Source organism: Gasterosteus aculeatus, chromosome 5 (genome assembly GCF_964276395.1).
Source record: "Gasterosteus aculeatus chromosome 5, fGasAcu3.hap1.1, whole genome shotgun sequence".
In the NCBI taxonomy this organism is placed as follows: domain Eukaryota; kingdom Metazoa; phylum Chordata; class Actinopteri; order Perciformes; family Gasterosteidae; genus Gasterosteus; species Gasterosteus aculeatus.
Window position 1 is genome coordinate 15219871 of NC_135692.1, and position 142270 is coordinate 15362140.

At 42.9% G+C, this 142270-nt stretch overlaps 8 protein-coding genes across 16 annotated transcripts; 3 read left to right on the forward strand and 5 right to left on the reverse strand.

The window, feature by feature from the left end:
• Positions 1-9183: 9183 nt before the first annotated feature.
• Positions 9184-13561, forward strand: metrn (meteorin, glial cell differentiation regulator). Of its 2 annotated transcripts, none has more exons than XM_040177326.2 (4): positions 9184-9539; positions 9857-10290; positions 11464-11523; positions 11993-13561. In XM_040177326.2, the coding sequence occupies exons 1-4, from the start codon at positions 9433-9435 to the stop codon at positions 12304-12306; spliced, it is 915 nt and encodes a 304-aa protein (XP_040033260.1). In that variant the 5' UTR covers positions 9184-9432; the 3' UTR covers positions 12307-13561. The 2 variants fall into 2 exon arrangements, with proteins under 2 accessions (XP_040033260.1, XP_040033261.1); XM_040177327.2 differs by having other exon boundaries at positions 9195-9539; positions 11467-11523.
• A 9958-nt stretch (positions 13562-23519) lies between these two features.
• On the reverse strand, positions 23520-43246 carry ift140 (intraflagellar transport 140 homolog (Chlamydomonas)). The gene is made up of 30 exons (XM_040176690.2): positions 43084-43246; positions 42411-42574; positions 42062-42283; positions 41745-41866; positions 41493-41623; positions 40987-41162; positions 40816-40907; positions 40634-40740; positions 40297-40439; positions 39996-40199; positions 39537-39609; positions 39312-39403; positions 39078-39205; positions 38796-38913; positions 38537-38658; positions 38304-38439; positions 38022-38153; positions 37248-37486; positions 27592-27769; positions 27082-27272; positions 26902-26997; positions 26679-26811; positions 26447-26590; positions 26166-26294; positions 25817-25999; positions 25521-25724; positions 25106-25318; positions 24690-24856; positions 24458-24599; positions 23520-24362 (listed from the first exon to the last, which is right to left on the reverse strand). The coding sequence occupies exons 2-30, from the start codon at positions 42555-42557 to the stop codon at positions 24183-24185; spliced, it is 4344 nt and encodes a 1447-aa protein (XP_040032624.2). The 5' UTR covers positions 42558-42574; positions 43084-43246; the 3' UTR covers positions 23520-24182.
• On the forward strand, positions 28513-34750 carry tmem204 (transmembrane protein 204). The gene is made up of 3 exons (XM_040176693.2): positions 28513-29759; positions 30374-30529; positions 33937-34750. Exons 1-3 carry the CDS (start codon positions 29480-29482, stop codon positions 34179-34181), a joined length of 681 nt encoding a protein of 226 aa, XP_040032627.2. The 5' UTR covers positions 28513-29479; the 3' UTR covers positions 34182-34750.
• A 289-nt stretch (positions 43247-43535) lies between the features above and the next one.
• On the reverse strand, positions 43536-49775 carry telo2 (TEL2, telomere maintenance 2, homolog (S. cerevisiae)). The gene is made up of 21 exons (XM_040176691.2): positions 49594-49775; positions 48893-49236; positions 48527-48804; positions 48358-48426; positions 47925-48072; positions 47745-47847; positions 47595-47663; positions 47376-47517; positions 47127-47263; positions 46957-47039; positions 46779-46877; positions 46607-46695; positions 46421-46512; positions 46208-46324; positions 46041-46112; positions 45775-45945; positions 45596-45687; positions 45401-45500; positions 45175-45239; positions 44986-45101; positions 43536-44308 (listed from the first exon to the last, which is right to left on the reverse strand). Exons 2-21 carry the CDS (start codon positions 49234-49236, stop codon positions 44187-44189), a joined length of 2508 nt encoding a protein of 835 aa, XP_040032625.2. The 5' UTR covers positions 49594-49775; the 3' UTR covers positions 43536-44186.
• A 907-nt stretch (positions 49776-50682) lies between these two features.
• rab11fip3 (RAB11 family interacting protein 3 (class II)) lies at positions 50683-73510 on the reverse strand. Of its 2 annotated transcripts, XM_078103785.1 has the most exons (14): positions 70581-73510; positions 65735-65828; positions 63399-63475; positions 61338-61510; positions 58925-59125; positions 56654-56791; positions 55717-55752; positions 55506-55599; positions 55177-55421; positions 54817-54898; positions 54577-54714; positions 54312-54467; positions 54069-54209; positions 50683-53982 (listed from the first exon to the last, which is right to left on the reverse strand). In XM_078103785.1, exons 1-14 carry the CDS (start codon positions 72234-72236, stop codon positions 53869-53871), a joined length of 3345 nt encoding a protein of 1114 aa, XP_077959911.1. In that variant the 5' UTR covers positions 72237-73510; the 3' UTR covers positions 50683-53868. The 2 variants fall into 2 exon arrangements, with proteins under 2 accessions (XP_077959911.1, XP_077959912.1); XM_078103786.1 differs by lacking the exon at positions 56654-56791.
• Positions 73511-74018: 508 nt separating this feature from the next.
• decr2 (2,4-dienoyl CoA reductase 2, peroxisomal) lies at positions 74019-77400 on the reverse strand. 4 transcript variants are annotated; one of them, XM_040176605.2, is made up of 10 exons: positions 77260-77400; positions 76743-76844; positions 76564-76632; positions 76112-76163; positions 75891-76026; positions 75200-75324; positions 74962-75055; positions 74779-74883; positions 74496-74684; positions 74019-74279 (listed from the first exon to the last, which is right to left on the reverse strand). In XM_040176605.2, exons 2-10 carry the CDS (start codon positions 76841-76843, stop codon positions 74251-74253), a joined length of 900 nt encoding a protein of 299 aa, XP_040032539.1. In that variant the 5' UTR covers position 76844; positions 77260-77400; the 3' UTR covers positions 74019-74250. The 4 variants fall into 4 exon arrangements, with proteins under 4 accessions (XP_040032539.1, XP_040032536.1, XP_077959914.1 ...); XM_040176602.2 differs by having other exon boundaries at positions 74432-74684; XM_078103788.1 differs by lacking the exon at positions 77260-77400 and adding an exon at positions 76922-77073.
• A 1486-nt stretch (positions 77401-78886) lies between these two features.
• Positions 78887-81682, reverse strand: LOC120819324 (retinol dehydrogenase 13). Of its 3 annotated transcripts, none has more exons than XM_040176600.2 (7): positions 81346-81682; positions 80811-80929; positions 80545-80700; positions 80351-80455; positions 80047-80259; positions 79833-79934; positions 78887-79405 (listed from the first exon to the last, which is right to left on the reverse strand). In XM_040176600.2, exons 3-7 carry the CDS (start codon positions 80684-80686, stop codon positions 79092-79094), a joined length of 876 nt encoding a protein of 291 aa, XP_040032534.2. In that variant the 5' UTR covers positions 80687-80700; positions 80811-80929; positions 81346-81682; the 3' UTR covers positions 78887-79091. The 3 variants fall into 3 exon arrangements, with proteins under 3 accessions (XP_040032534.2, XP_040032532.2, XP_040032531.2); XM_040176598.2 differs by having other exon boundaries at positions 81390-81646; XM_040176597.2 differs by lacking the exon at positions 81346-81682 and having other exon boundaries at positions 80811-81111.
• A 1937-nt stretch (positions 81683-83619) lies between these two features.
• sbk1 (SH3 domain binding kinase 1) lies at positions 83620-95017 on the forward strand. Of its 2 annotated transcripts, XM_078103790.1 has the most exons (5): positions 83620-83782; positions 84149-84294; positions 90349-90590; positions 90983-91185; positions 91640-95017. In XM_078103790.1, exons 2-5 carry the CDS (start codon positions 84257-84259, stop codon positions 92456-92458), a joined length of 1302 nt encoding a protein of 433 aa, XP_077959916.1. In that variant the 5' UTR covers positions 83620-83782; positions 84149-84256; the 3' UTR covers positions 92459-95017. The 2 variants fall into 2 exon arrangements, with proteins under 2 accessions (XP_077959916.1, XP_040032530.1); XM_040176596.2 differs by lacking the exon at positions 83620-83782 and having other exon boundaries at positions 83963-84294.
• Positions 95018-142270: the final 47253 nt, after the last annotated feature.

The window sequence follows — 142270 nt, forward strand, 5'->3', positions numbered from 1 at the left end:
AACAAACTAAAACTTTAATGCACATCAAATAACTAAAGCTGATCTGCAAACCCGCATGCACGCAGTTTTTCAATGAAAAAGTAGTTGATGTGACGTCTGCTTACAATTACCGAGTGAGCTTTTAGGATAGGAACATTATCGGATGTCCTCATAATGGCCGCGAAAAGAAAGTGGAAAAATTAAATGAGAAAATACTGTGCGAAAAATCAAGGACTTTCTTCTTTTCTGATTTTTGCAATGCTTATGCTTAAAAAACAGAGTTTACCTGCTAGTGAAAATGTTATCTCAACTGCACTTGAGGGATATTCTTCATGAATGTTTTTTGTGTTATCTTTTTTTTTTTTTCAAATAAAATGACTGAGTCTGTATTAAACCACAGAAATGTTCAGTTCTGATCACTTGCAGCGCGTCAGATGTTAGAAGTGTTTCATAATCATTTATAATGACTGTGTAGATGTGCCTCCGGGTGCTGGAGCGGACTCCTTGTGTTAAGAGTTAAAGGAGGAACATCCTGAAGCCAAACCAAAGGCAAGTAAGAGAAAGGTCACAGATACCGTGGACCAAAGGTCAGCAGCTCCGCAACTGTGATTACGCTTCCCGACAAAGAGGAGTTAAAATAACTTACACACAGACACGAACAGGGAAACAACAACATTTGGTTTGTTAAGGAGAATAATCTACTTATAATATAATAAACTTTAAAAAGTTGAATACAAAAATGCGAATAAACAAAATCTTGTGCAAAGGGTAAATCGATTTTGGTTTCATCAACAACTAAAATGTAGCAAATGCGTTTGACAGGAAACTAAACTTCTGTGTATTTTGGTTTCGGACCTAAAAAAAGCGTCAGTAAACTGAAATTAAACAGTTTGTTTTTTAAACTTGATCTGTTAGTCCTAAAATCTTTTACACCCTGGGGGGTAAACAGCACACTGGCTGAGACGCCCCCACTTCCCAAAACACACACAAACACCAGGGATTGATGTGTGACGGCTGGGGGTGGAGAACCTTTACAAAAGAGTTTTTGGAGGGAAATCCAAACTCTTGAGCCTCAGTAATTTAAGCATGGGGAGGGAAATCCATCCTGCCCTCCTCCATGTGGGGGGGGGGGGGGGGGGGGTCCATCCTGCCCTGCTCCACCGCTGCATCTCAAGTGAAGCATTCATTGAATGATTATTATTGGTGCTCAAGATAAGATTGAGTTCTTTTACATTTCCTTCAGTTGCATCTCATCACATTATCAATACAACATCGAGTGTTCTGCTGAAGCTCATGCATCGACAATTTGTGTACTCTTCACTCAAACTATTCCACGGGGATCTTCTCAAGGGGGGCACCGAGAAGTAACTTACTTTCCCTCCCTGTATTTGCATGTCCCATCCCCCGGTCCTCACTGCCACTCCCCCACTAACTCCTCAAATGTCCCCTTAGGTCATGCTCTCTGGGGTCACCCACCCCCAGCCTGCCCCAACCCCCCAACACAATTCAAAAGAGCTAAGCAGACATAATGAGCGATGTGTGTGTGTGTGTGTGTGCGTGTGTGTGTGTGTGTGTGTGTGTGTGTGTTGGCCAGACAGAGGTTGGTTTTCGGGGTGGAGCTCGGGTGTGTGATTGTGCACATTCCTTCAGGGCGGATCAGGAAAATGGGAGTTGTATTTGATTGACAGGCCTGTGCAGACGATTGTCAGAGCAGTCAGAGTCATGAATGGTGGCGCGCACACACACACACACACACACACACACAACCCTACGTATTGCTTATATGTGGAGAAAAGCTGTTTATTTATACGTATTAATACACATCAGGAGTTCTCACGTACTTACTTACGGTTACTCTGCGATTAGGGAGTAATATTGTTTTTTGTACACAGCTGTAGCAGTCGTGATGTTTTGAACTGGTATAGAAACTTGAATGATCAACACAGAAGAAGATCTGTGTCTGGATGCTGTCGGTCATTAGATCAGTATTGGATCAATGTGGGTGCAGATGGTTCCCCTTACTATCTTCCTTACTTCCCCTCGTAGACATTAGAAGACACCAAGCTTGGCGCCCAAATCTGAAGGGTTTTCCACCTATATCGCCTGAAAAGACTGATCCCTTCCTGCAACAATCCGGCTATTTGTTGTCATTTAAAGTTGCTGAAAGCAGCTTCTCTCGATCCTAGAAGTGCGTAGTCGGCAGATCTCAAACTGGCCGGTAATCAGATCAGGGCGCGGGGGTTTGACAAATGACCAATGGCAGGCGCTGGACCCTGGAAGGCGGGAGGGTCAGGGGTCAGAGGTGGGCTTTTCAAACCCGCTCAATCGAAGGACCATTAAATCCCATCTTTGTGAGGTTTCTCGGTGAGGCGCGGCGGTTCCATCCGATGCGTCCAATGAAAGCTGCATGTGGTGAAGGAATGACCGCGTCTTCACCGCCGGGACGTAAGCGCACTGTGCCACGGTCTGCGTCCACTTCCTGGACGCAGGTGCCTGTGAAAATGGAGGAATATGAATCGGTTGAATGGGAACATTTTGTTCTGTTGTGTCAACTTAAATGTAAGTTTAGTTCCCAACTTCAAGGAGTCTTCCTTTCCTCGCCCCCAGAAACTATTTTCAACCATCATTTCGTGAAAGTTCTTTACCAGTAATGAGAAAGAGAAAGGCTTTGTTAAGCCCTCCTCCATGTGTGACTCCTCTGTGTGTGTTATCTCATGTGTAAAGTATGTCGTCTCTGGGCCGTCTTGTCTCCAGCTTTGTTTTCCTACGCCTGCCGTCCAAATTTCCATCACAAACATCTCACCCTGAGTGACCCTCTCCTTTCTGTCTGCCGAGAGGCCCTGATTAGCCTGCATGCATGTGCAGACAGGCCACAAACACACCTAAGTTGGGGCTGTGTATTAATGCATGTTTTCACATGTGTGTGTGTGGGTACGTGCATGCGCATACAGTGTGTGAGCGCAGGCCCTGGATGCATGAATGGACTCTCCTCCATGCTCCGTTTATTAAGCAGGTTTTCTCATGTGTCAGTTGACTACAGAAAGATAGCACATCTCTTAAAGGGTCACAGTCTAAAGACTTTTTTTCCATCAGCTTTCATCAGTCGTGGGTCAGACGGCGGAAACAAGCCGAATAACCAAAATGGAGCTGTGAGGCAAATATTTATTGCCTTTGTATGCTCCGTGTGCTTTGCAGAATTCCTCATTTATTACTACAACAGGAAATAATTGCCTCTTGAACCATAGATGAAAACAAATAACAATATCTAATGCGTGTGATTAAAATACTCACTTGTTGCTTCATCGAGATAAAACCTGTACGAGTCAATGTTAAAGTGAAGAAAGGGGCCACAGACGTTCATCCCACCCGTTGCATACATCCAAATACACCTGTTATCATGACAAAACAAAGCGCTGCACACCAGCAGACCCTCGGGGAGAGGTGATACGATACCCCTGAAGTCGGAGGTGTGTGTGTGTGTGTGTGTAAGTTGGGGGTTGGGGTTTACTCACTGATGGAGCCGGAGAGACAGTTTTGGCGACCCCCCCCCCCCCCCTAAAGGAATCCCCCACCGCCGCCAACAATGGCTTCCTCATCTGCAACAAATGTAAATGTTTTTAAAAGACAGGTTCCATTGACGAGGCTGAAGTGCAGGTGTGGAGAGCAAAGGGGAGGTGGGGGGGCTTCAGTAGATCAGGAGGGGCTCAGACCCGCAGGGGTCTGAACGGATGACGAAAGATGAATGAGGTTCTGGATCTGGAAGAATGATCACTCAATCACGTCTTCTGCTTCAGCATCAATCCTTTTATTTTCACCCTCACGCTTAACTATGTCATTCGTATTATTATTTCCATCAAACTAGAATTATTGAGAGTATTTTGGAGGGCAGAAGTAACAGTTTCATTGTTTTTAGAGGTTTCTGAAGGTAAATCTCGGCTCCATCTTCGGTTTCAAACGTCCCAGTATGAAGCTTTGAAACCATTACACACCATTAACTTTATTAGGTGAAACTGAATACGCTGAGACGACGTCCAGTGTAATTCTGACCAGCGGCCAGATCTCAAACCTCAGCCGGAACAGCTGTAGTTGAGCGACTGTTAAGCTCAGTATTATTCCTGTGGCATGATGGGAAATGTGAGAGGTAAGAACGTAATCTCATCAGTCTCATTATTCTGCTGAGGGAGGCGCAGGTTTTGAGGACGAACAGGCAGTTTATTGTGCATGGGGAGATAGCCGAGGGGGTTATAGTATTGGCATGTGTCTATTGTCCTAGGAGGCCATTGAATAGATGGGGGGGGGGGGCTTTAAAGTTTAAAGTCTGTGTATGTGCGTCTCTGTGTGTAGGCAGGCTAATTATATTCTGCACAGCCAAGGATGACCCAGCATGGCCGAACTTAACTCACAGGGCAGGACGGAGGAGGAGGAGGAGGAGGAGGGAGAAGAAGAAGGATATTGATATTGGGTGCAGTCATGCAGCTAAAGAAATTAAAACTGACCATGTGTAGAATTTTATAGATGGTTTCTGGAATGTGTCTTCTCAGATGTTAAGCTTTTTTATGTGAAACAAGCGAGAATTGATGATCTAATTTAATGAGAATTGTAGATATTTTTATACATTCTACACTGCATGGGGGTGCATTTTTTGCTGTTATAAGAGAAGATAATTACATTTGTTATGTAGTTTTTTATCTTGTGACAGGAGACCTGACAAGTGGGACTGAACAACCAGAACTCAATATATATATATAAAAATATTTGTCCTTATATATTTAAGAGATAAGGATTACTGCAGCAAAGTCAGCCACCTGGTCAGATGTTGCCCTCATCAGGGTCACAGTGACTTGAAGTCAACATTTCTGACAGGAAACCACCACGTTTTTTTTTTTTTGTGACTGATGTTGCCGCCTGGCAGATGTGGACATTGAGTGTGCATTCAAACCCACAAAAAGTAAAAAGCTTTACGCTCCACGGCATCAAAAGTATGAGAATGTCTCACTCAACATGTCTTCTTCACCAAAATGATGCATCTGTCTTGACCGCCAAAATACATCCCCTTTGTACTCTCTCCCATTGTATCTAAATAAGGGTATTCAAATGTGGATGTGGTCAAAAGCCACAACATCTGTCTTTCCTGTGGACATATGTAAAACACTCCACCTATTGTCGGTTTTGGAGGGATCTCGCTTAAGTTTCCCTCCAAATTGATTCGGCCAATTAGAAGTGGTGGTGGTGGGGGGGGGGGGGGGGGCAAAAAGACCTTCCACCAGCGTCAAACCTCTGTCCGACCCCCAGCCGGGCCCCAACAACAACTCAGCAGGCCTGAGGCATCGCTACGGCCCCTCGGGGGCCAACGGCGGCCGCGCGCTCGTCTGGATTTCCGATGGTTGGACCGGGAGACGTTAATTGCGGCCGGCGAGAGTCATCAATGTGACGTCGTCCTCCGAAGGCGGAGAGCGCCAAAGTGGGTTTCCCTCCAGAAAAAGCAGCCCCGGGCCCGTACCATTCACAGGCCGCGGTTTTGCAAGTAAATGGGAGCAGGCAGTCATGACAACCTCGACCCACACACTTCCAGGCACTAATGAGGGGATTCAGCAACTATAAAGGAAAGAGACACATGCGTGCCTCAAGCAAAGGCCGCGGCGCTGAGTGCAGATGCTTTTGTAGTCTAAATTTACCCTCAAACCACACGTACCAAAGGAAACTTCCTGTGCATTCTGCGGCGGCTGCAATGTGTTTTCATTTGCCGTTTCCCCCCCCCTCTCAGCCCCGCCGCCTGTAATAAAGGGCTGTCGAATCCTCTTGAGTTAGCGCTGGAAACCTCGCGTGAGGAGCCCCTTAAAAAGAGTCCGGCCTGTTTGCGCTCCAGCTAAACTATTCTCCCGTGTGCTTTTGAACAGAGAGGAATGTGGGAATCAATGGCGAGGACATCAAGGTTGGCCTTTCCCTGTGAGGTCACTTCGATGGCTCGATCAGTAACTGCTTACTGACGGACTGGATCCAACCTCTTTGTCAAGATAATTATTATACATAAATGATCTTTTTAGACCGTAGTGAGGGTTACCGCCATCTCGAGCCCTCTGTTGTCTTAGTCAGTAATTCAAGAAGTCTTTCTAACCAGTTTTAGGGTTGAATCAAAGTAATTCTCCATAACGTTTAGTGGCATCCAAACAGTGGTGAAAAAAGAATGCAGAAAAAAAATACATGTTTAGTTAAATGTAAAAAATACACATTTAAAACAATGCACACATACTACCTGGGAAGTGTCAAAAACATAGAAAATTCCAAAAAGCGATAGAACTTTCATTCATTTGGACACAATAGAGACAGTCCAGGAGACACCTGCAGTCTCTTACCTCCATTTAGCTAATTACAAGTCCCCAGAGGACCCAGCTGTGACCTCTGACCCCGGATGCGATAATTAGGCCGTATTCAGGCTGCTAAATGCCAAAAGTGGATCGCTAATGTGTGTCTTGCTATAAATAAAACAAAGTACTTTGAAAAGAGAAATCTGTCTCACAAAGACACAAACACAGGCGACAATGATTAGCGAGATGAAACACAACAAACTCAAACAACATGTGTGCGATGTAGGAGGGCGAGAGAGGAAGAGAGAACGGGGGGAGAGGAGTGTGAGGGAGGAAACTGAGATGTGATTCATGGCGGTGAAAAGAATTTGTTTCAATCCGACAAAATCACGAGAGAATTCATCTGAATCCCTCCCGGGCTTTAACACACAGACACACAAACACACAAACACAGCCACACAAACCGAGATGAGAGGCACAAAGAGACATTCACCGACACACAAACAAACACGTACACAATCAGGACCCTGAGAAAGTGCAATGAGAGAGCAGGTGTCACTTTTCACATGCAGCTCTCTGACTGAGTCCCTCACCTGTACAGGGAGGTGGGAACCCCCCCCCCCCCTGAGGAAAACGACCTCTTCCTCACTTAATATGACATTATTTAATAGGAAAATTAGATAATGTATTAACTGTAAAAGCATTTTTTTTACTGCATGTGTGCAGAAATAATACAGGTGCTTTTCAAGTTGATGACTAAATATGTGACTTTGGCATTTGGATTATTAGGTTTTGCTCTTTTAACCCAAAAATACTTTCAAATACAACAGCGTACGTAACCCTGATTCCACAGCTGCTTACGTTACAATCAACAAAGGAAAAACACAAGACACGGCACAATCCCGCGGGGGGGCGGGGGCCCATTTTCGGCCGATTGTCAGAGTATCCCGACATGGTCTTAGATCTCATTACCAGCAGATATATGACTCTGTGCAGGAAAACAAACAGCAGCCATGTCGGTTCAGGCGGATTAGCACCGAGGTGCCACGGGAAGCTGCCGAGGAGTCTGGGAACGGGGACACGTCAGCACAACCCTTTCCGAACTGCAGACCCTGTTCAGGGGAGGAAATCCTGCAAGAATTTGATTTATTGAAATTATTCCTACAAGTTTGCAAAAAGTGTCTATCTGCAGAATCCTGGAGGCCTACAACTGGTCCAGCTTTACGCTTCATAAAGACTCTGCGTCGCACACAGCGAGAAAAAAGGTGCACGCAATGTCACGGCCCTGTAAATGCAGGCGACGCCACACTGTCACCGGACCCCCCCGCCCCCCACACGCACACATAGATAACAGGCGCACTGCGTACCAGGCAAATAGACGCAGCACTAACGGGTGCACGCGAGCTCTCGTACGCGTACGCCGTCGCTGTTTGAAGACGCGGCCGTTGGCGAGCCGGTGAGAACGCGGCGGGTCAAAGGATGAGGACGAGCCCACGTTGGGATGAAAGTTGGTGCTGGCTGGATGAGGCTGTAGTTCAGGTCACACCGAGGTCACAGGTCACTTTCAATGCTCACGTGTATGGATGCATGCACGCTGGTGTGCGTGACAAAGTATGAAGGCTCCGTGCACGCGTGGATGCTAAGACAAGTTTAATATTACTTAGACCCCCCCCACTCTCTCCCTCCCCCCTCTCCCGTCGCTGTGCACTTTGAACTCTGCTGCTTTGAAATGCCCCGCAGAAAACAAAGCTCCGTCCCGCCGCAGACAATAAAGCAGCTGGATTTCTGCACATGTGCCATTGTGTCGGTCTGAGGCCTTGTCATAACTCCATCGGAGGGGCCTAGACGTTCACCACACACACGCACACACATGCAACAACACATGCACGGAAAGTCACCGCCTCGGGCGGAGATGGATGGCAGTGGTACCACAAAAGAATATTTGATTTGGTTATAAATACCACGACATGAAAGGAAAGCCCAGCGGGGCAAAAGGCAGAGGGCACGACCACCGCGGGGGGCAAAACCTTCATCATCATCATCATGGTACACGCTGCGTCTGAAGAGCAGGGTAGCGTCGCTGAGCTGTGAGTGCTTTCTGCCTCTTTGATTTGATTAGATTTAATCTCACAAGGGTGATATTTTCGGAACGTAAAATGGATAAAATGCTTCATTAAGTTCTGTGAATCAAGAAAAAAAAAATAAAGCTATTGATTGTAGATCCGACGCGGATTACAGCGAACGGCGTTTTCTAAGTCTGATGAGCGTGACGGGACGTGAAAGCAAACCAGACGTCTGAGCATCATGAAAGCGTTTGACTCAGAAATGTGTTTAGCTCGTTGTGGTTCCGCTCTGATGTGTGAGCTTCACGGCAATAAGGGATGAAAGAGCAGCCGGTTCCTTTGAGTCCACCTTGAACATTAGAGTTTTTGACATCGTGCAGCAGTTGTGATGTGGAAGCCTGCAGTGAGCGTGACAATTTAACAGTAAAGTACCAAATATCTTGTGTTCAGTCATTCAAAAAAACCAAAAAAAAGAAAAATACCAGGCACAAATTATCATTCAAGAAAATTCAATTTTTCTTAAAAAATAAATAAAAATAATGACAGTAATAATTTAAACCACACACAGAAAATATTCATGAAGGCGTTGTCAAATTCTTAAAAAATCAACAAATCATAAAACTGTTCAAAACAAATAAACAACAATTAAATACAAACCCAACTAATGAAGAAACCCGACGTTTCTGTTAATTCACTCAGCATGTCAGTTAATTAGTATTTCTACGCGGACCTGCGCAACACAATAGCGAATTGAAGCTTGCTTTTGCAGACTGTTGCTTGCTCTTCAGGTCAGACCCCGCCCCCCCCCCTGTGAGTGGTTTAAAGTTTCGCTGCTCGGGCTCTGATTGGTCGCCGGACTTTCCCAGAGGAGGAATAACTCGCAGGTCTGCGCGTCTCTGAGCCCAGAGGAGCAGACAGGGCGAGAGGAACCATGGAGCTCGTCTCACACGGGCCCGTTTGATTTTAAAGAGGGATTCTAGAACTATTGGGGAACTTTTCTTTTTTCCCAACCGCTCCCCCTTTATTTTACTTTATTTCTTTTTTTTTTTATTCTTCTAGTCACGTCGCGTCGTCCGCCGCTAACGATGCGTCGTTTCGGGGTTTGGATTAACGCACTCTGGATTCTGCTTTTCGCCCTTTTCCGCTCCGCTTCTTCGAGCTACTCCGAGGACCAGTGCAGCTGGAGAGGCAGGCAAGTGTCTTCGCGAGGTTCCGCGGCTTCTCCTCTCGGTCGGGCCGACAGCGGTTCGGACGCTGCAGGTGTCCGAGGAGGCGAACGGACGCGAAGACAAGTTGTGAAAGACTGTCTGCAGGACGGTTAATTGCGTCTGATACCTGATGCATGCATGTTGGGGAATAGGAGGTTGAATTGACGATGCATTGTTAAAACTTTTGGGGGGAGCCCAACAGGCTTTCTATTTGAACCGGCTGCCTCCGTCCTGCAGGTGGTTCTGCTGGCGGTGCTGAAGAACAGCGTGTAAACCCCTCGTTCTGTTCTCCTCCTCACAGCGGCCTGTCCCAGCAGCAGGGCAGCGTGGAGCAGATCTCCCTCCACTGCTCCGAGGGCACCCTGGACTGGCTGTATCCCAAAGGGGCCCTGCGCCTCACCCTGTCCCCCCGCCTGCCCTCCGTGGCGGTGGGGCCCGGCGGCAGCAGCTCGGGCCTCATCACCGCCTGCGTCAAGCCCGCGGAGCAGTTCCGCGGAGCCCAGCTGTACCTGGAGCAAGACGGGGTGCTGGAGCTCCTGGTGGGGGACCGCCTGGACTCGTCCTCGCCGCCGAGGGTCCGCTGCTTCAGCCGCCTGCCCGGCGAAAAGGTGGCCCTCTTCCTGCAGGCCACGCCGCACCAGGACATCAGCCGGAGGATCGCCTCCTTCCGGTACGAGCTGAGGGGGGACTGGACGGCCCGCCTGTCGCTGGACTCCAACCCCATCAGCAGTGAAGGTGAGTCAGCGGAGGTCACATCAGGAGCCACCACCCTCAAACGAGTGTTTGGGCTCCGACGGGTCATTCCTGGTTAATCAATTAGGGAACAGCGGAAGTACAGGAGAACTTTTGGTCTCATCTCCTGGCAGTAGAAACCGGTTGAAGTTTCGGGGATGCCAGTTTCCAACTAGTGATAATCTCTCCCTGTAGGTGACTCCGGGTTCGTTGGCGGTCTCTGTGGGCCGCGTAGGGGTGCAGGGGATTGAGGAAGTGGGCAAACGTTCCCCAGAGGCGCGCTGGGTTGCAGTAGGATTCGGGGGAGGAGGGGCACAAAAGCACAGCATGTGGCCCCCCCCCCCCCCCAGAGCCCAGAGCCCTTTGAATGGCTGCTGCATGAGTATTCTGGGATTACTGCCGTCGCCTAGGCGACAGCGAGGCCTCTGCCCAGCTGAGATGCTCCAGTCTTTTGTTGAGCTGCTTCTCTGTAGGGAGGCTTGTCTGTAGGAGTATGCTGCCCCCCCCCACACACACACACAGTGATTAGGCTTGGAAGGGGCTTTGCTGTGGGCCAGAGAGGAAGGAATCTCATTTATCAAGTGGTTTTCACTAAGGACGAGAATGTGTGTTAGGGGGGGAGGAGGGGGCTCCAGAGACCCACAAGGAAAACTTTTTTTTTTTCTTTACCCACAACTCGGTGCCTGCAGACAGACGGCGCTTTGCTTTGGATTTTCTTTCTTTTTCTTTGTTTTTTGTGGCCACTCCGGATCCTGTTACGACTCTCAGCGCAGCATTTTTTTCTCTCCTTTCTTCAGTTTTCAATAAAAGTATTTTGTGGGTGAATCTGCTTCTTAAAAAAAAAAAATCTTTGAAGTCCCCCCCCTCCTCCTCTTCCTCCTCTTCCTCCTCCTTGGCTCCCGTCTAGCAGGCTTTGATGAGGTGTGACTGCAGACACCCCCGAAAGGCTTTAAGTGGGGCCTTTAAATCTTTCCGGGTTGAGGGGCCTCGCACCTTTTAAAGCTCCTCTTCTGCCAACTGTAAAAGTAGCAGCTGTCTGTCGGACCGTAGCGGTTGGTCCCTGCTCTTCGTGGCTCGTCTTTGCGCGGCTTTTAGCTCCGGGTTCCTGTGCACGTGGCGTAGAAGCACAGCAGAGTGTACGTATGAGGTCACTGACTCTCCCTCCTTCCTCCCCAGAAGCTTGCAGACCTTGCAACAACACGGAGATTCTCATGGCCGTTTGCACCAGTGACTTTGGTAAGTTACCCGACGCAACAAGTTGCTTCCCCCCCCCACAAAAGGTCCCGAGACAGCGAAGCCTTAGAAAGTAACCATCTCTTTAAGGATTTACTAATGTGTCAAATCGGTTAGCAAGCAAAGCACCGCAGAGTTCTCTCCTCTAAAGGCGCGGAGGTTAAGGGTGAAACAGCAGCTCTCTGCAAACCCCCCCAACAACACGCGCACAAACCCCCACTGGAGGCACTGTGGTGGACTAATCCCCCCCCCTCCCGAGGGACGGAGCAGTGGACTAATCCGCGGGCCTCTGATTGAGCTGTAATGTCACTAAGCAGAACTTCAGCTGGCAACAAAAGTCCGAAGGATTAGCGAGCAGCCGATGGGCCTTCGGCTGGCTGGGTCCGCAGACCAGCTACAACGTGGCACAGAGACAGCGCGGCGCCTTTTTTAAAGTAAAACACGTTAACCCGAATGTCCTGTTTTCACACAGTCGTGCGAGGAAACATCCGGTCGGTGGCGGAAGACGACAACCTCAGAGCGGCGGTGATCAAGGTCAGCGCCACCCGGGTCTTTCGGCAGAAGTACGCCCTGTTTCCCGGCAACGGCCGCGTGAGCCGGCGGGGGGAGGTGCGGACTCTGCTGCAGTGCGGCGTCAAACCGGGGCCCGGCAGCTTCCTCTTCACCGGCCGCGTCCACTTCGGCGAGGCCTGGCTGGGCTGCGCTCCCCGCTACAAGGACTTCCAGCGGGCGTACGCCACGGCCAAAGCGGCGCAGCAGATACCCTGCGAACTGCCCGTTGATTGAGTTAAAAAAAAAAGCGAAAAGGAACACGGATCGAGTCGGGGACGCGCTGAAAGCCGGGCCAAACTCAGCCCCCCGGTTCCGCCTTCTGGAAGGAGCCGGTCGGCGTCCGACCGCTGGCCGCCGGTGACTTCCCAGAGGTCTGAGGAGTGAAGGGGACTTTTCCCAACACCGTTTCAGTGCAATATGACCTGTCCTCCCCGGGACAGAGAGAACCTGGAGGAGACGCGGGACGAGGTGCAAAGGAAGATTATAAGGATTTGGCATCGAACCGTTTTTTTACAGAGAAAATCTGCTGAAAAGCTTTCCATCGGGGGTAAATTGAGGCTCGCCATTCATTCAGGCCCATTGAGAGTCATCGCTCTGAAACTCAGGGAAATTCATTGAAAGTTCTATAGAAAGCTTTCTGCCTCTGTGTCCCAGCGAGGAAACCATTAAGGCACCTATTTGTTCAGTGGATGTGGGGTCATGGGAAAGTTATATTTTAGCTGGCTTCCCCTCTTCCGGGGTCATTCTCAGTGTTACTGCGTTATTAAAGAGACTATAAAAATGAAAAGTTAAAAAAAAGATATACATTTGCACTGATAACAGAAAGGGAATGACCCGGAAAGTGTGACGCTGCGAGCACTGGAAACCAAATGAAAGCAACTATATGTAGCATAGCAAGTGATAATTTAATATATGTACAGGTAACGTGAGCACGTACAGTACGGACGCAAAGCGTTCACACCGCAGACGAGTCCCGAGAGCCTTTTCACATGCCGGCCAAGGTGCTGGATTTGTGGAGGCTTGTGTTAACAGTACATTTTAGTAGCCATGCAATATTTCTGCCAAACTTAATTAATTGGACTGCATTTGATTTTTTTTTTTAAAGATTTATCTGTAAATGTGTTGGAGTGGAGTTGCAGCAGTGTTGCCAAAATGGTTAGAAGTTTCATTGCCTCCAAGTCATTCTCTGCTCAAGTTGGTATTCAACTGTTCACAACCATGTGAAAGTACATCAGCTCTATAAAATGGTTCATATTTAACGGGCACTATGTCAACAAGGGGAGCTGTTCATACCAAATGTCTGTGAGATGCTGAAGTGCTTTGACTTAAATGTGTACGCGGCCATTTATTTGTCATGTAAATTTGTGTTAATAACAAATGAATGTAAATATGTTCATAAGAAATTCTAGAAATCACACTATTGGGGGGGGGGGTTGTATTGTGGATTCATTTTGTGCCGGTTTTATTAAAATATTCTGTGAGAAAACCCCGATTCTTCTGGAAGCCTTTCTTGTGTACATTCACTTTGAACTCTTTCTTTGGGCGCTTCGTACATATAAATCAGCCTTTAACCCTCTGCCCACGCACATCACTGCAGTTTAACCCGCACGTAGCGTTTGGGTCCAAAGAGGTTCTGGCACGGAAAACCTTTCTCAGACATAAGTCACTGCAAGTACCCATGAATCAGCTCCGTGAACAAACGGCCTGCCGGGAGAGCGAGAGGCCTCAAAGGAGGACAGATTCAGGGAGTGTTCGGGCGCCGGAGGGCGCCTGCACGGGGGAAGGAGGCAGAACGCACGGTTTGCAATTCTGTTGTCCTCAACGTCCCATTTTCAGGACTCAGGAAGCAATAAATTGCCATTAAAAGGGGAGGGTGGGTGGGGGGGGGGCAGAGCCAGCCGGGCCGAGGTGCCGCACAGTCGCTCGCTCTCTTATCCGGGCGGCATGTGAGCGAGGACACAATAAAACCCAACCTCCGTTCCACTTTAAGACATGTGCCTGCAGCCCGGAGGTTTGCGTCCCACCCCGTCGTGGATTTAATCGACGGCCGCCGTGGGAGATAATACAGAAACGTGTGCGTGATCCTCCTTTGAAAAACCCACCACCTGTTTCCCCTCCTCCCCAAGAACGGACACGCGCAGACACTGCGCACACTAAATCTGCTCACAAGAGCAGCTGGGGATGCATTTAAATTTAAAATGGGGAAAGAATAAAAAAAAAACGAAATCACAAAAAGGCCGACATGCCTTCCGTGTCTGCTGGGCCATCTCCCCTAGAAACCCTGACACTGCTTTGCCACCGCGCCAGTAGTTTATATGAGTGAACCTCCAGCCTCTCCAGCTATTTACTGCCTCAGTGCTCCTTTAAAACATCCCGGAGCTGGGGGGCCCCCGAGCTGCTCGGCCCTGCAAAAACACACACACACACACACACACCCTCCTGCAGCACATCTGAGGTCACTGCTGCAGGCTGATAAGCCAAAACAAAGAGCACTCGATTTATCCCCCAACGACTAATACATCATTTGGACAAAGCTCCACTTCCTGCGTTGTTATCACTTCTTTGTGACCCCAGTTTGAACCCCAGTAATAATGTCAGTGTGGAACACAATAAACCTTCGCCCCCCCCACACACACACACTTGTTATTCTGCCCAGATGTGTTGTTGAGGTGAGCGATGGCGATGGCGAGGCGGGGAGCGCTTTAAGAAAGGGGAATCAAACGCAGCGGGAGGGCGTGGACTTCCGTCGGCCCCCCGGGGGGAGTTCGAGGGAAGTGGCTGGAGACAAAGCTCCAGAGGTGAGAGCACAGACAGGGGGGGGCAAAGTGCTCCCGGACACTAAAAGTAAAACACCCTCAACGCCCCACATCACAAAGCTGTATAAAGGTCCACGAAGGAGACCTGCAAACAATGGGCGCCAATACTGTCAAACCAGACCATGTGACCTCTCTGCCACTTTGCAACGTGTGTCCTACTGTGTCCATAGTTGATGGCGTTTGCAGAGTCGTTGTGGAATTGAGGATGTTCAAATCTCGGAGCACTTCAGGGACTGAAGAGGGTCAAGTTAGCGTGAAGCCGTCGTGTCAAGGGTTCATCCTTCTCCCCAGTTGTTTGAAAATGTCGATCTTTCTTCAGTTTTCAACATCCTGGCATTAAGCCGACCACATCTGCATCCGTGTCTGATCTCTTTTACCACATGACCTCGTGACATTGCAATATTCAGGCACGTCCTTTCTCAAAGCGATGGCAAAAGATGTGTTAATGTTAATTTGTTACTTCTCGATACTCGACTACTGCAAATATATTGTGATGTAATAACAAAGATAAAAGAACGCTTACTTCCTCCCGGTAAGTAGGATGGGATCCACAGCCTTCAGCTATCAAGCTCAGGTCATTTCAAAGTAGGATAAAGACTTTACTTTCTGACAAGGCTGATGTTATGGCTGCCTCAAGTTTGTCTTGTCCCAGTTGCTATAGTTACGCTGCTTTAGGCCGCTGTGTCTCCTTCTGTGTGAGTTCATTCCCCTTCATGCCCTTAATGCTCGACCACAGCTGACACGCGCTGCTACTGTTCCGTCCTTTCCAGGTTCATTCTTCCTTTTCTTTCTCCCAGTTTGCCGGGACTGAGGATGTCGTGCGAGCTGCAGACTGCAAAGGAAGATTTGTGATTCACGTCTTTGCGATGATCAAAATGAACCCGATCGACCCGACGGAGCTTCTCACACTCGTCCGTCACCTGGATCTCTGCGCTGCATCTTTCTGTGGCTTCACCATCTAATCTTTCCACCAGCTGCTGTTTTGGATCCAAAGCAGGAGTTGCCACACACACAAAGAGGCAAAGCGTCCACGTAAACTATATTAGTAGATAGTGATGAATAAACAGCTGGGAATTTCATCAGGCTTTATTTTCCAAATACACAAATAACTTTGCCCAACCAACTGCTGCCCAACATTAGGCCACGTTGTTTTTCCACCTGTGACTCAGTGGCTTTGCTTCCTGCTGCCTCCCCATCAGCTCCCCACCAGCTGGCGACGAGCCTGAAGCCGCCGACCACACTTTGGCATCCCAGCCTCCCCAGCTGACCGCTCCCCCGTTCCCACATCGGCCCCCGCGCAGCTGGGAGTGATGATTGCCAAATGGAAACCGTGAACGAGAACACGTCAACTCGCTAAAACGCGGCCCGCGAGTCCGCCGCGACTGCAGCCGGACACCGGGCGTGACGGCAGGGGCCTCTCAGAGGGGGGGGGGGGGGGGGGTCACGCGAGCCCTTCTGCAACGAGCGCTTCGCCAAACCTACGAGACCCACGTGGCCCCGAGAGCCGAGGGCGCAGCGTCCGCGTGTCGAGAGCAGCGAAAAACAAGTGCGAGAGCCGTGCGAGAGCAAAGCACCGAAGGGAGCGAGGAGCCCCCCTTTGTTCCCTCGAGAGCCTGCAGATGGCTGTAATCCCCCCCCCCACCCACAAATAAAATGCGCACTGAAAATCAATCAAGACAGGGTGGACATGGTCTGTGAGTGTGGAGGCGGGCGACACTTTTCTCGGGGAGGGGGTCCCCGCAAAGAAACACAAGTTGGGTCAAACAGGCGCCTTTGGAGCTTTCCCGCCAAAATAAGCATTGTGAGGGAAGAGCGAGGGGACTGAATGGCGACCCCCCCCCCCCCTTCTCCAGAGAAGGCCCGCTCGCTACCTCCTCTGTTTGAGCTGAATGCAGCTGCCGTCACCTCGCCGCACCCTGGCGGTGACGCCGCCCGCAGACGTGACACCGCGCTCCAATCAGGCCACTCAGAGACACTGACCGCGGCCACGCGAGGGGACAGGTGCTCCCCCGAGCCGATGGGCAGGTGTGACTCCCGTGTTAACCAACGGGAGCTGCGCGTGGCCACGTTGGCAGCGGAGGCTGAGGGGATGATGTCACCACCTCTGCAGGTATTTGGAGATGAATTGAAGCACTGGACTAATAAAAAACTAATGGATTAAATCGACCCTGGCGGGAGCATAACGCCCTCGGCTTTATGGCAGTGCATCTCATGGCTGCAGAAACAAATAAGCAAGCTGATTATTTCAGATAAATCATCAAACATTTATGCATTTTCATGCTGTGCTAAAACTCTCCTCTATTCACAAAACCCTCGGTAACACAAGGGTTCATGGATTGTCTGTCTAACTGACGTCAGCCCTCCTGACACTTGACCCCGGGCTGAGAGTCCGCTCGCTGAAAGGAAGCACACCTGTCTTTTCGAGGACTCTCCAGATCCTGCCAATTAACCGCGAGGATTATGGTGTTTTCCAAAATAAAAAATAAAAGAAAACCCGTCCGACCGTCTACGCACAAAGCGGCGAAACCGGGATCAGGTCAGCTCTTCTCTTCCTACCTGGAACCACCTCTGTGCTGCGCCCATCTAATCCTGCAGAGCCTCCCCTCCTCTTCCCAACTCATTCATTTTCCTTGTTGTCGTGCTCTTCCAGTCGTCTTGGGTTACGTCCTCGGGGACATATTGCACTGTCCCTATTGTTCAATTGTTTAAGGAAAGAGGTAGGCAGGAACGAAACTGCCACTCACGTTGGTTTTTTTTACGCTACTAGTATCTCCTTCCACTGCAAAACACGGCGTGTCAACGAGTGTGCTGTCCCGTTTCTCTAAAGCCCAGAACTTGTACATATATGAACCGTTTGAGCGCGGTTGCTCATCATCAGGGACCCAGCAGGTAAACTAACTCCTCAACAATCATCCAAATGCTTCTCAGCGTGGAGCTACGAGGCGTCTGGGTCTATTGAGGCAGCTGTTGAGCTCAACGAAACTATTTCAAACTACTGCTCTTGATTGCAAAAAAGGGACCAACAACTACATTTAAAATGTAAGTTTAATTAAAACTTAAATGAATATCCATCACCATGAGTTACTCTCCGTTAGAGCCAGAAACCCCCAAAAATGGACGCACCGAATGTTACCTTTGTATCCTAAATAAAAATGAGCTTTATTTTATCGCAGGGTTCTAGTAGTGGAACAGAAAATGTCAGTGAAACACATCAGCTGCAGCGGACTCCTAACTCTTAATACTTCATGATGTCATTAATGAGTTGCGAATGCAGAGTCATGTCGGACCTTTTAACAAGCTCTATTGCATTCAGGCTGGACTGACCTTTAACCCGCGGGAGAGCGTTTCAGGTGTTTCTTTCCTTTCAACATTCTTGTAAGGGAACCTTTTAGAAACACAGCACTCGTGCGGTGCGACATGCTGCTGAGAGCGCTTGATCTCCATTGGCTCGGGTGAAAAGAAACAGAAATCGCGAAGCCATTTACGCAGCGGACGTGCTGACAGTCGGCCGGCGTGTTGACACTCGGACAAAGTGCAACCCGCACATTGTGCGTCGGGCCCCGCCGCCGAAGGGCCCCCGTCTGATGTGTCAGAGGCCGCCGGGCCTTTCTCCCACTTCGCCTCCGCGCTCGCTCCAGTGGAACATGTGCGCTGGAATTCTCCCCCAATTAAGACAGGGATTAGCCAGGTCCGCTGTGGGAACCGGGCAGAGTGTGGGAAACCAGCGGGCCCGTCCCCTCTCTCCTCCGCTCGCTGACACTCAGCCTCATTCTCACTCGCTCCCGTTCGCCGAGCCGCCTCCCTCCCCACGTCCGTCTCACCCTCACCGCGTCCCACTTCCTGTCTTCAGCAGTCTTTCTCATCGAATACCTTCCAATGTGTCTCTCGTTTGAACTTCCAGCAGTCGTTTTCCTTTTGTTTCCACTCTCACCTTTATAGTTATTTATTTTGCCCTCTTTCTCGGGCAGCCAGAACCTCCACGGCTTTCAATCCCAATTCTTCGGGGAAGGGGGGGGGGGGGTTCTCAAGCGCATGGTACTTCTGCGCCCCCCCCCCTCCTCCCTCTTAAGGCCCCTCCAGCCTCCACACTGAAAGCCTGTCTGGGGGAAAGCTGGGGACTCTCTTGCATGAATAGTCTGAGACTGTCAGGCGGGAAGAGGGGGTCAAGAGGACAGCTCGTCGGAGGAGAGGAGACAGGTGTTTCAGGAAACATGCACTTACATGCTGCACGTTGCCGTTTTTGAACACGGCCATTACATGTCAACAGATATGTCAATCTGCAGCGACCTGAAGAACAGCGATAAATCAGCCCATGTCACTAGAAGGAGCAGCATAGACCTCCATGGGAACATCCTGGTTGAAGTTCCTTTGTCACCACATTCTCTGTCTCATGATCTTGCGACGCCCCCCCTCACCCCCCCGACCCCCGACCCCCCACCCCGGATTCCTCTCCCACTGCCTTCACATTCCTGCTGCTCATTGTCACCTTGTCTTCCTCATTCCAGCTCTGCCTCCACTTTCCTTGCGTTCCCATAAATCTTTTTCCCCGTGCACCCCTCCGCACAAGCCTTGTCCGTTGCAATTATGGCCGCCCCCCGCACCCCGCCCCCCTCCTCCCCGCCACGGCCCACCCTCATTAAGCCGGTATCAATTAGGCATTAACCTCCTGAAACAAAGGGGCCGTTGACAAGCGGCCCGTCGCAGGCCGTGTGACGTACTTCCTCCGCAGGGCGACGCGTTCACGCCGCCTCGTTCCCACTGAGCTGCTCAACTGAACAGTCACTGGTTGATCCAGGTGAGTGCTGATGTGTTTTTCTTGCAACCCTTCACATTTTCCCTCACAGCTTAACGCTCCCAATTATTGTCTTTATTTAAACCTTTAGAAGACTCACGTTGGGGTTTTCCATTTCTAACAACAAAAAAGGTTTATCCATTCATGGTCAAAACTAAAGGACAGAAAAGACACTTGGACGGGTGAAGCTTAGCTGCCCTTCGTCTGCGAGTAAAAGGTGATATGAAGCCTGTTCAGGAGCATTTCAGTGGATGAGACGGCCTCACGGAGCATTTCTGGACAACAAATCCAAGGCCACAGCTCGAGAATACAACGACAATGAATTAAATCCCAAAGATCCCCTTTGGTTGTTCCTGCTACAGGAGACAAACACACACACAGACAAAAAAACAATCATCATTGCAGTGATGACTTTTGTGGGGAAGAGGACAGCTTGGCACGTTGCCTCGGGGACCGGCTTTGGTTCAGCGGACTTCAACCTCGGCTGCTTCTACAGCGTCTCAGAATATTCATCGACTGCTCCTCCTTCTCGGAGTCTTTTCCCTCCACGTTCGCAGGAGCTTCTGCAGCCACATCGTCCCTCTCTGAACAACCTGGTTTTGGTTTTCCCACAGTGCTTTGGCACAGTGACTATGTTGGCAGGGGCCCAAGCTGAACACCCCCCACCCCTTTTCCCAGGGCCCTGGGAGTGTAATACATTACTAACAAAATCCCACTTCCCATTCCTCTCAAACTTTCACACCCGAGCTCCCTCCTTCTTCCCCCCAGAGCTGGCAGGCCCCCCGAAAAGGGGAGTGGGGTGACATGTGTGTGACTCTTTCCATCTCCTCTACTTTTCCCATCATTCCCATATGAGTATCTCAGCATCAACTGGAATTTTTTTTCTCCAACATTAAACTCAACATAAAACTTTTTTTTTAAAAGTCAAATCTTTCACCTTTTTCAGTATTTTCTTCCCCAAAATAATTCCCAATGTCAAAGTCTTGCTCTCTGCCGCAAGAAACCCAGTTACCAGCAGACACCGGGGGGGGGGGGGGGGGGGGGGGAAATGAGGAGCCTTTCACTGTTAAAGGTGATTTAAAGGGAAAAGATGAGTATTCACACCAACTCGGGGGGGTTGCATACATGAACCCTCATTCTGGGAAAAAGAAGCCCGGCTTGTTTGCACCTCAGTTCCCAGCACGCCATTGAGGGGTGCGGGTGCACGGGTCTGTCTGGGTAACATGTAATGACATTATTCTCACCAGGGGGACCCCTCATTGTCACCGCGCTTTCTTCTCTCCGGCTCGTGAAATTGACATAAGCTTCACAAACATTCCAGGCATTTTTTTGTCATGGCCGGATTTCTTTGGGGGCCTTTCATGGAGAAAACCGCCAGCGTGAGCGCCTCCACCTAGTGATGGAGTAACGCCGCGGCACCCATGTGCTGCAAGGAGCGTCGTTCTTTTTCTTCGAATGAAACCAAATGAAATGAAACAAAAATGAAAGAATAAGTGAATAAATATAATCTGAGCAGCAATACTTTGCTCCTAAGAAGTGATCAACTGTTGTTTATTATGCATCTTTAGAAGGCCGGGCTTTCATTTAATTGATTTCTCTAAAGAAATGTTCCCATAGGAACACAAATCTGAAAGAAAATAAATGAATACCGGCACCTCTAAAGCTCAGTAATTATTACAGTATTTGTCCTTTATTTAACCAAATAGAGCAGGAAAACTTTGACCTCTAGGGAAAGTCAAACGCTTTAAAGATTCCGTCACTGCAACTCATCATATTTCCACAAAAGACAAATATTTGTTTTAAAACACATTCAAATAAATAGTTACTGTTGACACTGCTGCAACGGTCTCCATGACAACCCCTCAAGTGACATTTCACAGCTGCTTATCCATCCGTTCCGCTCCGTCCTCTGCAGCAGCAAAGCTTTGTGTTGTCATAGGACAAAAACACAACAGATACTGTTTGTCTCTATAACCGAAGAACGAACACTACGAAGAATCCCAGTAAATCAGATACAGACCACACGCCCACGACAGCCGATCGCCTCCCTCCATAGCGGCCATCTTTCTTTTCTGCTCCCTGCTTCCGCGCCACATGCAGCTGGACGACAGCGAGGCCTCGCTGCTTTTATTTAATGACTTTTCTTTGGAGGCTGCGTTGAGGTGTTGTGCCACACTGCTTTGTTGACGCGACCACTTCAACTTACGGTAAATTCCTGTAAATAACACACAAGCCTCGCATGGGACTCCGCACTCAGCTCTTTGACCGCAAGCTGCAGCTTCGAGTTCTCGTCTTCTATCGCCGTCACTTGGCTCTGAGACCAACATGAAACATCAGTTCAGAGGTTCGCCAGGCAGAGAGAATATCTGCCCTCATTGAAAGATGTTCTATGGTACTTATTTATGGGTGGCTCCGTTGTTCCCTCGAAGCTCTTTACTCTTTTCCCGCCCTGTTAACCAAACACAGGCTCAACAACAAGAGAGAAGCGACCAAAATCCACCGACGGCCACATCACAGGGGCGACGCAAAGAGACCACATCACACACACAGCGGATAAAACGCCGCGGTTTAGAACAGAAATCAAAGAAGGGAGCGCGGGGCAGATGTGCGGGGGCAGATGTGCGAGGGGCAGACGAACACTGAGCGGCGCTTCGCGAGATGCTTTTGGCCCTTTGACCTCTGGAGATGGAAACGTAATGAGGTTTCATCGTAATCACGCTCGTCCCCGAGTAAATGACCAACTGGCCTCTACACTTTCTCCTCCGGCTTCTTCTGCTGCTCCTCGTAGCTGCTCTTCATTTCTCCAGCATTTCTTCCATCTCATCTTGGTTTCCGAGCTACGTGAGAGCACAAGAACCACGAGGACGTTTACTGATGCCCATAAAACATGTGTGTTGGCCACTGCTCCACAGAACGGACCCTGCTGTTTAAACAATGTCATACAATTGGAACTTCACATCCAAGAACGTAATACCAGAGAGACAGAGAAAAGGGCAAGTATAATACTAATGTGCTATGAATGGGGGGGTTTTGCTCTTAAAAAGGAAATCATGTGGGAAATCCGATGCAGATGAATCGGCCAGGCGGTTCTTCTCCAGCGCCGCGCCTCCTGGGTCCGGTAAGACTGGATAAGTGGTCTCGTTCCCTCTTGAGCTCTGTGATTACACCGGATTTGTCCAACATCTAACAACGCAGACAGCCTCAGTGATTGAGGGTCGCACCTTGTGCTTGAAGTGAAGACTACAAAAAGAAAAGACATTTTCTTACACTGCCTTTGGTCAGGAGCTTGAAGTCCTGAAGTTGCGTGGAGGTCGCGTGTGTCCGTCTTTATGTCCTGTGAACCGCTGCTGTAAGCGACGGTAACAGTAAACACAGTGTGTCCACCAACAATGTGGCTCGGCAACACACGAGAAAAGCACACAGATTTATTTTATTTGAATCAAGGAGCAGCACCACTGCAACTGTAGGGACGTCAGTTCTGTGCATGAAAAAAACAGTAAGCTGTGCGGGAGGTTCGCAGAGCTGCAGTAACTTATTGTTAGTAAAGATTTCACTCCACAGGCGGGATGTTGGTAAATGTCACTGACAGCGACGCCATCTTGTGGACTTGTGATGTTTAAAATAGTGGGTGTTTATCGCCTGGCTTGGGAGCGACACGCATACACGCCGGGAAAACGTATTTTACTTTACTTCACTTTAGGAAAAAGCACAGACGTGAATGATTAAAGAGCCGTCATTGGTGTCACCAGCAGCACATGTTAGCTGCTAGTCAGAATAACAATAAGCTTCACCAATGAAACAGGAATAGTAAAGTAAAATCGTTTAACCTTTGAGTGCAATTCAATTTGAAAAAATCTTTTATTATAGGAACCTTTCGATATACAGGACGAATTGTAATGTAAACATGTGTGAAGTAGACTGACAAGTTATCAAAAATAGCTAAAAAATACGAATTTTGACACTGAGGGGTATTTCCACTACCATGAACATGCTTTGCTCCAAAGGTCACCCACATCTATGACAAACTGCACATTAAGAGACACAGAAATAAGATTTCGTTCCAAGGCGATAACCTGTTTTCATCAGTTCTGATGTAGTAGCACGTATCCAGGGCGGCAGGTAGAAAAGAATTCCCGCATTGAATCAACCAAACTGTTGCTTTTGTAAAGATTCATTATGAATTTGGTTGCCTGTATCTGGATGCACTGCCTGTGCATTGGATGGAAACATTGTTCTATAAGTCTATATGAACATCACCACTGATATATCAAAGCTATTAAAGCCTCCAGCGCCGATTCCTTCACTTCGTCCTCGGTCACACTGGACATTTTAGTGTATTGCAGGTCAAATATTGTCCTTTGAGGTAGGAGACAGACGTTCCTGGTCTGAGAAAGTGCAGATTCTTGCATATTCATGTGCCCGAAAAGGTGACACATAAATAAAGAATCCAAATATACAAAAATATATTATATTGTTTAACAAAAAACAATCATCGGCGAGACTTAGGATACCGTTAAGTCCTCCTCCACTTCATCCTCCTCCTGCACACTGGGCCTTCTATCACTACAATCTAAGGACAGTCCCATTTCTTTTTGCAGGGACTGAAGGCTGGCCTGGCTGATGTAGTACCTGATGTTCTGTGATGGCAGAAGCCTCTGGAGCTCCTCCATCTTACAGTTGGCCTGGAGAAGAAAGACGGAGAGAGGCGTCGTACAATATGCTTTTCACGTTTCTATGTGTTCTTCATGCGTCCTTCAAATGAATACATCACAGTCACCTCTTTGAAGTTGCCTTGCTGACAGTGGTGCTCCACCAGAAAACCAAATGCATCTCCGATCCGGACGGCGGGGTCCAACTCCGGCTCCTCCAGCAAGGATTCACACAAGCGCACGGCCTCGCCGGCATCCTCCGTGTACAACCTGCGCACAGACGCTCGCAGTCAACACAACCAGCGGAGCCTCCCGCCGGCAACGGAAAAGGACGAGAAGATAAGAGGGTCCCGTTCTCACCGGCGAGCGTGGACAAACTTCTTGACGAGTGTTACTCGACGCTTCAGGTCAGCGAGTCTTATTTCCTGTGGTCCAGTTGAGGAGTCCTTTGCTTTGGAGAGGCACTTGAAAGCCTCGGTCAGAGCATCTAAGGCCTTTTCGTAGTTCTGGTACTCGTCAATCTCCACCTTTACAATGGTGAACGATGGTTATTTGAAAGAAATTCCTCAAAGTTGCGACTATAAGCCAACACATATCAGCAGAAGGAATTTTCCATGTTAAAACCTAATCATTAATTTCCTTGTGTTGACATTTATCTTAAAGGACGGATCTAAATTTAACGTATTTCTCAAATTTCAAATTCATAACCCGACCATCAAGTACCAATATTAAACATCATGAAATGGCAGCATTTGTTGTGTGTACTGTTGCTGTACCTGTGCACAGGCTTCATAGAAGCCAGCCAGCAGGTCCGGTGCCTTTCCTTTAGTGTAGAATCCAATGATTGTCTTCAAGATCTCTGGATTTTTGCGCCAGTCCAGAGACTGGAGGTAGTTGGCGGCCATGATGAAGAGCTCCTTCTGACGACTGACGCTGGCGAAGAAGATGATTTTCTCTGTGTCGCCAGACTTGAGGAGCGCCCTCATGGCCTGGTGGAAAATAAGAATACGTATATTAAGGTGTAACATCACATATTGTCTTGCCCGTGCATGTGTGTGTGTGTTTCTGTTGGCAGACGGCATCATGAACAGAGATCTTCTCACACAGATGCCTGTAAGATATTCTAATCATGCAGACGATGTATATATATATATATATATACATAGCATGTACTACACACCACAGTATTACCTTCAGCTTGTTGCCCGCCTGTGTGTATTTCTTGGTGGCCAGGTGGTAGTTGCCCTGACGGATGCAGCAGTCCGCTATCCTCTCCAGCAGCTCCTTTCGGGCATCTTGCGACAGGTCTTTTGAATCCGTTACGATCATTCTCTCTGCCAGCTCCTCTGTGATGGTCAAGCTCTGGGTCACACACAACTCCAGGGCCTCGTGGTACTTTGTTCACGTACATACACAAAGGAAAAGAGTGACACACGTAAGTACCGATATTTCAACGCATGTTGTGATTAATTGCCACCAACTATCACCTTCTTGGCTGCTATCAGTAGCTCCACTGCCTTATCGTACTGGGAATGTGTGATGAAGAAGTCCGAGCAGCGTGCCAGCAGTGCTGGGTCAGACTGCTCATTCAGGTCCTCAGCAATCAATTGAAGTGCAGAGAACTGCTGGGTGGCAAAGGCCATCTCCAGAGCTTTGGAGACGTAGCCAGCCTGCAGAGGAGCAAGCAGCAAAACAATCAATGTACTGCTGTGACGACAAAAGACCCGTTCTTTTTAAGGTTTACATACAGCACCCTACTGCCCTCTTGTGGAGGGGTTTAGAATGCATCAACCTGAACACAAGCCAAGTCGCTCGGAAGAAAACACCCTGAGGGACCTTGTGATAGAGTGCCACAGCTCGGTCCATGTGGGTGCCTTTCTCCTCGTAGTAGCAGGCGGCCTCCATCATGTCCTCCGCGTTGCTGAGCAGCGCCAGGTTCATCAGCTGGTCGTCCAGACCCGTCTCCTGTTGGCGCACCACACACACCCAGAAGAGAAGACTAAAGGGCAGCGACGACCATGGAAGGACAAGCGGAGAAATTCAGAATGTATGGCTGTAGGTATTTGGGGGATTCACAGTGATTTGTCAATAAGAGCGGGCTCGGCGGGGAGCTTTACCTTACAGAGTCGTATGGCGTTGTTGTAGGCCTGGGCTCGTGTGTAGAAGTGCACGGCCTGTTTGATGTCATCGTGGCCCTCGTAGTGTCGTGCCAGGTGGTAGGACGCCGCCCTGTCGCCGGTGTCATTGGCTATCTCAGACGCCTGGTGTCGCAATTCAACCAAATCTGTATTATTACAAACAAGGCTCATAAAATGTGATAATTGTTACCAGCAATACAAAGCGAGTCACCTTCTGAATGTTGCCCATGTAGCAGTGGACTCGAACTAGAGAGAGGTAATCCTGGGCCCGTTCATAGAACGACATCGCTGAGTCCATGTCGGACTGGCTCTCCAGGTACTGGGCCCACCACTTGTAGATGTTCCTGGACCGACAAGATGAACGGACGGATGTTAAAATGTAACTTGGTGTCTGCGCGGTGCAGGAAAATGCTGTTTTTAAGCTGTGGACTTACTTGTCTTTCATTTTGTTAACGTAGATTTCTAGAGACGACGGGTCGTCCTGGAGCATTCTGGGCACTTCGACTCTGTGTGTGTCCGATTTCTCATAACTGCAACAACAAAACAGATGCGTGACGACTCAAATTAAAATCCACAGCATCCTCAACACCGGCCGACATCAGACTGTGTCTCACTATGCGATGGCCAGGGTCTTGTCGTCCATGGACTCCAGGTATTTGGCATAATTGTAATAGGTGGTGCGCAGATGGATGCGATCGTGGTTCTCCGCTGTTTCCAGAGCTCGCTGCCATTGGCCAGAAGCCTGGTAGAAAGTGTTCAGCAGGTCGTAGCGTTGACAGCACTTGTACAACTTGTCTGCATCTTCCTATTGGAGGACAGGATGGAAAGATAAATGCTGAAGGTCCTTTCTTTGGGCATAGAAGTAGAAGAGTGATTCTTTGGAAGGATTTTATATTTATCGGGAGTGAGGGGACGGCCTTTTCATTCTGATAATAAAGATACATGACTACAATACAATTACAATACATTACTAAATAAACAAATCATGTCTTCATCTGACAATTTCAAAATGCTTTATGGCCAAACAATGAACAATGAATGACACAGCCAACCAATCGATGATCAGCGAGGCGCCTCGCTTGGCGTCTCGCTGGCGTCCCTCGCGCTCTACTTGTTTGTCTCACCAGCATGCCGAGCTGAATGGCCAACATGGCCACTCGGGCTTCTGGCTCCGGCTCAGTCTCCGCCTCCTTCAGTGCTTTCGCTGCCCCGGCGTTTCCCATATTCCCCAGGCACACGCGTGCCACATCCAGCTGCCGGGTTTTCACACACATCCGTGCCATGTTTTCCCACACCGCTTTACTGCAGAGGAAAGGAGAAATGCCTCGTTTGCAACGGCCATGTGTTCTCACTGCATTGGTATTTTATTATTTCAGTGTGAAGGCAGCGCAGTTATTCACAGCACATGTATCGGGCTCGCGAGAAATGCCCACGAGGGATCTCCTGCACACAAGTGGAGGCAGCGAGAGGTTTGCTTTGCTACCTCTGTTTTTCGTTCTGTCTTTTTTTCTTTGTCCTGCTGACGTAAATCAGCCCCCCCCCCCCCCCCCAACACCCCTTTTGCTTTTGCAAATTTAGGATTCCACAGCCATCTGGTCGCTATTTGCGTCCGCCTCCCTCCTCCTCGCTTTAGCTGATACAGATGTGGGCTGTTTATTAAAGTTAGGCAACAGGAAATACCCCAAACCTTTAGGGGCCTCGGCATGAGCGGGAGAAAATGGAGGGAATGGAGAGCAGTGACCGTCTCTATATGGTCACAGAGCAAAAACCCACCCTGACAAGGAAAATGTGAGACGCTTGGACTGCGAGAGTTAGCGGCGCACAGGGCGGCGAGATCTAGAGAGACAGAAAAGGAAAGAGCAGAGAAGGAACGGGTCCACATTTGGCCCCTCTTGCCATCCTCTTTTCCTCTCAGGAAACACATCCTGTTGCTGGCCGACTGCGCCGGCCAATATGTTTATTGCACAGGAGAGAGGACTTTGGCGAACGCCCCCTGGGCCCCAGACAAAAGAATACACAACAGTGACGTCTGCGAGGGGGTCTTTGGGACATTCTCTCACACACAAACACACACACACACACACACACACACACACATTTAAAGTGATCATGAAGCAGGGAGCTGTCCGTCTGAAGCTTTCCACAGTTGGGAACTGATGTCTTGGATTATGACGAAAAAGCAACCCCCCCCAATATTTCAACTCTGACCTGAGGAATTTGCAGAGCATCAGTGTTTCGGGGGCGGGTGGGATAGACAGACAGGAGCAGAAGGGGGTGGTTTAAAGAACTTCTGCTTCAAGCCAGGCGGAGTGGGAGTTTCAAATTGAGAGGCCGTCTTGGTTGAGCCCCACTGACGAGTCGGCTCGCAGCAACGCCGCTGTGTTTTTTTGCATTTGCACTCCTCCGAAGGCAATGTGAAGTGCTGAAGGAAAAAAAGAGAAAGAGAACTACTGCCTTCACAGAGAATCCAGCTGCAGACACACACAGAAGTCAGAGCAGTGCCAGCAAGCAACGCACTGAAGTAGAAAGACTACGCGAAAACGCAAAAAAAGGGAAATAAAGCGTCTGAATCAGAATCAGTCCAGGAGCGAGATCAAAGAGTCAACCTGCAGCCAGCCGGAGCAAGTGGAATGGACCAAGGTACCAGTTGGATCGATCCCAGCGTACCCGCAGCGCTGTCTGAGGAGGAGGGCTGAGGATCGGCTGCAACAACAACCACCAGGTCCTGAATGAGGATGAATGGAGATGTTCTTTAGCTAAGCCTCAGGACAACACTCTCGCCGATTCCCCCTCAGTGTGAGCTGGGACGACACTCGCTAACAGCTGGAGGAGGCGGCGGCGGCGGCGGTGGTGGTGGTGGTGGTGGCGGAGGAGGTGGAGAGGAGCCAGGGGGCCCAGAGCGCCGCTGGTGCCGCTTCCCCGGACGAGAGGCCAGGGAGCGGGCAGGACGCTGCCGAGCATCGGGGGTCGTCGGGGGAGCGCGAGGGGGAGGTGGCGGGCGCCCGGCGCCGCATGGCCGTGCAGAGGCTCGTGGCGGCGGCGGTGGCAGTGGCCCTGCTGTCACTGGTCCTTAATAATGTGGCGGCCTTCACCCCCAGCTGGGTCCTGCAGGCCCTGGACGACGGACGCAAGAGGAGCGTGGGACTATGGAGGATGTGTCCCACGGGCGGGGACAAGGGCCGGGACGACGACCAGGCCGGGAAAAGAGGCCAGGGGCCACAGAGGCAGTGTGAAGGCCTGGGATGGGGCTCCGATTACGCCGGCTACCAAGAGTCCCGCAGCACGGTCAAACGTAAGTTTTTACGCTAGTTTGGAATTTAAGTGCAATAAACAAGCTATATATATATATATATATATATATATATATATATATATATAAAAAGAACGATATTAGTCATCTCTTTCTTGTTATCGGGTTGGTACATCCTGGATGTAACAGGTCTGGTAGGTCGAAGTAGTCGCAGAGGAATTTGACTGCGAGTCAGTGGAGAAACAGATGCACTTTTCAGGAGCTTCTGATTGGCCACAGATGTTAAAAAACCTCAAAGCAAATCACTCAACCGATTGGATGAACAATTATGTTGGACTAGAAGAATCTCGAAGCGATGCTTTAAGTCAAGGCCAGGGGATGTATTTTAGATTCCAGGCACAGTCAATGTTGTGCGGCTTCACTAAATTAAGCTCCATTGAGAAATTTCCATTCATGGATAAGTTGGAAAACACGGAAGGTCCAGTGCCAACTTTACTGGGCACAATGGGCAGTTCGACCGAGACGTGCCTCCCCATTCATGAAAAAACCAGGCACGTACTGTATTGCCCCATAAAAGATCAAGACCTCTGACTCTATCAATGCAATCTGATCACAGGAGCAGGAAAATGACAAAGCTCTTCTTCTGGTCCCTCAAGTGCAGTTTGACATGATGCGGGCGTGCAACCTGATGGCCACGGTGGCCTTGACCGCCGGTCAGCTGATCTTCCTCCTGGGCCTGATGGAGCTGCCCTTCATCACGCAGGAGTCACAGTGGTGGGAGGAGGCCATTGCTGCACTCTTCCAGCTAGCCAGTGAGTATCAGCGCTTCTGTCCTACTGTCTGACAAACAACTCGCACAAAACATCTCAAAGAGGGAAAACATTCAAACAAGGAGAAGGGCAGCGCACCTCTTGCTTTAAGTTTACTCAGTAAAAAAAAAACGGTATACAATATGTTTACTTTATGTCCAAATCATGATGAGGGTAAAATGTCACAGCGGCGTTTCTGATCGAGGTGCACAAAGTTCAAATAAACCAAATAAAACACCTGAGCACCCAGAGAAAATAGGTAGGGGGAAGCTGGGGGTCCTCAGGGTCACTTAGGGAAATAACTGTAATGCTGTCATGGCAACAAAGCCCCTTCACCGCACCCAGCACCCGTCCTGGCTGCTGAGGCCCGCACCCCCCCCCCCACGGTGAGGAATGGCGTGGTGCTCACTCAGCTGGTCGGCATCGCCATGGCGGAGCAGCTTGAAGGGGGTCTGGGTCTAATTTTAGCCCCAGTCCCAGAGCCCGCGGGCCAGAGCTGCAGTGGGCCGGCGAGCGACTGTCGGGCGCCAGGATATCCCTGCTCAGGACGAGGAAATGTCTGTGACTACCTGTTATGCAAACCCCAGAGCCGACGAAGGAAAACGAGGGTAGGGGGAATGGACGGGAAAGACAGTTTCAACGGGGGCTGCGTGTTTGCGTGTGCGCTGGCAGGAGGGATTGTGTGTGTTGTGTGATTGTGTGTTTTGCTGGAGAAAAGTCCCGCGGTGCACACAACACAGGGGTGGGAATCGCCTCTGTCTAGATAAGCCGTGCTGGCTTTAATGTCTGTGTATACAAAGCGGCAAACGAAGACTGTCCTCTTTGTCCCCGGTGGGGGACGAGGACTCTTATCTGAAGACCTTGGCGAGAGGAGCGAGACCCTCCCAGCGTTTACAGTATTTTCCGATATTAGAGGAGATCACTTGCCAAACGTCAGGAACCAGTGATCTCACCACAGCCTGATTAACAGAGACAATGGCCGAATAAACATCAATCACCATCACCTACATGCGTGCTAAACATTTTTAGCCCTTCTGATAATATGAAGACTGATCCCCACAAATGTCGGTGTCAGAAACAATAGGGACAAAGTCGATGAAGCAATACGCAGCACACGCGTATTTCACTGACGGCTAAAAATAGTGATGGAATCTTCCCATTTGATTGTCTTTTACCATATAAGGCCAACAAAGTTGCTGAGTCAGAAGATGACTAAAGGGATGCGTCAGTATAATACAACATCACACTAAAGCATTAAAAAAGAAGTGCCGCGTCATTGTCTTTATATATTTTTATACATTTAACCTTTATATCATTTGGGAGTTTTTATTGACTACAAGTAGGAATATAATTTTACTCATTTTTCAAAGGGCAAGTCTGACCTACTGTGGCTATTTTGAATATAGATCTGAAACAATTAGTGACTTATTCAATTAAGTCAATTGACAAAATAATCATTTGCGATTTGGAATGTTCTTACGTCTCAAGTCAAAGTATCGGCTCGGAGGTTAAACGAAAGATTTGGACAAATACATTTTTACCCTGGTGATTACGCTTATAAACTATTAGACACCCTCAATGCCTGTCGAAAATTTCCTGACGCTTAATCCCACAGATTCCAAAACACTCTCGCTTATGTACCAAATCTCATGGGAATCTGTTCAGTAGATTCAGTGGACGTGTTTCCTTCTAGACCAAAACAGACACCACTGTCTAGAAAATAACTGTCAGCTTTATCAATAATTAGTTAGTCATCTTAATAAGTAAAAACGGTCAGTGACTAATGCGCCCTTCCTACTGTAGAACCCCCCCACGGAGGGAGCGGACGGGCCTCCGCTCTGAACGAATGGAGATATTGTTAAGAATCACCGTCTTTCTCTGGAATGTTTTTATTTTAAGAAGGGCCAAAATTCTCATTTATTGCGAGACCGGCTGTGGAATAACAACATGCAGTTCCATTCAGTGGACACAGCAGAAGGCCCGTGTTGTTCATTTCCCTCCGGAATGCGTTTTCTGAATGGACACGGGCTCCGTGTCAAGAGTCACGGCAGCGGGTCGCGAGCGGGCGGCACATTAGCGTTTCTTTGGATTTCTGAGGAATTGCAACCGCGGGGCTTACGTCACATCTTGTTAAATCGGTCTGAGGAAGGAGTCTAACCTTTCCCAGAAACCTCAGGCTCGAGGAATTTGCGATCACAGAGGAGTGGCAACGGTCCGGGCAGGACCTCCAGGCACGCTGAGATCTTTAATCCAGCGTGTGTGTGTTTAAGGACAAACCAAGCCAACCAGCTAAATGAATCTTCAAGACCCGGCCTCGAGATAAGACTTCCTCTAACAGATCGTGTCAAATGTCCAGCGAATGCATCAACCTCGGGGCTTAGGGCGTGGAGAGGAGGGAAGGAAGGAAGGATGGAAAGAGGAAGAAGGGGAAGGAAGTCTGGGAGATAAGTCTCTGCCAGAAAAAGAGGTTCACACAGCGCACGCCGGCTGCAACCTGGACGGGAGACTATTCATTTAATGGATGTGGAGCCCAAGCGGTTGAAGGCGAACAGATTAAGCAGACACTTGCGCTCCTGTGCGTGCACGCAGTGATCCACACCCTCGTTAAAACGAGGACAGGCGTCTCACTGTAGACGTAGAGAAAGGAATACAAACGGTCTCCTCCCTCGGTGCCGCTGATTCCTTCAGGAAGCGGACTGATTCATATCCTACAGCGTGTACATCCATATTTCCAGTGATTCTTTTTTGGGTTTGTATTTATACTGCTGTGGACGGGGCAGGATATCAGACATGTATTATTGTTGGAGTAGTGAATCCAGACGATACTTGACTGAAGGACACTTGAAATGCGTTGGTGGTTGTGGGCTTTCATACTTCGGAAGAATGAGAAAAGGTCCGCGGAGACGGTGAATAACTTTCCACAGATATCGCTGATAAAACGAAGTTGGGATGAAAGGAACAGCATCGAATGGTGGGCTGTGGCTTTTTACCCTCGCATGCAAACAGGAGTTTTCCATTGCGGGACTCACTGTGAATCAAAGAAATCAGCAGATAAAAACATCTCAAAGGCTTTTCCGCACATATATTCACGCTCTGATATTTTTAAACCCTTGAGAACTTTGATCCTGAGATCTCAGAAGTTCTTCCCAGGGAGGAAGCAGATTTCCAAATTCAAAGGCCCCACACAGAGCTCCCGCTGAACTGTGGAACAAGGCTACAGGGATGGAAGTCTACATGAGGGATTTCAAAACGACACTTTGAGTTCACGACACACACACACACAAAAAAAAAAAAGTCAAAGAAAAGAAAATATTGTTCAGAACATTTTGTGTTCCGAGTGTCTGAGGAACCTTTTGGTCGCGTTGAATCTCACTGACCGAAGCCTTTTCTCTTGTTTCCCCCCCGTGCAGGTTTCGTGCTGGTGATCGGACTGGTGACCTTCTACCGGATCGGGCCCTACACGCACCTGTCCTACTCCTGCTACTTGGACATCGCGGCCTGCCTGCTGGCCACGTTGGCCGCGGCGATGCTCATCTGGAACATTCTACATCGCCGCGATGACTGTCTCGCGCCTCGAGTCATCATCATCAGCCGCTCGCTGGCGTCCCCTTTCCACCCGCGCCTAGACAACGACTACGTGGAGTCGCCTTGTTGAGCCACGTGACTCCGAGCAGATGACTGTGGCTCTGCAACAGCTGGACTAACAGTTGTAAAACGTTGTCACAACTTCTCCCCACATAGTGCCGTCGGAACTATAACGCTTCACAAGTCAAATTGATGTATAAATCAACCCCAAGCTACCAAACGTATTGTAAAAACGTATCGGGATTCACTTATTCATGCTCGGGTGAGCTCATTTATGGCTAATTATGAAATTTAGACACGAAACGATCAAGCTGGAACTTGAACAGTTTTCTTATATGTGCACTTATTAAATGGCCTTCTGCATAATCAGAAATTATGAGAGATGTTGAAAATGTAATACCAGAATACCTCATATGTGTTTGCATCCCTTTAAAGCTTGTTACACGTTGAGTACATATTATTACTAGTGATATATGGTGCAAGTAAATGAGTAAACCAACAAGGTAAAAGCAGAAGAGCATGTGGAACCTTGTGAGTGGGCAGATCCCAAATCAGTGCCAATATTTAATGTCTAAAAAAAAGGTTAATGAGAGATGATATATCAAATAAATAAGAACCTACTGAAATGAGGAAATATTCTCACTGTCTCTGAATGCGTCTTTATCACATTCACACATTTTCTCCTAAAGACGTAAAAACACAAATGAATTGCAAATGAATGTGTGGGAGCGATTTTGCATGTTTTTAAAGTGGTATTTGTTAAATTACTGCTAACAAAGTGTACTGTATTTTAAAATGACGTGCAGATTTCAAAAATCACTTTTGATGCTTTCCTTCCATAATTCTGCTCGCTTATGGTACATACTGTATTCTAAAATGAATATAAGGATAATGCTATAACTAGTAATAGTATTATCGTTACCATTTCATACTTGTTCAAAGAACTTCAGGCTATCAGTGGGTCACACATGGGGGCAAATTTAAATAATAATATATCGTATAAATTCAATAAATCTCTTGGTAACTACTCAAACAGAAAGGTGGTTGTTATTGTTGTTTTGGTGTCCAACACCACACCGGACAAATGACATACTTGAACAAATAATTACATGTTTGACATTAAAAAGAATCCGACCACCTGTGATATTCTTAACTTAAGGTTGACTTACTTACTTACTTTGTGGCGCTTTTGACCAAACGTCCTTTTTCAGAGTTCAGAAAGTGTTATCAGCTTAAGTAAGAACAGTAGAAGTCCACATGCATCCTCATATTGTATATAGCACACACTATATATGTATAATATATATGTATATAATTATATTGATATAAAAATATGTATATATATATATATATATATATATATATATAGACACACTGTGTACACTGGTTTTTCCCGTTATTGAGCACTAGCTGTTATTAGTCCACTGGTAGAAACATTTTAAATTCCAGTACCATCATTGAAAAACTGATCCAAACCTGCCGGGTCCTATAACAAATAAACTGAGAGCACGAGGGTCACATGTGCCTCAGCCAACTGGGACGACTACAACCTGAGCGTGGACACTTCCTCGGGTGTTTTAGTTCCTGATGCAAAGGGCGGAGTTTTGCTTTGAAACAGCGATTGCCGAGGCCAAAAGACAGTCGCTTGCCTTCATGTGGCAGATAACCCTGCAGCATGTCACCAAAAGTCAGGGACGACGTGAATGAGAGGAAGTAGCACAGTCTGGACCGACTCGAGACATTCCAACCTATCTGACATGGGAGACGGGGGCACTTTCATGCTGAGATTATGTGTTTTGGATGAGGTGAATTATTACTTTAACATTTCTTCTACTTGATTGGTTAGATGAAACAGAATCGAAACCAATGTCAAACCAACGTCAATATAAAGAGCTGCAGCAGAACAGTCCCAGAAGAGAAGGTACAGGTTTACGCAGCAGGAAACGCATATCCCTGTGGCTGGAGATATGCGTGAATCAAACACAATGCTGACCTTTTTTTATAAAGACACGGCAGTAAAAATAGGCACCAATGAGGAACTCGGTAAATCTGTCATCACGCCTATTAAACTCTCTGGAATATCCGGCCAGTGTCATATGCTATTTTCTCATTTTCTTTTAATGCCATTTACCCATTTGTTTTCTGTGTGCACTTCCAAATCAACACCACAGCAGAATCCAGGCCCTGTGCCCCGAATCACGTATTCTGCTGAAGATAACATCAAATCTGGTCTGAAATCACATACGTTTCCCCAACACACACAGGAACAGACACGCACATCCTTTTAGTGACCTGATTCGATGTTTGCAAGAATGGGAAGGGCACTCCTTCTGCACCGAGCTGGCGAGGGAGACCAAATGTGTGTGTGTGTGTGTGTGTGTGTGTGTGTGTGTGTGTGTGTTTAGAAAAGTACATCCCCTCTGAACACACCCGTACAGCGACAGAAACAGTCGCAGAGCATGTACACATTCTGCCCTAGGAAGGACTGAAAAAGTCCTTAATCATGTCCTGTGTTTAAACTATTGTTGTTGAATAAAGGTTATTCTCATTTAACTGTAGCATCAAGATGTGATACACTGCCGTTTAGTTTGCGTTTTATGTATGTTTAGGTTTTCTTATATACTTATATACTGTGGAATTATACAGTATTTAAAATGTTGTGCACGTTTTAAATTTAACTTTTCAAACCTCAAATTCAGTGTAGTATTTCCTTTATGAGCAGGGCCTGCTTTGTTTGTATATCTTTGGGATGACAAAATATATATATATATATATACTAAATAAGTATATATACACTAAATAAGCAGTGTTAAACCTTGATCCTCTGTCACCCTTAAAGAGAGTACATTCAAATTAAGGTTACAAAACTATTGTATGTAGTTTTCCTCCGTGTTGACCTGAAGGGTCGGAGGTGTTGAATGAACATGGGGGCCTTGGAAAAGCAAGAGGCAACAATGCCACGTTCTCAATGGAAGTCAGAAGCAGTACGTTCCGGCTCCCCTGCTGCTGAGCATTCAGAGAAGAGTCGAGGTTCAAGCAACAATGCTGTTCATGTGGCCTCTGCTCAGCCTTTGAACAGAATAGGGCTGCTGGCAGAAGAGGTTATATTCTTACCAGCCTTATTAAGAGGCCTTACCTCTTGATGAGCTTGATAGACTTGAAGGCTTCGTCCATGTCGCCGATTGTCAGGTAAAAGCTGAAGTTGAGCATGGCGTCGCGAGTTGCCTTGTCACAGTCCTCCAGGCCCACAAAGTCTCTAAGAGGCCGCCTGGACACCATGTGGGAGGACTGGGCGGCCGAACCCACCGGCGGCTGGGTCTGCTCTGACGGCGCTGATGGCGCGGCTGAACTCTCTGCTGGGTCTCGCTCACCGGGCTGAGGACGCACCGGGTGGGAAAAACGTGGTGTTAAGATTTGGTAAGCGGGCGATTCAAGTAAATAAACGGAGCAAGTTGTGAAGACCTCGCTTCAAGTTGTTTTGGTGATAATCATCATACGGATGATTATCAGTAAAACAACCGATGGAGGGGTCAGGAGGGAGAGCGAACCAAACAACAACAAATCTATTGATCGACACACGGTGGATGGAAACTGGACAAAGCAAAGTGACATCTGCATCGCACTTGTGCGGCTGATCTTGGATAGCGTGCCGCACAACTACAGTTATTGGGAATCCAAAATACATGAGCTCAGTGACTAGACTGTAAGGGACAGACACTTACTTCTGGTCGAAAGACACCCCCCCTCCGAAATAACAGCTTGGGGCGTGTAAGACCAAACACACATGTGTGAGAATATTGATGGTGCAAACAAGGACTACGTTGAAGACAAGCCAGTGTAAAGCCAGGTTTCCAGCCGCTGCAGGAGAACTCCCGTCCACTGAGCAGCACAAAGAGCTCTCGTTCCTCACCTTGCAGCTGAAATAATAGTAGGGCACATCCAAGGCGAGGAGTGCTTGCAGGCCCGAAGGTTTAGGGTAGCAGTCCTGCAGGAGGAGGCCATGGTCCTGAGTGCAGAAGAGCGTCACTACCGACACGTCCGTCTGAGCAGGAGGGAGGCAAGAGACAGTCAAACAACCTCAAATGTACTTTGCATACTTTCCCATTTAATCATCTACAAATGCGCAAACATACAGCTTTGCTTCTACTTATTTTTAGCACTACTGGACCTGATGACCTATCTCGAGGTTTACCGTATGGAGGAAACTTGACGGCGAGGATTCTGAGCCAATCGGCACAGTCTCACAGACAAAGAGACGAGGTTCACTCTCATCCCAGACGTGAGACACGGGGCAGCGGCCGCTGAGCTCTGTGGCCTGAATCTGCTTCCTGGAACACAGAGCAGTCAGGTGCAGTTTCAGAGGACCAGGAGGAGGAGACGCAACACGGAAGGAGTCCAAATTCAGTCCAAGGCCACAATCGCTACCTTTCACTGTCCTCGGGCTGAAAGATACCGCTGGACGGTCGGCCAGCGAAGAAGTCAAAGTGCGTCACAGTGTCCATCTCAACGTCATAAAAGTACACTTTGTGATCCGGTCGCCCATTAACCTAAAAACGAAGAGTCATAAACAGAAAACATTCACATGAAATGGTCCCGTTTTAAGACCGTGAATGAGTGAATATAAGTATCGTCTCTCAAGAACACATATAGAAGGAAACTTGTTTGTTGTTTGTTGGCCATTCACCTGGGAGATTAGGATGCTGACTTGGCTGCCGTTGGCGTTACATTTGACGGACTTCAGGGCCCCCAAATTAGAAATCCGTTCAGCCAAGTTCTTTGCACTGCAGTGAGCTTTGGCATCTCTATAAAGACACAAAGTAAGATTGGCATTGTTGGACAAGAAACGTAGTGTTATCCTAGAAGTATGAACAATACATGGAAGTCAACTTGTTTTCTTTTCCCTGGTTCTCTTATCAAAGGATACGAGAACTGAAGGGATACCAACATCCTCATTAACGTCACGCACCTTCGGGAGAGGTCAAACACTCTGATGTGCGCTGCGTCTGTGCCCACCACCAGGTAAGACTGACACACACTGAGTAGAACCGGATTGCCCTCTGCCTTGGAAAAGGTCAGCAGCTGCTTCACGGTGCCCTGAAGAAGAGCGGAAGCAAGACTCATTTATAAGTGTGCGTTTAGAAAACGGAGGACCCTCTCTGTGCTTGGTGAACACTGGACAGTAAGTTGACGGGTGGCCGACCTGTGGCGTGCGAATCTGAACCCGGTTGGGTTCCACCGTGTAGAGGTTCTCGTCGTGTGCAGCTACGACAGAAGAGTCACAAGGAAACGATCCTGGGCAATCAGCGAGGGAGGAGGGGGCAAAAAGAGAAAGGCACAAGTTCACAAAGGAAGGAGCAGAGCAGATCCTAAAAAGTCACATATGTAGAATGTTGTTTGTTCTGCTCAGTTGCTTCCAGGCGTGTACCTGTATTGCGAAGAACAGCGCCTGAGAGCTCGTACACGGTGACCTGCTTGCCACTCCAGACCGTCACTGAGTCCTGTTGCCATGACAACGCACATCCAGTTACGTTACAGTTAAGTATTTCTAGCCGTTATAGAGGCCATCATTGTCTTCTTTTAAAGGTCCAAAGTGTAGCGGAGAGTTTAAACTATGGTGGCCAATGCAAAAACACACAAGGAGCCAGTGTTTAGTTTATTTATTCAAAGCTATAGTATAAATACGACGGGGCAACGTAGCAGACTCCATGAAGATTATTATGTATGCAGATATATATGGCTACAACACGGTATGTAACCAATACTCAACTATGGCTTATTTGCAAGTGATTATACACAAAAGATAACATACATGTATCATATAATTACATTACATTTAGGCCAATATATCCCCATAACCCCTTCACTCTGCAGTACAGAGACTTACCTTAGTGACACACACTCCCTTGACATGCATGTCAGCCTGCAGGGCCAGGTGCTCTCCTGAGGTGAACATAGTGATGCTCAGCTGGGTGGGGGTGAGCTGCAGGGCCGCCACCTGCTGGCTGAAATGGGCTGACATCACATGCTCGCACAGAATCCGCACCGTGTTGGAATTGTTGGCCGCCAGCAGATTCAAGCTCGAGCCCCACTGAAATGGAGGGTCTGAGTCAACTTCAATCTATACATACACATAATAACTTAAATAATAATAACATTCGGTTACAAAATGCTCCTCCGTACAGTACCTGCAGCTGAATGACATTTCCGTCTACCTCCGTGGGTGTCTGCAGCTGCCACTGGGCCTTGGCATCACTTCTGCTGGCGCTCGGCTGCACCACCATCTTCCACATCGCTATGCGGCCGTGGCTGGTGCCAGCTGCCAAGATCTCTGGGGTGGCCAAAAACACAATTCTATGCGTTCAATGAGTCATGTAACGTGTATTGACGTAATCTAGGGGATGTATGTGTGTTATGAATCAATTTGTTTGAGCATATGATGAAATTAAACATCTAGGAACTACGGATGCACGGATGGATGTGATGAAATTATTTGGCTTTGTACTTCCAAAGCCAAGCCACTACCTTTTGCTGCACAATAAGCAACGCAGTTGATCATCTCTCCTTTCTCAAACCCCAGATTCTCGTTGAGGGACAAAACATAGTTGTCGTCTCCGTCCAGGTCCCACAGCCTGATAAATGACAGATAATAAAGTTCACAATTGGAATGTAAAGTATGTGTGCACAAACAGTATGTGTGCACTGACCTGACGACCTGTTCCCCCGTTGCTGTGATAAGGAGGCCGGTGTCCGTCCAGAAAAGGTCCACGTTCTTCCCAGTCTTGCTGCTCAACTTCACCTACCATGAAAAGCATAGCTTACTAAAGAAACTGACCTTAAGAAAGAAGAAAATCTAATTGTTAGAGATGTTTGAATACCTTCATGAATTCCTGAGCTCCTCCCTCAGGTCCAAGAGTGTACTGTGACAACATCAGGGTGTCTGTGATCACGGCGAGCACCTCGCGTTTGTCAAGGTAGAGCAGTTTCTTGATTGCTCCCTCCACACTGAGAAGGGTGCTTGTCTTACAATGCTCATCCACACTGTGGACTTTACCTACATACAAGGTGCACAGGGTTAGAGATTGCAAGTGTATTGTAAATAACACAAAGCACTCAAAGCATGACATTATCAACATTTTGTTATGTATTTAAAAACAACTTAAATTAAAGTGCAGTAGTTTTAATAATAATATGTTTTTAACTGAAATGCAACGAATGGCTCAGCTGGAGAACAGTTCTACAGGTGCCGATCACTAATGGAGATTGTAAAAGTCTTGAGCTACACAAAATATATACAAACATTAAAAATACTTACTCTGGTATAATGATATATAAAAACAGCAATATACTTAATATGCTGCACACAACAAAAATAGACTCTCACCATCTGTGCAGCTGACGTAGAATGCAAGTCCATCTTGTGGGCCCATCTTCAGAGGTGCTCCCTTCCAACTGAACATGTCCAAAGCACTCTCATCCCCACTAACTGATGCACGAGCCAGCATCGCCACGTCGCTGTAACATGAGTTGGGTTTGACTATCAGCATGCAGCATTTAGATCAAGAAGGCCATTTTTAATCATCTCTATCTGGAGAGAAGAATAACTAGCTCTCCGCATTGCATCCTGTTTGCTTACTCCCCAGGCGAGGCCGGTCTGAAGATGCAGCAAGTAAGAGGTTTGGAGTACTCGTGCTTCACAAGATGGTTTCCTTGAAGTCTCCCTCTCGCATCTACCTTCCAGACTGCTAGCGCTCCGGCCTGTAATAAAATAATGTAAATCTAAAGTTTAAGTTTAGTTTTTCATGTCATGTTGGCTAATCAGACCCTGATCCAGTTTCAGAAAAATGTATGTTTATAATTTCTTAAAAACAGTCCCAGGATACCATGAAAGCATCAGTATGTTGATATGACATGTAAAGGAGTACCTGTGCGTAGTCACTGCAATGCACCCACCTGATCGCCAGTTACTAAGCGGCTGCCAGAGCTGCTCCACTCCAGCAGTGTGATGCAGGCAGAATGTGTGCTGGGAAGGACCGTCTGATCTCCGGAGGGGTGTGTCAGCAGCACTACCGCTCCATCCTCCCAGCCCAGCGCCAACACTGGCTTTACGGGATGCCAGCGCAGCGCTGTGGGCAGGTGAGGACGTTCTAAATGGCAGCTATCCACTGACTCTCCCTGCATACAAACAGCAATAAAGTACACAAACTTTGTCTGGTATGATGTCATTTAGAATATCCACAGACGCTGGATGTTGGTGTATTTCTCTCCGTGTCAATGATCATAGGGGAATCCTCGTGTTTACCTGCTGCAGGTAGAGGTCTACATTGCCTCCAGTGGTGGAGCTGCTTGAGGCCACAGCCAGTACAGGAAGAGCTGAGTGCCAGGTCACCTGAGAGGGCACGTTAGTGCTGTCAGGGGCCTCGATACGGTGGTCAAAATACACCGCCATGTCCCCACTGCTCCTCTCTGAATAGGAAAGAAAAAAATGGAGATTGATGCCGGGTGGAACTTTCAATACTGTTAGTCAGGTTGTATTGGATCAGAGTTCACTGTTCTTTTTTGTTTTTGTACAACCTAATATTGGTATAATATGGGTATTTTGTGATTTTTTTTTAAAAGCACGGTCACTTATCACTAGTTAAGTCTTGAACGTACCCTTAAATAGCATCTATTGGTTCCGAATTTAGAGTTTCACTGTACACATGTAACGTTGACGGTAACGTCAGTTGATTTAGTAGTCAGGGTTATATTACCGTGAGTACAGGTAAACGTCCCACACGGTATCTTCACTACGAATACGCCTAAACAGAGAGTACTAGCAGCTGCCATTCACGTTAGTACCACCAGGCAACGAATGATTTAGTTAGCTTTAATGTTAGCTGCTAGCATTAGCTAAGCTATCCAAAGTTAGCATCCATTGCTAGCTCCCGCTACTGTAGAAGTTAAGCGCTCTGTTACATCCGGTGCGGACAAACCTCGCGTTCGCTTTCTTCGGGTTAATGTCAGAGTGATTCCTCGATCCGTAAATAACCTAAAACATACACCTTTAGCTACTTCTAACGTTAGTGTTGTTTAGCCTCCAGGGTGAGTAAGAAGCGTCTCCTCCAGTTGCCCCTGACAACCCGGAAGGCGGGGCAGGAGGAGGAGCCACGGAAAACAACGAAAACACCCGAGTGGTGGAAGGTCGCGTGGAAATTACTTGTTTTATCGCAACAAACTCTCATCTGATGACCTTCAGTTTATTGTACGATGATTCAAATGAATTAAACAAACTGAAACTCACATAGTTGCTCTAGTTTTTGTTCACTCGTTCCTTATTTATGTTTTGTATGAACCGTAATCAAGGTACAATCAAATATCATCTTTAGTGCTAACGTCCTTACCTAGTGGATGTAAAGCAGGGGTCGCAGAAAAATACACACATACAAAACTTCCAAACTTTGTATTCACTACAAAAAGGTGGGATAATCAATTCCAGATCTTACTTCTAAATATGCCAGTGCCAAGGTCATTACAAATAAAACAATTTCAAAACATTTAATTGTTTGTGAGACTAGAGATGTATGTCACAGAAGGAAGTAGTACTGGTATTTTTATTATTTGTGAATCCATGTATGCACGTGAATATTCACAGGACATCCTTTGCAAACAAACAACCACACACAGAGACGCTCATACGTGGCAGAACAGGAAAGAGTTTGAAAAGGATATCCTCAGAAACGTTATCGGTGTACAAACTGGTATTCTATTCTCCATCCCATCAACGTTTTATCCGGTACATACATTACACACAACACTGTATTTGGAAATATTTGTGTGTGCACGATTAAGACACGTTCACAAACACGCGCAGAGACGTGCGCCCTGTTGTCCTGCGTGTTGCGTGTTCCAGCATATTAAAAAAACGTGTGGGCAAATTTCCGGAACATCAGTTCCGTCGACCTGCATCCTCCTGGCTCCTCAAGGACCGGACGGAGGCGAGCAGCGGACGGAGGCGAGGACCGGACGGAGGGGAGGAGCGCACCGACACACATCGGAGACGCACTCATCGGTTCAGCGGTCGCGTCTGATGCCGCGATCAGGACTCGGAGGTCAGGGCCTGTTGATCTCGTAGCTGTTTCTTCAGGCTCTTGTCCAACAGCACCAAACTCTGTATGGCCAGACTGCGGCAATCTGCGTCGGGGTCTTCTTCAGCCACATCTGTGGACATTAGCAACACAAGTAATGACTAGTCGCCACCTGTCAGTATAATCATAGCAGGAGATCCAATCAAATACACATGTCTCAGGCATTTTCTCTATACAATAAAGAATTCTGTGTGTGTTTTGTGTTTACATTGTGTTTGTCAATTAGCTTAATTCCTGCTCATCGCAATGTACATTGCAACCACATTTAAGCCCTCCGAGGGTAATTTGTGATTTTGGGCAAAACAAAACGAATTGATGTATCCTCAGAGCGATAAAGAAACATCCAAGTGTTGCTGAGCCAGTCACGTCCTTTGCGGTCCATAGTACAGGACATCCTTGTTACTCATCCACTTCCCAGAAATGCTCAGTCCAGCTGTGCATGTGTGTGCTGTGCGTATGTGTGTGTCACTAAGGGGAACATCCCTGACACAATTACATTATGCAGGTGCAGCCTGGGACCTTTGTGGATTTACAAGAATAGAGTATTTTAGTGTTAATCTATTATTAGTATCAAATAAACAAGGTATTGCTTAAATGTTTAAGATAATGTGTAAAACGATGGCCCTGCAATGCTAGAACTTGAACCAACGCTTAGTCTGACCTTCACCCCTCGAGGAGAGATTGGAACGAGGTGTATTTGAAAGTTTCAAGAAGACAAACCTCTGTTATCACAAGCGATGTTTTTTTTACCTGCCAGCCAGGTTCTGGTCTCAAACAGCTGATCACTGAGGTCCACCAGCAGGTTCTCGCTGGGCATGCTCAGAAACACCGAGCAAACAGCGAACAGGACGCCTCGTCTCACCATCCTGCCACAGGTTCAGGTTACGTAAGATAACAAAAGCTCATAGTCTCTCCAAAAGTGACGCGCTGCACACTTACTGGTCGGCGTGGTAACGCACCGCCCACACAAAGTCCAGTAAAGCACAACCCATCTGTGCAGCGATCTAAACAAAAAAAAATCATCGGAATGCCATATTGTATGATATAAAATAGCGTATTCATTTTCTCTTTTATAGTGATATAAAATATATTTAATGAGAGTGAAATGATATTGATGAAAAAGCTCGACATTGGGATCCTGTCTCAGATGGACGGATAGAATTACCGGTGCGTTGACTGCTAGATGCATGAGGAGGCCCAAAGAGTGGATCAACCTGCCCAGTACGAGATGGTCCCCGCCCAACAGGTCAAAGGTCACCTGAGGCCTAGCAGAAAGCAGAAACTTAATCACATTCCAGTTCGAAAAACCTGAAACTCTAGTGTTTAACCTTTTAAATATGTATAAAAGAGCCTCACTTACTTGTCATAGTTGCTGAGCAGAGGAAAAAAGAAGTGTCCAGCCACAGGGGCGTAGCGGTTAGGGGTGGCCGTAGCTGGAGGTTGTGTGGCACCCTATGCACATAAACAAAGGAAACAACGCTAGCGATACGGAGTAAACCTCAAATACTCAAGCGGCAGATGAAAATATCCGGGTACTACCTTCCTGAGGCGTTTTGTCTTGCTGTCAATCCGCTTCTGTACTACTTCTCGCCAATGGACAGGGTTGTCACCAGGGTACGGGGTCGATTCAGGGGCGCCGCTAACACCCATGGGTGGGGTTCTCGTTTCAGCGATGGGCTTAGAGAGCTCCTGCGCTGCCAGGGTGAGGACCTGAGAAACACAAAACCAGAGCCGCCTCGTGATTACAATCAAAGAGAGTTTGAATCAATCGCTGCGGCGCTAAGTGGAGAAGACGATGTCCTCACCTCCAAGATATCGAGGCGCTGGCGAAGACTGTAGTTCAAGGAGTAAAACTCCGTGGTCAGATACTGAGTCACCTACAACGGGAAGCAAAGGGACAGTTCACTTGGGTACCAAACGCCCCAAAATGGCTTTGAAGACACATTTTGATGGAAAAGCATGTAGATCTTACAGAGATGCAGTCCGTGACTGTGAGCGCCACCATGGTGGCCTGTCTGAGACTCAGGAAGCCACTTATACTGTATTTATCCTCCATGTGAAGAAGCACTTTGGTCAGCTGGACACTGACCTGAAACACAGAAAGAAATAACGAGAGAAGGATTTCTAGAAAGCTGAAGCACTGGACATTTCTGTTGTGCGTCTAGCGGTCATTAATCTGTCACACCTCTCTGGCTGCGAAGATGTTCCTCCTCACCAAACCCTCAGCGACTCTCAGACTGAGCTCCACGCGCGACGGGTCCTCAGAGGAAACCAAGGCTGCGCGGGTCATTCGATTAAAAGAAACATTAGAGCTGGAGGCGGCAGCGCAGACTTTAAACAGAAAGTGATCGTCGACGATAAGCAGCCGTACTTTCCAAGCAGTCGCGCAGGTAGCGCGGTGGAGAGGCTGTACTCGTTTCCTGGTCGCCAGACATATCGTACGGCGTTAGCTCATCGTCGCTGCAAAGGTGAGAGGCTTTCAGTTAACAAAACATTTCCGACTGATACGTTTAGAATGGCAGAGGAGATTTTATAGTGCTTACCTGTCCAGGTCGGAGCCCGGGTCAGTTTTTGACTTATTTGGAGATGATGCATCCTGAGTAGATGGGGCTGTTGCACTGGTCTCCTGAGGAGTGTCAACTCTGCAGATGAGAAACCTTATTTCAAATTAAAGTTTTATGTGACTTTGTCTACAGTCACCAAACGAGTAAAGACACTTACTCGTTCACCTGCTCCGCCTCTGGTTCATCAGTCGTGGGACTCATCAGACAAAGCAGCTCCAGAGTTTCCTCGTCCTGCTCGTACTTCAACAACAACAACACACAGACTCAAAGACGTGGGACAATTCGGCTGACTAGCATTGTATCCCTCGATTGACACGCCGACCGTACCTCAAACTTCAGCTTGGTCTTATTGAGGTCCATGCGAGCGCTCAGGCACTCCCCCACCACCATGCCCATACGCCTGACGCGCACCACGCCGCTGTCCAGATGGCTCTGCATGCCGCCCAGCAGGCACTGAAGTAGCTCTGAGAGAGGAGCGCTACTAGCTCCATTATCCCTTCATTCAACATGATCATATTTAACAGTGTGGGACACAAAGGATGTGGTTCTTGAGGCCTCAGACACTGTCGCTTGTACCTGAGCGTAGCTCCTGCAGCTCAGAGTCTTTCAGCAGACTGACGCTCAGCAGCAGGGCCTTGCTGACGTAGAGCTGCTGGTCTAGAGGCGTGTGCTTCACCGCACTGGGGTTAGCCCAAGCCTGCAGCACAGACCGTAACACCTGACAACACACGCGTCAAAATCATCAATACATATAGCGTGATGTCACTTGGCTGCTGAACATCCGGATGCACCCACCTGGATGAGCAGAGGCCTTCGCTCCCTGTCTGCTGCCAGGTAGCCCAGGACGATTCTCAAGACTCCAGTCTATGAAAAAGAAACCGCATGCAGCTTTATAGCTTTATAAGATGACATGGTTTACTTTGAGGCCGCGGGGTGTCTCCTCACCTCATACTTGTACTGAAGTAACAGCAGTTTATGAGTGATGACAAACTGGGCCTTTTTATTGGTCAACACCAGATTTCCGATGATCCTGCCCAAAGCATCGGGCCTGAAAAAGAGGCGAGAGTCACGTAGAGGCAGATACATAACTGAGAGCTGGGGGGCTGCACACTGCTCCAGCTTTACCCGCTGACGGCCTGCACCAGCCCCGTGAGCACACTCTCCATCCATCGCTGTGGAACGTTCTGCAGCAGCTTCCAGCAAACCCGCTGCCACACCATGTCGGAGCGCGTGAACACAGAGAGCCGCGGAGCCAGAACCGCCAGCACCAAACCTGCACATAGGAAATAGTATAATAATAATAATAATAATAAAATGGCAGGAGGGGGGGATCGAAGTCGTTTTAACTTCTGCATCATCATCATAATTAAGAGCGTTTAGGGAAAATTAAACCGTCTGACATTTTTGCTCGATAAACCAAAATGGTTGACTGTGCTTTTCTAACCAATGAGTTGTTAAATTCTTCATTAAAAAGTTGTCAATTAAAAAAAGGTACGCTAGGATAAACATTTACAATTGGGCTTGCAACTGTGAAAACCAAAGCGTCCACCGGACTCACCACTATGGCCTTGGATACACACTTTTCCAAGTGTCTGAGCCACAAACGTCAAGGAGCAGTCCGTGCCATCTGGTGAATACACGAATCAAACAAGGAGCCTGGGTGAGAAATCACCATTTTGAAACACAGGCCCCCCCCACTGTGAACAGTCTGAAAGAGGTCTCCTCGCCTCGGAGTGATTGACAGGTCCGCTCCAGGGCCGCGAGCATCTCTGTGGCCAGCAGCGGGTAGTACTGCTGAGGAAGAAAGAGCGCCTTGTTTCTCAGATGCAGCCGGTTGGCGGTGACGTCCGGCAGCGCCGCGATGCGTCCCAGCAGGGTCTCTCGGAGCTGGGGGGAGTCGGAGGGACCCGTCTCCAGACAGCGGGACCACAGCAGGTCGGCCAGGCGACCGCTCCGCAGGAACTTCTCAGTGATGGCGACAAAGCGGTCCAGGTTGGCGCCCGCCCTGGAGGTGGGAGACAACAGCGGTCGATTAGCGTGCAGACAACACGTTTGCGCGTTTCGTCCACCACCCGCTATCCAGCACCACCCACCTCTGCTCTCCCATCGCCTCCATCAGCACCAGCAGCGCCTGCTCCGGGGGGCCTTTGAGGAACAAGCCGTCCCATAACTCGGCCTGCTGGGCGGGCGTGAGGCCGGCCGGCCAGTCGGCCCGGATCCCGCCGCCGCCGAGGAGCCGAAGGGCGGGCGTGAAGTGAGCGCGCCTGAACTCAGCCCGCTGGACCGGGTCGGTTCTGCTCTCCGGGCCTTCGTCCAGGTAGCAGTGGAGCGTCTGAAGGGTGGCGACGAGGTCTTTGGCGTCCGTGGACGTGGCGAGGGTTCGGAAACACCGGGACACCTCGAGGCGGACCTCAGGGTTCGGGGCGAGAGACTCCATCTTTCCAAACAAAGGTGTTAAATGGGAGATTTAACGGTGAAAGGAGTCTACACAGAAACTAACACAGCAACTATAATAAAGTTTGTATACATTAATGAGTTTAATAAATGCTGAAGGATTAACCTATAAAATGTAATCATACCACATCGAAACCGTTTTGAAAAACCTTCAACGATAATAAGAACTAGTTCGTTGTTTTAGGTGAAACCTCTCTAACAATCCTTAGTTAGCAGAGAAGTGCCTTCAATAAGCTAACTTGATTATGTGTATATAACGGATTAGAAAGATAACACACATATTTACGGTTACTGGAGAGCAGCAAGTCAACAACTGCTAGCCGGACAAACGGATACGCACCTGGGTGTTTTTATTAAACGAAGCCTTACGCTCAGGGTCGTATTAATGAGTATTTGCAGGTATTAACCGCTTTTAACTTCACGTTCTAACATAACAGATGTCTCGCCGCGGTGCTGCACGCCGCTCTCTGTGCGCTCCGTCAAAATACGTCCGTGTTGAGGCGGACGGAGACGGAAGGTTCCGGGGACAGAAAGAGGCGGCGTTCAAGAGGACGATGGTTTTTGTAACACTTCCGGTCGCTGTTTCACGTTATTCAACAATGAACAAATTGACGTTATTATAACTGTATTATTACCGGTATCTGAGCATACATACGTGATCTTCTTTTCTTTCCTTAGATATAACAAAATAACAGACGAATCGTGAGAAGATGCTTTAACATCTGAAATAAGTGGTTCAGTTTCTCATTACAGTCAAGTAAAACTAATCATAATGCTACACTAACTTAATAAATATTGTTAATTTAGAGACAGTATGTCTAAGTAGTGAGAAAAGTTTTTAAAGCAGCTTTTTAAAAATCCGGGATATTATTGAAATTAAAAACACTTAATCACCTTTCATATCTTATGAAATGTAATGAGTCAGTGATTTTAATTGGTCCATTCCAATTGACGTTTCACATGATTGCATAACTGTTGAGTATAAATAATACAAATTGGCTCGCATAGTTTTATGATATAAACTTCTAAGCAGCCGGTCGAGTTTCAACCCGTCCTCTAGCAGTTGAAGGAGTTAATATCGTGTTGGTATTGGAACTAAAAGTGCAAAGTGTGGTTAAGGGGCCCATGCAGCAGGCGCGTGCTGACATGTGGAGCAGCTCATAAATAACAAATGACGGCTATTTAGGAGAATGAATTGAACTTTGCCAAATAATTAAATTTGGAACAGACTTTAATAAATATCTAAATTCAAATGGTATCACTTAAAAGTACTAACCAGTGGCTTTATCTAATACTTTTATTTATAGTGACTTCTGAACTAGTAACATGTGAGGACATCTGATAACATACAATGACATGTTGAATAAGAATAGCAAACATCACATCTACATTCCGCTGCAGTCAACAAATGAGGCAACCCAACACAGGATTGTTTTATTCCATTTATTTTTCTAATCTTACTTTCACGGCCTTACCTTTAAAGTGTTCTCTTTTTACAATAACTGAAATGATATTTCCCCAGTAACAATTAGGATTAGATCAATTGGGGATCTTCAAAAAATATACAGCTGTAACCAATACCGTTATAATTTATACATTTATCTTTGAAAATAGGAATACAAATTTTACAATTTCTTTTCTACAATATTCTCTTTTTTTAAATCTTCCCATGTCACATGACGGCAAGCCGTGCACTACTCCCGTCGTGCCGTTTGTGCCTTGAGCAAACTTTCTTTGGGACACTGGAAGTCAGCGTGTGAGAGAGAGAGAGAAAGTTCACAGAAATGACATTTCATATGTACAGTTTAGTTTAGTTTTTATAATCATAATTCAATAAACTGAGCGTCGCGCGGTCAGTGCTTTCCTCAGGGCTCATTGTCAGGTTAGTTTGAGACACAGTGTTTAGACTAGCGGGACATTTTCCTTTCAGGGCTCGGAGTCTGTCGGTGACTATCGAGAGGTCACGGACCCTGCTGGATACGTTGTCTTTGGTCGTTTTCATTGCGAGGGGTTAAAATGGTTAAAGTGCAGTCACCTTGAGCTCTGCTAACATGGAATGTTTAGTCAGTCTCCATGTCGACAAACTAAAATCTGCCAAACGCACTCAAATATGAAGCAGGGAGCGAATTAAGAGAAGCAGAGCCATTTTCTGTCTGCAATGCCTAAAGCACACGTTACTGTAGAGAAGGAAGGAGTCACACCTTCCGTCCCACTGAAAGGCCGGGAGCTCAGCACAGCGTTGCTATGAGGTCAAACTATGGATATGATTCGTCAGTCAGAACAGAGATCAAGCGACTGAAGCGATATGTAGTGAAAATCTGTGTTTTCATGCAGGGCCTGACTCCATCTGGGAAGACGACAGTGGAAACTGCGAATCACAACCCCTGAGGAGGCCACAGCAACGTCAGCATTACGCAAGAGAGCCGCGATCCCGACCAACGACCACATTCCCGCTCTTCACCAAGCGCTCCTCCGATAACGCCCCCCCCCCCCCGTGGATTCAAAACATTTACAAAGATATATTCTGTGCGAGTTGTCGTTTGTGGCAAATGATGAATAAATATCCGCGTGTGATTTCAAACGAGAAGAAAAAAAGAAAAACAACAGATTCTGTACACGCTACATGCTAGAGACAAATACAGGCGGCCGTCTCTCAGCATAAGACAAGAAATGTTCTCTCCTTCAGACTATAAAAATACCTAGAATCTAGAATGAGTGTAGAAAAACTTTACATGTACAAGTCATTTACATCCAAGGCCTTTTTTTTTTTTTTTTTTTTTACATTGAGTGGCAGGTGTAGAAGAGCAGACGTGAATGGGGTGAAAAACAGGACATTCTTCTTAGCATATTGGTGCAGGAGGCCATGCTACCCTTCATCTAGTATCCGTGGAGACGCCTGGTAGCCGTCTCATGCCCGGCGTCCGAGTCCAAGGTCCAAAAGTCAAAATCAGTCCGTACGTCTCCGAGGAAACAGCTGTTGCTTCAGCAGAAGAAGTGAAGAGGAGATTTGTTTCATCTGCCCTCCTCCCAATGTCCACTTTAATGCCGAGCAATTATTGCCACTGTTCTGCCACATTTCTTCAGTATTTTAAATATATATATATATATATATATATATATGGTCCGACAAAAAAATAAACCTGGCCAACAGCCGACAAAAGAAAGCTCATCTGAACTGCCGATGGCTGATAATATAATACGTAACTCATATTAAGACATGGCTGCTAAATGTAGTTTGTAGTATTCTTGTATATTTTCAGATTCAACATGACGTGTGACGCGCTGTCCCTGTAGTGCGAGTGGGATGTCGCCCACACCAGTCTCCACTCCACTGGTATGTCAGTGGAAACCGATCCCAGTCACTATCGGACAGCCTTCATTTTGATTGGATCTGTTCACAATTAACATTTGCTTCCAACCAACTGAACATTAATGAAATCAAAACGTAGTGCAAAGTACAACCATTTGATTATTCACATACAACTTATTCTTCAAAAGAACGGTTACCTGGATAAGTTTACTTTCACTCAGCAAGAGAACGATGGAGTCAGATGGGCTGCACTAAAATAAATACATCACTACAACTCCCAGAATCCTTCATGCTTAATCCAAGCATTGGTACGAGTTATCCACTGGTCTACACACAGGGAGTGATGGGAAATGTATTTTTTCTCCACTTGAGGTTTCCAGCCCACCTGAGCTCCAGGACCCTGTTTCATTGTAAAGCAAAAAAACAAACCAAGAGATGAAACAAATGATAAACCGCCCAGTTCCTTCATATTACTCGCTAGTGTCCCCGAGCTTTAAAAAACCTTTTAAGCTACACTGCGAAAAACAAAACACACACACACACACACACACACACACACACAAAACCCTCCGGGCGCTTCTCATCCTCGACCCCTGGAGTCGTCCCTCACTGAGGTTCCCAGTTGAAATGGGTTAAACTACAGACTGGTGGAGGGACTCGGCGGCGTCCAGAGGAAACTGTCCTGCCCAGCGCTTCGTGCACCTTTTAATCAAAACACGAGTCAGCCTGGTTCAGGAGGTCACCGCCGCCGTCCCAGGTGACCCTTCAGAGGCCGAGCTGAGGCCTGTACGGCCGATCCACACTCGGACCACCTCTCATTTAAGGCCTTTCGGTGCTTTCGAATGGTCTGATTGTGTTTCCTTTTAGCTCAATCAAACATTGACACTTTTTGGGTGGGGGGGGGGGTCGTAGAGGAAGATTTTTTTTTTTTTTTTAACTGTTTAGGATACTGACCTCTTGCACACATTCACACACTCAATGCGGGAGCCTCGGGTCCCTCGAGCCAAATACATGGAGGTCACCAGAACCCAAGCGCGTCCAGGAGGGTCATCACATCCACTCAGAAATAAGCACAGACCACAGAAGGGATACCTAACGACGGCCATGGACTTCTTCAACGTGTTTCACCCTCCCTTTTTGGAGGGGGGTGGGGGGGGAGGGGGGGGCTGGATGCGTCGTTGTCGTCGTCGATTCTTCACATCTTCACATCCTCTCCTGAAGGTTTTCTTTTAGACATATAAATGTCTCGGATGTTTCCTCGCAGCCCGACGGGTCGCTGTGCGCGGCCGTCTGGCTGCTCGCCGTCTACTTGACCTCCAGGATGGAGGGGTTGCACTCCATGATGGCCACGATGATCTTGTCTATGTAGTCCTGCAGCCTGTAGTTGATCTCCTCCTGTTTGTGGACAGTCTCCATCAACTAGAAACGGAGCAGACGGTGGAGTCAGGCGCGGCAACGGCGTTTCACAAATTCAAACCGTATCGTCTGAAAAAAAAAAAACCGACCTCTACGCGAGACACGTTGTTGATCTCCGCCGCGAGGGAGTCGGAGAAGGAGGCTGACATCAGGTTCTTGGCTCCCTGGATGCTCAGGTTGATGATCTGGCCGTTCAACTCGTCGTTCTGCTCTTTCAGGCTGCGGTTGTCCTGGAGAGAGATGGGGTTGAATGAAACGCACCGTAAGCACTTAAAAACACACTCGTCCATTTCCAGGGAGGCGGGAGAACGCGGCGGCACGCGGCCCGCTACCTGTTTGAGTCGTTTGATCTCTTGCTCCAGCTCGGCTTCGCGGGTCCGCGTCTGGTACTCCTGCAGCCCGGCGCCGGGCGTGCGCCCTCGCTTTGCCTCGGCCTCCAGCTTGTAGAGCTGCAGGTGCTCCAGCTGTTTACGCAGGTCTTCAATGAGCTGCGGAGGAAAGAATCAAGGGACTTCGGTTGGTCACGTTATTAAGGAATCTCACAAGACTTTTTTAACACATGAAACTATATTTTGTACACAGAGACCTCAGTCTCACCTCCTGAGTGCACTCCTTCTCTTTGCCGCTGTGGTGGCGCTCGTGGCTCAGCTTGTCCGCCATCTTCCTGCGGGACTCCGTCTCCTCCTCCAACTTGTCCGCCATGGCGTCCGTCTCGTCCTGCAGCTTCCTCTTCTCCTAGGCGACGAGAAGACACGGCGAAAGGTCGGATGAAGAGTGTTAAGGCTGGTGACAGATGGAACGAAAGACGAATGGACGGGATGCTGTTGTTGCCCTCACCTCCTCTAGTCGCTCGATGTTTGCTCGGAGACAAGGAACACACGACCGCAGCTCGCTGTTCTCCTCGTCGAGCTGCTGCAGCCTGAGAAACGAGCACGAATCCACGTCAGAAACCCACACTGCTGCTTGTGGAGAGTAAACGACGCTACGCAACAAAGCAGCTTAGTGCCAGAGGGGGGCAGTGTTGAGCCACAACCAACACGTGAGTTCTTGAAAAACCCAACAAACAGGACACATTCTCAAACCCTCCAGATCCAGTTATTATGATCACAACAAACATCTAAATAACTCGATTAAACGGCAACATTACACGGGAAAACCATCTGTTGAACAACAGATATCCTCTCCTGTTGTGCTCACCTGGCCTGCAGGTTTTCCAGCTCCAGCCCCCTCTCCCTCTCCAGCTTGACCAAGGCCTCCTTGTGACGCCGGGCCTCCTGCTGCAGCTGCTCGTCGGCGTGGAGCTCCTGCTCCTTCAGCTGCTCCTCCAGGGCGTTGGCCCGGTGCACCAGGTGGAGGTTGTCCTGGCGCAGCCGCGCGTGCTGCTCCCCGGACGACTCGGACTCCTTTTCCAACTCCGCCACTCGCCGCTCGAGGAGGAGCACCTGGGGGAGAAGCGCGCGTAACGAGTCCGTTCCAACGGGGGGGAAACGGAAATCGATTCAACCTCCTCGTCAATGAGCGCTCACCTTGTCTGTGATGTCGTTGTCAGCGAGCTCCAGGATGTCCCGCGTCAAGTCGCTCATGGTGTCCAGAGTCATCGAGCTGTTCTGTAGGAGATGTCTGCATTGGAGGGGGGGGGGGGGGGGGGGAACACGGCTCACGTCTGATTTTCTAATATCGATTCAACAATTAGAAGATAGATAAACTTACTGACACCAGAGGAGGTGTTTGGCTTACCTCGCTACTTTCTTGCTGGACAGCCTCTTGCCAGCACTAGATGGGGGGATGGTGAGGAGGAGGAGAGTGGGGGGGGGGGGCAAAAAACAACAGGAAAAATGGTCAGGAAGAGAAAAGGGATAAAAGAAAGACACCGTCCCTCTCTGCTGGCGGAGGAGGAGCCCCACAGAAAGAAGGGACGCGTTCAGGTGCTTCTACTGACAAACGGCAAACCAAAGCAACCGGAGATCCACACATCACAACAATGTGACACAAACACGCAGCGAGGATCAACAGACTGTGATTTAGGATACGATTTGACCTGCCTGTCACAGTATTACAGAAACCTAAAACAGAAGTTCTATAGATTCCTGAAGTGAGTTCTAAAGCTGAGAATTATGCCTCATCGCAGATTCAGATGCTAAACCGATCAAACGGGATTTTTCTGTAGTTTCTGTAATAGAGCTACTGGTCAGTAATCCTGGATCAGCAGGTCCGTTTGCATAAAAGCTCCACCAGAAAACAACACGCATGAAGCATGAGGGCAATGACATGGAGAGCGGAAGATACCGGACACCACTCACCTGTGATACCTGCGGTTATTACGTCACATTTCTACAATCAGCTCCGTTTAGACGAGAGAAACGTTCATGATGGATGAGCGACCAATCACAGTCGGTGCAGATGGTGACGACGGGGAGGAGAAGGCCACCGCCGAGTTTCTCAACTCACGCACACAAAAAGATGGGCCCGGGTACAGCGGGCTTAAGACACGCCCACAAAACAAACCGCGATGACTGCGTGAGAGGGCCGTCGGCACCACGCGCCATGCCGGTACAACACGGTATGCACACGCCATGAGAGCATGCACGGTACTGTGACCCATCAGCACCGCAAACATTCACACGGCTCACAGGCGGCGTGGATGGAGGAGGGGGGGCGGTGAACGGCGCGTTACCTAGTCATCTCTAGGAAATTGAGGCGTGTGGAGAGGTCCTCCAGACGGCTTATTTGTTTGTGACACTGGCTACAGAAAAAGTCCAGCGCCTCCTCCCTGAGGAAGCTCTGAAAGCGGTCAGGGAGAGGAGCAGGAGCACTGGGGAGAGGAAACAGGGGGGAAGAGGAGGAGCAAGTGGTGAGTGACGGACAAGAAGGGGTGAGGTGGGACAGGGACACCTGTGTGTGGGGGGGGGAGGTTAGTGAAGTCCATCTGAGTGTTGATGGGGTGGGAGGCGGTGTAAGAAGACATAACATTCTCATTCTGTCTCCAGAGGTGACGTGATCGTCGTTCCTTGCTGCCAGGCGCCGTCGCAGCGTCTTCGCTGCGTGGTCGGGTAGTTTCGCCTCACGTCCCGCTGAGCGAGGATTATGCAACACTCACTCACACGGTTTGAGTCGTGGCTCGGCGGACCTTGAGTGCGTGTCCGTGGACGTTGCAGCACCCGGCAGTGTGTGCGTGTAGTCGGAGAGCCGTGACATGCAGAGGGATGCGTGTGGGTGCGTGTGTGTAGGCGGCACTGCTACATGCGTCAACAATGAGCGCGATTGGCTCAAAACGCCGTGACGCATTCGGTCCGAGTGGGTGAAGTTTGTGGGATGCAGCAATATTTTATTTGGGTATAATTTGAGTTCGTTTTGGCCTCACTGCCACCAGCATGGAATCTTACACAAACTGCATGTTTGGTATTTGTGCTTCATTTGAGGATTTATTCATACTTCATTTCCTATTTTGTAGGACCTTTTTTACTCTGATGTATGATGGTTGCACCTCTCTTATTTCAATGGGTGGTTTGTCAAGAGCTTCCTGGCAAAGCTCTCCGGCTTTTTGCCTCTTATGAGAAGAGTGGAGGAGAGATTAAAAAGATGACTGTAAAAAATCTACAAAATAAATGGGTAGAGCCAGAGAGGGGAGTGTGTAGAGTGTGTAGAGTGTGTGGAGTGTGTGGAGTGTGTGGAGTGAGTAGAGTGAGTAGAGTGAGTAGAGTGTGTAGAGTGTGTAGAGTGTGTAGAGTGTGTAGAGTTTGTAGAGTGTGTAGAGTGTGTAGAGTGTGTAGAGTTTGTAGAGTGAGTAGAGTGTGTAGAGTGTGTAGAGTGTGTGGAGTGAGTAGAGTGTGTGGAGTGAGTAGAGTGAGTAGAGTGAGTAGAGTGTGTAGTGAGTAGAGTGTGTAGAGTGTGTGGAGTGAGTAGAGTGTGTAGAGTGCGTAGAGTGTGTGGAGTGAGTAGAGTGCGTAGAGTGTGTGGAGTGAGTAGAGTGTGTGGAGTGTGTAGAGTGTGTGGAGTGAGTAGAGTGTGTAGAGTGTGTGGAGTGAGTAGAGTGTGTAGAGTGTGTGGAGTGAGTAGAGTGAGTAGAGTGTGTGGAGTGAGTAGAGTGAGTAGAGTGAGTAGAGTGTGTAGAGTGAGTAGAGTGAGTAGAGTGTGTAGAGTGAGTAGAGTGTGTAGAGTGCGTAGAGTGTGTGGAGTGAGTAGAGTGTGTGGAGTGTGTAGAGTGTGTGTAGTGAGTAGAGTGAGTAGAGTGTGTAGAGTGTGTGGAGTGAGTAGAGTGTGTGGAGTGAGTAGAGTGAGTAGAGTGTGTAGAGTGTGTAGTGAGTAGAGTGTGTAGAGTGTGTGGAGTGAGTAGAGTGTGTAGAGTGTGTGGAGTGAGTAGAGTGAGTAGAGTGAGTAGAGTGTGTAGAGTGTGTAGTGAGTAGAGTGTGTAGAGTGTGTGGAGTGAGTAGAGTGTGTAGAGTGTGTGGAGTGAGTAGAGTGTGTAGAGTGTGTAGAGTGTGTAGACTTCACTTGAGTGCAAAACATTTACTCAAGACTCTTGAGGGTCACACGACGCCAAATGAAAGCAGGCGCCGGTTTAGAGCAGGACGTATCCTGACATCGACGGTGAGAGAACCTTGTTTACACTTCAGCCATGTTCGCCCTTCGCTTGGGAAGGAGGCAGATACGGGCGGGAAGGACGTCTCCACGGAGCTCTTATCATCGCTTCACCTCAGTGTCTTTGTTGAGAGAGAAACATTTTCTCTGAAGAACGTAAATAGGGGGCAATAAAACATGGACAGCTGAGAATGTATCGCGCCTGCTACCAGGAAGGGGGGTGGGACGGAGGGGGGGGGGGGATTTGGAAAAGAAAGACTGGCTTAAGTTATAATGATTTCCACACGGAAACAACAGTCTGCCGGCAAAATGACCTCCGATCAGCGTAAACAGTGGGTTCAGAGGAGCAGGGAGGTCCGGCTTGTACCTGGGAGAGAGCAGCGAGGAGCCGTTGATCTGCTCGGGCGGCTCAGCGAGGGGGGAGTCGCCCTCCCCCTCGGTCCCCTCCACGCCGCCCTCCAGACGCAACTCCGAGGTGTTGCTTTCCCCAAAGTCCTCGAAGTGCTCCTCCTCGCCGCCGATGACCGTGACCAGCGAGTGGTTATGCAGCTCGGAGTTCAGGGAAAACCTGAGGCGGGGGCGAGGGGGCACAAGGGGATGGATTAGTGTGTGCGTGTGTGTGTGTGTGTGTGTGTGTGTGTGTGCTGCCTTGTGTATACAACAACAGAGTGGCTAACGTAAGGTCAGAGACTAAAAGTGTCCAGTTTGGACAGGATAAAGACAGAGACAGAGATGTGTGACTGGGGACAAACAGCCACGTAACCACGACGTCAGCCACCCCTGATCCCCGCCCCCCACAGGAGGAGCGCAGCTGCAACAGTTCGACGCCCGCTCGTCTCCCAAGAGGTAATCTGCTAATTCACATTAATCCCAAAGTCTGCTTCGGCTGAAACGCAGCGCCGCGTGCCTCGCTTTGTGATGCCGAACCACGTGGCAGTTTGATGTTCTCCTGAGGCCCCGACAGAGGGGCTCGTTATCGGGACCCTCACAATCGGCTTATTTTACACAACTGGACCAAACTCCGCGGGCCGGATGTGTGGATTCGGTAGAATAAAGTCCCTGTCTGAATAGAGATCTGCAACAGGTCTCGGCCTAACAGGATGTGCTGGATGCCTTTGGCACACACAGGACGAGGATGTCCAAATCAGCAGAAAAGCTTTCCTCCTCAGCACACGGTGACAGAAAACCCCACTCGGCTTGTTTTCATGACAACCGACTCAAAGCCGAAGCATCGCCTTGATTTACAGCAGGAAAACCGGAAATCCCACCCTGGGTCGCTAAACAAAAACACTATTCGCCGCCGCCCGTCTCTCTTCAGAAGACGACGCTGCAAACACGGGGCTCAACCGGGGAAATAAAAAGGGCTTTTTGGGGGCGACTCACCCTTTCATCAGGCTGTTACTTCTTGGCCCCATTGGCAGATCCCTCACACAGATGGACGGCGAGGAGAGAGAACGCATCCTCGGACGCCCTCCACTGCCCCGGCGTGAAAGCCGCGGGACAACTGGAGTCACGACGCCGGACAACCACAGCGGAATTCTGAAGTCTCACGGGCCACGCCGATGAAAAACAACCCCCCCCCCAAAAAAACCCTCTGCAGGTCTCCAGCTGGGAGGAGAACAAAAGGCTTCGCTTCCCTGCGGCCGGCTGTGATCGGCTGCCAGTCAGCGCTGCGCGGCCGCGGCGCCTTGTGCCGCCCGAAGGACGCGATATGGCCGTGGCAGGGAGACGGCGAGCGGGTTAATCAGATTTGAGGCTAAGCGACGGCCCGACAGACCGTCCCGCTGACCGACCGGGCGGGGGCGAATGCGCGCTGGGGACATGGGTGAGACAGAGGAGGATGGGGGGAGGGGGGAGAGGGAGGGAGGCTAATCCTGTTAAAACTCTTAATCCCGTGTGCGGTGCATGTACGGCTCAGGTTAGCCGGGCCTCTGCTTCCTCGTATGCTTTTTGTTGACATGGACTCCGTAATTTATTTTTTGCGGCGTGGGTAAAGGTCATAGAGGGCTGTTGCTCCCGTCAGCAGGGCAGTGGTTTGAATAACTGGAGGGGAGACAATGAGATCAGCCCGCGTCCCGGGAAAAAAAAAAAAAGACGAAAAGGTCGAAAAAACAGAAAAAAACGCAGACTCGACACTTCCTGGAATTCAAGGCTCAATGGTGGAATAGGAAGTCCGAACGACCCCCCCCCGTCAAGCAGGCCGCTCTACGCCGACACCGAGCCGGACGGACGGGTGGCAGCGTCAGCAGATGAGGCCTCGGTTCTCTGCACTTCGTCCCGTGTCTTTGCCCTTTGTACTTTATCAAGGAGAAGGTGCACGCACAGGCATAAAGACCCCGACTGCACCAACTCGGTGAGGCCACATTCAAATGAAGATGACGCTGCAGAAAGAACCTTACAATATCAACATTCACAAATCTTGCAACCCGCCTGGTGCAAAAGCGACATTTGCACATTGAGATATGATATGAGTCACATAATTGGTCCAAATCCAAATTGCTTCACTACTTTATCATCAGATCTGGTTCACTGTGGTGCCACTTATCCATCCATCCATCCAGCTCATCACTTCAGCACATTTGCAAAGAGCCAGAATCAGTAGAGCGCATTTACTACGATTTCTAGATGGACGCTTGGAGGAAGCAGTGCTGGTGCTGATGGGAGTTAATGTAGTTAACACCACTTAACCTCATCAGAACAGAGTGAGATAATCCCTAATAAACTTAACCCTTCACTTTGGGATATCGGGATTATGTGCACATAGTGAAATGTACACCGACCTGTTTCCGCCGTCCTCGGGGTCGTGCAGCGCGGCTTCGATGCCGCTGTCCGTCTCCACGTCCTCGTGCATCTCGGGCGGCACGAGGGCCCCCGTGTCCTCATCGGTGAAGGTCTCGCACTCGCTGTAGGTGCTCTCGGAGCCCAGGTACGCACTGTCGGTCACCTCATTTTGCTGCAGTCACAATAAAACAGGCGCATCAACAGTTTGCCCATCGAGCAGTAAAGTCACTTACTGATCTGAGAAAGTCACACGGGTGACTGTGTACATCCTGTGTATTCTGATCAAAACAAACACTCGGACACACTCTTCCGGCTCTGGAAAAGTCACAATGTGTATTTCAAATTGAGAAACAGGCAGCGAGAACACCTACAGGTGTGTAACAGAAACCAAGCCAATTAAAAAAAATAAAAAGAAACGTCAGTCCAGCCAGAAGGTACGGACCCCGATTCCACCAACGGCCAATCAAATCCCAGAACACCGACGGACTTCAGTCAGTCTGCTGTGAATCAGAAGGCTGCTCCAAGCTCGACCGGTTCAAACTAAACTACCAAACGTTCAACACAAAGCCCACAAATGCCGGGAAAGAACATCTGAAGCGTTTAGCGACCAGAGACACATTATCCCATATCAAAGCTGTGGCGAGTCACGTTGGCACGACGTACCGTTGGAAATGCAGCGTCTAGAAGAGAAGCCGGTCCCAGAGGGCTGTCCACCATGCCCAGGACCATAGTCTCTGCCCAGCCAGGCCAACCTGCCCCGACAGCTAAGGACTACAAATGCTCGCTAACCTCCGATTGAAGAGAAGGCGAGAAAGAAAAAAAAAAAGGAAAATACGGTGACAGCTCGTTCTGCTCCACGGGGAAGTCAGAGGGGAGGAGCCGGAGACAAAGTCCAAAGAGTAGCAGAAGTCAGCTGTAGTGCTCAACCAGCTCCTGGGAGCCCGGTGCGCGGCCCTTTAAACCGCTAAGCCACATTCAGGGGCGACGCACCGACGTCATATCCGCCGGGCCGCGTGCCGACAGGACGCTCCGTCCAACCGGAGACATAGAAACAGTTACTGGAGGGACAGCGCGGCGGACGGGGCGTCGCTTTCCTCTCGCGCCAGCCCTCGGGCTGAACGGCTTCGCCGCGAGTGTTTTCAAAGCAAACAGGGGCGAGAACAGCGCGGCCATTGAGAGGGAGAGGAAGCGTCTTCTGCCAGAGAGGCAAGGCCACGGACGCAGGTGTGGCGTCTACTTCGAACGTAAACACAAACCTCCCCCAAACTCCACTTACGAGCTTTAACACATCACATGCACTTTGACGTATGTATCATACACATACTAACCGCAATGGCGGCCACACATCAGAAAACACAGGAGGAAGATTACTATTTAGATTTTATATGTGGATCATTTTACATTAACTTTAACTCAAATGATCTTAATGCAACTTGGAGGTACTCTGTTTTAAGAGGTCAAAGGTCTCCCTTGTTAACACGGCTTTTCTCTGTGTCCTGGAGCCTCAAAGCAGTCTTTAAAAACACACTGAGACTGCACTGTGTGTTGAATTGAATTGAATATTCCACAAATGACGCCGTGTTTTGTCAGACAAAACGTCCGATGACGTGAACCATCAGGGCCATGACACGTCGCTGAAGCGTCTGGAACTCATTCCTTCTCTCCACTGCGGCGCATGGGCCTGCGCTTCAAACGCGTGCCAAGAGAGGCCGCTGACGGCGCCCTGCAACGCTCAAAGTGCACCATTTCAATTCTGTGGAGCACAGCAACAATCACAGTTAAATATACAGGATCCGAGCACCGGAGGGGGACAGGAATCCCAGAAATGCTAAACCGCAACTGTAAAAACAGGAGCGCGCTCACACGTAACAACGCCGGCGCATTGCAGCTAATTCAATATTTGTCAAAGAATACCCGAGAGCCTCGGCGGCCAGATGCTGTTTGGCGTCGGGCCGCGTGGTAATGACTCTGCTGGCCACACGGACCATTTCAGGGGGAAGAGTGAGAGTGCACGGGGAGTTCACGCACACACACACACACACACACACACAAACACTCACCTCGTCGTACTCCTCTGGACAGCCCACAGCTCCATCGCCCGGACTGTAGTTCACATTGTAGAGCGGGGGCTCCGGACCTGTGCGTGGGACGGGCAGAAGGGGGCGGGGTCAGTGGGTGCGTGGGAGCAAACGGGTGGAAGGCAAACGGAGATAATGGATGAGTTTATTAAATGCCGCCATTAAATCCCGCCACGGGGAGACTTTGTAAAACATTTCACAAACAAATGATCAAATGGGCTTTCGCATCGTGAACCGGTTCACAATCCAATTTCCGGGAGCCTGTGGGCATTTTCTTCTGAAGCACGTAAACGTGTAATGAGACGGCAATCTGGCTGATATTGCTTTTGTTCATGTCCCACTCTGGCTAAGAGTATTAAAATGTTCATCTAAACGTCTGCCGAGATCTATGATGTGACCAAAGAAAAGCAATATCTCTTCATCGTAAAGCAAAGCTGTGGATCTCAGAACGACAAGCGCACATGACTGAATGTTTCACACATTAGTCTAATCTAATAGATTACAGTGTGTATTATTACTTTCAACACGAGTTTAGTCTTCATCGTGAAATAGGAATTTTCACCCTAAATAAACATCGGCAGTCATGTCCTCTCAGATAAAGTCTTCCATTGAGCTTTGTTTCGCCAGGAAAGGCAAGTTCATTTGAAGAGCACATTTCAACAACGAGCCAATTTAAAACCATTAAAACATAAAAGGCGAAAGGAAAAGGACATTTAGTTGAGGAAAGTTGCAGTGCAGTTAAATAAAAGCACAGTACAAAGCATCCACTTCCTCCTGGCAAAGGAATAAACGCGTCACAGGCAGATAGATAATGTAAATATCGGCCTTCGACAAACTGATACGTCGGCTCGTAACGTGTTTGCTCAATCAGCACATTTCAGAGTGCGAGTCCGAACAGCCCGACTCGGCCATATTTACAGACAGCACACCGGGCGGGATGTGACCCTAAACATTGTGTAACTTTCACACTCGCATTTCCAGTGCTCCAGATGGTCATGTGATAAAATAGAAGAGGCGAACCCGTATCCAGGTACCGTCCCTCCACAGAGCCCCCGCGGCGCTCTGTGGGGAGCGCAGGAGCCTGGCTCCTGTATCCGGTAAACAGAGCCATGCGGGCTCCTGTCTTGTGAAACCCGTTGCTCCTCGAGGCACGAGGCTCGAGGCTCGTGCACGTATCGCGGGCCGAACGTGAAAGCTGGCTTCTGTTTGACGAACACACCTGTGGATCTTTGAGGCCCTGGAGGGGAGAGGGGGGCGCAAGAGATATTTACCGAAAGAGACTCTTGTTGTTCCAGACATGCCGTAGCCACTGCAGGGGGCGAGGCATTTCCGTGGCCTGGGGCGGGGGGGGGGACGTCTTATCCCCCGCCAGTAACGGGTGGCGAAAGGAATCCAATTATAAAGAAGGTGCAGTGCAAAGAACTTTATTTTGCAAACAGGTTGGAGGCTGGTGGAGGATTTCCCCCCTCTGACCACAGCCTAACAGCCATAGGGAGCACAGTCTCTGTACTGCCCCCCCACCTCCCCCCTCTCCCTTTACAATGGGGTGGAATTCTGTCAGCCGCGTGTGAAGGACCTGGGAAGTTACACTACAGGTCTGTTTTTCACACACTGACGGGAAAACCAGCTAAACGCAGAAAGGGAGCGACCCCCCCGCCTCCCCCGGCTGGATTCCGACCACGTGACGCCACCGGCGACGGAATTTGTCAGCTTCAGATTGGTGATGGTGGAAGAAGAGCTTGTGACAGACCGTGTGATCAGACTTTCCACGGCAGCGAGTGACGGGTGTCACGGAGCGGCCCCCGGGCACACGGAGCGAGGGCGCTGAATCATTTAGGCGAATTGGACTCTCCGCCCGAACCCCATCTCCCTGGAACCTCGCCGGCGAGCCCGTGTGTCTGTGTCCAGGCCATCACTTATTAACGGCGAGTTGAGTAACCGGAGCAGCTCAACGCAGACAGAGAGGGAGGGAGGGGGGCCTCGTATCGATGGGCCGGCTGGGCCCCTGCCGAAGGGCCATTACTCTTTTGGGGGGCGGGGCTTATCCATCTCGTATTAGTGGAATTTGGGTCGGTCTCCTTCGTTGCCTTTGAAAACGCCTCGCGGCAGCCGGGAGATGGACAATATGAGGCGCCGTGGGGGAATAAACGGATGCTGGAGAGCAAATGCGGGTGCAGGGGTCTGCTGCGGAGGCTGTTGTGGAACTGGGTCAGCAGCAGGTCGGACAGAACCACCAGATTTTTGAGCCCCAATATGTTCAGTTGGTACGTTTCTCGGCTCGTCAAATGCTCAACGGCGACGACGCCTTTGTGACTCACCTCCATTGCTGATTGCAGAGATTCCACGGTGGAAGTCTTCAAAGCTGATCACTCCCAGTCCACTGGGGTCCAAAAACTTGGTCAGATCCTTCACCTGAAAGACAAGAGTAACACAACATTCAGAAGTGAGGCGACAGAATAGATCCCCTCCCCCATAAAGAGCCTCATCAGCTTTGCCTCGATGCTGTGAGATGACGTCATACAGAATACCGGGTAAACGCTGCAGTGCTTTCATACTGACTTCAATGGAACAACACATAAGAACCTGTGCTTGAGCTAAACATAAGCTACATAAAACTACTACTGCTAAAAACAACTCTTTTCTTGGGCTCGCTTCGCTGACATGACAGTTTTACTACAGAATTATGAGCGAGAAGATCAATAAAAACATGCATTCGGGGCTATAGTGTGTTTACCAGAAGTGTGCAAAGGTTAAAGCCTTAAAAGAAGAAATAAAAATGGGCTTGAAAGTGTCACAGTTGCAGATGACTTGTTGTCGCCAGGGAAATTAATGTTTAGGATCTTTTAATCTTGCACATTTACTTATGCAGCTATTATAAAGCGATACAGCCCCTTCAGGCACAGAAACCTGTCCGATGGGTAAGCTCACCTACACCACTCTGTTTACCTGCAGTCAGTAACCTGGCAACAGACGGGTGAGCACTTCAGTGACTACAGGACATCGGAGCATGAAAACAACAACAGTGCACCTCAGGTAAACATTCCCTGTAGATTCAAAACAGATTTATGAAAATCTAACCGGACCGGAGGCCTCACCTGTGACACACAGCGGTGTCAACTACGACTACCTGGCTCCCAGAGTTCTGGCCCGGGTACCAAACACGCGCCCGTATCTGCAGAGCCATCACACTCTATTTACGTACACGCTTCCCTGCACTACAGCAACACATCGTCACAGGCAAATTTAAGTCGCTGACAAAAGGAGCCTGAAATTGTGTCGGCGAGGTTTCTGTGGTTTTGGCTTCCTGCAGAAAGCGAGCGGCCAGAGTGCGGCTTTTCTTTTAAACTTTCTATATCAGTTAGTGGGGCGGGGGGGGGGGGCAGGGCCATCTCAGATATCCTCAACCTTTCCATGAGGCACAGGAGGTCGCTGCGTAGGCTGAAGGGGGCTGGTGGAGAAACCTGCTCGCCGGCGGGCGTTAGAATGCCGCATTCACTTTTTTCCGCTTGTCAACGGAGCACCGCAAAGCTCACAGGAAGTAAAGGTTTGTTCCGTGAAGCTCCCCCGGGGGGTGTGGGGGAACTGAGAGATGAGCGTTTTACGTAACGAGCAGCGATTTACTCCCAGCTGCAGCGTAGTGGCATACGACTCAACAGGCCGGACGAAACCTCGGTCAGAGCGACGCGTGGCACACATCAGAGCAGGAGGCCCGTTGGCCCGGTCCCTCGGGTCTCCTGAGCGGAGCCCGATGGCTATTATGGGCCTGACCTACAAACTACCACTGAATGGGATCTCACTCTGAGGGTATTTGTGCCTCTCCGCAGCCGTTAAAGTGCACAGCCTCCCTCCCCAGATGTACTTTGTTTCACTAACTGAATGCACTGTTTTTTATTGTTAGTGTGTATGTTTTACATGCCGTCTGCTGTATAATCCCACAGGTTATTGACACCACGTTTTTCCAACCTAAAAATGTACCAACGGCTGTACACACACTATTAAGATGATCCTTTCCGGATAAGAATCGATTCTTATTTGTTTGTCCCTCGTCTGATGAAAAAGACATCACACACTGTTCTAGAGAAACTGTTTTACGTCATAATAATTTGCATTGTTACAGATACCGAGCAAAGCCTAGAGAGACTGTTCAGGAAGATTAAAAACAACTGTGTGAGCAGCGAAAGGCACTGTGCGTTTTTTCTGTTTCCTCTATTTGTGTGCAATGGGTGCCGGGGGGGGGGCACGCCTGACCGCCCCCACACAGACCGCCGTTGTGCGTGACCCCGTGGAGAAGAATACCCTTTGGTGAGAGACTTGGAGGGGGTTTCACAATAGTGCAGAAAGAATAAATCAACCCACAACTATGATCATAAACCAAGAGCGCGAGCAGCAAGGGAGGGGGGGGGACAAAACGAAATGGTAGAATGGTTTTAGGGTATAAAACGTTTGCACGCAAAGAGAGAGGGGAGCGGACGTTTCGGGCCACGGGACATTCCGTTGTGGATTAGCGGGGCCGTGCGTGAAAGCAGCGGGTGATGGGCAGGGCGGCCGGCCGGAGTGGGGACGGGAGCGTCGGCTGACAGGAGACAGACGCGACCACAATGCACCTCGATGTGGCTTTTGTGCAAGAATCTGGGTCAAAACCAGCGGGCGGTGCGGCGAATGAACTTTTAAAAAGATGAATCGGAAGATTTGGCACCAGCCTGCCGGGACATTTCACGTCTTTCTCTCAAGACACTGGAAAAGGACAGGAAATCATGACGGCCGGCTTGGTGTTTAAAGGCGCGGAATCTGACCGTTGTCACACCACAGGCGGCGTGTCTGCATTACACGCTGCGGACATTCAAAGCCACATGATGTACCCGGAGGAAACATTTGCTCAGCTTAGCACACATGCAAATAGCTCATGACTACCTTGCTGTTGTGTCTGATAAGCGACTGGTATATTTGCAAAGTGGTACACAGTACAACACACGCCTCCAACTAAACAAGGACGACGTAAATAGAATGACAAAGCTCCCTCTAAGGCCCGCCTCCTTCAGACAGGTTCAACAATCATTATTAATCACTGAAATAAAACATTATACCTTCTAAAAGGTGTAACCACTATGTCTCTACTAGCCACATGTTGTTTTAAAATGTTTTTTATAGATGTCCTCATGAGCTGGTTTGACCTATTTCCTTGTGGTTTCCTCAACCACACGGCTAAAATCATTTTTTTAACCCCTGTGGTTCACAGTATAGTTCAGTTATCTGCAAGAGTGGAAGTTATTCAAACCACCTTTATCGCCAGCCGACTGAACTACCAAGGACACAGCGGGGCAAAGCTAACGCAAATATGAAATAGCACACGTGTGCAGATATGAGAAGAGTGAACCATTGGCGGTGTGACTTTGGCTGCGTCTCGGCCTTGTTGGATCAGACCTCACGTTACGCGCATATTACAACATTCCCCAAATTCTGAAGATGACTCCGTCTCCTGCATGCTGACCTATTGCAAACGAGAGAGAATAACACGCCGAAGCCGCCTGTCTGTGACCGCGGGGGAGGGAAATCGGAGAGGAGGTTCCTGCGAGAGCACAAATCAAGCTCCAGCAAACCGGGCGTCCCACGGCAAATAAAAACGGCACCCAGGCGATCGATCCGGGGGAGCCGTCTACGGAACGCTGCGAAGAAACAAACGTCCGGAGGAAGCTGCTGGACTGTGGCAGAAGAAACTCAGCGACCACAACAGATCAATACCTGGAACGAAACCAGCCCCCCCCCCCCCCCCCACCGCTGTCGTAAATGACTCACCTTCAGCGCCGCCCGGTGAAACAACAGGTGGGAATGATTTACGTTAAGCTAACAGGACAAAAAGAGCTGCTCCTCTGTGCCGACCGTCAGGCCAATGGGCAGCGAACCGTGGACCCCCCCCCTCTGACTCAGGGAAATACATTTTACTCCTAATCCTTCACAAGTCCCCGCAGATACCTACGGCTAGACACGGGACGGGTCAGCGGCACCAGAGGCGCTTTGAACCGGGAGAGAAGGGATTAAAAAGCATTAGTGAGCCGGCGTCACACAGTGTGTGTGTGTGTGTGTGTGTGTGAACAACTGAACACCCTCATCCCAAAGACCTGTTCAAAGAACATCTGAAAAACTTTTTAGATTCATTTTCTATGTTACAAAAATAAATATGCTGCACCAGGTCTAAAATCAACATTTTCCACATGCTGTATAAATACTGATGGGTCTCATTGCCTGATTAGGAAATAAATCCGTTTAAAAAGATTCCTCCTAATTGTTCATTAGGGCACGCTTGAGGGTTCTGTTTATTTCGGCAGCGGTTGGGTTACATCATTGTTTGCATCCTACCCTTTAATCTTATTTGCAAATGGTGTGTGATCGCTTACTGAAACTCAGTCGGATTCTTGTAAACAAACAGACAGACGAGCAACAGGAAAGGAAACTGATTTTTACTCATGTGAGACCAGAGTTAAATGTCGATTGTGTGAAATAAGCTTTCGTTTGAAGACTAAACCCAGCACCCTGAAAGGATGTACTACAGTTTACTTAATAACTCTACATAGATTAAATAATGAATTAAGCCAACAGCCCTTTCGCTGCTGATATAAAGAAATGCCGATCAACCAAGTAAGACTATCAATTATAATACAACCCAATTTATCACATCCAATGATTTACTTTCATTCACAGGAGTTGTTGGGTTTCTCTTCACTATTTCACAAAAGGCTTGTGAGCAACAAATGGGTGATGGTGGGCGGAGGGATTATCCCCAAATGCAAATGGGACAATTAGCGTTTGGCATATGGAGGACTGCCGGGCTGCAGAGAATTCCTCACAGCCAATGTGCTTGACAGATTTATCTGGATGATAACCCAAATCCAGACACTCACCAAATATAGCGGCCAGCTAATCCAGGCACGGTTTGAATAATATGCAGAGGGATTAGCCAAATATACCCCACTGAATCAAGTGTTGTGTGGTGAACTCTATGCGCAAATTGGACGCCATTGACTCGCTTTACTTTTGGGATGAAAGATCTGGAACAAGTTGAGTGTGAAAAAAGAAAAAGAAAAATCTATTTTGAATCCTTCACGTGTATGGAGCGTTAAACAGAGCGCCACTCGGCAGGCATTAATGCATTACCCGATAGCATCTCACCTGATCGGCCCCGTAGGCGGCAGCAAACTCCATGAACTCCTCAATCCGGACGAAGCCGTCTCCGTCTTGGTCTAAAGCATCGAACACAGCTTTTAGCGGGGAGGCGTCTTCCTCCCTCGCATTCACAGCCGAGACCATTGGCAGCGAGTCGTCTACCACCATCTTGGAGAGAGAAATGGTCTCCACAGTTTGCTCACTAGTCCATCCGGCCTCAGGAGAAGACGCGTGTAAATCCTCGACTGAAAAGTCGAATGAGGCCACTTCGCGGCAATCGGTCCCGTCGAGCCGGTCACCGTCCGTCGTCCTCTCCTCGTCGCTCGGATGGAGGACACTCCCGTTCTGGACATCCGGCCCAGGTTTCAGGTCCCAAGTTTCCTCGTCGTGCACCTCTTCCGCGGTCAAGCACAGATCCAAAGCCATCGCCTGATTCCCTTGATTTTGGGCTTCAGAACAAATGTTTTCCTCCATCAAATCCGTGGACCCACTTTCCACAGAGCAAATGAAATCCCCCCGGATGAAGACATCTTCAGCCGGAGGCCCCGTCAGTGACGAAGGTTCAGCCGACGAAGCTTCAGCCGACAAACGCAGCGCAAATGAGTCATTCTCCCCCCGTCGCTCTGAGGTCACACTTCTATTCACGGCAGCTCCCCCGTGTTCCCCTTCGCACTCCTCTGTTGATAAATCCAACGCCACACCTGTGCGGATAAGAGCGGGAGGACTGGCGGGACGCAGGCTCAGACTGCTGTCACAGTCCGGAACCTTTAAGTCCAACAAAGACACAGATCCTTCCAAGCGGCGCGGCGGCGTGTGGACTTTGTCAGGTGGGAGGTGGTTCTCCGGTAAACCTTGCTGACTACGGCTGCAGGTTAAAGGCAGATCGGTCACTTGATCGGGGAATGAACCTTTGTCTCTGGTTTCATGTGACAAAGTCTCCTTTCTTTGTGAGGGGGAGAGACCTGCCTCCTCCTCCCCCTCCTCTTGTGACAGGTCTACCAGCTCCTCACTGACACCCTGTGGGTTCAACTCACCCGAGGACTCTGGGGGGAGGCAAGAGAGTCCATTTGAGAGGAGGTCTACCAACAAAAACGGCCCCCCCGTGTTAGTCTCGGAATGCCTGTCGGGGGGTTTCGATGGGGAGAGCGGAGGACTCAGGCTTATAAGCTGAGCACTGAAGGCATTGGAGGTCTCCAGGAGGTCCTCCGGCGTAAGACTCGGGTCCTCACGCGCAGTGACTTTTCCAACCACGTCGGTGAGTTTGGGAGAAAACAGCCAAGACAAGGCGTAGTCATTCAGTTCATCAGGTAGCTCAGGACGCTCGTCTGAGACGGACTCTATAAGAGAAGCATCATGCAGAGGAGCTTTGGAATTCTCGGACTGATCCCCCTCGAATTGCACATCTCCACAGGAAAAATTCAACATATTTATTAGGTTGTCCAACTCTACTGGCCTGTCCTGGTAAATGCCCCCCCCTTCGCTTTGTTGGAATGCTTGGGCCCGGTCGTCGTCGTCTCTGAAATCCAAACCGGTCTGTCCACCCTCGTCGGGACAGAGCTCCTCTCCATTGTCTGAACCCGGTGGGTGAAATCCAAGAGGAGATGCGTGTTCCGAGTCCCACTGCGAGTGCCCCAGAGGGCCGGACAGAGCGCTCGCCTCCATTTACACGCAGAGTGGCCGCTCCACTTTGCAAACGTCAGGAAACCGGTGCGTTACCTCACTGCCGTGGTCAAGATCCAGTTCTTCAACTTTGATGCCATGTTCTTAAGGGGCTTTGCCCTGTGACGACATATCGCAATGCATGAGTGGGATCCATAAAGGCCGTTTGTAATGTTGACTTTGACATTTAGAAAAAGGCAGGCGGGAATGTGGAGGGGAAAACAGAATATAAATGGAATGAGGTTGTAGGTATTTAGATATCTCTACAAACAAGAAATAGTTTTAGTTGTCTCAACTCCAGATGTTCTGGATGGCCAGATGTTTGGACCTGCTGTGGGCCTCTTCTCTGTCCACGCACATCCACGCTTCAGGACGCGCGACGTCCACATGCCTCCTCAGTTCGGCCCGGAAGCGGACGCATCGCCGCGGCGAAAGTCTCGGAACCGAACCGAGGTTGAGGGACGAGCGACGGCGTCTCTCCTCGGGACGAAACAGCGGATCGACGCGTTAAGTCGCCGGTTGTTTGTCAACATTAGCCGTTTTTCTTAGCCGCTTATCCAATCCGATCCCCCTCGAGCTAATCAAGTAATTGATCTACATTTAAATCGAACTAAGGCCACGGTGTCGAACCTCCCACAACCGAACTGACAGCGGAGCCGCGGACTTCACGGCGGCTCCTCACAAGAGCATCCCGCGCCCTGCGCCCCAACGGCCGCCCGTCGGCTGCTAGCCGACCTGCTAGCGCGATTAGCCTGTTAGCGAGCTAACACGGGAGCCAGTTCAGCCTCCCGGCGGAACGCGACCGAATAAGGAGCCACCGCGTCCCGCTGAAACGCCGCTTCGGAGGCGGGGTTTCCTCTGCTTCGGTCCGAGGCTACGTCTCCATTTTCAAGAGACGCTTCTTTTTGTTTTGTTCTGTTTTTTGTTTTGTTTTTCTCCAGCGGCGATCCACCTGTGTGTCCCGACGGCAGGCCGGCGGGAGGGGGAGTCGAGGCGAAGCCGTTCGTCCCTCTCTCTCTTCGGGTTCCTCCTGTCGTCCCTCGTCCCGACAAACAGACAACCACCGGGTCACGTCCCGCCGCCCCCGATTTGCGTCGTGAAAAAGGAAAAGACGTCACGAATCGAGACCGCAGGCGCCCCGTCCTCGCGCGGTCGGTCCACCGATGTTGGGTACGGAGCTACGACCGCTTCTCGCATCAGCATCAGCGGTGTGTCCCATCCTCCTCCTCCTCCTCCTCCAGCCGCATACACAGCGCTGACGTTTCACGCATGCGCACGAAGCACCCCGCAGTATTGAGCCGATCGGATCGATCAGTTGGTCGAAACGTTTGAGTTTTAATTTAAAACGAAGGTGTGCAGTCCTGCAGAGACTTTTAAACGCGAGGTTAAAGGTCAGGGTCGGACAGATGATCCCTCAGCTGACAGGGAATTGAAGGAGGGGGCAATTTAAATCGTAATGTTGTGGCGCCCCCATCTGACCGATAGCTTTTATTTATGCATTTCTCTTTTTACATTACATTACAGGTCATTTAGCTGACGCTTTTATCCAAAGTGACTTACATTACACTTTAAACTCATGGCTTTTTCACATTTTGCCCGGGGAACAATTAGGGGTTAGGTGTCTTGCTCAGGGACACTTTGACTTGAAACATGTGGCATACCTAAGTTTGCAATTTGTTCATAGTCCCCCAGAACGCAAGCAATCAAGTGGTATTTCATTATTGTGAAAGAGTGATACGGATTTTATCACTTTGTGAAGAAAAAAACGAAACAGTCAAAGTAAACTTTAATTAATATACATGTTTAATAATAGTTGAAAAGCACTAAAAAAATCACATGGAATGGTTTGTGATAAACATGAAGTGCATGATGACAATACACAGTTTCCAGATTGTTATATATATTGATCCAGTACTACAATTGCAAAAGTAATTTTACAGTATGTTAGTGCTGGTGAACATGGAGCATAATCACTTCTGCAGATGGCTTAAATTACTCTTATTTTCGGCATTTACTTTTATATTTTCTTTTCAGATGACCAATAACCTGAAAGAAAATAAGAGAGACAAGTAAATTAATAAAGGTTATACGGTTTTCATGTCATTTAAACATTCTCTTTTACTTTAAAACTCTAAATCAGAGAGAGCACAGCCACATTCTGAGATGGACCTCAAGCTGCACCTCCCCCCCCTACACACCTGGGTCAGGAGGAGGACAAGAGAGCCCTTGTTCAGAGTTTAGCAGATTGAGAGGAGGCTATACCCAGCAGCATGGAGACGTCATTGGCCGAGGTCAGCCACGAACCGCCGTCCGCCACCAGGACGGTTCCGGTCACGTAGGAGGAGGCCCGGCTGGCCAAGAACAGAGTGCAGTGGGCCATCTCGGTCTTGTTGCCGGCTCGTTGCAGAGGAATGGACTGGAACAGACCGGCCGCCTCCCCCCTGGGACCACCTGAGGGATTAAAAACAAAAAATGTAGTCTCTCGTTTTCGCTAACCATTTCAATGTGTTATTCGTTACATTGCTTGTTAAGTGTGTTTTCTTACCCAGTCTGCGGAAGCCCTCCGTGCCAGAGACGGGACCTGGAGCCACACTGTTGACTCTGACCCCACTGGGCCCCCACTCCACGGCCAGGTGCTTGGTCATGGCATCTGGGGACAGCAGAGGCACCACTGAGGTACTGATTCCAATTTTTCATATAATTGCAATGACATCACGAGAGCGCTCACCATTAGCCGCCTTAGCAGAGCCAGCGTGGACCTGTAGGCCCTGTCCTCTGTATCCAAGTGTGGCAGAGATGTTGACGATGTTCCCGCCGTGAGCCTGCATGCAAAAATGATGGGAAACTCAAAGTCCATGCGACGGGTAACTAATCTAATCGGCTCCAGAGTGCAGGGGCAGTAGATTAAATCCCATTTAGCCCCCATGGACCTGAGACATATTGTGTCACACAGACAGGAAACGTACGTGGAACCACTTCTCATAAACCACTTTGCTGGTGTTGAAGGTACCCATGGTGTCGATCTCCATCACGGTCTTGAAGGCGTTGAAGGAGAGCGAGCTGGCCGGGCACAGGAAGTTTCCAGCAGCATCTGTCAACAACAAACAGAAGGGATTGTGGGTAATTAGTGATACTTCTATGTCATTATGAAGAGTGTTGACTACAGACTGTCTGTGGTGTTTAACTCTAAATGGACCACCATTTACAAAATGAACATTAAGCTGTATTGACGAAGACTTGAAGAAACTAGAGATTGACGACATAAGATCACAATGTTTACTGAGGGAATAAAGAGTAATTTTCTCAAAGACGTCTATAGGATCAGAACAGCTGCCCCCTGGTGGTCAGTAGAGGGAATGCAGCTTTAACTTGTATATGTAACGTTACAAACGTCACGTCACTACATACATAAGTACATGTTATGTAGTGATGTAACAGTTTGTAGATGGACCAGGGTGCAAATACGGAAGATAAAGATTGATACGGCATCAGGGAAGTTGATGATTAAACTCAATATTTCACACTTCACCTCATGTTCAAAGTACAGTCACACACATATTCACCCTCGAGGCCCTTTAAAATGCCTTCACACCTCTGTTGCCGTGAGGGTCATTAGCACAAAAACACTTTGAGGCTGGTTACGAAGAGATGACATACTGTTAATGAGGATGTCGATGCGTCCCAACTCTCTCAGCGTCTCATCCACAGCCGCCGTGATGCTCTGAGGCTGCCTCACGTCCAGGCACAGAGGCAGGCAGCGGCGGCCCGACGCGGCGGACAACTTTTTAGCCGCCTGGGCGTACGCACAATCATTTTACGTCACGATGTAAAGTGTATTTTTTTTTTTAAGATTGCGGAAATGACGTAAGAAGAATCACCTCTTTGAGCTTGTCCAAATTCCTGCTCGCAATCACGGTGTCGCAGCCATGCCTGAAAGGAAATAAATGAACAATAACAATACTTGTGACCGCCTGCTGTATTGTGTTGATATTAACGTAAACAACAGGACATCCACATGTGAAATGACAGAGAGTGTGTGTTGCTGGTTTGGAGAAAAGATCACACATTTCTGCCACATGAGTCAGTTGTTGATTGATTGATTTCAACTTTGTCACGCAACCAAAGTGATGGAAGTCTGAACCGTCAGATAACAAAACTAGAAGGTTTAAAGTGCACGTAAGCACACACCATCAGGCTCACACATTCCACTGTTAAAGAGTAATAATAATGACATAAAGTCTGTGTGTATTCAAGGACGGCAACTGCTAAATATAGTAAAATAACTGCCAGATCTGGAAGTGTTAAAGAAACAAGCGGGTGGTCCTCTCACCTCATGAAGATTTCAGCTATCCTGAGGCCAATGCCAGATCCACCACCTGTTATAAAAGCCACCTGATCTCTGAAAGTTGAACGTGTAAACCCTCAAAGGTCACTTCACGGGGTTATTACAATAGCAGGCATAACAGCAGGCAACGTGCGCTGCATTTTCATGCACACTTCCACACGTACTTTAGTAAATCTGGACTGTAAATGTGCGTGTATGAAGTGAGGCAGTCGTCCGTGCCAACGTCCTCGGGCAGCAGCTCTCCTTTTCTCTCCGGCTCTGCCATTCTGATGAATAATGAATATATGAATAATTAACTCGGTGCAATGTGGCATTGAGAAGATGCACTAAATGACCGAAATACCCAATTAGTCCTCTGCAGCGCTTTAATGAAGCTCACGAAACAAATCGTTGTTGTTGTTGTTTTTTCTGTCTTTTAAATCAATATATCACTCTTCAAAAGCCCATCTGAAGTATTTATTCGAAGCGTGCGTGTGCACGTGCGCGCGCACGAGTGTGCACGAGCTTGAAGCGAAGGGAAGTTTGCGTGGGCATGAACGTTGACTCAACGTCGCGTTATCGCTAGCTAGCTAGCTAGCTGCTGCTAGCTAGCTAGCGTCGCGTTAAAGTGCAACAAGCCGCGCGCAGCTCCTCTTCGACGCCACGCGGCGTATAAACGACAAGGAGGAAAAGACAACTCACGTCTCGGCCTCATCCGCCACCCGCGTCTCTTCTGAAGGAAACTATTTGCACTTTGGACGTTAACTTTTTTTCGCCGTCTTCTCGCGGAGGATTGTGGGTAATGAAGTCCGGCCAAGTAGCGTTCAAGAGCGTACACATGTCATGTTCATTACGTTAAATTACGTGTCATTTAGCTGACGCTTTTTATCCAAAACGACTTACAATAAGTGCATTTCAACCACGAGGATACAAAGAACAAGAAACAAGAAAGTGCAATTTCCTTAACATTCCTAACGTACTTTGTTACTATGAGAGCATCAGGAGTAGAGAAGACGGGAACGATCTGATTCATTCTCCTAGAAATGGAAAGGCCCTTAATGATCGTAAGTGCACAGGAGGAGAAAGAGAGCAGTGATTCTGTTGCTCATCTACAATAACATCTCCCTCCAACCCTGGAATGACCGACCCATGGTTTACGGTTTCAGGGCTGAGGCTGATCCGTGTGCATTAGTCTGAGAGTGGAACCTTATTGATCGGTACTTTGGGATTTACTGTAGGAAAAAGCCACGTGCAATGGATCCCTTAAATACTGGTTGGAGAATCGTCTTTGCGCCTTGAGGCCTGGGAGTATCACTGTTGCAAGATGAGTGCTTTTGGTAACCTGATTAGTTTTTCAAAGTGGGGGAGTGAACAAGAAAAGCATAAAGTAGAACATTAGAACATTGAAATGGATACCCGATACATTACGTCACTGAAGGTTCTAACTTGACCTCAAATGACCCTCTAGTTTTCTGAACTTTTTCACATGAACCCATATGTTTTGGATGGAGATGTCTGCCATTATTAGCTTCTATGAGTCTATTGTTATGTGGTACAGGCAAGTAACTGGCTTTGTAATAAAAATTGTTTTATTGTTATATAATTTAACTAGGTGTGGTTGTGCGTCCTTGTGGCTGATTTTCACGGCATTTCGGTCAAATGCAATCTGCACTGAATTAAATAGTATCATTTATACATTCTTTTTTTAAAGCAGATAATGTTTATATGATGTACCAAACTGACTTTTTTACTAGGTTTAAATAACCTAAATCAAAGGCTTTCAAGATAAATACAGTATTTCACTAACTTGAAATAAATTGAGATAAATGGTCGGCAGTTATGTGCACTTGATCTGAACAGGAAATGTAATTTGATGCTAACAGGCAGATGGCGCCGTTTGTCTTTTCTTCTTGAGCCCACTGATTAAAAACCATTTGCAGTACTCTCTACATCTTAATACAACTGCATTAACCTCCCTCTCTCTGTAAATTATGTTTGTTGAGCCCAAATATTCATGTTTTAAAGGTTTTAACCTCACGTAAAGCTCAAAAGTTTTTGGAAGTTAATACAAATAAATGAAGGTAAGAATAAATAACTGATTTACTGATAAATGCTAAAACCAACCATCATAAGAGGTGGAGAGTCATAAACGCAGCAGAACAATTTGGCTCATTAATACAGTCCATCCGCAGTTATAAGCTTCCATTGTTACGCTGTAATATCTATTAAAACGTTGCAATTGCTAGCTAACATTGGTCACCTTAGACTAATGTTTTTTATTCTAGACCCAGTGAGGCTGCAGCAGTGAGTACGAGTTTGTGGTCATTAGTGAGGAAACAAGTGTATTTTTTTTATTCTTTTAAATGATTCAGTCTTGTTTTAGTTTTTTTCTCCTGATGCAGGTACAAGGCTTGTACCAAAGACTGTCTCTGTTCAGGCCGTTGACTCAGACGGTTAATTGTGTCATGAGCCGCACTCAGCTCCAGCTATGAAAGGTCCATTATCCCCCCGGTGGCCCCGAGGCCAGAGCCGGCCTACGGCCCCGCAGCGGGGGCCGGCCTCTGTCCGTGTCTCTGCTCTTGGACGGTCTGTGCGCCTTTGCTCTGCACCTCTGTGGGGGGCTTTGAAGTGACGGGTTGTCCTCTCTCCTCCAGACCCAGCAGCCCGCTGCTGGCCTCCCACAACCTGCGAGCCGCCTCCTCATCCAGGGCTTGGGGGGCCGGTTCCTTTTCGGTCATCACGTCGTAGTACCTTCCCGTCACCCCTTCCATCTCCTCGGACACTGCCAGGTAGACGCTGGACTGGGCCCCCAGCTCCGGGCTCTTTACCAACATGGAGAAAAAGGGACCTGTGGGGCGAGTGGGGAGGCAGGGGGGGAGGGTGCTGATTTAAACTCAGCAGGAACACCATGTTTTAAAACTCTATCCCTGAAGCCATTGGAGTTTCATAATGTTTTACATCATCTCAATAACAAACACGGTCCTCCTGGGGAGAGGTTTTTTATTACCTTTGAGTGCATGTATTAAAAAATCATTGCACTATAAAAATTAGATGCTGGCATTTATTTTGGTTTATTTATAGACACATTCATGAAAGCAGAGTTGTGTCTTTATCGTATTTCCCTTTAAAATGGCTGGTTGACAATTGAAGATAATATAAGGTTGTATTGTTAAAAAATGTTCAGCACCTTTTTCCACAATTTATAGTCAATAAATTGCATGTGCATTTGGTGATATCCCCACATTCAGAATCCAGTAAGAAAGCACGGTACTCACTGAGCACGGAGCTGGAGAACTGCGATTGGTGCAGACCCGTGTGCCTCCCGAGCTCCGTGGCAACGACGCCAGGGTGCACGGCGTTCGCCGTGACTCCTGTGCCTGTCGCGGAGACGCGGCATCGTTTAAGAATACACAACCGCGGGCCGATGACAAACAAGAACAGTGGGTCGCGCTCCCTCCCACACGTGCCCACGCCAGCCCGTTGACTTGCCTTGTAATCGTTTGGCGAGCTCTCTGGTGAAAAGCACGTTGGCGAGCTTGCTCTGACAGTACGCCTGCTTGGTGTCGAACTTCTTCTTCTCCCAGTTCAAGTCCTCGAAGTCAATCTTTCCGACGATGTGGGCGAGTGAGGAGAGGTTGATCACTCGGCTGGGCGCCGACTCTTTCAACTTATCCAGCAGAAGATTTGTCAACAAAAAGTGGCCTGTGGGAAGACAGAAACAAGTTAGCGATGGAGGGAGCGAGGCTTCATTTGCACCGCCCGTCTAATTGGTTTGTTCAGTCACAGCCGGTACCTAAGTGGTTCACTCCAAACTGCATGTCGAAGCTGTCTTCGGTCTTCCCTGCTGGGCATCTCATGACTCCAGCATTGTTTATGAGCACGTCCACACGCTGCTCCGCTACAAGAAAAGGACCTTGCTGTTGAAGAGGTTGTAGCTGAGTGCACTTCGTTTTAATAACTAGACAGTGAGCTGCTTTGTTTTGTCACCTTGCTTGATTCTCTCTGCAAACTCTCGTACGGATTTCACGGAGGCCAGGTCGAGGTGACACGCGTAAACGTTAGGATTCAGGGTACTCCCTCTTATGTCCTTTGCAGCCGCCTCGCACTTCTCCAAGTCCCGACATCCCATAATGATTCGACCTCCTGAAGATGCCGAAATTGGGGAAAGAAGCGCGTCACTGAGAGCAAAAGAACTGCTGGGGCGGTTACGCGTGTGTGGGACGGGGGTGTTTGGCACCAGTTTCCTCCCCCACCTCTCCTGGCCAGTTCTCGGGCCGTCTCCTTCCCGATGCCCGTGTTGGCGCCTGTTACGACCACGGTCTTCCCGTTGATGGTAGCCTTACTGGGACACCGGCCTCCAGTCACATAGTTCCTATGGGAGGAATCACATTTCAGAGCCATCACATCGTCAGCATCACCACCCGGCCTGGTGGAAGACATTCTAATCTAGTTTATAGATCTTCAATATTCAGGTTTTATGTTTATATGTTGAATTGTGTTTTATCACACTGACAAAGAACCCAGAATTGACCACCAGTTGTCTTATTAACTCAGAACGTCATGAACATGTTTACAATCTAATAAATACAATACAATCACTCTGTTGCTGCCTTTGTGAAGCACATCTGTGTAGCTGAGCTGATGTCGTTGTGAACGTTGATTAACTTAATAACTGGACATAACGAGGCTATCTGTCAAACCTTAAAAAGTTACATGAATGCACATGTTGTGTGTTTTATGTAAAAGCAGCAGATGTGACACAAAAATGAAAATAATTGTTAAAACTACCTGGTTAAGTTACATCATGAGACAGCGGGCGCGTTACGACTCACTTCAGTAAAGCAGCGGCTCCAAACACGGTCCCGAAAACAGACACAGGTAAAATATATTTGCTCATTTCTTCCGGGAAATGCAGCCAGCATCTAAGTTACAGAATTCAGAACTGTTTCCAACCCTGTTTCCACCTTTTGGTTCGATAACACTGCGCATCGGTGACAAGGTTAACCGCGCACACGTTAAGCGTCATCAGCTGAGCGTGAAGCCAAAGGCATTGTGGGAAATGCAGTGCGAAATAGAGTGAACGTCCAAAACGAGCGATAGTCGAGATTTGTAATTAACAGACACACTTTTATGTAGAACTGTAAGAATTTTAGTGTTTTTTTTTAATCGTGTGTTTTATTTTACTCTTTCAACAACAACACACACACACTTAAGCATCTTAGTGCTTCAATATATCAAGATAAATGTAGTCGCTGTTGTTTCTCTTTCAACAAAAAACATTACCATACATTCTGGCTTTTACTTCTGGGATGCGCGAAAGTGTTGCTGCCTCGGGGAATAACAGCAATGTTAAACCAAGATAATCCCTCAATTACATTTACAATTGTTCTTGACACATATTGGGAATATAACTGTCATGAGAACAAAGACATTGTGGCCTCAAATTGCTTTTTCTGCTTCAAGGACTTTGCTGTTCTATCTTTGGGGAGCCGGGTGAGACTGAGCGGGTGAAAGAGGGAAGGAGGCAGAGGGGAAAGAAGGCTATTCGTGACAGAGGAGGGCTGATTGCTGCTGGAGGGTCACTCTCGTGTCTGGAGGTGTGAGGACCGGGGTGCAGCTATGAGGGCCTCACCACATGCTCTCTAACGTAAAAACAAATCCGTTTCAACTTTACATGTTTTTAACGTTGGCAACATCCTCCGGAGATTTACTGGATTTTCTTTTCATGTGACAAAGTGTTTAAGATTCTTTTTTAAGTAAGTACTGACATTATTCTTTCCTCCCATTTTTCCTAATGATGAAATCCCCAGACGGTGGTACACTCTGACATCTTAATGGTGCTTTGTGGTGCTGTGGCAGCTTAAGGCATTCACTTTCAAGGTTTTCAGCATAATCATTTGATTTTGTCGTCTACAGAGAACAAGACTAAAACTGTTTTTTCCTCCCTAACTCTATAACCCTGTTCTAAAAACAGATTGGGGTGAAACACAAGTTGAATCTAATTGTGGTCCAGAAAGTCCAAACCCTTTAAGAGACCAAAGCTTGAGGCCTGCGTTAACATCCGTCCACTGTGACAACGCAGTTTCTAGGACACAAACTTAAACTCTGCGTGAAGATACTTTTGAGAAGAGGGGGTGAAAAAAAACAAGGCCACCCATTTGCAAAAAGTCGTGGTGAACTTGAGGTGACACATAAAAAGTGAAAACTAGGACGCGCGTGGTGCTGGAGAAGGAGCAGACCTGCTCTATTTGTTCACAGCTCAGCGGCCCGCGGTGTGTTTTGACCCGTGGCGCGTCAGCACGGCAGCCCACAGTGACCTTGGCTGAGATTTATGATGGCTCCGTTTCCAAGATGACCCCAAGGAAACTCCTCGCCTGCCTAACCCGTCTGTGTGAGACACCTGAACGTCCCAAAGAGCCACTAAAGATGCAGCGATTCAATATCCACCCCCGAACATGACCGCTCGACGAGTGTTTATCCCTCAGAGTGAGCCTCACCTGCATCTCCGATAAAGCAGAAAAAAAGGTACATGCACTGATGCAAAAGAATTAACAAATAAGACCAATAGAAATAAGTTGTTCATATGAATGTATCTTGTAAATCTTCATGAGGATCTTCTTATTATTTCAGTATACACTCTGTGTGTAGTATTTAACACTTAGAGGGAATTCTTATTTTTACTGCACCAACAATGCATTATTTTACCTTATCTTATGTGAGCAGACGCCTCCAACCCATCTGAGTGTTGATTGCTGAAGATGCATTGAGGTTTAGTCTGGCAGGAGGCCTGTCGTTAAACATGTGCAGGGCACTGAATTAATTGAAAGTCAGTTAAGCTGTTACCTAATAAGGACGGTTGGCAAAGTCACCGCTTGAACAACTTGAGGCCATAAGCTGCTGAATTATGCAGGGGGGGTGCAGCTTGTTATTCCATCAAAGCTGGAATCCAAAAAAAGGTGGGAAAACGCTCGCGGACGCATTGGGGCTGAATGGCCGGTTTGTTGCGCGCGGCCAGGCGCTAGGACCCGGGACACGTGAGCCAGAGGGCGGAGATGGCGAAGCAAAGACGGAGTTGACTGGCAGCCGAGGAGCAGGATCTCAAACGCCCCCCACACACCACCACCCCCCACCCCCACCACACACTTGTCTCCTCACCCCCAGGAGTTGGACCGACGGACCGAGCAGAGCGACCGGCCGCTGTGGAGAGCGAGTGGCGACGGATGTGGTCCGTGCGTGTTGCAGAGTGCGCGGGGGGAGAGGGGATGGGGGAGGATAGGGGGGAGGGGGGGGTGTTTTGCTGAGTGCGTGGATGCGAGTGAATGAGTTCGCCTCAGTGTGCGGTGCTGAACTGGGTCATGCGGACCGCTGGTGGAACGGGAGATAAACACACACACACACACACACACGCACACGCACGCACACGCAACCCCCCCTCCCGCAGGTCGAGATGGTGCGCGCTCACGGGAGGGATCCCAGCCCGAGTCCTCATCTCAGCCTCCAGTACCAGATGCTGCTTTGAGGAGCCTCCGCCGGGGACGAGATCTTCATCCGAGCTTTTCCATCCCGTGAAAGCGGTTTTGTTTTTCTTTAGGTTTTGAATGGATCTGCACGCGCTTTTTAGCGCGCACCCTTGATACCTCAACTTTGTCGATCGGGTTCTTTGCGGACCGGAGCGCGGCGGCTCTTCCTCGCCGAGCGGATGCAGGACCATGGAGGAGAGAGACAGGTCGCCAGCAGGTGAGGGAGTCCTCCCGATGAAACAAAAGCCCCCAAAATCATAAATCATAAATATATATATATTTTTTTCATTAAAAAATATAGTTCAGATTGGTATTAGTGCATTTTAAGTGTTTTTTAGTGTAATTCTGATGATTGTGAAGAAACAAATGCAAAAAGTTACACAGTAATGCAGCTGCATTTACCACCGAGGATTAACTCTCACTGGAGTTAATGGTCGAGCTGCGTCTACACTTCAGCCACAATCCTCGTAAAACTCTCCGATCTGTGCAAGATGGACACGCGCTCATCCGGGGAAATCCAATTTTAACGACCCTTTTATACTGTGTCCTGCGCGGACAGGTGATATCTCATCGTCAATGCAGGCCAATGCATTTCAATGAGCAGCTGGCTGCGATAGAGCACAGCCTCTGAAGGCCAATCCTGCAGGAAATGGACTGTAAACAAGAGGGAACAGCTTCTAATACACACAGACACACATCCTGTGACGGGGAAGTCTAGGACCTCGAGTAAAATGATTAGTGCAAAGCTGCTTGGCCGGCAGCAGGTGTGTTATGGCACCAAAACACTGTAAACGCATACAGACAGAAAGCGCTATAATTCTTATAGTTGCGCCTGAATCAATCATCACAATTAATATACGCCGGGGTAGAAAATGCTCCACTTTTCAAACACATCTGCATACAAGCTGGGACCGTCACCAAAACAAAAATCTCCCCTCAAACGATCCACCTTTGAATTAATCAAAAATATCCCAAACTGATTTTGCCGCCACAGACCACAAATAAACGGACCGTATTCGTACGGCTTCAACAGATTCCAGACAAGGACCCGTTTCAACGGCTGGCACGTCTAAACCCATCACTGCCCCTCACAGAGCCACACAACTTACAGAAAGACACACACTCATGTTACAGTGAATACCGGCAAAATAGTCACAACAACATTTTAATCAGTTCAATGAGAGGAAATCAGACTCGACAGACACAGTCTGCTGCAGGAAAACATGGCTGCCCAGAGAACAGGAATTATCTCTAATTACTATAGACAGTCAATTAGAACGTACAGGGAACAACCCGTGTGGGGGGCGATTAAAGAAACAACACCCTTCAATAGCAAACAACAACATTTGACGGCGACACCGTGAGAAAGAGACATCGTCTGTTTGGCTTGTGAACGGTATGTTTTTGTTTCCGTATTGTGTGGTTTGTCGCGTCGCACTTCCCTTTGCAGCGATGACTCGTATCCGGTCATGCAATTAAAGCATAGTAGGAATTTAATCCGAGTGAGCGGGGGTAATTGCAGCCTCTGAGGCCTCCATTAGAGGCCGCGAGCGGCCTCACAAATCACCGTATTCTGTTTGTTTGCCTCGGGGTGGGGGGCGAATTGGTCTAAGAAAAAAAAAAAAGCAGCGTCCTCCTTAGCTCCGACATCATTTAGCCACGCCCCCCCCTTTCAGACCCCATTTTCTGAGCTCATAATAGAGTCCCATTTCCCCATGTGTTTGGCATCAAAGGGACAGAGTTACAGCATGTGGGACGAAGGGGGGGGGGGGGGGGGGGGTGCTTCAATTCAGTCTCACTTCACCCAGTCCTTCTCTCTCTCTCTCCCCCTCTCTCTCTCTCTCTCTCTCTCCCTCTCTCTCTCTCTCTTCGTCCGCTTCCCTCGTCACACAATACCCCTCTTCTGAAACTTGGGGCTATTAGATTGTGAGAGATTAGGTGGATTATTCCATTATTGCAGTGAAAGTTCAAGCTGAAAAGATGTTTTTACAGGAGTCGTGTTTATTCTGCATTGGCATGTTTTTTTCTGGTTTGTCAATGGGCCTGTTTTTAATGTCGTTATCGGCCATTTGTGGTCCCAGCACCATTACATCACATCGCAAGAGCCGAGTGTCCTTTCACCTTCCGTCCCTCCTTTCCTCCCTTTCCAGTCAGAGTTTTGATCCCTGGAACCTTGGATTATCCCCGTTTCTCGGGCTTTAGTTCATCCCGGCAGGCTGATGGTCAGCAGGGGTGTGAGGCAAACAATAGCGGGGGAGAAAGGGATGACGGGGAGGGGAGAGTCGGGCACGGGTGTGCACGGTACTCCAGTCTCGAGCTGAGAGCGAGGCATTTGTCGTAGTGCGGACCCGCGGTCCGAGCCGAGGGTCCACCTATCACAGCACAGCGGGGGGGAGGGGGGGGGCTCTAAACCCACCTACTCACCAGAAGGTGATTCTGTTTTCTTGCACCTGAATAAGGAACAGAGTGTCCTGACAGCAGCACGACGGAGCCCGTTTCGTTTGTGATCGAATGACAGATTGTTTCGGATCGCAGTGATTTATTATTGGTCTGCACTGTGTGTGTGTGTGTGTGGGGGAGAGGGGGGGTCACATAGATGCATCTGTTTGTGTATACATGCAGTTGTTTTCTTTCCGTCAGTGGGAGAAACCACCTCGATCACATCATATTTAACTCACAGTTCTCACTTTGACCCGGAGGCGAGGCGCGTCGGGCATTTCGACGCTAAATTGGACACGAGAGATGAGTCTTCACCCGTAATGACTCTCCTGCCGAGAGCAGAGCAACCGGTCCATTAGCAGTATAGAGAGACGTGAAGCAGGCTCCACAGTCTATCTCTTTCTTTCATTAGTCCCTTGTTTACATTTTTGAGAACAGACAAGAGAGAACTAGGAGAGGAGGAAGGAAACTGTCGGGGGGAAATGTGTTAAAGACAAAGAAACCACTTAAACTCCATTGACCAATTCTTCATCGTTGTGTTGGCCCATGTATTCAGGTCTGAACCCCCTATGAAAACATTTAACAATAGCGTCCAATAGCCCCAAATCTCCATCCGACAGCTGGTGATATATTTTAGTTTGGACCAAAGAAGTGGACAAAGATTGACACGGCATCACAGCAGCAATTTGCCATCGCGGCTAAAAGTGGAGCTTATCTCCGAGAACAGATGCAACTTGTGCCACCTGGGTCCACACAAAGACACCAATTCACCGGTGTAACCGTCAGACATCACGGCCCGAGGCTGTCAAGAAGCGGTCCGCGAGAAAGAGGGACGGTTGTCACCTGCGTCACGGGATAAATCTCTTTTCTCATCTCCAAATAGGTGTTTGTAGAAGAAAAGGTCAGCTGCTTCTGCGTTTTAATCTCATGTGTGAGTCTCGCGGGCCCAGCGGGTTTCCAGACCGGCGCTGCGTCTATTGGGACGTGAAGCTGAGTGTTTTTCTGGGAACAACCTGGTTTTATTAAGAGGGTTGTACTGCGAATCTCCTCAGCTCTATTTGGGTAATTGTTAAATGGACCAGATAGACGTTCCGTATTTGAGGGGAATTAGTGGCAGGTAAACAGAGCGCCGCAGCTGTCTTGTTTTCAGGCAATCGTTGTTATTTTGTTTATTTACTGACAACGGTTGTCAAAAACTGTCAGGAGACCTTTCGTCGCGATTAGAACGAGCGAACAAATGCCGACGTTTTCGAGGTGCAAGCTGAACATTGCAAAACGTTACAGGAATAAAGTGGGACGTGTCTGCGAAAAAGGCACATAGATGATCGACAGTGAGTGGGACCGCCTCAAAGACGGCATTGCAATGTGCCTCGAGCTACATCATCTTCTGCGAGGAGAGGAGAGGGGAGGAGAGGGGAGGAGAGGAGACGGGAGGAGAGGAGAGGAGCAGCACGGGGGAGATCAGTGGGTAACGTGGTCGAACGCTGCGGCTCTGCAGCTGCTGGCTCTCAGAGGAGCACAAAGGGCCTTTTTGAGTGTCAGTGTGCGACTGTCACACTAGACCTCCCTGCACCCCCCACACCACCCCCATCTCCCCTCTCCCCTCTCCAATCTCCCCCCACCTCCGTCTCACACACAACAATCCCAGCACAAAACTTGATCACCACACCTCCAGGGCACTACACTGCAGTTTGTGGTTCACACTGACAGCATCAGTCCAGCTACGGGGGAGAGCACCGACTCCCACTCGCCACATTTCAGAACTCTTAATTCAGTTCTGCAAAGGAAACGAGTGGCAGGCATCCGTGCACTGTTGGCTGAGGCGGTCGGGTTTGCTTTTGTCTTTGTGGGAGCGGAGCAATGTGATTAAGATCCGTGCCGCACATTCTGCCTGTGGAGCCGACTGGAGGAAGTGCCAGTAAAAAACACGCGCTCCCTTCGCTCTGCTTTGCTGCTGCTGATAAAGCCTATGGGGGGGGGGAGACGGAAGGGGGGGGGGTTGTCAGGGGAAATGGGCTCCCGGTCCGTGTGTCTGTCTTGCTTTAGTGTTCAATCATTGAACCTGGATATTGATATTGATTGTAGGCTGCTCGGTGGGCACATTGAGTAGGCTACAGAATTCACAGTCTCTTATATAAGCGACTCACTGATAATCTAGAAGCATGTCTTGGCTACAGAGAAACACACGTTCTACCTGCAGAATCTTCTTCTTCGTGTGTTGAGAGCGATGTTTTGCAGCTACATGTGACCTTATCCTCCTACAAGACAGCTGAGGAACCTCCGCACCTTTTCTATACTGCACAGTATATAACGACACCTGTCAGTCAACACGTTTGCGATGCTCTGGTTTGAACCAGCGGTTCTGAGAAACTGGCTGCGGGGGGGGGGAACAAAGTGCAAAGCGCTTGCCTTTGAATGATTGATGAAAAAAGCCATCAGCAAAAATGGTTTGTGCTGATTTGATTAGTGGGCCCGTGTTTGTGTGTGTTTGTGTGTGTTTGTGTGCGCACTGCGCATGATTGCATGATGACGTTTGATTGAGATTAGCGGGATCCACCTCATTTCCTCCAAAGGTCCATTTTGCACAGTTTGATGAGCTTGATGACGGTGACAGAAGCTCACCTGCAGTCTGGTCGGTTGGTACATTTAGTGTGCGGCTGTATTTTCCCTCCTGGGATCAGTTTGACCTTTGATTTCAAACTTTTGCACTTCTGACATTCAGCAATAACTTTTCTGTTACAGCATTTCCATCTTTCCTACAGCTTTACACCTTTAGACTGAAATACGTACTGTGCAAAGCAAATGTGTTTCCAAGCAACCTCTTTCCTCACAACTCGACTGTCTTCACCAACTGTTGGGAAATGTACTCTATAAGAATGAATGCTGACAGATGATGCCATGCCTTACCAGCGTTTATATCCCACGGCGCTGCCGGCTCTCCATTTATTTCCATTTGTTTGTCCTTCTACCTGGTTGCATTGATTTTCCTATAGCAGTCTGCCAGTAAGTGCTGTCTGAGAACAGCCGCGGGCCGCAGTGATCCAGAGGGACAGCAGGGAGTCCAAAGCATTTACTGACAGATCATTTACTGAGCAACCTCATTGTATGGAAATGAAGGTCTGTTAAAGCCTTCCTGATTCCACCAGCCTTTGGGACACACTGCAAGGACAAGAATAACTAAATAAAATAGGACAAAATACCAGCCTGATCTCCAAAACCTGTTCGTAAAAATGTATACGAAAATCTTGAACATACAAATTTGTAACAATACATATAAATAAATACGCACTGCAACTGATGACGTCACCCTGTTCTGAGTGAACGGGGACCTGCGCCCCGTAAACACACTTTGTGAAGTCTCGATGTAAAATAAACGTGTTATGATTGCATTTTTAACGAGAAATCAATGTTAACTTGTAAGAATAGAATACTAACCCTAACCCCCTCAAAAAATCCAACATGGCGGAGAGACGTTCACTCAAGAAACCAACATGGTCCGCCATGTTGTTCATTCAAGGGGCGTGGTTAACCACCGCCAGTTCCTATGTATTGTTACGAATTTGTATGTTCAAGATTTTCGTATTCATTTTTACGAACAGGTTTTGGAGACCACGCTGCAAAATACGTAAAGGATGAGCGCCAACTTAAGAGGATTCTGTCTCAGATATTTATAATACAAACTTTTTGTTTCTTGTAACTTGTATTTGTCACATTTTGTCCAGCAAATCAAAAGATATATATATATGTACTGTATTTACTCTTCACCATTATCTAATGTCACGTGCCGTCATCACAGCAGCTGTGAACCTGATGTTTGTTCCTCCTCACTCAGCCTGCCCCACAGCGTCAAGGCCAGCCTGTCCCTTTCTCCCTCCGGGCCGGGGCGGGCGGGCAGCGCCGGGGGCTCCCCCACGTCCAAGGTGGGCTACTGCGGAGGGGCGCCCGTGGAGGACATGCAGGCGCTGGCCATCACCTCTCTGTCAGCAGCAGACGTAGCCAAACAATACGAGCACATCCGCGAGCTGGGGAAGGGCACGTACGGCAAGGTGGACCTGGTGGAGCATCGGACGCAGGGTGAGTCGGTCAAGGTCGCGGCCCGTCGCGCTTTGGACTGTCGTGCGGTCGGGATCGTTCGGGTCTCAGCATCTTGCCAGCGTTTCCCACCAGCTGAGGGCAGATGTTGTAACGCCTACAAAGGCTCACGAGGGTTTGTTAGGGATTCTTCAGGGTCACTATTTAATCCGTGGGTTGTAAGACAATGGAGGTTTATTGAGCTGTCAGCGTTTGGAGGCGGTATAACGAAGCCTCGCAGAGCGATGTGAAGAGATGCTCGACGTTTCCGCAGCTGCGATCTGGAACAGCTGGTTGTGATCTGTGTGATGGAAACACATGTTTATATGAATGAATGTAACGGCTGTCATTCACCCAGGGTTCTCTGGTTGTAAACCTCTCCTTTTTCTTTTCAGGCACCAAAATGGCGCTCAAGTTTGTCACCAAAAACAAGACTAAGCTCAAGAGTTTCCTGCGGGAGTACAGCCTAACCGGCTCACTCAGCTGCAGCCCTTTCATTATCAAAGTCCTGGACGTCCTCTTTGAGACGGAGGACAGCTATGTGTTTGGACAAGAATATGCCCACGCCGGGGACCTCTTCGACATCATCCCCCCGCAGGTAAAGCAATCGTTCTCCCTTCCACCAATCCCCGTCCTCCCTCAGCCAGAGCCGCTCCAATCATCCCCCATGTTCAAAGGAGGCAGTTTTTAACAAGCTCTCCTGGGGTGCGAGACTTGTCTTTGTCCCGGTTTTGTCTCCGCTCTCTCTTTGCGTTAGTGCTATTCCAGTAGATGCGGTGGGTGCATGACTTCAAGGTCCTTCTGAAGACTCATTAAAAACGGCTGCAGCGGAACTCAAAACTTTAAGGCTCTTTTATGATTTTCGCCGTGCTCCTTCGTCCCACCTCTCAGTATCACCATCACCTCCTCTTTTCGACTGTAGCGTAACCTCCCCACGCCCGAGCTCCTTCCCCTGCTATCGCCTCCCACGCGATGTACTGCATATATTAGACAGCATTTATCCAAACCTCTATTCTCCTTCGTTCGTTTCGTTCTCTCTCTCTTCTCCCCAGGTGGGTCTGCCGGAGGAAATGGTCAAACGCTGCATGCAGCAGCTGGGCCTGGCTCTGGACTTCATGCACGGTAAAAACCTGGTGCATCGGGACGTCAAGCCGGAGAACGTCCTCCTTTTCGACCGCGAGTGCCGCCGCATCAAACTGGCCGACTTTGGCATGACCCGGCGCGTGGGGTGCCGCGTGAAGCGGGTGAGCGGCACCATCCCCTACACGGCGCCAGAGGTGTGCCGCGCCAGCCGCGCCGAGGGCTTCCTCGTGACCACCAGCCTGGATGTCTGGGCGTTCGGCGTTCTGATCTTCTGCATGTTGACGGGCAACTTCCCCTGGGAGGCGGCGCTGGCGGCCGACGCCTTCTACGAGGAGTTTCGGCGCTGGCAGAAAGCAGGGTGTCCCGCGGGGACCTACCCGTCTCAGTGGCGCCGCTTCACCGAGGACGCCCTGCGCATGTTCCAGCGCCTGCTCGCCGCCGAGCCGGACAAACGCTGCGGGGTCAAGGACGTCTTCTGCTTCGTCAAGTACGAGCTGGTCAGCGAGCTGAGACGCAGGGCGTCTTGCCGGGCCAAGAGAGGCGAGAGGTCGAGCTCGGGGGCGTGCGCCGGCAGCTGCACTTCGTCCGCGTCCTCGCGTTCCTCGCACAGACACCCCGAGCCCTCCACCCCCCCGGGGACATCCTGCATGCGCCCGGCGCCGCTCAAACGCAGCGTCCTGTCCGACCCGCTGTCCCCCAGAGAGGACCCTGGACAACACCAGTCTCCAGGCCGGGACAAGAACAAAAGCCAGATGGTAATGGCGACGGCCATCGAGATCTGTGTGTGACCGCGGCGACATTAGGAGGCTTTTCACAGTGATGACAAGCCGTGAGGAGGTGATAATGAATTCCGCAGGGACCAAGAGGGTCAGCCTACTTTAACCACGGAGGAGATGCTCACGGCCCCGGCCGTGGAAATGGACACCATCAATAAGCGGCACACACTTGGACGGCTTATCACTGGCTCACGCTGTTGAGCTTTTGAGTTGTGACCGAAGGCCGCTTCTTAGACGCTGGAGTCCCCGATGCTCCGCTCAGCAGCCCAGACACTTTCTGTGTTTTCTGTCCTGTGGTGGTGCTAGTGGTTCTATACTTAGACCGTTCATAGAAAATGGACTCATCACTCAGTGTCTCTTTAGCTTTGAGTCGTGTCTCTTTTCCAGTGTTTGTTCATCTCAGAGTAAACTTCCTCTGATGTGGTGAGGCCGGTGATTCGGGGCCAATCTACCCGAACCGGCTGTTCCTCGCGCTTCCTGCCAACTTCCAATACATACCATTTAATTTTTTCAACAGCCAGTGTTACGACGAGAAACTTTAGAAAGAAACCTCTATGTAGCAGTTTGTTTGAGACGTCTTCTTCTTCATCCCCTCATAACACTTCACCGGGTCACTTCCTGTTCTGTTATTAGCGACAAACCATTGACTGGTCGAACTACTTCTTTCACTTTTGTAGGGATTAAAAAGGTGTAAAAAGATGGTGATTAACGCACAAATAAGAGGAGTAGAAATGTCTTTTCATTATTTATTTTCTACCTGCCTTGTGTTTTTGTTTCCAAATCCTAAAGCACAAGATTTTGTAACGTCTTACATTATAAATTTGTTATCTTTATTGTAAATAATTGGATATTTCTAGTGCACCATATTATCAGGTAGTTATGTAGCGTTAATCATTTTCTACAACAAGAAATGGGGTTTTAGAGTTTTACAGGTCGGGACAATGCATTGTATGTAGCAACAAAGCATTAGAAAATACCACAATGTACAGTATATAACAACAAAGTAAATATATAGATACATGAAGAGCCTTTCACGATGTATAACATGGTAGCAGCAGCAGTTCTCTTTTTCGTTGTTTTTAGTTTTTTGTCTGAAATGACCCAGCTATAACAGACATCGCTCCTTTCTGCATTTTCCTCTCTATAAGCATTCCAAGAGCAACATCCATCGCGCCGCCGCGCTTCCAAACTTAGGGTTAGGGTCCTCGTCCAATCGGCCAGGGTCAAGATCTTCACAAGCCAGTTGGCCACCTCCAAAAAAGGCGTTCCGACATTTGGACTGTCAACATGCACATGCGTAACACACCGCGGGAATCTGTCGCTCGACTGTAATTTCCATCTGCTTCTCTCTCTGGGAATTCATCCCAATGTGTCCCCGGAATAGAAGAGCCCAGGTGTGTGTTATCTGTAGGGATGACCTCTGTGTCAGCTGTAGACCCCGAGCAGCGTTCTGCCTCAGAGACACTGCTCATTAAAAAAAGCATCTACAAAGCGGAGTACGTTGAATGTGAATGCTTCCATGCATGCTCATTACCGTCTTTTGTCTTCTTGCTTGAACTGCGGCGGTGTGTGCGTTTCTATTTCCGCGTGTGTGTGTGTGTGTGTGTGCGCCTGAATGTGCGCTGGCCGTCTCTCTCCTAATTTCCCCCGCTCCTCCCGTGACAGCCCATCAGCGCTGTCGCCATAGTGACGGTGCCAGTGGCCCCCCTGGTTCGCCTTCTGTCCTCTTCTTGAAAATCAAGTCTAATTGAGCCCAAATGGAAAAAACTGGTCACCAACCCCCCTCCTCCACTCAGCCACAGCTCCTCGTGATAGTTTCTTAGCTTGTTATACTGATACGTTTCTGCAGTTTCCTGTATTTTATGAGCCACTTCTCAGACCTACTTCTTTATCTACTGTCATCGGGCACAGTCTGATCTATTGATGGCCCCTTTGTCTCGTTCCATTCTTAGTCTCGACTCTTGAGGCTTAAGACTTGTCAACGGAACGTGCTGTACGCTGCCTCAAAGAAGGTCAGTGTGTAAACGCAGGATCTGCATAGTAATAAAGACGGGTACTAGATGTGTTAAAGGTTACATAGAGGAAAGCAACCTAACGCAACCCAATGCCCCCAAATTAAATATAGCGCATCTCAACATTACTTGATGCAAGTAAAATTGACTTAATGTAAAGCGTAGCATACTGCAGATCATCAAGTAAAGTGAGCAGTCAGTGACGCACTTATTCAACATAACGTGAAGAAATGAAGAAACACGCAGTGCGCGGATACGACAGGACGCCACGCGTCGTTCTGATGTGAGGAGCTGTGATTTTGTTGAACATTACAGCCACTAGCAGCGTCAGACTGCTGTTGCTGTCTCTCATGGACTGTTATGACAGGAACTGTCGAGTTTAATGATGAGGTGTCAAATAATATCAAGTTTCAGTGAAGTGCTGGCGCAGGCTTCCGTTCACTTCCGGTTATTTCCAATGAACAATGAGCTGCTTTGTGCCAGCAGATGTTGTTGTAGAATCTAATGCATATACTGTATGTTCTGTGTCTTTAAAACAATTAAATACGATTAAACAAAACATGTTGGAGTGAATTGCTGCAGCACATGTTACAGCTGCAGGTTATTTCTGTGGATGCTTAGAAGTATTGTGGTGGTATTTCCTCCTGGCCTTCAGGGAAAGCACGTTCAGCCCGGCTTTGTAAGGTTCCCAGACTCCACATCAGGGGAAGGTCAGCTTGGATCACATTTGATCTCCCGAGGCTTTGGTCTAATTCGCCAGCGAGCCACCAGAATGTTCTAATGGGCTGACTTCTTTCTGAAAGCCCAATTACCACATCTGGAGATAGCAGTTATCTGCAGCTCTCAAAGAGCAAACGAGTTCAAGGACGGCGAGGAATGCGGCACTGAAGACGAGAACGGCATCGGCCCACCAACCCGCTTAACGCCGCCGTTGTGTCAGAGTGCAGGAGTTTGCTGGAGTTGCTGTCAGTCGCTGTCAAAAACTATAATCAGTTTAGACAATGCAGGACAGAGGAAAGGTCAACCACGACACACGGGGCTCGTGCAGTGAGTGGAAGCCTGTTCTCTGCAGCCATCGAGTGTCAGCACGAGGGTCCTAATTGTGTTTGCTCAAACGCACATCTGAGAAGGTGGAAAATGCTCTTTCAGAAAGAACAGGAAAACCTATTCGTCCAATTATCCCTTAACATATTTAGTGCGTTCTGCTTAAAGCATAAACAATTGCAGCATTTCCTTAATAATTTTTCTGGATAATTGAAAAATACCATGCGATATTACTACTTACATGGGCTGAAATTACCCCGATGTTAAAGAAAATCAGAATCAAACCAGTTCATTTTAAATGGGCATGAGCTGTGTTCACATGCACCACTTAATGTTATCGGCTATGAAGGAAAATTAAAGCTGTGTAAGTGGGCAAACATGTTAAGGCAAAGCGTTCATGTGGGGGCTGAATGCATAGTGAACCAAGAATGAACGTTTCCCAAGCTGCATTCTGCAGAGTAATGCTATTTTCTGCTAATTCTAACACCACAGCGAACATATGGTACAGTATTAAACCTCCCGTGTCACCTCAGCGTCCCGCTTCTGCACCTACAGATGAATCACTCTGAAACGCGCCCTGAACTCTTCCTCTGTGTCTGATGGATTCTGGGAAGCAGCTGCAGTGTGAAGGTGATCTCAGCAGGAGGTTGACTACGCAGGGATGTTCTCTGCTCCCTCAGATCTGGAATCAGGCATCACGCGAAACGCTGTCTGAGAGAAAGAGAAAGGAAAAGAGAGGCGAAGAATTGCAGAGAAGAAGCGATTTCTCAGGTGGGACAAACGTGTTTGTGTCTGTTGGGGAGTTGCACGAGGGCAAAGAGAGTGTACAGCGAGTATAAGCAGCGAGGTCATTAGAAGATAAATTGGCCTCCTTTTAGGTCTCTGAAATGTGTTCCATCAGAAAGCCTTTTTGTGTGTTTCCCACCTGAGGAATTCTGTCAGCGACAGACTTAAACTCTCAGACGATGGTTGGTCATCTGCCGGCATCGCTATGGCAACTGAGAAGATATCCTCAAAGAGCCCTGAAAATCTTCTTTTAGAAACCGGAACTATCTTCCTACGAACACTCACTGCGTATTTGATTGTGTGTTGTGTGTTGTACAGAGACATTTTGTCCAGTGGGTGTTCTGTCTCCAGCACTCAGGAGGATGTCGGTTTAGCTTTATTTTTTTTAATCATATTTTCCCTCAAAACACAACTGGCCACCGCACATCAAACACTACGCAGTTCTCAAATACATCAGAAACTCAAAGGGAGGAAGGGTATTTACGCGCTAAAAATTCCTACCGATGCATTGTTTTGGATTCATAAATTTAAATTGAGGGAGAGAGGGAGGGAGGGGTAGAGATATTAATAAACGTTCCACTTGTAGCAGTATTGCATTAAACCCACTGAGGCAGAATTAAAATGAGAAGGATTTCTCGTAAGATGATTTCTGAATAAAGCAGTTATTGCTTTTTTATTCTGGGAGACTGACATAATAATAAGTCTCAGCTGCTGACAAGTTCATGTTAGCTAATACGCCTCTCAGCGTGGACACTATTATGGGATAATGGTGTCCTAAACGTTAAGATATAATCTAGCAGGCGGTAGAAGAAGAAATAATCCTATAGTTTATAACTTGACTTTAATAAAGCAGAGTTTTACTGAAATGAGTTCAACGTCCATCTGCCAATGCTTCTGTGACAAAAGTACAATGTCAAACACGGAGAAAGCAAACTTTCAGCGTTGGTGACCTCGACACAGATGTGCTGATACACAACAAAATAATGATTCACAACACAATACAATTTTTTCTTCTTGCCCGTTAACACCACGACTCCCCTTTGGATTGGTCGACAACAGCATCATCCGCATGTCATTGTCGCCTGGTAAATTGCAAAGACCCCGCGGGATTCTGCTCAAGCGCTGCTCATAATCAGAGTCGTCACTTTCAATTATCCGGTAATGAGTTTGGGTAAGACGTGGGGTAACGAGAGGTGCAGCTGAGACGGAGGAATCACAGGCTGCCGCTCGGCAGAGACAACTCAAGATTCAAGATGTTCGTGTCACATGTGGAGGACGAGAGATGGAGCTGGATGTTTAAATGATCTTCATGAGGCAGAGCTTGTAATTAAAATCGCAGCAGCCTGAATCCACTTAATTCAGATTTTTTCCCAATATACATACAGTATAGTATAGTGGTGATAGTGTCGTAACTGAGTACCTATTTTCAGGTTCTTGTTCTTTACTTGAGTATTACTGTTGCATCTTTATCAGTTAAGTAACTAGTAAGACGCATTTAATGGGCTCATAATTTCTGTCCTAATTGGAAAATATTGAAAAATGGACATTTATATACAATCAACATATGATATAATGATGAGTGAATATTCACTTGGGTTCAAAAGGGGAATGCACGTTTATTTCTCTGGAAATCAACAACTGTGCAGAAATACAACCACCCAAAGCAATGTGACATGTGCTTCACCTCTGCATAAAGTAGAGGCAGATTATAGCTAAAAACCAGAAAACCCTTTTAAAAAAGCTACGCATGTGCTGTAGGTCAAACGAACCCTGTGAATGAACTGAAGAAGTGAAGCGCCTCACAACCTCACGCTGCTCGCTGCAGGTCACAGGGTTTTCTCTGAAAAGTTTGATTGGACCCGACAACACATGCTGTTGGTTTCCGAGAGGTGATTAAAACAAGTCCCATGCAGTCTGAAGTGGTTTCTCTGCATCTGGCGGAGCAGACGCCCCCGTCCATGTCGCCGGGGTAATCTCAATTTATCATGGGGATGGGTAACAGGATATGACTGGATGCTTGTTGTTTGTCATTAAACACCAGCGGGGAGAAGCTTTTATGAAGCAAACAGAGACAGCCATCCAATTCTCGTCAAATACACAACACGTCCCGAGAGGGAAGGAGAGGTGGCTCGAAGGAGCCCGTGTTCAACTGTGGGACGGTAGACCTGAGGGTTCTATGTGAAGAAGAGAAGAAAAGGCTCTGCAGTGTAGCTCATTAACTGCACTAGCAGTAAAAACACCACGCGGAAGAGACCACCTCATTAATTATCTCATTGTGCGTAATGTAATTACGACAGCTCTGCCGGCTCTCCTGTTTCAACACATCGTTAAAGCTCCTGTGCTGCGGGATGTTGCTTTGCTGCCCTAAACAGTTGAGGGTCAAACATTTGTCAAAACTTGACAGTTTTTTTTGGGGGGGGGAGGTGGGTGGGGGTGTGAGCAGAGAAACTGACTGCTTTAGTCCCGGAGACAGATTATAGATTTAAAAGATGAAATGGCTCCTTTCCCCTGTCACATCTGTGATAATCTGGAAATCGTGAATTTCTCGCTTTCTTCTTGATTGGCAACAAGTCTGCACAAGCTCAGTCTCTGTGCTCGATTCATAGTGACAGAAATAATTATTTGATCTGATTATCAACACAGAGCGAAAAATACTTGAGTGTGACCAGTTGATTACTTCACTTATAATTAACCATTCTGAGATCATCTTTGTCGTAGCAGCGGAATGCTTCATAAAAGGGGGGTGGAGAGAATTCAATAAATAAAATCAATAACTACTCAGCACGTGTGTGAAGCTGCTGTCCTGAAAGCCGTAGGTGTGTTTATGCATATAAAGATCATTTTGAGGGAGGCCTGAACTCCTTTCATTGGACAAGCGATGGGAACTTTTAATGATATTATTAATAAAATCTAGATCACGTTTGCGGTCTCAGAGTCTTGCTCTCTACAATATTGCCAGGAAAACAAAAGAACAATGAACAAAAGTATATATAAGAGAGGATTCATTACAAAGATTATATGTGGTAAGGGGGAAGGAAACCTGTGTTTTCCACGTATCTTGCTTGAACCAGTGGGCTAATGGTTGGTGAAAGAAGAGATATTCAAAAAATAATCAAAAAATATTCACGAAAATATTAATGAAGATATTCATGAAAATATTCATGAAAATATTCACGAAAATATTCATGAAGATATTCATGAAAATATTCAAGAAATATTCAAAGGGAGGATTCATTACAAAGATTATATGTGATAAGGGGGGAAGGTAACTTGTGTTTCCCACATATCTTGCTTTCTACAATATTGCGAGGAAAACAAAAGGAGTGATCTTCATAGGGAACCAGTGGGCTAATGGTTGGTGAAAGAAAAGAAATTCAAAAAAATAATCAAAATATATATTCATGAAAATATTCATGAAAATATTCATGAAAATATTCATGAAAATATTCATGAAAATATTCACGAAAATATTCATGAATATATTCATGGAAATATTCAAGAAATATTCAAAGGGAGGATTCATTACAACGATTATATGTGATAAGGGGGGAAGGAAACCTGTGTTTGCCACGTATCTTGCTTTCTACAATATTGCGAGGAAAACAAAAGGAGTGATCTTCATAGGGAACCTGTGGGCTAATGGTTGGTGAAAGAAAAGATATTTAAAAAAATAATAAAACAATATTAATGAAAATATTCACGAAAATATTCATGAAGATATTCATGGAAATATTCAAGAAATATTCAAAGGGAGGATTCATTACAACGATTATATGTGATAAGGGGGGAAGGAAACCTGTGTTTGCCACGTATCTTGCTTTCTACAATATTGCGAGGAAAACAAAAGGAGTGATCTTCAGAGGGAACTTGTGGGCTAATGGTTGGTGAAAGAAAAGATATTCAAAAAAATAATCAAAAAATATTCATGAAAATATTCACGAAAATATTCATGAAGATATTCATGGAAATATTCAAAAAATATTCAAAGGAAGGATTCATTACAACGATTATATGTGATAAGGGGGGAAGGAAACCTGTGTTTGCCACGTATCTTGCTTTCTACAATATTGCGAGGAAAACAAAAGGAGTGATCTTCACAGGGAACCTGTGGGCCGATTGTTGGTGAAAGAAAAGATATTCAAAAAAATAATCAAAAAATATTCATCAAAATATATATAAAAATATTCACGAAAATATTCATGAAAATTTTCACGAAAATATTCATGAAGATATTCATGGAAATATTCAAGAAATATTCAAAGGGAGGATTCCTTACAACGATTATATGTGATAAGGGGGGAAGGAAACCTGTGTTTGCCACGTATCTTGCTTTCTACAATATTGCGAGGAAAACAAAAGGAGTGATCTTCAGAGGGAACTTGTGGGCTAATGGTTGGTGAAAGAAAAGATATTCAAAAAAATAATCAAAAAATATTCATGAAAATATTCACGAAAATATTCATGAAGATATTCATGGAAATATTCAAAAAATATTCAAAGGAAGGATTCATTACAACGATTATATGTGATAAGGGGGGAAGGAAACCTGTGTTTGCCACGTATCTTGCTTTCTACAATATTGCGAGGAAAACAAAAGGAGTGATCTTCACAGGGAACCTGTGGGCCGATTGTTGGTGAAAGAAAAGATATTCAAAAAAATAATCAAAAAATATTCATGAAAATATTCACGAAAATATTCATGAAGATATTCATGGAAATATTCAAGAAATATTCAAAGGGAGGATTCATTACAACGATTATATGTTATATGGGGGGAAGGAAACCTGTGTTTGCCACGTATCTTGCGTTCTACAATATTGCGAGGAAAACAAAAGGAGTGATCTTCATAGGAAACCTGTGGGCTAATTGTTGGTGAAAGAAAAGATATTAAAAAAAAATAATCAAAAAATATTCATGAAAATGTTCATGAAAATATTCACGAAAATATTCACGAAAATATTCACGAAAATATTCATGAAGATACTCATGGAAATATTCAAGAAATATTCAAAGGGAGGATTCATTACAACGATTATATGTTATAAGGGGGAAAGGAAACCTGTGTTTGCCACGTATCTTGCTTTCTACAATATTGCGAGGAAAACAAAAGGAGTGATCTTCATAGGGAACCTGTGGGCTAATGGTTGGTGAAAGAAAAGATATTCAAAAAAATAATCAAAAAATATTCATGAAAATATTCACGAAAATATTCATGAATATATTCATGGAAATATTCAAGAAATATTCAAAGGGAGGATTCATTACAACGATTATATGTGATAAGGGGGGAAGGAAACCTGTGTTTGCCACGTATCTTGCTTTCTACAATATTGCGAGGAAAACAAAAGGAGTGATCTTCATAGGGAACCTGTGGGCTAATGGTTGGTGAAAGAAAAGATATTTAAAAAAATAATAAAACAATATTAATGAAAATATTCACGAAAATATTCATGAAGATATTCATGGAAATATTCAAGAAATATTCAAAGGGAGGATTCATTACAACGATTATATGTGATAAGGGGGGAAGGAAACCTGTGTTTGCCACGTATCTTGCTTTCTACAATATTGCGAGGAAAACAAAAGGAGTGATCTTCAGAGGGAACTTGTGGGCTAATGGTTGGTGAAAGAAAAGATATTCAAAAAAATAATCAAAAAATATTCATGAAAATATTCACGAAAATATTCATGAAGATATTCATGGAAATATTCAAAAAATATTCAAAGGAAGGATTCATTACAACGATTATATGTGATAAGGGGGGAAGGAAACCTGTGTTTGCCACGTATCTTGCTTTCTACAATATTGCGAGGAAAACAAAAGGAGTGATCTTCACAGGGAACCTGTGGGCCGATTGTTGGTGAAAGAAAAGATATTCAAAAAAATAATCAAAAAATATTCATCAAAATATATATAAAAATATTCACGAAAATATTCACGAAAATTTTCACGAAAATATTCATGAAGATATTCATGGAAATATTCAAGAAATATTCAAAGGGAGGATTCCTTACAACGATTATATGTGATAAGGGGGGAAGGAAACCTGTGTTTGCCACGTATCTTGCTTTCTACAATATTGCGAGGAAAACAAAAGGAGTGATCTTCAGAGGGAACTTGTGGGCTAATGGTTGGTGAAAGAAAAGATATTCAAAAAAATAATCAAAAAATATTCATGAAAATATTCACGAAAATATTCATGAAGATATTCATGGAAATATTCAAAAAATATTCAAAGGAAGGATTCATTACAACGATTATATGTGATAAGGGGGGAAGGAAACCTGTGTTTGCCACGTATCTTGCTTTCTACAATATTGCGAGGAAAACAAAAGGAGTGATCTTCACAGGGAACCTGTGGGCCGATTGTTGGTGAAAGAAAAGATATTCAAAAAAATAATCAAAAAATATTCATGAAAATATTCACGAAAATATTCATGAAGATATTCATGGAAATATTCAAGAAATATTCAAAGGGAGGATTCATTACAACGATTATATGTTATATGGGGGGAAGGAAACCTGTGTTTGCCACGTATCTTGCGTTCTACAATATTGCGAGGAAAACAAAAGGAGTGATCTTCATAGGAAACCTGTGGGCTAATTGTTGGTGAAAGAAAAGATATTAAAAAAAAATAATCAAAAAATATTCATGAAAATGTTCATGAAAATATTCACGAAAATATTCACGAAAATATTCACGAAAATATTCATGAAGATACTCATGGAAATATTCAAGAAATATTCAAAGGGAGGATTCATTACAACGATTATATGTTATAAGGGGGAAAGGAAACCTGTGTTTGCCACGTATCTTGCTTTCTACAATATTGCGAGGAAAACAAAAGGAGTGATCTTCATAGGGAACCTGTGGGCTAATGGTTGGTGAAAGAAAAGATATTCAAAAAAATAATCAAAAAAATAATCAAAAAATATTCATGAAAATATTCACGAAAATATTGATGAAGATATTCATGGAAATGTTCAAGAAATATTCAAAGGGAGGACTCATTACAAAGATTATATGTGATAAGGGGAGAAGGAAACCTGTGTTTGCCACGTATCTTGCTTTCTACAATATTGCGAGGAAAACAAAAGGAGTGATCTTCATAGGGAACCTGTGGGCTAATGGTTGGTGAAAGAAAAGATATTCAAAAAAATTATCAAAAAATATTCATCAAAATATTCATTAGAATATTCACGAAAATATTCATGAAGATTTTCATGGAAATATTCAAGAAATATTCAAAGGGAGGATTCATTACAATGATTATATGTGATAAGGGGAGAAGGAAACCTGTGTTTGCCACGTATCTTGCTTTCTACAATATTGCGAGGAAAATAAAAGGAGTGATCTTCATAGGGAACCAGTGGGCTAATGGTTGGTGAAAGAAAAGATATTCAAAAAAATAATCAAAAAAATAATCAAAAAATATTCATCAAAATATTCATGAAAATATTCACGAAAATATTGATGAAGATATTCATGGAAATGTTCAAGAAATATTCAAAGGGAGGATTCATTACAACGATTATATGTGATAAGGGGAGAAGGAAACCTATGTTTGCCACGTATCTTGCTTTCTACAATATTGCGAGGAAAACAAAAGGAGTGATCTTCATAGGAAACCTGTGGGCTAATTGTTGGTGAAAGAAAAGATATTCAAAAAAAGAATAAAAAAATATTCATGAAAATATTCATGAAAATAGTCATGAAAATATTCATGAAAATATTCACGAAAATATCCATGAAGATATTCATGGAAATATTCAAGAAATATTCAAAGGGAGGATTCATTACAAAGATTATATGCGATAAGGGGAGAAAAAACCCTGTGTTTGCCACGTATCTTGCTTTCCACAATATTGCGAGGAAAACAAAAGGAGTGATCTTCATAGGGAACCTGTGGGCTAATGGTTGGTGAAAGAAAAGATTCCAAAAAATAATCAAAAAATAATCAAAAAATATTCATCAAAATATTCACGAAAATATTCACGAAAATATTCACGAAAATATTCATGAAGATATTCATGGAAATATTCAAGAAATATTCAAAGGGAGGATTCATTACAACGATTATATGTTATAAGGGGGGAAGGAAACCTGTGTTTGCCACGTATCTTGCTTTCTACAATATTGCGAGGAAAACAAAAGGAGTGATCTTCATAGGGAACCTGTGGGCTAATGGTTGGTGAAAGAAAAGATATTCAAAAAAATAATCAAAAAAATAATCAAAAAATATTCATCAAAATATTCATTAAAATATTCACGAAAATATTCACGAAAATATTCATGAAGATATTCATGGAAATATTCAAGAAATATTCATAGGGAGGATTCATTACAAAGATTATATGTGATAAGGGGAGAAGGAAACCTGTGTTTGTCACGTATCTTGCTTTCTACAATATTGCGAGGAAAACAAAAGGAGTGATCTTCATAGGGAACCTGTGGGCTAATGGTTGGTGAAAGAAAAGATATTCAAAAAAAAAAATCAAAAAATATTCATGAAAATATTCATGAAAATATTCACGAAAATATTCATGAAGATATTCATGGAAATATTCATGAAGATATTCATGGAAATATTCAAGAAATATTCAAAGGGAGGATTCCTTACAAAGATTATATGTGATAAGGGGAGAAGGAAACCTGTGTTTGCCACGTATCTTGCTTTCTACAATATTGCGAGGAAAATAAAAGGAGTGATCTTCATAGGGAACCAGTGGGCTAATGGTTGGTGAAAGAAAAGATATTCAAAAAAATAATCAAAAAATATTCATGAAAATATTCACGAAAATATTCATGAAGATATTCATGGAAATATTCAAGAAATATTCAAAGGGAGGATTCATTACAACGATTATATGTTATATGGGGGGAAGGAAACCTGTGTTTGCCACGTATCTTGCGTTCTACAATATTGCGAGGAAAATAAAAGGAGTGATCTTCATAGGGAACCAGTGGGCTAATGGTTGGTGAAAGAAAAGATATTCAAAAAAATAATCAAAAAATATTCATGAAAATATTCATGAAAATATTCACGAAAATATTCATGAAGATTTTCAGGGAAATATTCAAGAAATATTCAAAGGGAGGATTCATTACAATGATTATATGTGATAAGGGGAGAAGGAAACCTGTGTTTGCCACGTATCTTGCTTTCTACAATATTGCGAGGAAAATAAAAGGAGTGATCTTCATAGGGAACCAGTGGGCTAATGGTTGGTGAAAGAAAAGATATTCAAAAAAATAATCAAAAAAATAATCAAAAAATATTCATCAAAATATTCATGAAAATATTCACGAAAATATTGATGAAGATATTCATGGAAATGTTCAAGAAATATTCAAAGGGAGGATTCATTACAACGATTATATGTGATAAGGGGAGAAGGAAACCTGTGTTTGCCACGTATCTTGCTTTCTACAATATTGCGAGGAAAACAAAAGGAGTAATCTTCATAGGGAACCTGTGGGCTAATGGTTGGTGAAAGAAAAGATATTCAAAAAAATTATCAAAAAAATTATCAGAAAATATTCATCTAAATATTCATGAAATTATTCATGAAAATATTCATGAAGATATTCATGGAACAATTCAAGAAATATTCAAAGGGAGGATTCATTACAAAGATTATATGTGATAAGGGGAGAAGGAAACCTGTGTTTGCCACGTATCTTGCTTTCTACAATATTGCGAGGAAAACAAAAGGAGTGATCTTTATAGGGAACCTGTGGGCTAATGGTTGGTGAAAGAAAAGATATTCAAAAAAATAATCAAAAAATATTCATCAAAATATTCATTAAAATATTCACGAAAATATTCACGAAAATATTCATGAAGATATTCATGGGAATATTCAAGAAATATTCAAAGGGAGGATTCATTACAACGATTATATCTGATAACTAGAGAAGGAAACCTGTGTTTGCCACGTATCTTGCTTTCTACAGTATTGCGAGGAAAACAAAAGGAGTGATCTTCATAGGGAACCTGTGGGCTAATGGTTGGTGAAAGAAAAGATATTCAAAAAAATTATCAAAAAATATTCATCAAAATATTCATTAAAATATTCATGAAAATATTCAAGAAAATATTCATGGAGATATTCATGGAAATATTCATGGAAATATTCAAAGGGAGGATTCATTACAACGATTATATGTGATAAGGGGAGAAGGAAACCTGTGTTTGCCACGTATCTTGCTTTTTACAATATTGCGAGGAAAACAAAAGGAGTGATCTTCATAGGGAACCTGTGGGCTAATGGTTGGTGAAAGAAAAGATATTCAAAAAAATAATCAAAAAAATAATCAAAAAATATTCATCAAAATATTCATGAAAATATTCACGAAAATATTGATGAAGATATTCATGGAAATGTTGAAGAAACATTCAAAGGGAGGATTCATTACAAAGATTATATGTGATAAGGGGAGAAGGAAACCTGTGTTTGCGACGTATCTTGCTTTCTACAATATTGCGAGGAAAACAAAAGGAGTGATCTTCATAGGGAACCTGTGGGCTAATGGTTGGTGAAAGAAAAGATATTCAAAAAAATTATCAAAAAATATTCATCAAAATATTCATTAAAATATTCACGAAAATATTCACGAAAATATTCATGAAGATATTCATGGAAATATTCAAGAAATATTCAAAGGGAGGATTCATTACAAAGATTATATGCGATAAGGGGAGAAGAAAACCTGTTTTTGCCACGTATCTTGCTTTCTACAATATTGCGAGGAAAACAAAAGGAGTGATCTTCATAGGAAACCTGTGGGCTAATTGTTGGTGAAAGAAAAGATATTCAAAAAAGAATAAAAAAATATTCATGATAATATACATGAAAATATTCATGAAAATATTCACGAAAATATTCATGAAGATATTTATAGAAATATTCAAGAAATATTCAAAGGGAGGATTCATTACAAAGATTATATGCGATAAGGGGAGAAGAAAACCTGTGTTTGCCACGTATCTTGCTTTCTACAATATTGCGAGGAAAACAAAAGGAGTGATCTTCATAGGGAACCTGTGGGCTAATGGTTGGTGAAAGAAAAGATATTCAAAAAAATTATCAAAAAATATTCATCAAAATATTCACGAAAATATTCACGAAAATATTCACGAAAATATTCATGAAGATATTCATGGAAATATTCAAGAAATATTCAAAGGGAGGATTCATTACAACGATTATATGTTATAAGGGGGGAAGGAAACCTGTGTTTGCCACGTATCTTGCTTTCTACAATATTGCGAGGAAAACAAAAGGAGTGATCTTCATAGGGAACCTGTGGGCTAATGGTTGGTGAAAGAAAAGATATTCAAAAAAATAATCAAAAAAATAATCAAAAAATATTCATCAAAATATTCATTAAAATATTCACGAAAATATTCACGAAAATATTCATGAAGATATTCATGGAAATATTCAAGAAATATTCATAGGGAGGATTCATTACAAAGATTATATGTGATAAGGGGAGAAGGAAACCTGTGTTTGTCACGTATCTTGCTTTCTACAATATTGCGAGGAAAACAAAAGGAGTGATCTTCATAGGGAACCTGTGGGCTAATGGTTGGTGAAAGAAAAGATATTCAAAAAAAAAAATCAAAAAATATTCATGAAAATATTCATGAAAATATTCACGAAAATATTCATGAAGATATTCATGGAAATATTCATGAAGATATTCATGGAAATATTCAAGAAATATTCAAAGGGAGGATTCCTTACAAAGATTATATGTGATAAGGGGAGAAGGAAACCTGTGTTTGCCACGTATCTTGCTTTCTACAATATTGCGAGGAAAATAAAAGGAGTGATCTTCATAGGGAACCAGTGGGCTAATGGTTGGTGAAAGAAAAGATATTCAAAAAAATAATCAAAAAATATTCATGAAAATATTCACGAAAATATTCATGAAGATATTCATGGAAATATTCAAGAAATATTCAAAGGGAGGATTCATTACAACGATTATATGTTATATGGGGGGAAGGAAACCTGTGTTTGCCACGTATCTTGCGTTCTACAATATTGCGAGGAAAATAAAAGGAGTGATCTTCATAGGGAACCAGTGGGCTAATGGTTGGTGAAAGAAAAGATATTCAAAAAAATAATCAAAAAATATTCATGAAAATATTCATGAAAATATTCACGAAAATATTCATGAAGATTTTCAGGGAAATATTCAAGAAATATTCAAAGGGAGGATTCATTACAATGATTATATGTGATAAGGGGAGAAGGAAACCTGTGTTTGCCACGTATCTTGCTTTCTACAATATTGCGAGGAAAATAAAAGGAGTGATCTTCATAGGGAACCAGTGGGCTAATGGTTGGTGAAAGAAAAGATATTCAAAAAAATAATCAAAAAAATAATCAAAAAATATTCATCAAAATATTCATGAAAATATTCACGAAAATATTGATGAAGATATTCATGGAAATGTTCAAGAAATATTCAAAGGGAGGATTCATTACAACGATTATATGTGATAAGGGGAGAAGGAAACCTGTGTTTGCCACGTATCTTGCTTTCTACAATATTGCGAGGAAAACAAAAGGAGTAATCTTCATAGGGAACCTGTGGGCTAATGGTTGGTGAAAGAAAAGATATTCAAAAAAATTATCAAAAAAATTATCAGAAAATATTCATCTAAATATTCATGAAATTATTCATGAAAATATTCATGAAGATATTCATGGAAATATTCAAGAAATATTCAAAGGGAGGATTCATTACAAAGATTATATGTGATAAGGGGAGAAGGAAACCTGTGTTTGCCACGTATCTTGCTTTCTACAATATTGCGAGGAAAACAAAAGGAGTGATCTTTATAGGGAACCTGTGGGCTAATGGTTGGTGAAAGAAAAGATATTCAAAAAAATAATCAAAAAATATTCATCAAAATATTCATTAAAATATTCACGAAAATATTCACGAAAATATTCATGAAGATATTCATGGGAATATTCAAGAAATATTCAAAGGGAGGATTCATTACAACGATTATATCTGATAACTAGAGAAGGAAACCTGTGTTTGCCACGTATCTTGCTTTCTACAGTATTGCGAGGAAAACAAAAGGAGTGATCTTCATAGGGAACCTGTGGGCTAATGGTTGGTGAAAGAAAAGATATTCAAAAAAATTATCAAAAAATATTCATCAAAATATTCATTAAAATATTCATGAAAATATTCAAGAAAATATTCATGGAGATATTCATGGAAATATTCAAGAAATATTCAAAGGGAGGATTCATTACAACGATTATATGTGATAAGGGGAGAAGGAAACCTGTGTTTGCCACGTATCTTGCTTTTTACAATATTGCGAGGAAAACAAAAGGAGTGATCTTCATAGGGAACCTGTGGGCTAATGGTTGGTGAAAGAAAAGATATTCAAAAAAATAATCAAAAAAATAATCAAAAAATATTCATCAAAATATTCATGAAAATATTCACGAAAATATTGATGAAGATATTCATGGAAATGTTGAAGAAACATTCAAAGGGAGGATTCATTACAAAGATTATATGTGATAAGGGGAGAAGGAAACCTGTGTTTGCGACGTATCTTGCTTTCTACAATATTGCGAGGAAAACAAAAGGAGTGATCTTCATAGGGAACCTGTGGGCTAATGGTTGGTGAAAGAAAAGATATTCAAAAAAATTATCAAAAAATATTCATCAAAATATTCATTAAAATATTCACGAAAATATTCACGAAAATATTCATGAAGATATTCATGGAAATATTCAAGAAATATTCAAAGGGAGGATTCATTACAAAGATTATATGCGATAAGGGGAGAAGAAAACCTGTTTTTGCCACGTATCTTGCTTTCTACAATATTGCGAGGAAAACAAAAGGAGTGATCTTCATAGGAAACCTGTGGGCTAATTGTTGGTGAAAGAAAAGATATTCAAAAAAGAATAAAAAAATATTCATGATAATATACATGAAAATATTCATGAAAATATTCACGAAAATATTCATGAAGATATTTATAGAAATATTCAAGAAATATTCAAAGGGAGGATTCATTACAAAGATTATATGCGATAAGGGGAGAAGAAAACCTGTGTTTGCCACGTATCTTGCTTTCTACAATATTGCGAGGAAAACAAAAGGAGTGATCTTCATAGGGAACCTGTGGGCTAATGGTTGGTGAAAGAAAAGATATTCAAAAAAATTATCAAAAAATATTCATCAAAATATTCACGAAAATATTCACGAAAATATTCACGAAAATATTCATGAAGATATTCATGGAAATATTCAAGAAATATTCAAAGGGAGGATTCATTACAACGATTATATGTTATAAGGGGGGAAGGAAACCTGTGTTTGCCACGTATCTTGCTTTCTACAATATTGCGAGGAAAACAAAAGGAGTGATCTTCATAGGGAACCTGTGGGCTAATGGTTGGTGAAAGAAAAGATATTCAAAAAAATAATCAAAAAAATAATCAAAAAATATTCATCAAAATATTCATTAAAATATTCACGAAAATATTCACGAAAATATTCATGAAGATATTCATGGAAATATTCAAGAAATATTCATAGGGAGGATTCATTACAAAGATTATATGTGATAAGGGGAGAAGGAAACCTGTGTTTGTCACGTATCTTGCTTTCTACAATATTGCGAGGAAAACAAAAGGAGTGATCTTCATAGGGAACCTGTGGGCTAATGGTTGGTGAAAGAAAAGATATTCAAAAAAAAAAATCAAAAAATATTCATGAAAATATTCATGAAAATATTCACGAAAATATTCATGAAGATATTCATGGAAATATTCATGAAGATATTCATGGAAATATTCAAGAAATATTCAAAGGGAGGATTCCTTACAAAGATTATATGTGATAAGGGGAGAAGGAAACCTGTGTTTGCCACGTATCTTGCTTTCTACAATATTGCGAGGAAAATAAAAGGAGTGATCTTCATAGGGAACCAGTGGGCTAATGGTTGGTGAAAGAAAAGATATTCAAAAAAATAATCAAAAAATATTCATGAAAATATTCACGAAAATATTCATGAAGATATTCATGGAAATATTCAAGAAATATTCAAAGGGAGGATTCATTACAACGATTATATGTTATATGGGGGGAAGGAAACCTGTGTTTGCCACGTATCTTGCGTTCTACAATATTGCGAGGAAAATAAAAGGAGTGATCTTCATAGGGAACCAGTGGGCTAATGGTTGGTGAAAGAAAAGATATTCAAAAAAATAATCAAAAAATATTCATGAAAATATTCATGAAAATATTCACGAAAATATTCATGAAGATTTTCATGGAAATATTCAAGAAATATTCAAAGGGAGGATTCATTACAATGATTATATGTGATAAGGGGAGAAGGAAACCTGTGTTTGCCACGTATCTTGCTTTCTACAATATTGCGAGGAAAATAAAAGGAGTGATCTTCATAGGGAACCAGTGGGCTAATGGTTGGTGAAAGAAAAGATATTCAAAAAAATAATCAAAAAAATAATCAAAAAATATTCATCAAAATATTCATGAAAATATTCACGAAAATATTGATGAAGATATTCATGGAAATGTTCAAGAAATATTCAAAGGGAGGATTCATTACAACGATTATATGTGATAAGGGGAGAAGGAAACCTGTGTTTGCCACGTATCTTGCTTTCTACAATATTGCGAGGAAAACAAAAGGAGTAATCTTCATAGGGAACCTGTGGGCTAATGGATGGTGAAAGAAAAGATATTCAAAAAAATTATCAAAAAAATTATCAGAAAATATTCATCTAAATATTCATGAAATTATTCATGAAAATATTTATGAAGATATTCATGGAAATATTCAAGAAATATTCAAAGGGAGGATTCATTACAAAGATTATATGTGATAAGGGGAGAAGGAAACCTGTGTTTGCCACGTATCTTGCTTTCTACAATATTGCGAGGAAAACAAAAGGAGTGATCTTTATAGGGAACCTGTGGGCTAATGGTTGGTGAAAGAAAAGATATTCAAAAAAATAATCAAAAAATATTCATCAAAATATTCATTAAAATATTCACGAAAATATTCACGAAAATATTCATGAAGATATTCATGGGAATATTCAAGAAATATTCAAAGGGAGGATTCATTACAACGATTATATCTGATAACTAGAGAAGGAAACCTGTGTTTGCCACGTATCTTGCTTTCTACAGTATTGCGAGGAAAACAAAAGGAGTGATCTTCATAGGGAACCTGTGGGCTAATGGTTGGTGAAAGAAAAGATATTCAAAAAAATTATCAAAAAATATTCATCAAAATATTCATTAAAATATTCATGAAAATATTCAAGAAAATATTCATGGAGATATTCATGGAAATATTCAAGAAATATTCAAAGGGAGGATTCATTACAACGATTATATGTGATAAGGGGAGAAGGAAACCTGTGTTTGCCACGTATCTTGCTTTTTACAATATTGCGAGGAAAACAAAAGGAGTGATCTTCATAGGGAACCTGTGGGCTAATGGTTGGTGAAAGAAAAGATATTCAAAAAAATAATCAAAAAAATAATCAAAAAATATTCATCAAAATATTCATGAAAATATTCACGAAAATATTGATGAAGATATTCATGGAAATGTTGAAGAAACATTCAAAGGGAGGATTCATTACAAAGATTATATGTGATAAGGGGAGAAGGAAACCTGTGTTTGCGACGTATCTTGCTTTCTACAATATTGCGAGGAAAACAAAAGGAGTGATCTTCATAGGGAACCTGTGGGCTAATGGTTGGTGAAAGAAAAGATATTCAAAAAAATTATCAAAAAATATTCATCAAAATATTCATTAAAATATTCACGAAAATATTCACGAAAATATTCATGAAGATATTCATGGAAATATTCAAGAAATATTCAAAGGGAGGATTCATTACAAAGATTATATGCGATAAGGGGAGAAGAAAACCTGTTTTTGCCACGTATCTTGCTTTCTACAATATTGCGAGGAAAACAAAAGGAGTGATCTTCATAGGGAACATGTGGGCTAATGGTTGGTGAAAGAAAAGATATTCAAAAAAATAATCAAAAAATATTCATCTAAATATTCATCTAAATATTCATCTAAATATTCATGAAAATATTCATGAAGATATTCATGGAAATATTCAAAAAATATGCAAAGGGAGGATTCATTACAAAGATTATATGTGATAAGGGGAGAAGGAAACCTGTGTTTGCCACGTATCTTGCTTTCTACAATATTGCGAGGAAAACAAAAGGAGTGATCTTCATAGGGAACCTGTGGGCTAATGGTTTGTGAAAGAAAAGATATTCAAAAAAATAATCAAAAAAATAATCAAAAAATATTCATCTAAATCTCATGAAAATATTCATGAAGATATTCATGGAAATATTCAAAAAATATTCAAAGGGAGGATTCATTACAAAGATTATATGTGATAAGGGGAGAAGGAAACCTGTGTTTGCCACGTATCTTGCTTTCTACAATATAGCGAGGAAAACAAAAGGAGTGATCTTCATAGGGAACATGTGGGCTAATGGTTGGTGAAAGAAAAGATATTCAAAAAAATAATCAAAAAAATAATCAAGAAATATTAATGAATATTTTCATGAAGATATTCATGGAAATATTCAAGAAATATTACACGGGAGGATTCATTACAAAGATTATATGTGATAAGGGGAGAAGGAAACCTGTGTTTGCCACGTATCTTGCTTTCTACAATATAGCGAGGAAAACAAAAGGAGTGATCTTCATAGGGAACCTGTGGGCTAATGGTTGGTGAAAGAAAAGATATTCAAAAAAATAATCAAAAAAATAATCAAAAAATATTCATGAAAATATTCATGAAAAATATTCACGAAAATATTCACGAATATATTAACGAAAATATTCATGAAGATATTCATGGAAATATTCAAGAAATATTCAAAGGGAGGATTCATTATAAAGATTATATGTGATAAGGGGAGAAGGAAACCTGTGTTTGCCACGTATCTTGCTTTCTACAATATAGCGAGGAAAACAAAAGGAGTGATCTTCATAGGGAACATGTGGGCTAATGGTTGGTGAAAGAAAAGATATTCAAAAAAATAATCAAAAAAATAATCAAAAAATATTCATCTAAATATTCATGAAAATATTCATGAAAATATTCATGAAGATATTCATGGAAATATTCAAAAAATATTCTAAGGGAGGATTCATTACAAAGATTATATGTGATAAGGGGAGAAGGAAACCTGTGTTTGCCACGTATCTTGCTTTCTACAATATTACGAGGAAAACAAAAGGAGTGATCTTCATAGGGAACCTGTGGGCTAATGGTTGGTGAAAGAAAAGATATTCAAAAAAATAATCAAAAAAATAATCAAGAAATATTAATGAATATTTTCATGAAGATATTCATGGAAATATTCAAGAAATATTCAAAGGGAGGATTCATTACAAAGATTATATGTGATAAGGGGAGAAGGAAACCTGTGTTTGCCACGTATCTTGCTTTCTACAATATAGCGAGGAAAACAAAAGGAGTGATCTTCATAGGGAACATGTGGGCTAATGGTTGGTGAAAGAAAAGATATTCAAAAAAATAATCAAAAAAATAATCAAAAAATATTCATGAAAATATTCATGAAAAATATTCACGAAAATATTCACGAATATATTAACGAAAATATTCATGAAGATATTCATGGAAATATTCAAGAAATATTCAAAGGGAGGATTCATTATAAAGATTATATGTGATAAGGGGAGAAGGAAACCTGTGTTTGCCACGTATCTTGCTTTCTACAATATAGCGAGGAAAACAAAAGGAGTGATCTTCATAGGGAACATGTGGGCTAATGGTTGGTGAAAGAAAAGATATTCAAAAAAATAATCAAAAAAATAATCAAAAAATATTCATCTAAATATTCATGAAAATATTCATGAAAATATTCATGAAGATATTCATGGAAATATTCAAAAAATATTCAAAGGGAGGATTCATTACAAAGATTATATGTGATAAGGGGAGAAGGAAACCTGTGTTTGCCACGTATCTTGCTTTCTACAATATTGCGAGGAAAACAAAAGGAGTGATCTTCATAGGGAACATGTGGGCTAATGGTTGGTGAAAGAAAAGATATTCAAAAAAATAATCAAAAAAATAATCAAAAAATATTCATCTAAATATTCATGAAAATATTCATGAAAATATTCATGAAGATATTCACGGAAATATTCAAAATATATGCAAAGGGAGGATTCATTACAAAGATTATATGTGATAAGGGGAGAAGGAAACCTGTGTTTGCCACGTATCTTGCTTTCTACAATATAGCGAGGAAAACAAAAGGAGTGATCTTCATAGGGAACCTGTGGGCTAATGGTTAGTGAAAGAAAAGATATTCAAAAAAATAATCAAAAAAATAATCAAGAAATATTAATGAATATTTTCATGAAGATATTCATGGAAATATTCAAGAAATATTCAAAGGGAGGATTCATTACAAAGATTATATGTGATAAGGGGAGAAGGAAACCTGTGTTTGCCACGTATCTTGCTTTCTACAATATAGCGAGGAAAACAAAAGGAGTGATCTTCACAGGGAACCTGTGGGCTAATGGTTAGTGAAAGAAAAGATATTCAAAAAAATAATCGAAAAAATAATCAAAAAATATTCATCAAAATATTCATTGAAATATTCACGAAAATATTCACGAAAATATTCATGAAGATATTCATGGAAATGTTCAAGAAATATTCAAAGGGAGGATTCATTACAAAGATTATATGTGATAAGGGGAGAAGGAAACCTGTGTTTGCCACGTATCTTGCTTTCTACAATATTGCGAGGAAAACAAAAGGAGTGATCTTCATAGGGAACCTGTGAGCTAATGGTTGGTGAAAGAAAAGATATTCAAAAAAATAATCAAAAAAATAATCAAAAAAATAATCAAAAAATATTCATCAAAATATTCATTAAAATATTCACGAAAATATTCATGAAGATATTCATGGAAATATTCAAGAAATATTCAAAGGGAGGATTCATTATGAAGATTATATGTGATAAGGTGAGAAGGAAACCTGTGTTTGCCACGTATCTTGCTTTCTACAATATAGCGAGGAAAACAAAAGGAGTGATCTTCATAGGGAACATGTGGGCTAATGGTTGGTGAAAGAAAAGATATTCAAAAAAATAATCAAAAAAATAATCAAAAAATATTCATCTAAATATTCATGAAAATATTCATAAAGATATTCATGGAAATATTCAAAAAATATTCAAAGGGAGGATTCATTACAAAGATTATATGTCATAAGGGGAGAAGGAAACCTGTGTTTGCCACGTATCTTGCTTTCTACAATATTGCGAGGAAAACAAAAGGAGTGATCTTCATAGGGAACCTGTGGGCTAATGGTTTGTGAAAGAAAAGATATTCAAAAAAATAATCAAAAAAATAATCAAAAAATATTCATCTAAATATTCATGAAAATATTCATGAAAATATTCATGAAGATATTCATGGAAATATTCAAAAATTATTCAAAGGGAGGATTCATTACAAAGATTATATGTGATAAGGGGAGAAGGAAACCTGTGTTTGCCACGTATCTTGCTTTCTACAATATAGCGAGGAAAACAAAAGGAGTGATCTTCATAGGGAACATGTGGGATAATGGTTGGTGAAAGAAAAGATATTCAAAAAAATAATCAAAAAATAATCAAAAAATATTCATCTAAATATTCATGAAAATATTCATGAAAATATTCATAAAGATATTCATGGAAATATTCAAAAAATATTCAAAGGGAGGATTCATTACAAAGATTATATGTGATAAGGGGAGAAGGAAACCTGTGTTTGCCACGTATCTTGCTTTCTACAATATAGCGAGGAAAACAAAAGGAGTGATCTTCATAGGGAACATGTGGGCTAATGGTTGGTGAAAGAAAAGATATTCAAAAAAATAATCAAAAAAATAATCAAAAAATATTCATCTAAATATTCATGAAAATATTCATGAAAATATTCATAAAGATATTCATGGAAATATTCAAAAAATATTCAAAGGGAGGATTCATTACAAAGATTATATGTGATAAGGGGAGAAGGAAACCTGTGTTTGCCACGTATCTTGCTTTCTACAATATTGCGAGGAAAACAAAAGGAGTGATCTTCATAGGGAACCTGTGGGCTAATGGTTTGTGAAAGAAAAGATATTCAAAAAAATAATCAAAAAAATAATCAAAAAATATTAATCTAAATATTCATGAAAATATTCATGAAAATATTCATGAAAATATTCATGAAGATATTCATGGAAATATTCAAAAATTATTCAAAGGGAGGATTCATTATAAAGATTATATGTGATAAGGGGAGAAGGAAACCTGTGTTTGCCACGTATCTTGCTTTCTACAATATTGCGAGGAAAACAAAAGGAGTGATCTTCATAGGGAACCTGTGGGCTAATGGTTGGTGAAAGAAAAGATATTCAAAAAAATAATCAAAAAAATAATCAAGAAATATTAATGAATATTTTCATGAAGATATTCATGGAAATATTCAAGAAATATTCAAAGGGAGGATTCATTACAAAGATTATATGTGATAAGGGGAGAAGGAAACCTGTGTTTGCCACGTATCTTGCTTTCTACAATATAGCGAGGAAAACAAAAGGAGTGATCTTCATAGGGAACCTGTGGGCTAATGGTTAGTGAAAGAAAAGATATTCAAAAAAATAATCAAAAAAATAATCAAAAAATATTCATCAAAATATTCATTGAAATATTCACGAAAATATTCACGAAAATATTCATGAAGATATTCATGGAAATGTTCAAGAAATATTCAAAGGGAGGATTCATTACAAAGATCATATGTGATAAGGGGAGAAGGAAACCTGTGTTTGCCACGTATCTTGCTTTCTACAATATTGCGAGGAAAACAAAAGGAGTGATCTTCATAGGGAACCTGTGAGCTAATGGTTGGTGAAAGAAAAGATATTCAAAAAAATAATCAAAAAAATATTCATCAAAATATTCATTAAAATATTCACAAAAATATTCACGAAAATATTCACGAAAATATTCATGAAGATATTCATGGAAATATTCAAGAAATATTCAAAGGGAGGATTCATTACAAAGATTATATGTGATAAGGGGAGAAGGAAACCTGTGTTTGCCACGTATCTTGCTTTCTACAATATAGCGAGGAAAACAAAAGGAGTGATCTTCATGGGGAACATGTGGGCTAATGGTTGGTGAAAGAAAAGATATTCAAAAAAATAATCAAAAAAATAATCAAAAAATATTCATCTAAATATTCATGAAAATATTCATGAAAATATTCATGAAGATATTCATGGAAATATTCAAAAAATATTCAAAGGGAGGATTCATTACAAAGATTATATGTGATAAGGGGAGAAGGAAACCTGTGTTTGCCACGTATCTTGCTTTCTACAATAATACGAGGAAAACAAAAGGAGTGATCTTCATAGGGAACCTGTGGGCTAATGGTTGGTGAAAGAAAAGATATTCAAAAAAATAATCAAAAAAATAATCAAAAAATATTCATCAAAATATTCATTAAAATATTCACGAAAATATTCATGAAGATATTCATGGAAATATTCAAGAAATATTCAAAGGGAGGATTCATTATGAAGATTATATGTGATAAGGTGAGAAGGAAACCTGTGTTTGCCACGTATCTTGCTTTCTACAATATAGCGAGGAAAACAAAAGGAGTGATCTTCATAGGGAACATGTGGGCTAATGGTTGGTGAAAGAAAAGATATTCAAAAAAATAATCAAAAAAATAATCAAAAAATATTCATCTAAATATTCATGAAAATATTCATGAAAATATTCATAAAGATATTCATGGAAATATTCAAGAAATATTCAAAGGGAGGATTCATTATAAAGATTATATGTGATGAGGGGAGAAGGAAACCTGTGTTTGCCACGTATCTTGCTTTCTACAATATTGCGAGGAAAACAAAAGGAGTGATCTTCATAGGGAACCTGTGGGCTAATGGTTTGTGAAAGAAAAGATATTCAAAAAAATAATCAAAAAAATAATCAAAAAATATTCATCTAAATATTCATGAAAATATTCATGAAAATATTCATGAAAATATTCATGAAGATATTCATGGAAATATTCAAAAATTATTCAAAGGGAGGATTCATTACAAAGATTATATGTGATAAGGGGAGAAGGAAACCTGTGTTTGCCACGTATCTTGCTTTCTACAATATAGCGAGGAAAACAAAAGGAGTGATCTTCATAGGGAACATGTGGGCTAATGGTTGGTGAAAGAAAAGATATTCAAAAAAATAATCAAAAAAATAATCAAGAAATATTAATGAATATTTTCATGAAGATATTCATGGAAATATTCAAGAAATATTCAAAGGGAGGATTCATTATAAAGATTATATGTGATAAGGGGAGAAGGAAACCTGTGTTTGCCACGTATCTTGCTTTCTACAATATTGCGAGGAAAACAAAAGGAGTGATCTTCATAGGGAACCTGTGGGCTAATGGTTTGTGAAAGAAAAGATATTCAAAAAAATAATCAAAAAAATAATCAAAAAATATTCATCTAAATATTCATGAAAATATTCATGAAAATATTCATGAAGATATTCATGGAAATATTCAAAAAATATTCAAAGGGAGGATTCATTACAAAGATTATATGTGATAAGGGGAGAAGGAAACCTATGTTTGCCACGTATCTTGATTTCTACAATATAGCGAGGAAAACAAAAGGAGTGATCTTCATAGGGAACCTGTGGGCTAATGGTTTGTGAAAGAAAAGATATTCAAAAAAATAATCAAAAAAATAATCAAAAAATATTCATCTAAATATTCATGAAAATATTCATGAAAATATTCATGAAAATATTCATGAAGATATTCATGGAAATATTCAAAAAATATTCAAAGGGAGGATTCATTACAAAGATTATATGTGATAAGGGGAGAAGGAAACCTATGTTTGCCACGTATCTTGATTTCTACAATATAGCGAGGAAAACAAAAGGAGTGATCTTCATAGGGAACATGTGGGCTAATGGTTAGTGAAAGAAAAGATATTCAAAAAAATAATCAAAAAAATAATCAAAAAATATTCATCAAAATATTCATTGAAATATTCACGAAAATATTCACGAAAATATTCATGAAGATATTCATGGAAACATTCAAGAAATATTCAAAGGGAGGATTCCTTACAAAGATTATATGTGATAAGGGGAGAAGGAAACCTGTGTTTGCCACGTATCTTGCTTTCTACAATATTGCGAGGAAAATAAAAGGAGTGACCTTCATAGGGAACCAGTGGGCTAATGGTTAGTGAAAGAAAAGATATTCAAAAAAATAATCAAAAAATATTCATGAAAATATTCACGAAAATATTCATGAAGATATTCATGGAAATATTCAAGAAATATTCAAAGGGAGGATTCATTACAACGATTATATGTTATATGGGGGGAAGGAAACCTGTGTTTGCCACCTATCTTGCGTTCTACAATATTGCGAGGAAAATAAAATGAGTGATCTTCATAGGGAACCAGTGGGCTAATGGTTGGTGAAAGAAAAGATATTCAAAAAAATAATCAAAAAATATTCATGAAAATATTCATGAAAATATTCGTGAAAATATTCATGAAGATATTCATGAAAATATTCACGAAAATATTCATGAAGATATTCATGGAAATATTCAAGAAATATTCAAAGGGAGGATTCATTACAAAGATTATATGCGATAAGGGGAGAAGAAAACCTGCGTTTGCCACGTATCTTGCATTCCACAATATTGCGAGGAAAAAAAAAGGAGTGATCTTCATAGGGAACCTGTGGGCTAATGGTTGGTGAAAGAAAAGATATTCCAAAAAATAATCAAAAAATATTCATCAAAATATTAACGAAAATATTCACGAAAATAATCACGAAAATATTCATGAAGATATTCATGGAAATATTCAAGAAATATTCAAAGGGAGGATTCATTACAACGATTATATGTTATAAGGGGGGAAGGAAACCTGTGTTTGCCACGTATCTTGCTTTCTACAATATAGCGAGGAAAACAAAAGGAGTGATCTTCATGGGGAACATGTGGGCTAATGGTTGGTGAAAGAAAAGATATTCAAAAAAATAATCAAAAAAATAATCAAAAAATATTCATCTAAATATTCATGAAAATATTCATGAAAATATTCATGAAGATATTCATGGAAATATTCAAAAAATATTCAAAGGGAGGATTCATTACAAAGATTATATGTGATAAGGGGAGAAGGAAACCTGTGTTTGCCACGTATCTTGCTTTCTACAATAATACGAGGAAAACAAAAGGAGTGATCTTCATAGGGAACCTGTGGGCTAATGGTTGGTGAAAGAAAAGATATTCAAAAAAATAATCAAAAAAATAATCAAAAAATATTCATCAAAATATTCATTAAAATATTCACGAAAATATTCATGAAGATATTCATGGAAATATTCAAGAAATATTCAAAGGGAGGATTCATTACAAAGATTATATGTGATAAGGTGAGAAGGAAACCTGTGTTTGCCACGTATCTTGCTTTCTACAATATAGCGAGGAAAACAAAAGGAGTGATCTTCATAGGGAACATGTGGGCTAATGGTTGGTGAAAGAAAAGATATTCAAAAAAATAATCAAAAAAATAATCAAAAAATATTCATCTAAATATTCATGAAAATATTCATGAAAATATTCATAAAGATATTCATGGAAATATTCAAGAAATATTCAAAGGGAGGATTCATTATAAAGATTATATGTGATGAGGGGAGAAGGAAACCTGTGTTTGCCACGTATCTTGCTTTCTACAATATTGCGAGGAAAACAAAAGGAGTGATCTTCATAGGGAACCTGTGGGCTAATGGTTTGTGAAAGAAAAGATATTCAAAAAAATAATCAAAAAAATAATCAAAAAATATTCATCTAAATATTCATGAAAATATTCATGAAAATATTCATGAAAATATTCATGAAGATATTCATGGAAATATTCAAAAATTATTCAAAGGGAGGATTCATTACAAAGATTATATGTGATAAGGGGAGAAGGAAACCTGTGTTTGCCACGTATCTTGCTTTCTACAATATAGCGAGGAAAACAAAAGGAGTGATCTTCATAGGGAACATGTGGGCTAATGGTTGGTGAAAGAAAAGATATTCAAAAAAATAATCAAAAAAATAATCAAGAAATATTAATGAATATTTTCATGAAGATATTCATGGAAATATTCAAGAAATATTCAAAGGGAGGATTCATTATAAAGATTATATGTGATAAGGGGAGAAGGAAACCTGTGTTTGCCACGTATCTTGCTTTCTACAATATTGCGAGGAAAACAAAAGGAGTGATCTTCATAGGGAACCTGTGGGCTAATGGTTTGTGAAAGAAAAGATATTCAAAAAAATAATCAAAAAAATAATCAAAAAATATTCATCTAAATATTCATGAAAATATTCATGAAAATATTCATGAAGATATTCATGGAAATATTCAAAAAATATTCAAAGGGAGGATTCATTACAAAGATTATATGTGATAAGGGGAGAAGGAAACCTGTGTTTGCCACGTATCTTGATTTCTACAATATAGCGAGGAAAACAAAAGGAGTGATCTTCATAGGGAACATGTGGGCTAATGGTTAGTGAAAGAAAAGATATTCAAAAAAATAATCAAAAAAATAATCAAAAAATATTCATCAAAATATTCATTGAAATATTCACGAAAATATTCACGAAAATATTCATGAAGATATTCATGGAAACATTCAAGAAATATTCAAAGGGAGGATTCCTTACAAAGATTATATGTGATAAGGGGAGAAGGAAACCTGTGTTTGCCACGTATCTTGCTTTCTACAATATTGCGAGGAAAATAAAAGGAGTGACCTTCATAGGGAACCAGTGGGCTAATGGTTAGTGAAAGAAAAGATATTCAAAAAAATAATCAAAAAATATTCATGAAAATATTCACGAAAATATTCATGAAGATATTCATGGAAATATTCAAGAAATATTCAAAGGGAGGATTCATTACAACGATTATATGTTATATGGGGGGAAGGAAACCTGTGTTTGCCACCTATCTTGCGTTCTACAATATTGCGAGGAAAATAAAAGGAGTGATCTTCATAGGGAACCAGTGGGCTAATGGTTGGTGAAAGAAAAGATATTCAAAAAAATAATCAAAAAATATTCATGAAAATATTCATGAAAATATTCGTGAAAATATTCACGAAAATATTCATGAAGATATTCATGGAAATATTCAAGAAATATTCAAAGGGAGGATTCATTACAAAGATTATATGCGATAAGGGGAGAAGAAAACCTGTGTTTGCCACGTATCTTGCATTCCACAATATTGCGAGAAAAAAAAAAGGAGTGATCTTCATAGGGAACCTGTGGGCTAATTGTTGGTGAAAGAAAAGATATTCCAAAAAATAATCAAAAAATATTCATCAAAATATTAACGAAAATATTCACGAAAATAATCACGAAAATATTCATGAAGATATTCATGGAAATATTCAAGAAATATTCAAAGGGAGGATTCATTACAACGATTATATGTTATAAGGGGGGAAGGAAACCTGTGTTTGCCACGTATCTTGCTTTCTACAATATTGCGAGGAAAACAAAAGGAGTGATCTTCATAGGGAACCTGTGGGCTAATGGTTGGTGAAAGAAAAGATATTCAAAAAAATAATCAAAAAAATAATCAAAAAATATTGATCAAAATATTCATTAAAATATTCACGAAAATATTCACGAAAATATTCATGAAGATATTCATGGAAATATTCAAAAAATATTCAAAGGGAGGATTCATTACAAAGATTATATGTGATAAGGGGAGAAGGAAACCTGTGTTTGCCACGTATCTTGCTTTCTACAATATTGCGAGGAAAACAAAAGGAGTGATCTTCATAGGGAACCTGTGGGCTAATGGTTGGTGAAAGAAAAGATATTAAAAAAAAAATCAAGAGAATAATCAAAAAATATTCATCAAAATATTCATTAAAATATTCACGAAAATATTCACGAAAATATTCATGAAGATATTCATGGAAATATTCAAGAAATATTCAAAGGGAGGATTCATTACAAAGATTATATGTGATAAGGGGAGAAGGAAACCTGTGTTTGCCACGTATCTTGCTTTCTACAATATAGCGAGGAAAACAAAAGGAGTGATCTTCATAGGGAACCTGTGGGCTAATGGTTGGTGAAAGAAAAGATATTCAAAAAAATAATCAAAAAAATAATCAAAAAATATTCATGAAAATATTCATGAAGATATTCATGGAAATATTCAAGAAATATTCAAAGGGAGGATTCATTACAAAGATTATATGTGATAAGGGGAAAAGGAAACCTGTGTTTGCCACGTATCTTGCTTTCTACAATATTGCGAGGAAAATAAAGGTGTGATCTTCATAGGGAACCTGTGGCCTAATGGTTGGTGAAAGAAAAGATATTCAAAAAAATAATCAAAAAATATTCATGAAAATATTCACGAAAATATTCACGAAAATATTCACGAAAATATTAACGAAAATATTCATGAAGATATTCATGGAAATATTCAAGAAATATTCAAAGGGAGGATTCATTACAAAGATTATATGTGATAAGGGGAGAAGGAAACCTGTGTTTGCCACGTATCTTGCTTTCTACAATATTGCGAGGAAAACAAAAGAAGTGATCTTCATAGGGAACCTGTGGGCTAATCGTTAGTGAAAGAAAAGATATTCAAAAAAATAGTCAAAAAAATAATCAAAAAATATTCATCAAAATATTCATTGAAATATTCACGAAAATATTCACGAAAATATTCATGAAGATATTCATGGAAATGTTCAAGAAATATTCAAAGGGAGGATTCATTACAAAGATTATATGTGATAAGGGGAGAAGGAAACCTGTGTTTGCCACGTATCTTGCTTTCTACAATATTGCGAGGAAAACAAAAGGAGTGATCTTCATAGGGAACCTGTGGGCTAATGGTTGGTGGAAGAAAAGATATTCAAAAAAATAATCAAAAAAATAATCAAAAAATATTCATCAAAATATTCATGAAAATATTCATGAAAATATTCATGAAAATATTCATGAAGATATTCATGGAAATATTCAAAAAATATTCAAAGGGAGGATTCATTACAAAGATTATATGTGATAAGGGGAGAAGGAAACCTGTGTTTGCCACGTATCTTGCTTTCTACAATATAGCGAGGAAAACAAAAGGAGTGATCTTCATAGGGAACATGTGGGCTAATGGTTGGTGAAAGAAAAGATATTCAAAAAAATAATCAAAAAAATAATCAAGAAATATTAATGAATATTTTCATGAAGATATTCATGGAAATATTCAAGAAATATTCAAAGGGAGGATTCATTACAAAGATTATATGTGATAAGGGGAGAAGGAAACCTGTGTTTGCCACGTATCTTGCTTTCTACAATATTGCGAGGAAAACAAAAGGAGTGATCTTCATAGGGAACCTGTGGGCTAATGGTTAGTGAAAGAAAAGATATTCAAAAAAATAATCAAGAGAATAATCAAAAAATATTCATCAAAATATTCATTAAAATATTCACGAAAATATTCACGAAAATATTCATGAAGATATTCATGGAAATATTCAAGAAATATTCAAAGGGAGGATTCTTTACAAAGATTATATGTGATAAGGGGAGAAGGAAACCTGTGTTTGCCACGTATCTTGCTTTCTACAATATAGCGAGGAAAACAAAAGGAGTGATCTTCATAGGGAACCTGTGGGCTAATGGTTGGTGAAAGAAAAGATATTCAAAAAAATAATCAAAAAAATAATCAAAAAATATTCATGAAAATATTCATGAAGATATTCATGGAAATATTCAAGAAATATTCAAAGGGAGGATTCATTACAAAGATTATATGTGATAAGGGGAGAAGGAAACCTGTGTTTGCCACGTATCTTGCTTTCTACAATATTGCGAGGAAAAAAAAGGTGTGATCTTCATAGGGAACCTGTGGCCTAATGGTTGGTGAAAGAAAAGATATTCAAAAAAATAATCAAAAAATATTCATGAAAATATTCACGAAAATATTCACGAAAATATTCACGAAAATATTCATGAAGATATTCATGGAAATATTCAAGAAATATTCAAAGGGAGGATTCATTACAACGATTATATGTTATAAGGGGGGAAGGAAACCTGTGTTTGCCACGTATCTTGCTTTCTACAATATTGCGAGGAAAACAAAAGGAGTGATCTTCATAGGGAACCTGTGGGCTAATGGTTTGTGAAAGAAAAGATATTCAAAAAAATAATCAAAAAAATAATCAAAAAATATTCATCTAAATATTCATGAAAATATTCAAGAAAATATTCATGAAAATATTCATGAAGATATTCATGGAAATATTCAAAAAATATTCAAAGGGAGGATTCATTACAAAGATTATATGTGATAAGGGGAGAAGGAAACCTGTGTTTGCCACGTATCTTGATTTCTACAATATAGCGAGGAAAACAAAAGGAGTGATCTTCATAGGGAACATGTGGGCTAATGGTTAGTGAAAGAAAAGATATTCAAAAAAATAATCAAAAAAATAATCAAAAAATATTCATCAAAATATTCATTGAAATATTCACGAAAATATTCACGAAAATATTCATGAAGATATTCATGGAAATATTCAAGAAATATTCAAAGGGAGGATTCCTTACAAAGATTATATGTGATAAGGGGAGAAGGAAACCTGTGTTTGCCACGTATCTTGCTTTCTACAATATTGCGAGGAAAATAAAAGGAGTGACCTTCATAGGGAACCAGTGGGCTAATGGTTAGTGAAAGAAAAGATATTCAAAAAAATAATCAAAAAATATTCATGAAAATATTCACGAAAATATTCATGAAGATATTCATGGAAATATTCAAGAAATATTCAAAGGGAGGATTCATTACAACGATTATATGTTATATGGGGGGAAGGAAACCTGTGTTTGCCACCTATCTTGCGTTCTACAATATTGCGAGGAAAATAAAAGGAGTGATCTTCATAGGGAACCAGTGGGCTAATGGTTGGTGAAAGAAAAGATATTCAAAAAAATAATCAAAAAATATTCATGAAAATATTCATGAAAATATTCATGAAAATATTCATGAAGATATTCATGAAAATATTCACGAAAATATTCATGAAGATATTCATGGAAATATTCAAGAAATATTCAAAGGGAGGATTCATTACAAAGATTATATGCGATAAGGGGAGAAGAAAACCTGTGTTTGCCACGTATCTTGCTTTCCACAATATTGCGAGGAAAAAAAAAGGAGTGATCTTCATAGGGAACCTGTGGGCTAATGGTTGGTGAAAGAAAAGATATTCCAAAAAATAATCAAAAAATATTCATCAAAATATTAACGAAAATATTCACGAAAATAATCACGAAAATATTCATGAAGATATTCATGGAAATATTCAAGAAATATTCAAAGGGAGGATTCATTACAACGATTATATGTTATAAGGGGGGAAGGAAACCTGTGTTTGCCACGTATCTTGCTTTCTACAATATTGCAAGGAAAACAAAAGGAGTGATCTTCATAGGGAACCTGTGGGCTAATGGTTGGTGAAAGAAAAGATATTCAAAAAAATAATCAAAAAAATAATCAAAAAATATTGATCAAAATATTCATTAAAATATTCACGAAAATATTCACGAAAATATTCATGAAGATATTCATGGAAATATTCAAAAAATATTCAAAGGGAGGATTCATTACAAAGATTATATGTGATAAGGGGAGAAGGAAACCTGTGTTTGCCACGTATCTTGCTTTCTACAATATTGCGAGGAAAACAAAAGGAGTGATCTTCATAGGGAACCTGTGGGCTAATGGTTGGTGAAAGAAAAGATATTCAAAAAAATAATCAAGAGAATAATCAAAAAATATTCATCAAAATATTCATTAAAATATTCACGAAAATATTCACGAAAATATTCATGAAGATATTCATGGAAATATTCAAGAAATATTCAAAGGGAGGATTCATTACAAAGATTATATGTGATAAGGGGAGAAGGAAACCTGTGTTTGCCACGTATCTTGCTTTCTACAATATAGCGAGGAAAACAAAAGGAGTGATCTTCATAGGGAACCTGTGGGCTAATGGTTGGTGAAAGAAAAGATATTATAAAAAAATAATCAAAAAATATTCATGAAAATATTCATGAAGATATTCATGGAAATATTCAAGAAATATTCAAAGGGAGGATTCATTACAAAGATTATATGTGATAAGGGGAGAAGGAAACCTGTGTTTGCCACGTATCTTGCTTTCTACAATATTGCGAGGAAAAAAAAGGTGTGATCTTCATAGGGAACCTGTGGCCTAATGGTTGGTGAAAGAAAAGATATTCAAAAAAATAATCAAAAAATATTCATGAAAATATTCACGAAAATATTCACGAAAATATTCACGAAAATACTCACGAAAATATTAACGAAAATATTCATGAAGATATTCATGGAAATATTCAAGAAATATTCAAAGGGAGGATTCATTACAAAGATTATATGTGATAAGGGGAGAAGGAAACCTGTGTTTGCCACGTATCTTGCTTTCTACAATATTGCGAGGAAAACAAAAGAAGTGATCTTCATAGGGAACCTGTGGGCTAATCGTTAGTGAAAGAAAAGATATTCAAAAAAATAATCAAAAAAATAATCAAAAAATATTCATCAAAATATTCATTGAAATATTCACGAAAATATTCACGAAAATATTCATGAAGATATTCATGGAAATGTTCAAGAAATATTCAAAGGGAGGATTCATTACAAAGATTATATGTGATAAGGGGAGAAGGAAACCTGTGTTTGCCACGTATCTTGCTTTCTACAATATTGCGAGGAAAACAAAAGGAGTGATCTTCATAGGGAACCTGTGGGCTAATGGTTGGTGGAAGAAAAGATATTCAAAAAAATAATCAAAAAAATAATCAAAAAATATTCATCAAAATATTCATTAAAATATTCACAAAAATATTCACGAAAATATTCATGAAGATATTCATGGAAATATTCAAGAAATATTCAAAGGGATGATTCATTATAAAGATTATATATGATAAGGGGAGAAGGAAACCTGTGTTTGCCACGTATCTTGCTTTCTACAATATAGCGAGGAAAACAAAAGGAGTGATCTTCATGGGGAACATGTGGGCTAATGGTTGGTGAAAGAAAAGATATTCAAAAAAATAATCAAAAAAATAATCAAAAAATATTCATCTAAATATTCATGAAAATATTCATGAAAATGTTCATGAAGATATTCATGGAAATATTCAAGAAATATTCAAAGGGAGGATTCATTACAAAGATTATATGTGATAAGGGGAGAAGGAAACCTGTGTTTGCCACGTATCTTGCTTTCTACAATATAGCGAGGAAAACAAAAGGAGTGATCTTCATAGGGAACCTGTGGGCTAATGGTTGGTGAAAGAAAAGATATTCAAAAAAATAATCAAAAAAATAATCAAAAAATATTCATGAAAATATTCATGAAGATATTCATGGAAATATTCAAGAAATATTCAAAGGGAGGATTCATTACAAAGATTATATGTGATAAGGGGAGAAGGAAACCTGTGTTTGCCACGTATCTTGCTTTCTACAATATTGCGAGGAAAATAAAGGTGTGATCTTCATAGGGAACCTGTGGCCTAATGGTTGGTGAAAGAAAAGATATTCAAAAAAATAATCAAAAAATATTCATGAAAATATTCACGAAAATATTCACGAAAATATTCACGAAAATATTAACGAAAATATTCATGAAGATATTCATGGAAATATTCAAGAAATATTCAAAGGGAGGATTCATTACAAAGATTATATGTGATAAGGGGAGAAGGAAACCTGTGTTTGCCACGTATCTTGCTTTCTACAATATTGCGAGGAAAACAAAAGAAGTGATCTTCATAGGGAACCTGTGGGCTAATCGTTAGTGAAAGAAAAGATATTCAAAAAAATAATCAAAAAAATAATCAAAAAATATTCATCAAAATATTCATTGAAATATTCACGAAAATATTCACGAAAATATTCATGAAGATATTCATGGAAATGTTCAAGAAATATTCAAAGGGAGGATTCATTACAAAGATTATATGTGATAAGGGGAGAAGGAAACCTGTGTTTGCCACGTATCTTGCTTTCTACAATATTGCGAGGAAAACAAAAGGAGTGATCTTCATAGGGAACCTGTGGGCTAATGGTTGGTGGAAGAAAAGATATTCAAAAAAATAATCAAAAAAATAATCAAAAAATATTCATCAAAATATTCATGAAAATATTCATGAAAATATTCATGAAAATATTCATGAAAATATTCATGAAGATATTCATGGAAATATTCAAAAAATATTCAAAGGGAGGATTCATTACAAAGATTATATGTGATAAGGGGAGAAGGAAACCTGTGTTTGCCACGTATCTTGCTTTCTACAATATAGCGAGGAAAACAAAAGGAGTGATCTTCATAGGGAACATGTGGGCTAATGGTTGGTGAAAGAAAAGATATTCAAAAAAATAATCAAAAAAATAATCAAGAAATATTAATGAATATTTTCATGAAGATATTCATGGAAATATTCAAGAAATATTCAAAGGGAGGATTCATTACAAAGATTATATGTGATAAGGGGAGAAGGAAACCTGTGTTTGCCACGTATCTTGCTTTCTACAATATTGCGAGGAAAACAAAAGGAGTGATCTTCATAGGGAACCTGTGGGCTAATGGTTGGTGAAAGAAAAGATATTCAAAAAAATAATCAAGAGAATAATCAAAAAATATTCATCAAAATATTCATTAAAATATTCACGAAAATATTCACGAAAATATTCATGAAGATATTCATGGAAATATTCAAGAAATATTCAAAGGGAGGATTCTTTACAAAGATTATATGTGATAAGGGGAGAAGGAAACCTGTGTTTGCCACGTATCTTGCTTTCTACAATATAGCGAGGAAAACAAAAGGAGTGATCTTCATAGGGAACCTGTGGGCTAATGGTTGGTGAAAGAAAAGATATTCAAAAAAATAATCAAAAAAATAATCAAAAAATATTCATGAAAATATTCATGAAGATATTCATGGAAATATTCAAGAAATATTCAAAGGGAGGATTCATTACAAAGATTATATGTGATAAGGGGAGAAGGAAACCTGTGTTTGCCACGTATCTTGCTTTCTACAATATTGCGAGGAAAAAAAAGGTGTGATCTTCATAGGGAACCTGTGGCCTAATGGTTGGTGAAAGAAAAGATATTCAAAAAAATAATCAAAAAATATTCATGAAAATATTCACGAAAATATTTACGAAAATATTCACGAAAATATTCATGAAGATATTCATGGAAATATTCAAGAAATATTCAAAGGGAGGATTCATTACAACGATTATATGTTATAAGGGGGGAAGGAAACCTGTGTTTGCCACGTATCTTGCTTTCTACAATATTGCGAGGAAAACAAAAGGAGTGATCTTCATAGGGAACCTGTGGGCTAATGGTTTGTGAAAGAAAAGATATTCAAAAAAATAATCAAAAAAATAATCAAAAAATATTCATCTAAATATTCATGAAAATATTCATGAAAATATTCATGAAAATATTCATGAAGATATTCATGGAAATATTCAAAAAATATTCAAAGGGAGGATTCATTACAAAGATTATATGTGATAAGGGGAGAAGGAAACCTGTGTTTGCCACGTATCTTGATTTCTACAATATAGCGAGGAAAACAAAAGGAGTGATCTTCATAGGGAACATGTGGGCTAATGGTTAGTGAAAGAAAAGATATTCAAAAAAATAATCAAAAAAATAATCAAAAAATATTCATCAAAATATTCATTGAAATATTCACGAAAATATTCACGAAAATATTCATGAAGATATTCATGGAAATATTCAAGAAATATTCAAAGGGAGGATTCCTTACAAAGATTATATGTGATAAGGGGAGAAGGAAACCTGTGTTTGCCACGTATCTTGCTTTCTACAATATTGCGAGGAAAATAAAAGGAGTGACCTTCATAGGGAACCAGTGGGCTAATGGTTAGTGAAAGAAAAGATATTCAAAAAAATAATCAAAAAATATTCATGAAAATATTCACGAAAATATTCATGAAGATATTCATGGAAATATTCAAGAAATATTCAAAGGGAGGATTCATTACAACGATTATATGTTATATGGGGGGAAGGAAACCTGTGTTTGCCACCTATCTTGCGTTCTACAATATTGCGAGGAAAATAAAAGGAGTGATCTTCATAGGGAACCAGTGGGCTAATGGTTGGTGAAAGAAAAGATATTCAAAAAAATAATCAAAAAAATAATCAAAAAATATTCATCAAAATATTCATTGAAATATTCACGAAAATATTCACGAAAATATTCATGAAGATATTCATGGAAATATTCAAGAAATATTCAAAGGGAGGATTCCTTACAAAGATTATATGTGATAAGGGGAGAAGGAAACCTGTGTTTGCCACGTATCTTGCTTTCTACAATATTGCGAGGAAAATAAAAGGAGTGACCTTCATAGGGAACCAGTGGGCTAATGGTTAGTGAAAGAAAAGATATTCAAAAAAATAATCAAAAAATATTCATGAAAATATTCACGAAAATATTCATGAAGATATTCATGGAAATATTCAAGAAATATTCAAAGGGAGGATTCATTACAACGATTATATGTTATATGGGGGGAAGGAAACCTGTGTTTGCCACCTATCTTGCGTTCTACAATATTGCGAGGAAAATAAAAGGAGTGATCTTCATAGGGAACCAGTGGGCTAATGGTTGGTGAAAGAAAAGATATTCAAAAAAATAATCAAAAAATATTCATGAAAATATTCATGAAAATATTCATGAAAATATTCATGAAGATATTCATGAAAATATTCACGAAAATATTCATGAAGATATTCATGGAAATATTCAAGAAATATTCAAAGGGAGGATTCATTACAAAGATTATATGCGATAAGGGGAGAAGAAAACCTGTGTTTGCCACGTATCTTGCTTTCCACAATATTGCGAGGAAAAAAAAAGGAGTGATCTTCATAGGGAACCTGTGGGCTAATGGTTGGTGAAAGAAAAGATATTCCAAAAAATAATCAAAAAATATTCATCAAAATATTAACGAAAATATTCACGAAAATAATCACGAAAATATTCATGAAGATATTCATGGAAATATTCAAGAAATATTCAAAGGGAGGATTCATTACAACGATTATATGTTATAAGGGGGGAAGGAAACCTGTGTTTGCCACGTATCTTGCTTTCTACAATATTGCGAGGAAAACAAAAGGAGTGATCTTCATAGGGAACCTGTGGGCTAATGGTTGGTGAAAGAAAAGATATTCAAAAAAATAATCAAAAAAATAATCAAAAAATATTGATCAAAATATTCATTAAAATATTCACGAAAATATTCACGAAAATATTCATGAAGATATTCATGGAAATATTCAAAAAATATTCAAAGGGAGGATTCATTACAAAGATTATATGTGATAAGGGGAGAAGGAAACCTGTGTTTGCCACGTATCTTGCTTTCTACAATATTGCGAGGAAAACAAAAGGAGTGATCTTCATAGGGAACCTGTGGGCTAATGGTTGGTGAAAGAAAAGATATTCAAAAAAATAATCAAGAGAATAATCAAAAAATATTCATCAAAATATTCATTAAAATATTCACGAAAATATTCACGAAAATATTCATGAAGATATTCATGGAAATATTCAAGAAATATTCAAAGGGAGGATTCATTACAAAGATTATATGTGATAAGGGGAGAAGGAAACCTGTGTTTGCCACGTATCTTGCTTTCTACAATATAGCGAGGAAAACAAAAGGAGTGATCTTCATAGGGAACCTGTGGGCTAATGGTTGGTGAAAGAAAAGATATTCAAAAAAATAATCAAAAAAATAATCAAAAAATATTCATGAAAATATTCATGAAGATATTCATGGAAATATTCAAGAAATATTCAAAGGGAGGATTCATTACAAAGATTATATGTGATAAGGGGAGAAGGAAACCTGTGTTTGCCACGTATCTTGCTTTCTACAATATTGCGAGGAAAAAAAAGGTGTGATCTTCATAGGGAACCTGTGGCCTAATGGTTGGTGAAAGAAAAGATATTCAAAAAAATAATCAAAAAATATTCATGAAAATATTCACGAAAATATTCACGAAAATATTCACGAAAATACTCACGAAAATATTAACGAAAATATTCATGAAGATATTCATGGAAATATTCAAGAAATATTCAAAGGGAGGATTCATTACAAAGATTATATGTGATAAGGGGAGAAGGAAACCTGTGTTTGCCACGTATCTTGCTTTCTACAATATTGCGAGGAAAACAAAAGAAGTGATCTTCATAGGGAACCTGTGGGCTAATCGTTAGTGAAAGAAAAGATATTCAAAAAAATAATCAAAAAAATAATCAAAAAATATTCATCAAAATATTCATTGAAATATTCACGAAAATATTCACGAAAATATTCATGAAGATATTCATGGAAATGTTCAAGAAATATTCAAAGGGAGGATTCATTACAAAGATTATATGTGATAAGGGGAGAAGGAAACCTGTGTTTGCCACGTATCTTGCTTTCTACAATATTGCGAGGAAAACAAAAGGAGTGATCTTCATAGGGAACCTGTGGGCTAATGGTTGGTGGAAGAAAAGATATTCAAAAAAATAATCAAAAAAATAATCAAAAAATATTCATCAAAATATTCATTAAAATATTCACAAAAATATTCACGAAAATATTCATGAAGATATTCATGGAAATATTCAAGAAATATTCAAAGGGATGATTCATTATAAAGATTATATATGATAAGGGGAGAAGGAAACCTGTGTTTGCCACGTATCTTGCTTTCTACAATATAGCGAGGAAAACAAAAGGAGTGATCTTCATGGGGAACATGTGGGCTAATGGTTGGTGAAAGAAAAGATATTCAAAAAAATAATCAAAAAAATAATCAAAAAATATTCATCTAAATATTCATGAAAATATTCATGAAAATATTCATGAAGATATTCATGGAAATATTCAAAAAATATTCAAAGGGAGGATTCATTACAAAGATTATATGTAATAAGGGGAGAAGGAAACCTGTGTTTGCCACGTATCTTGCTTTCTACAATATTGCGAGGAAAACAAAAGGAGTGATCTTCATAGGGAACCTGTGGGCTAATGGTTGGTGAAAGAAAAGATATTCAAAAAAATAATCAAAAAAATAATCAAAAAATATTCATCAAAATATTGATTAAAATATTCACGAAAATATTCACGAAAATATTCATGAAGATATTCATGGAAATATTCAAGAAATATTCAAAGGGAGGATTCATTATAAAGATTATATGTGATAAGGGGAGAAGGAAACCTGTGTTTGCCACGTATCTTGCTTTCTAAAATATTGCGAGGAAAACAAAAGGAGTGATCTACATAGGGAACCTGTGGGCTAATGGTTTGTGAAAGAAAAGATATTCAAAAAAATAATCAAAAAAATAATCAAAAAATATTCATCTAAATATTCATGAAAATATTCATGAAAATATTCATGAAAATATTCATGAAGATATTCATGGAAATATTCAAAAAATATTCAAAGGGAGGATTCATTACAAAGATTATATGTGATAAGGGGAGAAGGAAACCTGTGTTTGCCACGTATCTTGCTTTCTACAATATAGCGAGGAAAACAAAAGGAGTGATCTTCATAGGGAACATGTGGGCTAATGGTTGGTGAAAGAAAAGATATTCAAAAAAATAATCAAAAAAATAATCAAGAAATATTAATGAATATTTTCATGAAGATATTCATGGAAATATTCAAGAAATATTCAAAGGGAGGATTCATTACAAAGATTATATGTGATAAGGGGAGAAGGAAACCTGTGTTTGCCACGTATCTTGCTTTCTACAATATAGCGAGGAAAACAAAAGGAGTGATCTTCATAGGGAACCTGTGGGCTAATGGTTAGTGAAAGAAAAGATATTCAAAAAAATAATCAAAAAAATAATCAAAAAATATTCATCAAAATATTCATTAAAATATTCACGAAAATATTCACGAAAATAGTCATGAAGATATTCATGGAAATATTCAAGAAATATTCAAAGGGAGGATTCATTATAAAGATTATATATGATAAGGGGAGAAGGAAACCTGTGTTTGCCACGTATCTTGCTTTCTACAATATAGCGAGGAAAACAAAAGGAGTGATCTTCATGGGGAACATGTGGGCTAATGGTTGGTGAAAGAAAAGATATTCAAAAAAATAATCAAAAAAATAATCAAAAAATATTCATCTAAATATTCATGAAAATATTCATGAAAATATTCATGAATATATTCATGGAAATATTCAAAAAATATTCAAAGGGAGGATTCATTACAAAGATTATATGTGATAAGGGGAGAAGGAAACCTGTGTTTGCCACGTATCTTGCTTTCTACAATATTGCGAGGAAAACAAAAGGAGTGATCTTCATAGGGATCCTGTGGGCTAATGGTTGGTGAAAGAAAAGATATTCAAAAAAATAATCAAAAAAATAATCAAAAAATATTCATCAAAATATTCATTAAAATATTCACGAAAATATTCACAAAAATATTCATGAAGATATTCATGGAAATATTCAAGAAATATTCAAAGGGAGGATTCATTATAAAGATTATACGTGATAAGGGGAGAAGGAAACCTGTGTTTGCCACGTATCTTGCTTTCTACAATATTGCGAGGAAAACAAAAGTAGTGATCTTCATAGGGAACCTGTGGGCTAATGGTTTGTGAAAGAAAAGATATTCAAAAAAATAATCAAAAAAATAATCAAAAAATATTCATCTAAATATTCATGAAAATATTCATGAAAATATTCATGAAAATATTCATGAAGATATTCATGGAAATATTCAAAAAATATTCAAAGGGAGGATTCATTACAACGATTATATGTGATAAGGGGAGAAGGAAACCTGTGTTTGCCACGTATCTTGCTTTCTACAATATAGCGAGGAAAACAAAAGGAGTGATCTTCATAGGGAACATGTGGGCTAATGGTTGGTGAAAGAAAAGATATTCAAAAAAATAATCAAAAAAATAATCAAGAAATATTAATGAATATTTTCATGAAGATATTCATGGAAATATTCAAGAAATATTCAAAGGGAGGATTCATTACAAAGATTATATGTGATAAGGGGAGAAGGAAACCTGTGTTTGCCACGTATCTTGCTTTCTACAATATAGCGAGGAAAACAAAAGGAGTGATCTTCATAGGGAACCTGTGGGCTAATGGTTAGTGAAAGAAAAGATATTCAAAAAAATAATCAAAAAAATAATCAAAAAATATTCATCAAAATATTCATTGAAATATTCACGAAAATATTCACGAAAATATTCATGAAGATATTCATGGAAATGTTCAAGAAATATTCAAAGGGAGGATACATTACAAAGATTATATGTGATAAGGGGAGAAGGAAACCTGTGTTTGCCACGTATCTTGCTTTCTACAATATTGCGAGGAAAACAAAAGGAGTGATCTTCATAGGGAACCTGTGAGCTAATGGTTGGTGAAAGAAAAGATATTCAAAAAAATAATCAAAAAAATATTCATCAAAATATTCATTAAAATATTCACAAAAATATTCACGAAAATATTCACGAAAATATTCATGAAGATATTCATGGAAATATTCAAGAAATATTCAAAGGGAGGATTCATTACAACGATTATATGTGATAAGGGGGGAAGGAAACCTGTGTTTGCCACGTATCTTGCTTTCCACAATATAGCGAGGAAAACAAAAGGAGTGATCTTCATAGGGAACATGTGGGCTAATGGTTGGTGAAAGAAAAGATATTCAAAAAAATAATCAAAAAATATTCATCAAAATATTCATTAAAATATTCACGAAAATATTCATGAAGATATTCATGGAAATATTCAAGAAATATTCAAAGGGAGGATTCATTATGAAGATTATATGTGATAAGGTGAGAAGGAAACCTGTGTTTGCCACGTATCTTGCTTTCTACAATATAGCGAGGAAAACAAAAGGAGTGATCTTCATAGGGAACATGTGGGCTAATGGTTGGTGAAAGAAAAGATATTCAAAAAAATAATCAAAAAAATAATCAAAAAATATTCATCTAAATATTCATGAAAATATTCATGAAAATATTCATGAAGATATTCATGGTAATATTCAAAAAATATTCAAAGGGAGGATTCATTACAAAGATTATATGTGATAAGGGGAGAAGGAAACCTGTGTTTGCCACGTATCTTGCTTTCTACAATATAGCGAGGAAAACAAAAGGAGTGATCTTCATAGGGAACATGTGGGCTAATGGTTGGTGAAAGAAAAGATAATCAAAAAAATAATCAAAAAAATAATCAAAAAATATTCATCTAAATATTCATGAAAATATTCATGAAAATATTCATGAAGATATTCATGGAAATATTCAAAAAATATGCAAAGGGAGGATTCATTACAAAGATTATATGTGATAAGGGGAGAAGGAAACCTGTGTTTGCCACGTATCTTGCTTTCTACAATATTGCAAGGAAAACAAAAGGAGTGATCTTCATAGGGAACCTGTGGGCTAATGGTTTGTGAAAGAAAAGATATTCAAAAAAATAATCAAAAAAATAATCAAAAAATATTCATCTAAATATTCATGAAAATATTCATGAAAATATTCATGAAGATATTCATGGAAATATTCAAAAAATATTCAAAGGGAGGATTCATTACAAAGATTATATGTGATAAGGGGAGAAGGAAACCTGTGTTTGCCACGTATCTTGCTTTCTACAATATTGCAAGGAAAACAAAAGGAGTGATCTTCATAGGGAACCTGTGGGCTAATGGTTTGTGAAAGAAAAGATATTCAAAAAAATAATCAAAAAAATAATCAAAAAATATTCATCTAAATATTCATGAAAATATTCATGAAAATATTCATGAAGATATTCATGGAAATATTCAAAAAATATTCAAAGGGAGGATTCATTACAAAGATTATATGTGATAAGGGGAGAAGGAAACCTGTGTTTGCCACGTATCTTGCTTTCTACAATATTGCGAGGAAAACAAAAGGAGTGATCTTCATAGGGAACCTGTGAGCTAATGGTTGGTGAAAGAAAAGATATTCAAAAAAATAATCAAAAAAATATTCATCAAAATATTCATTAAAATATTCACAAAAATATTCACGAAAATATTCACGAAAATATTCATGAAGATATTCATGGAAATATTCAAGAAATATTCAAAGGGAGGATTCATTACAAAGATTATATGTGATAAGGGGAGAAGGAAACCTGTGTTTGCCACGTATCTTGCTTTCTACAATATAGCGAGGAAAACAAAAGGAGTGATCTTCATAGGGAACCTGTGGGCTAATGGTTGGTGAAAGAAAAGATATTCAAAAAAATAATCAAAAAAATATTCATCAAAATATTCATTAAAATATTCACAAAAATATTCACGAAAATATTCACGAAAATATTCATGAAGATATTCATGGAAATATTCAAGAAATATTCAAAGGGAGGATTCATTACAAAGATTATATGTGATAAGGGGAGAAGGAAACCTGTGTTTGCCACGTATCTTGCTTTCTACAATATAGCGAGGAAAACAAAAGGAGTGATCTTCATAGTTAACATGTGGGCTAATGGTTGGTGAAAGAAAAGATATTCAAAAAAATAATCAAAAAAATAATCAAAAAATATTCATCTAAATATTCATGAAAATATTCATGAAAATATTCATGAAAATATTCATGAAGATATTCATGGAAATATTCAAGAAATATTCAAAGGGAGGATTCATTATGAAGATTATATGTGATAAGGTGAGAAGGAAACCTGTGTTTGCCACGTATCTTGCTTTCTACAATATTGCAAGGAAAACAAAAGGAGTGATCTTCATAGGGAACCTGTGGGCTAATGGTTAGTGAAAGAAAAGATATTCAAAAAAATAATCAAAAAAATAATCAAAAAATATTCATCAATATATTCATTGAAATATTCACGAAAATATTCACGAAAATATTCATGAAGATATTCATGGAAATGTTCAAGAAATATTCAAAGGGAGGATTCATTATAAAGATTATATGTGATAAGGGGAGAAGGAAACCTGTGTTTGCCACGTATCTTGCTTTCTACAATATAGCGAGGAAAACAAAAGGAGTGATCTTCATAGGGAACATGTGGGCTAATGGTTGGTGAAAGAAAAGATATTCAAAAAAATAATCAAAAAAATAATCAAAAAATATTCATCTAAATATTCATGAAAATATTCATGAAAATATTCATGAAGATATTCATGGAAATATTCAAAAAATATTCAAAGGGAGGATTCATTACAAAGATTATATGTGATAAGGGGAGAAGGAAACCTGTGTTTGCCACGTATCTTGCTTTCTACAATATTACGAGGAAAACAAAAGGAGTGATCTTCATAGGGAACCTGTGGGCTAATGGTTGGTGAAAGAAAAGATATTCAAAAAAATAATCAAAAAAATAATCAAAAAATATTCATCAAAATATTCATTAAAATATTAAAGAAAATATTCATGAAGATATTCATGGAAATATTCAAGAAATATTCAAAGGGAGGATTCATTATGAAGATTATATGTGATAAGGTGAGAAGGAAACCTGTGTTTGCCACGTATCTTGCTTTCTACAATATAGCGAGGAAAACAAAAGGAGTGATCTTCATAGGGAACCTGTGGGCTAATGGTTAGTGAAAGAAAAGATATTCAAAAAAATAATCAAAAAAATAATCAAAAAATATTCATCAAAATATTCATTGAAATATTCACGAAAATATTCACGAAAATATTCATGAAGATATTCATGGAAATGTTCAAGAAATATTCAAAGGGAGGATTCATTATAAAGATTATATGTGATAAGGGGAGAAGGAAACCTGTGTTTGCCACGTATCTTGCTTTCTACAATATTACGAGGAAAACAAAAGGAGTGATCTTCATAGGGAACCTGTGGGCTAATGGTTGGTGAAAGAAAAGATATTCAAAAAAATAATCAAAAAAATAATCAAAAAATATTCATCAAAATATTCATTAAAATATTCACGAAAATATTCATGAAGATATTCATGGAAATATTCAAGAAATATTCAAAGGGAGGATTCATTATGAAGATTATATGTGATAAGGTGAGAAGGAAACCTGTGTTTGCCACGTATCTTGCTTTCTACAATATTGCAAGGAAAACAAAAGGAGTGATCTTCATAGGGAACCTGTGGGCTAATGGTTTGTGAAAGAAAAGATATTCAAAAAAATAATCAAAAAAATAATCAAAAAATATTCATCTAAATATTCATGAAAATATTCATGAAAATATTCATGAAGATATTCATGGAAATATTCAAAAAATATTCAAAGGGAGGATTCATTACAAAGATTATATGTGATAAGGGGAGAAGGAAACCTGTGTTTGCCACGTATCTTGCTTTCTACAATATTGCGAGGAAAACAAAAGGAGTGATCTTCATAGGGAACCTATGGGCTAATGGTTGGTGAAAGAAAAGATATTCAAAAAAATAATCGAAAAAATAATCAAAAAATATTCATCAAAATATTCATTGAAATATTCACGAAAATATTCACGAAAATATTCATGAAGATATTCATGGAAATGTTCAAGAAATATTCAAAGGGAGGATTCATTACAAAGATTATATGTGATAAGGGGAGAAGGAAACCTGTG

Coding starts and splice junctions, on each gene's coding strand:
- metrn (XM_040177326.2), top strand. CDS start 9,433: ATGCGTCGTTTCGGGGTTTGGATTAACGCACTCTGGATTCTGCTTTTC. Junction 9,540..9,856: donor CAGTGCAGCTGGAGAGGCAG/GCAAGTGTCTTC, acceptor TCCTCCTCACAG/CGGCCTGTCCCAGCAGCAGG. Junction 11,524..11,992: donor CGTTTGCACCAGTGACTTTG/GTAAGTTACCCG, acceptor GTTTTCACACAG/TCGTGCGAGGAAACATCCGG.
- tmem204 (XM_040176693.2), top strand. CDS start 29,480: ATGGCCGTGCAGAGGCTCGTGGCGGCGGCGGTGGCAGTGGCCCTGCTG. Junction 29,760..30,373: donor GTCCCGCAGCACGGTCAAAC/GTAAGTTTTTAC, acceptor TGGTCCCTCAAG/TGCAGTTTGACATGATGCGG. Junction 30,530..33,936: donor TGCACTCTTCCAGCTAGCCA/GTGAGTATCAGC, acceptor CCCCCCGTGCAG/GTTTCGTGCTGGTGATCGGA.
- ift140 (XM_040176690.2), bottom strand. CDS start 42,557: ATGGCGGTGTATTTTGACCACCGTATCGAGGCCCCTGACAGCACTAAC. Junction 40,440..40,633: donor TGCTTATTGTGCAGCAAAAG/GTAGTGGCTTGG, acceptor TGGCCACCCCAG/AGATCTTGGCAGCTGGCACC. Junction 24,363..24,457: donor AGCAAGGCAACTTCAAAGAG/GTGACTGTGATG, acceptor TTTCTTCTCCAG/GCCAACTGTAAGATGGAGGA.
- telo2 (XM_040176691.2), bottom strand. CDS start 49,236: ATGGAGTCTCTCGCCCCGAACCCTGAGGTCCGCCTCGAGGTGTCCCGG. Junction 47,848..47,924: donor CTGGTGCAGGCCGTCAGCGG/GTAAAGCTGGAG, acceptor CCTCTTTTTCAG/GCCCGATGCTTTGGGCAGGA. Junction 47,664..47,744: donor TACTTCAGTACAAGTATGAG/GTGAGGAGACAC, acceptor TCTTTTTCATAG/ACTGGAGTCTTGAGAATCGT.
- rab11fip3 (XM_078103785.1), bottom strand. CDS start 72,236: ATGGAGGCGAGCGCTCTGTCCGGCCCTCTGGGGCACTCGCAGTGGGAC. Junction 59,126..61,337: donor CCCGAGGACGGCGGAAACAG/GTCGGTGTACAT, acceptor CCCCCGCCTCAG/GTTTTCCCTGAACTCCGAGC. Junction 55,600..55,716: donor TCCAGCAAGAAAGTAGCGAG/GTAAGCCAAACA, acceptor CCTCCAATGCAG/ACATCTCCTACAGAACAGCT.
- decr2 (XM_040176602.2), bottom strand. CDS start 76,843: ATGGCAGAGCCGGAGAGAAAAGGAGAGCTGCTGCCCGAGGACGTTGGC. Junction 76,027..76,111: donor ATTTGGACAAGCTCAAAGAG/GTGATTCTTCTT, acceptor GCGTACGCCCAG/GCGGCTAAAAAGTTGTCCGC. Junction 74,685..74,778: donor GGAGGGCTTCCGCAGACTGG/GTAAGAAAACAC, acceptor TTAATCCCTCAG/GTGGTCCCAGGGGGGAGGCG.
- LOC120819324 (XM_040176597.2), bottom strand. CDS start 80,997: ATGTCTTCCACCAGGCCGGGTGGTGATGCTGACGATGTGATGGCTCTG. Junction 80,456..80,544: donor TGCAGAGAGAATCAAGCAAG/GTGACAAAACAA, acceptor CTTTTCTTGTAG/CGGAGCAGCGTGTGGACGTG. Junction 79,935..80,046: donor GCTCGCCAAACGATTACAAG/GCAAGTCAACGG, acceptor TCTCCGCGACAG/GCACAGGAGTCACGGCGAAC.
- sbk1 (XM_078103790.1), top strand. CDS start 84,257: ATGCAGGACCATGGAGGAGAGAGACAGGTCGCCAGCAG. Junction 90,591..90,982: donor GGTGGAGCATCGGACGCAGG/GTGAGTCGGTCA, acceptor TTTTCTTTTCAG/GCACCAAAATGGCGCTCAAG. Junction 91,186..91,639: donor TCGACATCATCCCCCCGCAG/GTAAAGCAATCG, acceptor TCTTCTCCCCAG/GTGGGTCTGCCGGAGGAAAT.